Here is a 115,315-nt window from a genome sequence, read left to right as displayed (position 1 = left end):
TTTTTACAATTCTCCACCCACCTTATGACCAAATATACATATATTACAGAAAATATATACAGTATCTGCAAAGTTTTTACATTCATATATTTCTTGACCATAAAAATTACCACTTACATTTGCACAACTTACAACGGCATTTATATTTCACCTTTTTAATACTCTTCACTTTATTGCAAAACCAGAACAAATATACACCTCTTCCGAACATTAGGGGTTTTCTTTTAAAAAGTGTTTTTGCAATTCAAACCAGAAATGTTTCCATAATGAAGGGGAATTAATGTGTAGCCTGTAATTCTGATGTCAAACATTTCAACCGATCCACTAAAATTAACATATTAATCTACTTTGAGGGCTGCAGAATAGAAAACATGCTAATAGAAAAAACCCAAACCAATGCCTCTATTGCAAACTGTTCCCTATATGCAATAAATTTGGCTTCTTTCTTAAAAATACAAGGGCACACATACATGCAAAAATGCTTTGACATAGTTCCCCCTTTCCTGAATGTTTCCACCATGAGTATTTAATGAATCTACAAGGATGAACTATAAACAAATTAGGTTGGTGTTACGCCATGGCTGAAAACATATTTTATTCAAGGAAATCTGCTTGAAGATTTTAGAAGAGGAAAACCACATTCTACATTCATTTATGCTAGGAAGAGGAAGGAGTGAAAGTAAAATGCCATAGTTGAGTCTGGGAAGAAATTTAATCACAAGGTTTTAAAGGAGGCAGATTGAGTGCCTTGCTGAATTTAGAGTGTTTGGGGTTTTGTTGTTGTTGGGTTTCTGGGTGGATATTTTTGTTTTGTTTTTTAATTAGGCCAAAATAGTAAACATGCCACAAAAGTAGATCTACTTTGTCGATATTTTTCTTCTGAAAAGCATACTCAACACAGTCAATATACATTATATTTTGAATGCAGCACAGTGTGCTTTTTGATTGGAAAATACTGCTTGAAAACAGGTCATCTGAATAATAGTCTCAAATATATAAATACACATATATACATATACACACACATACATATGTGTATATAGACACATATATACAATCATTAAGTTAATGTTATGTTCTGTTAAGGGAACAGGATTTTAGGAAACAATCTGACTGGCAGATTTAAACTACCCAAGGAGCATACTTCACTACAGACCCATGGGGCAGAACCAGCTAGGTAAGTTCCTCATACCAATAGGGCCACAGACTGGAGAAAAAAATGTAACTCCATATATTTCATTTCAGATTTCAAACAACAGTACACCACAGACTAAGAATACCCATTTCACCACTGGATTTATGTTAAGGATAGTCAATTCTACTACAAAATTATTTTTCTTCTCCAATCATTTATTTTTGGATATATACTTCCAGTTGTTTACATTCACTCCTACATCAATTATCTCCAAATGAAACCCAGCTGAGCACTGTGATTCCAGATGAGACACAGTAAGTCAGCAGCTCTCAAACTGGTAAAAGCTTGATTTTCCACAAGTGTTTCTATATAATGAATTTAAATCACTGAAGGTATAATAGCTCCAGCAGGAGCTATGCTAGTTTACACCTGCTGAAAAGATTTATGTAGAAAGCTCCTTTTTGTTGCTTCGAATTATTTCGACATGGAATGTATATTTCTTTCCTGAAAGAGTTCCCCTCAATGTAAAGAACCACTACCCTCTGTTCATTTTATTTAATTTTATCTTGAAATGAAAAGCTGACCAGTTTTTATACTAGTTGTGGTGATGTAGGTTTAAAAAAAACCCTCAGCAAACAAGAAACCAACAAACTCCGAAGAACCTGCCAAGTATTCCATATCTTTACCACTTATTTTATATATATAGATATAATTATTTTTTTTTTTTCCTCCTGACTCCACTTGCAATTCTTTGGAGCATACTTCTATAACCTCATCTAAAATTACTCAGGTGGTAGTGAAATGATTCCACATTTACTCAGTGCCTTGGCTTCATCCACAATTCAAAAATATGAAGAATAAAAATCTCTTTTCTATGAAAGGGATTTAGAATCTTTGAGGAGATTTATAAAGCACTTTGAGATGGTTTTGCATAAAAAGATGCCACTATACATTGTATGCATGTAAAGTTGTTTAATATTCTACTCCAAATAAAAGACAACGTTTTGTATTCCCATATCTATTTTGCATATTAAAATTAAATACATGTTAGAATAAACAAAACTACCAGTGCAAAGGGATTTGAACGGACTAGATGCTATAGATTTTGCAGTAGCTCTTCAACCAAGCAGTGTACCTGATACTTGAAAAGAATTTTTAGAGGATCTGGAAGAATGGTGATAACATGCAGATGTCATGATACACTATTTTTTCATCTCAGGGGAAAAATATTAAGTAATTTTGAAAACTACATTAACATCTTCCAAACATATTAATGATAAAATTGAGCCATTGTTCTAGTCGAACACAGATAAACCCACACAAAATAATTGTTGATCTGCTTTAAATTGCACAAAAGTCTGATCACTTTTAAAGTGAGAAACAAGAATTTCTTGAACGTAAGAATTACAAAGCTTAAATAATGCAGAAAAGCCATTCACATACATTCATGTATTATGAATAAATGCTCAGTTATAGTTTATTTCTTACACACACAGCTTTATGCTAATAAATTTAATGCCTTAAAAGAAAAAAATAAAAAAAAAACCCCAACCCGTCTGAAGTGGAGACAGCCTATACCTTGCTAGAATGGTAGTTTTAATTTGACTGCTCTTGTCACGATAATTAAACCACAGCAGTTACTACTTTGAATTTGTTCCTCTGAGGTCATAATTTACAATTTAAAGAGTTTTGGATGCTGTAGGGGGGCTTGTCTGTGGAGAATGGAGTAAAACAGTTAGGGTGGTTAAATCTAGAAGCAACATCTTCATCTTTTATACTTTAATACTGTGGGTATATACTTTCCCTACAAAATACACACAGAATCATACATTTGAGTGCCAAGACATTCTGAATCGGAAGAGAACAATTCTGACCAAGCAACTGACTATATGAACATGAAATAGGTTTCACTAGGATAAATAAAATATCTCACACTATCTAAACTTAAAAGGCTGAGAGTAAACATGAGGCTAACATCCAAATAAATAACTCTCAATGCTATGTTCATTTCAAATTGTTTATACCCAAATGCAGGGCTTTGTCTGTGAGATGCTGAAACCATTCAAGCAGCTTCAGCAACTCAGTACCACTACAACAAATAAGGCGGCCCAGAAATTGATGCTTCTAATAATTTAGCTGGAATAGGTCTTCCTACTTGGCTCAGAATTAAATTTGCAGGAGTTTAGAAAAGAGAATGTAATATGCAACACCAAGTTGGGTGGGAGTGTTGATCTGCTGGAGGATTGGAAGACTCTGCAAGGGATCTGGACAGGCTGGATCAATGGGCTGTGGCCAATTGCATGAGGTTCAAAAAGGCAAAGTGCTGGGTCCTGCATTTGGGTCTCAACAACACCAGGCTCCAGACTTAGGGAAGAGTGGCTGGAAAGCTGCTCGGTGGGAAAGGACCTGGAGGTGCTCACTGACGGAGCTGAACATGAACCATCTTGCGCCCAGGCAGCCAAGAAGGCCAACAGCATCCTGGCCTGTATCAACAATAGCATAGCCAGCAGGGCCAAGGAAGTGATTGTCCCCCTGTACTGAGCACTTTGCTGAGTCTTGCACAGTGGAGGTGTGCAGGACTCAGCACCTCAAGCTCCTGCACAGTATTCGAGGTGTGGAGGCCACACCCCAAATACTGTGTTCAGTTTTGGGCCCCTCACTCAAAGAAAGACACTGAGGTGCCAGAGCATGTCCAAAGAAGGGCAACAAAGCTGCTAAAGGATCTAGAGCACAAGTCTTATGAGGAGCAGCTGAGGGAACTGCAGTTGGTTAGCCTGGAGAAAAGGAGAGACTTTATTGCTCTCTACAACTACCTGAAAGGAGGTTGTAGCAAGGTGGATGTTGGTCTCTTTTCCAAGGTAACAAGCAATAAGACAAGAGGAGATGGCCTCGAGTTGTGCCAGGGAGGTTTAGATTGGATATTAGGAAAAATTTCTTCACCGAAAGAGTTGTCAAGCACTGGAACAGGTTGCCCAGGGAAGCAGTTGATCTTAAAGGTCTTTTCCAACCTAAATGATTCTATGATTACAGTCATACCATCATATTATTTTCAGTACAGCTCAGTCCATATTATCTTGAGACTCCTTTAAGGCAACTCCTCCCCTTACACTCAACAACTTGAACATGAGAAACAAAGGTTTTGTGCACTGGGATGTGGCAAGATGACTCTACAGATTTCACAACTGCATCTGAGACTTTCTTAGAAAATACCCACTTTCAGGAGATGACTATGAAAGCAAGTTAGCCACAGAAACTTGCTCTTGCTTACTGAATGTTCCCCCATCCCTTGCCAAAAATAACACAAATAACAAAAATAACATAAAAATACACAAAATAACGCGTACTAGCTAGGGAGACCTTAGTGAAGATTTGATTGTACTCACCAGCGTGAATCAAAATGGGCTCAAGCTGCCTGTAACTAAAGGTAAATACAGCTGACAGAAGTAACTAAAAATGAATTACAGAAGCATTTGCATATCAGATAAAAGTAATACTAGGGTTACATGCAGAATAATCTGGATTATTCTGCACCCAAGGAAAAATCCAGAACTGACAGTCACAAAGTCAGTTGTAGAATTACTCTACAGTGCCGTGTCCTGAAAATTACTAAAACTAGTGTGAAGCTTTGAAGTCTAAAGGCAGATCTGTGCAGGTGAGAGCAAAATCCAGCCCACTAACATTAAGGTGCATGACATTCTTCTTATCAAAGAATGATAGACACCATGTACTCATATATGCTTGACACTAAAAACAGAGGTTACTTTAACAATCCCTTGTTAAATGCTAAATGAGTTGGGTTTGTTGTTTTTTATTTTCTTACAGTGTAAAGAGTAACTTTGGAAATCTCACTATAAAGAAGCAACAATTTAAATCTGCCCTCATGTTATTAACAAAACTGAACTTGAAACTGAGCTCTTCAGCTTGACATGATTTAAAATACAGACTGCAATTATATCAAGAAGTAAGACTCCTGAATGTTCTTATGACAAGTTAATTATAGAAGCTACATATTTTCCTTCCTTTCAGGGGTCAGAAAACATAGCAATGATTTTAATTGTCTACTTGATAGTCAATCACTACCTCCGAATTTGTCATATTTCATCCAAGGATGTTAGAGTTAAAAATTTAGGGAGGTCATTTGCGTCTATGTATAAAAACCCTAATAGGAATGAAAGCTCATGAGGGACCTAACACCATAAAGCCAACAAGTCCTTATTGCCATAAGTGCAATGCAAATAATGTTAGTTAACTTGAGATTTGAGATTGTTAACTTGATAGTTAACTTGAGGTTTGCTGGCTCAGACTTCATACTAAATTCGTATAAAGCAGGTTCCACTTTACAACAATAGTTCTTGAAGATTGTTGTCATAAATATTACAGTATCTAATCTTCCACAAAAATTAAAAGGCTGAAGTTGAAAATGTTCTTTTGTTCCAAAAACCATAATAGCCAAAACTCATGTTCCCAGAAGGTTTCTAGAATCTGTTGCTCTTCTCAAACCACATACTGCATTTGAGTAATGAACTACTGCACTCTTAAAAGAAAACACTGATAGGACACTGAAGAAAAGCAACTACTCTTTTAAACACAACTGGAACTTACTTGTCCATTGCATGCCACTTACATTACTGCTATTTTTTTGATGCAGAAAAATATCAAGATCATTAAGTGTCAGCTATTAAAACAAATCACTGAACAGTATTTGTTAATTTAGATCTGTGTTTAATTTCAAATAGAAAACATGCCTTTTAAATAAATTATCCACTAACAGGAACCCAGTATCATGAAATCAAAGCAATGATCAAGAAGTGAACATTTTTAATACTGTACATATATTATATATTATTCTCTCATATTTTCGGTATTCATTTCTAGATTGAAAAATCAATAGATTGTTTCCTTGATAAATTGAAACTTTAAAAGCCAATATACCTGTGAAAGCAATTTGCATTACTTTAATTAGAAAGAGACAAGTGAATACAACATATGTACAGATCTGTGGAATTTAATCTATAAACTACATACATTAAACCAAACTGTCCCTGCATATTTAACTACAGATCTATTTTGGCAATGTGGAGGTATATCTTTTATCCTGTTGCAAGTCCTAACGTGTAAGTAGGAAGCTTCAGTATTTGCATTCTTAATGAAAGTTGCAAACATTAACCAAGAGCAACTGGATTTTCAAAAAAAGTTGTATCATGACAAACAAGTACAGTAAAGTTAGTATTTTTAATAGCATTCACATTTTTTTAAAAAAGTCTCTGAAATGGACCTGTACATCACTTTTATTGACAGAACATAAATATAAGAAAAAGATCCCTAAAAAGACCAGAATTTTTCCCAAACATAAAGTGCTAAGATGTGTACGGTTGTAAGATTTCTTGATTGAGCTAAGAACAGTTAACACAAAGGTTAACCACAAATTCAGTTGAAATCTTTCAAAAATACCATGTGTTCTTGAGCTTCAGCATTCACAAGTTTTAGAAGATTCAGATTGCTCTTCTAAATTCACTTGCAGTTCATTTCGACATTCTGGTGTCTCACCTTTTACAGCTAAATGGATAACTTTTAGCCACTTCTGTTTTAGTTCCTCATTGTCTGCAGCAAAGCTGTGCACAGACTTAGACTGGGTCAGTTTGAAGCTGTGTGGGAGGTCAGCACTTCTTGGAGTGTCATCTACTGTATAGCCCAGAAGTGGAATTGTAGCGAGAGCTTTAACATCCTAAGAAGAAGAAATTCTTGATTAAGAATAGACAACTAATTTGCCTGCTAACTCTCATTTACTATACAGGTTGATGAAAGCAATTGGGTCTTTCGTCTATTCCTAAACTATTAGACTTCTCTTTCTCTGCACATACCTGTGGAGCACCATACATGTACAGCACAAGAGCTTCCTGCTTGGGTATAACACACCATGCTTTCTGCCAGGGCTTTGATTTTTCCATGTACTGAAGAAAGCTGCATATAACACTATTTCCAGAAACTTCTGCAGATTCAATCTAGGAGAGAGTATAAAGCATAAAAAGGAAAATAAACTTTCCTGAAATACAGACTAAAAACAGAGAACAGAAATGCAGAAATTCATCACCATTCATATAAAACCTTGGATAGAATCTGCAAAAAAACTTGAGCGAATACCCAAGTAAGATCATGAAGGACTGGGTTTATGGAAAATATTTATATATTACATACTTAGGATCACAACATGTACTCCCTTAACATGTGTAATCTGTTCCTTCTTTCATCAATAATTTTGGATTATACACTTCTAGATCACTCTAAGTTTAATTTTGCCTCCACAGATAGCCTTTCTCTGTATCTTAGTATCTACAACAATGTCTGATTTCTAAATAACATCATGTCAGGCATTTAAGTGCTAACAACTATCCAATATGACAACCACTATTTTGGCACTCAAAATATTATGGCAGGATCAGATGCAAACATATTTTTAAGAATAACATAAGAATGCAAGCACATAGGGAAAGATTAGGTGAATTGCTTAAAAACTGAAGACAAAATTACATGCTATTTGGGTAAAATAGTGAGCCTGAGAAGATCAGAAAGAACACAAAATGATCATATGTTAAAGTTCCCTTGCATACATTTTTTCTCTCCTATGTGGTGATGCTGTCTGGCTGCTGCAACATGATACTAACCGCTCTGCTGTCATGAGACACAGCAAGCAGACAGACCTTTCTAAGAGACTCTGTAGCTCCTTAGCTACCTTAAAAAAGGCACCATGCCAAGAAAGAGCAGGCTTTTGACTATAAGGTAAGCTAGAGGAGTTTTGCAGTCCTTACTGTTTCTCATTTAGGAGAGTATAGTCAAACCAACATGGATCAACACCTGTATATGGAATTACAACCTGTGTCTTATTTTTGTCTTCTTTTGCTGTTGGTATTAGCTCAAGGGTAAATCCCTCTCTACTACATCTCAAGATAAATATGTCTTGACAAAATTAGGATGATCTTTCCCTAATATAAGTCAGGAGTTTTAAAAGGGCCTGTAAAGGGCCTTTAAGGATTTCTAAATCCTAATTTCTAAAGGATTTAAGAAATATGCAATTGCTTAATTGCAATTTTAAGGTGCCTATTTCTCCTGCAGTCCTAAGAGAAACATAGCTCTTTATTGTCTGATTGAGACCTTGCATTTTTAGATGTCAAAAGCTGAGAGCAACTTGATGACTTACAGGTACATTGCATATACACTGATCAGAAAAGTATTTTACTTCTCAGACTTGGAATAGCAAATTTGTCCCCTATTCCACTCGCCTCCCTCCCCAGTTCTTTCAGTTTGGGTATATGTTGTCAAGAATCATTGCAGTAGCAGTGGTTTTTATGCTATGACAGCTTAAGTGCAGAAGAAGAAAAACTGAAGATTTGTAAGGAAAGGTAATGTTTTATCACATCTGCTGATGTAACTGGAAAGAAGTAAAAAAGCTCTAAGGTTCATAATTCCCCCTTAAAAAAATAAAATACAAAAATTAAGAAAAAATGTAGTATTGTGAAAGATTAGTGGTGAAAACCAAAATCTATTGGACAGGATGAATTTGGTCCACATACCTTTTATTTGTCAAACAGAAAACAGCCCTTCAGGAATGCTACCAGGTTTTACTTACTGATGAATTGAAACTGCATCTATGCACATATATGGTTTTTAAATGACATACCTCCAGGATGCCTTTCTTCTTCTTTTCTTCACTGTCTGTACAACCAGTTATAACATGATAGCAGTCTTTACAGACTTTGTTCAATTTATTGCCATCATATTCAAGATGTGCCTTGTAATCAGAACATTTCCAGCAAACCACCTTAGAAAAAAGGATAACGTATATAAAAATTATGAAAACAATTTAATTAAAAATCAGTATTATTTTCTCTACTTAGTAATACATTGTTTCATTATACAGAACAAGAAAGATAATGCCTTTATGACATATCATTAATAATCTAATTGAAAATAATGATTTTCCAAATTTGTGCCACTGTTTCTTAATTAGAAGCATTTTTTACTATTTACCTAGTAAAACTTTGTACTTTCCATAAAATCACATTAGGCTTTCAATTCTATCTGTAGGTTAAAGTCAGAAATAGACTCAGAATATAGCACAAGCCATGCTACAGAAAGAAAATCTTCCAGTTTCCTAGAAGAAAATCCTTTCCAGTTTGTTAAGATGCCAACCTGAAAAGCTACATTTACGCGTTTTCTTTCTCTACATAGCCTCAGAAATGTACAACTGAGATGCACTTTATTGATAAAAACAATACTAAAATAAGAAATAGATATTTTTTTAACTTGCTATTAGATTTACAGTTTTGTAATCTGTTTATAAGTACACAGAATAAATAAGCCAATATCACAATGATTTTTCTTCTCACTGTATATTTATATGCATAAAACTGCAATGCATGAGAGCTCTGAAAGAAGTTATTTCATTAGAAATGTTTTTCCACAGAAATGCTCTTTCAGATGAAAAAGATGCCCTGCATAAAAAATATGAGTGAAATTATTTCAAGAAAGAAAGGTAGACAAATGGACTTGGACCAAACACCTGAACAAAATTTTATTGTGGACCAGGGTTTTGCAGTACTAATCTATAACATTACCTTCAACTAATATCTCTAGAGAATACTACTGAAATATTCTCAATTAGTCACTGCTGGAAAAACACCAGTGACCCATAGTAATTTCCATTGGGGGGGGGGGAAGTTTTAAAATTAAAGTGCAAGGAGATGTGATAGAACTACAATAGAGGGAAGTTAGTTAGGATTCTGAACAAAAGGGTGAATAAAAAGGAAGGGTGTGATCTTAAGATTAACAGACAAGTTTTAAGACAATAATGATCTGGGGGGAAAAAAACCCCAAACCAAAACAAAACCCACAAAACAGATTACAACTGTATAATCAATAACTTAGAGCTTCTGAAAAAGTCTCTCGTATACTGCAAAGCAAAAAAGCAGCACTGTGAACGGAATAAGCCTTCATGCCACATAAAAATATTATGAAGAAATCATGCAAGATAATCTGTAAGAGAAGTATTAAACCTGGGCCTGCACTACCATCTGCTGGAGAAAGGCATAGCTGCTGGATGGCAAGAACAGAAAGCATGGGATATTTGCTCTTTTGTTAACTTCTGAAAACTCTCAAGTCATACCACTATTTCACGGTTGCTTTAAAGCAACACGTTACCATAGCATCATACTTGGAAAACAGCAGTAATATTCTCTCCCCATCCTAAGTTCTCTGCTTCCCTGATGCTTCATGCGTGTTCACCCAGTTACATGCTGAACCCAGCTGGGAACAGCTCCGAGCTAACCCAGTGAAAAACTGCAGGGCTACATGATCTTCTTGTGACTAGGAGTGAGGAAGTAGCAGAATGGGAAGAGGAGGCAGCCAGTGCTGCCCAGTATACTGCTGCCTTATACCAGTTTAATATGGTCTTGAAACTGTTGAGGTCATGAAACTGTTGAGGTCAGTGGAAGCCACTCAGAAACAACAGTATAGTATGTCCGGGGGCTTGGAACATTTTACAAACTCATCTTCCGCTGCTCCAAATTACTTCCAAATTTACAATGCTAACTAAAGCAGATAGAAGATCCTTTGTGGTGTGCTACACATAGCTTCTCCCCTTTCGGCCACAAGCACAGCAACAAACTCTGCAGCATAACAAGCAGGCACCAGAAGTCAAGCAGGTGCTTAGACCCATTCCCAAGCCTGCTCACCAGCTACAGCAGCTGGGGTTTTACACTTACATGTCCACATGCTCGGCAGTGGTGCCTTCTCCTTGTCAGTGCATTAAAGGGCTCCTTGCATTTCATGCACATGGTTACTTCATTGTCTCGTATCCACCTTGGTGCTCTCTTTCCAAGCTCAGCGTTCTGAATGGGGCCAGGAGGAGGGGGAGAGAATAAAAAAGCCAGTATAAAAAGTTGTGCAGTGCTTTAAATAGAGAAAATAATTATTCTCTTCCTCTGGAAAGGAAATAGCAAATCACAGCTCAAGATGCATTTTGAAATATATACAAGAAATAACAAAGAAGCCAGTCAAAAATCATTATGCATCACTGAAAGGGTGCTCTGTTACATGTTACAAGGGATTAAAAAAAAAAAGAGGCTTGCTTATAAGATTTGGCATTATGAAGAAAAACAATTACCAACAAGATGACTACTTCATAATTCCTCTGCTATAAGAATGAAGACCTTGCAAACAAAGTTTCTGCTAATGTTTTCTCAGTTATTGAAGAACAAAATGGGTACTAAGAAGGTTACAAAGGAATAACAGCAACTTACAGATACCTCAACAGGCATGTCTTCATATTCTTTAGCAATAGCGTTTCTGAAAGTTTCATTCCTCTGCTGAAAAGCTTCTATCGTATTCTGAAGTGCCTGAGGAAACAGTGGAGAAATCCCTCAAACACACAACATTTAAAACAGATTCTCTGCATTCTTACCAGTTATTAATTAGCAGAGGAAAGCTACAGCTGGAAAATATGAATATTACTTTTCTGATTGCTTCAGTGAAAAAAATGTTTAAAAAATAGAGAATGTAGATAAATTTACCTTTATCCATTCTTCCTTATCTTGTTCAGAACTAAAAGAAATATTTGAAACATTAGTCCAAAACTAGTTCAGGAAACATGATCTCACTATCAAAAACTTCTTGCAAAAGCTTCTGAAGTGATTCTCAGGAATTTAAATTTAAACAATATTAATTAACTGTCCATCTTAAAAAAAAAAAAACAAAAAAAAACAAACAGAAAACAAAAGCATGATTTTAGGCTTTCACAAGTTTGCAACCACTAAGCAGTGAATTCAGGTTGGCAGCCTAGGCTATTTTCAAAACTCTGATACTAAGATGAAGCCCCCTGCCTCTTTCTCTACTTCTATTAGTCCACTCTTTTTCATGCGTATATTTAATCCTCCAAAAGCTAGACAAAAAAGACTGCTTACCTGGCCTGCAACTCCAGTGTTCGCTCTTTTCCAGACACTTGGAAAGTGTGTGGATATTCTTCATTATGAGTTTCTATAATCTTCATACCATCTATGCCAACTCTGGTTCGAACCGAGAACTTTGATCCTACCAGGCTGAATTTGGGGACGCAGTAGAGCAACATATTGTTAAACTGGGGAAAAAATAAATGCATGGGTTTGCATTAACAAAAACATTGATAAAGACACAGTTTCTACTGAGAGCAGGATGGTATCACAAAGCTAGACTTAGTGGGTGAGAAAGCAGGCTCTTTCCCACTCAACTGATATACAAGAAAGACAAAGTTCTAATGCAAGACTACTTCTTTTTCTTACTTGTTTAGAAATAAGATTAAAGGACACCTTCAGTGGATGAACGATGGTATATGCAGAGCAATCTCCATAGCATTTATTATCAACTATTCTCAGACTGGTTATTTTATAGCACTGTGCAGCTTTTGTTAGAAAACCCCATTCTTATGCCCCAGTTCTGCAACGCCTACTTTAAACTGAAAAATAAGAACTGTTTTCCTCACTGTATATATTTCTATTTACCCTGTACCAAAATAATTTGGACTTGTAGAAGTTGTAACTAATATTATTTGAGGAAATTATGTGTCTTTTCTCCAAGACAGAAGAACATTTCTTAGTTTTTATTCACTGAAACCCTGAATATCATAGGAAAAAATAATAATAAAAATGAGCAAGACAAAGATATATTCCTTTATTAAAGGAAGATATATTCCTTTATTAAAGATTCCTTTATTAAAGATTAGAACTTTAAATAATATTTAAATGTCTAAAGCCCCAGCCTAGAAGCACAGTTATTAAATTAGATCTATAATGTTTCATTTTCTCACATTTTTTCCCCTCACATTTTTCTCAAAATTAATTATTAAAGAGAAACTCACTTTGGTTAAATCTTTTTTCATAGAAATCCTGTCTAGCCTATTGCTTAATCTGTATCACACATACAGCACATTTGAACTTGTCAGCTCTCATATGCAGTGCACATTGCTTTAACCAGCTGTCTAGCCCCATTTGAGGTCTTACTATTCAATGATTTCTCTTTTTGTTAGAAGCACAGATAAGCAGTTGTGCTCAACAACCCGTTACGAGTCTTTATTAACCAAAAGACTTGCAATGCCAGAGGTTTATAAGCACAAATGCATTAGCAGTTTTTAATGCATGAACTATGCAATTTTTAAAACAATGAACTATATCAAAACTTTTCCAAGGGAGTTGTAAGGGGGCATGCTGTAGTTTTTTAGTTCCAAGATGGGACACACACACCTGACAAGAAGATTACCTGCCATGATAACAAGTTCCCACAGGACCATGAGACTTTACTGGGATCTCAACACACAATCTAACAGGACTAGAATATTAAGCTTTTACATTTCAATTACATGAGAATATCAAAGTTCTTGTGCTCTAGGACTTGAATTTATAATCAGCGGCCACTTTAGGTAAAAGTGAGCTGCTGGATACTGGTTCTATTTATTTAAAACCATGTATTCCATTCTAGCCATTCCATTCAAGCCTTTCTGTAAGCAGTGTAAGTTTTACTCATGCTCTAATACCACTAGTGGAAAGGCACTGACATCAGCTAGAGAGGATTTCTCTCCCTCTTTGGTAGTTCTTTCACATTTAGAAAGATATACAGCTACTCCCGCAAACACAGGCCACCACACTTACTAGAAAAAGATACCGTTCTTGAGCAGACGTATTACGAGCAGCGAGTTTAAGGATCTGTCCTTCTTTTATCAGTTCATTTGAAGGGTTCACAATGTCTTCCTCTTCTCCCAGCATCTCGTATATCTCTAACAATTTCTTTAGATTCTCCTTTACAGGGAAAATACAGTTATAAAACTAATTAAAATCACAGATCTTTAGACATATTTAAATGAAATGATGGGAGCTTGTGTAAGTCTGGAGAATGTTAGCTTTGAAAAACGTATATATGCCTGTTATGTATGGTCAGACATAAAGGCTGATTAAATCAGTTGATGCAGTAACAAGTACTTTTAGGAATGTTACTTCCTTGGTAATTTTAAAAACCACAGTTACACACACAGTCTGCATTATTTCTTGTCCAAAGTATTTCACATATCTAATGAAGTGCCGATCATGCCAGCCTAATATTGCAGAGATACAGTAACTACTCTTTACAAACATTACCCTTCCACTGACAGACATGGATGAAACAAGGATTAAACGTCCAGCGTGGTATCACCTATTTGAGCCAGGAGAAGAACCCAGCCTGTCCCACCTTCCACTTTAAAGAATTAGGTGCAATGCTAGATTTTGTCTATCATTCCCAGGAGCTGTATAAATACATTAAGTAGGAGCAATCACTTTGACCCAGGAAACTCTTTTTTGAGTAGATTTGCATTTCATGCTCCTAGCTTCACCAAATACTCAAATCTAATATATTAAAAAGTGACCAGGAAAACAAAGATAATTTACCATTTTTCTTATTGCACTATTCGAGTGACTTGCTGCAGTGGATATAATTTCCAGGGATTCTAGACAGAAGGAATACAAAAAAGTAAACCCAAAAAGCTGCACTTTTACATATTACATAGGAGAAAAAAAAAAAAAAAAAAAAAAAAAAAATCAGTCTACAAAACTATTTGCCATTTTTATGTAAATTACACACTATAATAAATTTCTTAAGTTATCAATAAAAAATAATCAAGGTAAAGTGGAAAGCATAAGAAAGTCAGCTACCAAATATAAACTATAATCTGGAAAGATCAGAAGAGAATTATTGCAATTACTTTAGAGCTGCAGCACTTAGAATCACGCTTTTTATGACACGACCAGTCATGGTTCTCTCCCCTCTTTTCACAAAGTAGTCCAGAATATCAAACTGTATTTTTCAGTTGAAACAGCTCACGTTACAAATATTTACAGTAATGGTACTAACAATGAAGTATTTAAAAAAATTATCTGGCAAGTAATTTTGAACAATCATGGAAATATCTTGAACTGTTCTTGTGTAAATACAGGGGGGAATAAATTTAAAAATGGGCTGTTCTTTTTTCCTACAGGAAAAAATACAATAATGAGTGTAACTCCATTTTTTACAGACATACATTCCAAATGTGCATAAAGCAAACCAAAATGCCAACAAAAGCAAGAAAAAAAACCCCAAAGAAAAACCACCACAACGCCTGATCATCTGCAAAGCAAATAAATCCTGTGCACTAATCCAAAACTAAAGCGAAACCTATGCACTCCAGGAAGAGAACACTAAAGGCTTTAGAGCTTTTATATTAACTTCATCCACTATTCAAACACTTCTTTTTTTCCCCCCCCAAAGAATCCTATGACTCCCCCAAAGAAAATCTGTCATTCTTTTAAGGGACTTGGCTTCTATACTTTGTTTTTCCAGAGAATATCTTTAATTCACAGTATCCTCTTACTAATATCTTATTACAGCTCTTTTAATGGCTAGAAGATATTTACTTTCAGCATCTTTCCAGTCTAGAGAATCCTGAGGCAATTTCCTTAGGTAGTCCTTTAGAAGCATCTCGTAGCGTGGAATGCGTTGTACTGGTTCTAGCATGTGATGTTGCAATGTCAAATTTCCACACACTTTTTCCTTCTAAAAAATTGTAAACATATTTCAATGTAGCAGGCAAAAATGTTATTACGATACAGTAAAATAAAAGTTATGATTGATGAAACATAAGTAACATATTTTGAAACATGCATGATAGATCTTCTGAAAGAAAATAGAACTACTTTACCAAACCAAATAATTAGAAATACTTTCCTAAAAATAATTGTAAAAACTTTCCTAAGCATCCAAAAGATCTCCCAAATTCCCGTGTATTTTAAATTAGGTTTGTAATGACTCAGACAAGAGAATTACTACTGAAATAATAAGAAGAGTTCATGACCACATATTAGAAAAAGTTGCTTAAATGGCCTCCTAAGGTGTATTTTACCTAGCTGAGGGAAAGCTTTCTCTGAGTTTCATTTATAATGTAGACCCCCTCAGCAGTGTTTTAAGATGCATATTAATTTCCATAATCTTATATGCAATTAAAAGATTTTATTCAAATGCACATCGTTGTCTTCCCTGGCTTCGAATCACGAGACCCCATTGAGCAGTAAAATTTAAGTAGAAAAACCTTACCCCAGCTCTAGCTGCTCAGTCTGCCCTAAGACACACATACCTGCCAATTCACAGAGAAACCTACAGGGAGCACTAGAGGGTACAAAAAGCACTTTTGAAGACTTGCGCATTGCTGAACTGCTAAGCTTTCTTTGCCTTTTGTGCCTCAGCATTGATTTCATACTTACTTTGACAGCATAAAGCTCTGTGTTAACCGCACCGGTGCGAACCAACACAGTATTTATGGATTCAGTGTGAGGATCCGTAATTGCACTGATAGGTCACTTGATATTAATTTTTGTTGTAGACACCAAAAGTAAATACTGTTTTAAGATAAATAACACAAAATAGTATTCTTTCAGTCTTCTCATGTTTCAACCTTTTTAGTTAGGTCCTTTATTTTGCGGCTGAAAGTCTGGATTTGTGGGAGTATTTGTGCACATATGAAGGGAGAAGGTGAAGAAGCAGAATGCAATATGAAGCAGACAAAACCAACAACCCTTAATTCTAAGGGATTTGGTATTTCATTTTCTCTTTAATCCTTTTTTCACCCTATATAAACTATATATTTTTATATATGCTTGTATTACTTGGAGATCTACATTATTCTCCGCATTACCTGAATGTCTTGAATAATGAATTTGAATTGAGGTGACCGTTCAGTCCACGTTTTCACCAATTCCATTGCATTATCAAAATTCTTCACATACTCTCCATACATCTTGAGGAAAGGAGCTAACTTTTGCAGAATGTCTCCAATTCTGGGAGTGGTAGTCCTGCAAAGTAAGAGGGTGGAATCTCAGAGCAAACAGGAAAGAAAAAAGTCACACAAGGTTATAAAATGGTTTCAAGAGCTTAATAGAGAATCCTTCTGTTTGGGACCACCTCCTATAGCGTTCCAACATAAGCATTAAAACTGACCAGAATTAACATAGAAAGAGTGTTTGTATCCTCTTCGATGATGTATAAGCATTATAAGTCATGTAGAGCACTAAAGAAATAAAAGCTACCTATAATGAAAAACTTGAAAGGTTTTGTTTGCAAAACATGGCCTAATTTATTTTATTTGCAGTTCCTTAAAGCTTCATTATCTTCTTTTGACCATACTTAGCCCTCCAAACATCTAATCTGTGGTTTTGTTTGAGGACTAAATCAGTATCTAAGATAAACTATGAAGTAGAAAGAATCTCTTGGATTCCAGTTCTTTTTGTGAGAATTACAGAATAGTAGGTTTGGAAGGGACCTCTGGAGATCATCTAGTCCTACTGATAGCATCTTCAAATAAAACAGAATAGCAAAGAAACTGATGGAGAGGCAGAGAGAAGCTGCACTCTTGATGCACACAAAGAAAGCAGAATAGCGTGCAGGCATCTCTGAGAACTACAATAAGGAGCACATTTCACATTTCATTTTCAAGAACAGACTCAGAATCTCAGTATCTCTGGATTTCTGGAAGTCTGCAATCAATGTCATGGTAGTGGTCTAAAGTGAAGCAACCTACTGCAATTTCTTCATCAGTCTACTTCAACACACAGCTTTGCCAAGAGAAAAGCTCTGCAGAAGGGAAAAGTGATTCATATAGTGCATATTGCCAAGTGAATATTGCCAGGACTGGCAAAACCTGGCCCAGATCCAGCTGCCTCTTGTGGGGGGGAGGGGTGGGTGAAGGGAGGGGAAGGCACAGAAGATACCTGTGCAAGACCTACAGAGGTCTGAGCTACTGCTGGGCCTGGCAACTAGAGAAGGGGACAAGATATGGTGGGAAGCTGGCCTCTGAAATCACCTCTGAAGGGTGAGTGTTCTCTCCACCCTTAATTGGTTTGATGTATTTGTTCAACCACTCTATTTGCAAGCAGACACATACACTTTCAAAGGCAAGCTAGCAATTTAAACCAAAAACTCACTCCTTTGATTCACTAAATGTTATTCCCCCAGGTTGTAATTTTATTGCAATGTAGCAGCCTGATTTTTAACCAAAAATAAATTACAAATCATTCCAATTCCAACAGAACTGAAGGAAATGTGAGTATATTTCTAAAGGCCACCAAAAAACCAAAACAAACCCACAGACATTAATGTTTTCTGATAAATTTTAGAGATAATTATAACATTTTACAATTTAAAAAAATTATAGCAGAAAGTCTTTTTATCCAAAGAAACAGACACCAAAAATAATACTTCTACTTAAATATTTCACAATTGTTACTAGACAGACATTAAAAGCAAATGTTAGAACTTTTATAAACCAAGAAGTATGAACAGTTTAGTTTGCTATGTCTGCTCCTGTGAACCTGTGGCTGCTCATTTACACAGAGCACTGCCATTTCACTATCTGTAAAGGTTCAAAAATTACTAACTGCTTTTCATGCAAGACTCATAGATGTCCAAAGACAGTGAAGATGTAAAACCACAAATTCGTCATCATTTCAGGTAAGAAAGACAAGGTCCACATCACACAAAGAACTCTAGAAGAGCAGGGAGGACAGGGAAGTCACAGAAAGCAGAACCTTCTGAGAACAGCACCCTCCCTTGATGAACTTACAAGTATAGACAACTAGTCTATACTTGTTCATAGTATAGACTATGTTCATCCAATATTTAAACACTACACACCATGAGCCAAAATATTAAATTCTACTAAGTGCCATCAGGTCCAAGACAATTGCTGTTCTCTTGGATACTCAGATCAGAAAGAGAACTACCACCATGGACCCAAATCAGCACCACACTGTTGCCAACAACAAAGATAGCATCATTATGTGTGTCAAGAACAGGACTTTACATTGTAATGTAGGTACAGGAATACAAAGTGTTTCTGTGTTATCAGACCACAATGGTATTCACCTTTACATTCTAAAAACTCAAACATGAAATAGCTGACTTGCTACTCATGATTTGTAGCATCTCATTTCAAACCATCATGGCTGCAAGAAAACTAAGGAAAGGTCTGTAAAGGTGCCTATGGAACAACTGCTTCCTCTTCCAATATACAAGCTAACAGGCATCTAACAAAATTGGAAGCAAAACAAATCATATGAGTAGGTTGGGTTTGTAATTGCTGCAGATTCCAAAACTTTGTATTGAAAGAGTGAAATAATTTCTTCACACCCCCAACCCTGAGGCTATAATGCTGTGTTCTTATATTCCTCCTCAGATATCTGCTCTCAGTCATTTTCTGGTACACAAGACAAAGTTAGATAGGTATTTTGTTTGATGTGGGATCACTATTATGCTCTGTTATGCTCTTTTCATGGGAAATACATTGCAACAAGGCTGCTTCCAGTGTTTTCAAGCCATATCTTGTAAAAGATATTTGGCTCCAGCTGTTGCTCAACTCATTCAAAATGCAGCAAGTAGAAAATTTCATTTCTACCCAAAAAGCTTAGATTCACACTTCCTTTTCTTCTAAGAAAGAAGAATCTCCTTCTGATCTGCTTTTGCAGTTGCAAAAGTATGTATTTTTAACTTAAATTTCAAAACAAACCCCAACCTGGGGGAAGTGTCAGAAATTTTTATTCAGCTATTTTTATTGGAAGCTAAAGAATAACAGAACAAGTGCATAAACCTACCAATAGAACAATCTTGAGTATTTTCCATGTCTAATTAGGGGAGCTGCTGAGGAAAGTGGACTATCTGGCAGAAGCTGTTGTGCCAGGCAGTTTCATAGGCTGGTGATGCGGAGAGAAAGTTATCCCAGATTTTTCTTCCAGCAATGACCAGAAATAGTCCTCTTCAACTGCACCCTTTCTTCTAACTCCTCCCAAAAGCATAATGTTTTAAGGACATTTAAACAAGCTGTCTCAGGTACATCACAGAGGTTGTTTCTAAGCAATGTGGAGACATAATATCTAAATGATGCAATTTATTAGTTTTGTACCAATAGTAGTGAAAGCTCATCTGCAAAAGCACTTTTCAACTCTTGAAACACAGTATTACACACACAGTTTTAGTGAGCGATTTAGCATTTTGCAAATACTTAAGATAGTGCAACCATCTTCTGTGCTCTATAAAGTATCTAGAGCAAAATTTTAAGAGTACATCACAAATTTAATTTCAAATACATACAGCACTGACATAATGTAGCATAAGCTGATTTTTAAACTTCATTACAATAAGTTAAACTCCACTTCTCATGAATATGCACTCTATTTTAATCTCGGCGTTCATATTCCCTAACAGATTTTTTTTAATTGATTAGAAGAAAAGGATAGGGTTACTTTACATGGTCATTTTGCAAGGAACATAAGTTACGGTGTCAGCCATCCTGTATTTCATTATGCTTACATTTTATTTACTTTCTTGAATTATCAGCTATATACGGCTAACGTGTTTGTGACTGGTAACTATTCTATCTCTAAGAATCTATTTCTAAGAATTATTTTAAAGGGGAAATCATCTTACAGAGTCAGGAGACACACAGCCATTGTCTAAAGCACCACTGTGTGGTTAAAGAATTTTACATATGTCACAAATACATTATTTCTCAATTTTTAGTGTGAATTTTGACAATTAAGGAGTTATATGAAAGTGTAACTGCAAATTATATATGAACGAACACTTGAATTCCTCATAATAAACCCTAGATAACATGGAATACAGGTGCCAAACAGGTGCTAAGGTGAAACAACTGGGTGAAGCAATATTTGGAGGTTTTTTCGGGTTGTTTGTTTGTTTAATGAGGTGACCCCTTTCCCAAATAAGGTAGGGAAGCAGCAGTGGTTTGGGACTTTTTTTTTTCCCCAGTTACATACAGACCAAAAATATGTAGCTATATTTTAGTATCTCCAGAATATCAAGGATATTAAAGATACTACAGTATCTTTAAATGATCATTGCAGAGTATATTTACACCTCAGTTGTCCTTCTTGCTTGCTCCAAATAGAGGTCAACAAAAGCTGGGGGGAAAATGGCCCCAAAATACACCTGACATGGATTTTTATTTCAAACAGAAAACCAAATCACAGAAAAATAAGAATATATCCCTTATCCTTTTTACAGAAAGTGGTAATGACAAAGGTTACTGTGCTACACGGGTAGCACAAAACACATTATTTATCTCAGTTTTGTATTCTGTGCAATGAATTTTCCAGGTAGCACATAATTTCAGTCTGAACCCCTAATTCACCAAGGCATTTAATCACGAGTAATCTCACTGGCTTCGGCGAGCTACATGTCCTTTATTTTGAGCAAATTATGCAAGTCCTCTACTGAGTCAGATCATAATGAAGAGTGGAAGAGCAGATGTCCTCCTACCCACAGTACTTCCTGGGCTTGGAGCACTCAATTATGAAGGTACCTTCCCTATCTCAATTCTATGACAAAGTTTCCACAGACACAGTTTTAGTCGTATATTAACCTGCAAATTGCCTCTTACCATTCTTGCATTCTTTTCTCGAGTTCTGGAAGTAAGAATTTACTGTGGAAGGCATTTATCGATGAAATGTTAGAAAAGATTTTGTTAACGACTTCAGCTGGAAATGAACCTCTATTGGCTTCCTCAAGGAGTCTGGAATAGAATACCTGCAATATAAAAAGAGACCCCCAAACATATCAGCCTATTATCTTTAATCAATGGAAGACCACTTATGCACCCCTTTTATCCCAACTGAAACAAGATTACTATTTCAATAATACAGACGGGTAAGGACAAACTCATTTATTGTCTTTCCCTCACTGGAAGTAAAAGCTTCTCTCCTTACACCACACTTTTTTTAACTGTGAGCCAGGAAAGATCTGCAGGCAGAGTAGACATAAGGAAAGCCAAACTGAAGTAGTGCCATTTTGGATTGACTCCAGTCATCCTGTCTGTTTTAACAGCTACATCATCTCAGCTTTCCGAGTTTTCTAGTTGTGTTTTCCACCCCTGCTTTCTTTTCAATTAGCATGATCTCTGATCACCATTAGTCCAGCCACTCTCCTTGTATGCTGTATCCTCTCATCCTTTTGAAATCAAAGTAATTGCAGACTATAAGCAGTCTCCACATACCATTTAAAGCCTCAAAGGGGCCACATTCTGATTGGACTCTACTATAGTCTCTCTTTTAAAAAAATATATTCTTTCTCCGCCAGTAGGCTCTACCTGACTAGATAGAGTTACAAAATGTCTAGAGACATGTGCAGCTGTTAATGTGCACATAAAACAGTGGTTATGGGGAGCTCTGGTCCTTCTACCTCCCTCTCCTGTGCTTGAATAGACTGCATCTCCCTAGAGAGGGCTTCAGGTGTTTGAGTAAAGGCTAGGCAAAGAAGAAAAGAGTCTGAAGATAGGAACTTTGATCAGCTCAACTGAGACAGTAGAAGTATCTTACAAAGAAAAAAGCCATATGCTTTTACATATCTTTTAAAAACATGCTTGCCATGCTACACCTCCAAGAGGACAGTTAGTTAATTTTGACAAATTACTTTGAAGACTATAAAGGTTACATAACTTTTTAACCAAGTTCAGAAACACAAGTCACTTCCAAGTCTCCTGGTTTATTTCATTAGCAGCAGTTAAGCAGTTTCAGAACTCTGTCCAGTTAATATTTGGCAAACAGGCATAGGAGTGATGCACTTACAATCACATCAAGGAAAATAACTGTATATTACCCATCAGAAAAACCTATGAATTAAGTAAACATTTTCCTTCTTTATTTTTAAACTTCTCTAAATCAAAGCACTTTTTAAAGTACTCTAAATCAAAGCACTGCAAAACTCTGTCTTTTAAAACACACCCTATATCCATCCCAGTGTGGATCTGCCAGGTAAATCCACTTTCATGAGGACAGTTACTTACATCCCCAAGTAGTCTGAACAATTATTCTATCAATTGAGGCTTTTTACTTTCCACCAATCATTTTTACAAGACTTACATGTTAGACCTGAGAAATTTAAAGAGCAAAGTCTGAGAAAAATATAATGGAGTAAGACAACGCAAAGCTATGGGCATCCAGGTAAAACTGATGCATTATGTGAGGAAATAAACAAGACTAACAGAAAAATACTCAAAACCTACAAACTTTCACGTTTAAGAAATATCAATTGGATTCTACAGAGCACAACAATTCAACCCTTTCCTTGCAGGAATTTCCTGGCAGAGTAATTTCTGTTCACTTCAACAGGATTTAGTCTAAATGTATAGTGGGAAAATAGTTTAGAATGGGCATCTTCCTAGGTTCATGGGCACTAAAGAAAAACTCTGATTGGGTGGCTCAATTCTGAAAGATTTAGTAATTTTTTAGTGGGTGGGTGATTTCAGTATTATAAAATGATACCCTTCTCCATTTCACCAAAAGCCACGAAATGGTTATCCATCCTCTGTTGGAAGGGCTTCCGGTAAGCACTACTACTGCTTATGGTGACATCTATACATACAGAACATATTGCATTAATATCCACAAAATCCTAATGCTTTCAAGAACACTACATTTTTAAAAGAGAAACATAGGCAAAGTTATGTGGCAGGAGCAAATGACTGACTGAAAAAGTCAGCAAAATACGAAAAACATGCCACCTTTTACGCAATTTATATACACACTTATGCATAGCCATTCAAATGAATTCAAGGCAAGACAATAAAAACAAATTGAAGAGAAACATACCCCATCTAGGAGGTCAAGGCGGCTAACATAAGCTTTTTCTGTTTGCAGAAGTTCACTGGCAATTTTGTGACGTTTTTGCTCATCTGTCTCCTGGAGAAAACAAGAGCTCTTAGAATACAGCAGGAAATGTAATTTATTATTTAAAAAATTGAAAAGACATATGGTTACCTTATAGTCCAAAGAGCAACTGAAATCCAAGTTTCACATTTAGTAATCGACACCTCATTTTGAAAAATACAAACTTTTCAGCAGTTTAATCAAGAAACACAGAGAAGGTAAAAATCAGTCAAACAGCAGAGCAAAATTCGAAGCCTAAAACTTTTAATAATTCCCCATTTGTACAGGGATCTTTGGCAAAGCACCACTCAGCAGATCAGCTCATATCCTGGTAATCAAGTACCACTGGCCTTTCAGAGCTGGAAGAACTGATTTGCCGAGTAAGAGGGAACAGATGGGATTAGTCGGCATTCGCCCCCACCACCATTTCAAAAGTTATTTGAACTGCATGTTCTTTGCATGACAGAATTATCGAAAAATACCATGCAAAATGTTTTGTGTTCATCAATACACTCATTGCTGATTAATTGTTGACTGCAATTATAGGGCTCCTTCGCTATGTCTTTATGGAAGTCACTTCATCTTAGGGGAAGTTTTCACTTCAAAGTCTTTCATTCCGCAAAATACATTTTTGATTCTTCTGCTGAATGGAAACTTAAAATGTTCATTCAAATATCAATGTTAAACTAAATATGTTAGAATATAAAATTGTGAGTTACTGTGAGAAGCTACTGCAAAACAAACAATGAAAGCACAGCCTTCTACAATATTAAAACATTAGGGAAATGCCTCAGGCCCACAAGTGTCAGATTCAACAAAACGACACTTGCATTACAAGATTTTTTTCTTCCAGATTTAGAAGTGTTCACATCTAACAACATCCGAGTCTTTTCCTAACTAAACAGCAGTCTTATCACAGTGCTTATGGGAAAGTGGCAACTTACTAGACAAACCAGAGAAAGACTTCATAAAAAAAATAAAGAGGAGAGCTTGAGAGAGTCATTTCTGATTTCAAACTGCACACTGCTTTCCACGAGAGTATGATAAACATTTGCATGTACATTTGTAAGGGTGGTTTGCAGAGTAGTGAATACTAAAGTACAGTTTTTTCATTTAAGGACTTCAGTGGGTTTTTTTCCCCCCTTTTCAGTATTCAGTTAAGTATTTCAAATCTGAACACATTTCAATTTTAATCTGCAGTGTTAACAGTCACACTGCTTCATGGCAAGCCTCCTCCCTAAATACAGGTTTTCAACAGTGACTTCAAAGCTGTTCATTAAATCTGTTTAAATCAGCATAGCAACCACAGTAACCTACAGAACAGCATTTTAAGTGCTGTCAAGAGACATTGCAGGGAGCTGGAGGATTAGTCATTAATGGCTACAGCATGCCGTTTAGTGCAGCCGTTTACAAGGGATCTCATATGTGGACCTGAGGCACAAAACCATGGGGGCTACTGGTTCCTTGGCTCCCTGAAGCACTGCTATAGAACCAATCTGCAATTTTCAGAAGATTACTTGAACTGATTAAGGGGGGGGGGGGGGGGAATCACACATAACAGACTCATAGCAATCACATAAAATGAGCAACTAGAAAAAACCATTTAATTCTCACTCCTAACTCAGAGAAACCCCTTTTACTCTCCCAGTACACTCTGACCCCAGCTTTTCCATCCCTTTCAGTATCAACATTTTGTATCTTCCTAACTCTTGAACCTCAGCTTTCTCTCTACATCAATTGCGCTACCTGACACAAGAATCTTTTATGTGAGTAAAAAAATACACACCACGGATGATGTATCTTTTAATAAGAACAGTAGCATGTTCTTATTCCAGCATGAAACACCCGCCTACAGGGTTAAATCAGTGCAAAAAGAACACAAAACTGTATTGCTACTTCTATTTTAGGGACGCCCTCAGTATCCTACTCCACCATCTGGAGATTTGCCCACATTACATGAACTCCCAGCTGGGGTTTCTGCTCCTAGCTCCAACCTCCTCCCTAATCATTCACCCACTTCAGTGTCTCATGCAGTACCCTGTCTATAAAAAGCACCTGGTGTCCACAAGGTCACTCCAGCTTGAAAACAATAGGTCCCAGGCTATTTTGCTAGTAGTGGCATCCACCTCCTGTGGAGCTTTTCTTGATGGAAGTGGCAGCTGCTTGTCCTGAGCACATGGGGTGAACTGGGACCAGATGCATGAGTGGGCACACAGGTCCTGGCGGCACCATACTACACAGTACAGCACATTTGGTGGAAAGACTCCCCAATTGCTCAAAGCCAGTGCTGCAGCTGGCATATGCGCATATGTGTATATATAATATATATGCATTTAGTTCCTGCTTTCAGGGAATTCATCTGCAGCCATCCCAGCTCTGCTGCAGCACACACCACACTATGCTGCACCTTTACCCCCAGCTGCCCACCCAGCCCTCCTTGAAGCAGGCATGCAGGAACAAGCTATGGGCTCAGGGCATGCAGACTCCAAGAAGGGGCTCAACTTCTGCAGACCTGAATTTGGCTATTCCAGGCAGAGGAAGCAACTCTTACAACATAATTTGGAAATAAATCCTGAACGGTATTTGTGACAGTGAGAATGACAGAGCCATTCGTTATTAGAGCTGTTCAACAAAACAGTCTTGAAAAACCTTGTAGAGGTAATGGAGGAATAATTCTTAAAGAAAAAAAAATTAAAAAACATGGAAAACATGAAGTTAGTATTCAGCTTTTGAGAACTTCAATGCTTTCCCCTAGAGAACTACTGTATCAAATCTAATAATTAACACTAAAAGGGAATTTTAATACTCAAGTTACAAGTTAAGCTTTATTTTCACAGGATATAACCATAAATCCACACTTCTCTTCACAAGTAGGATAAAATAATAGAAATTAAAGATATGGACACATTTTTTTTCTGGAAAGTTTTATGTTTCCCTCCTATGATTTCTTTATACTTTCAGTGTATCAGTATTTATATTGGTTTCCTTGCTGTTAACAAAAACCACTTCGACAAAAATTCACTACAAGGTGTATGTGGACATATCCTCTATCACTTCATCAAAACTTCTCAATGATTTCTGGGAACATTTCAAACTTCCATGACAATCTGTAATGCATGGCAACTCAATGCATAAGCCAAAGAGAAATGGCTACTGTGCTACATTCAGAATGTTCAGATTAGAGGTATATCATTTTAACTGTTCATCAAAATATCAGAAACGAAATAGCAGTAGGTACATCAGGCAGGACTGTAAACTTGTATCTCTATATGGATGCTTACAGTAAGTACTTTACCCGGGCCTAGTTATGTATTCTGTATGAAACTGCACATCCTTAGAATCATTAAATTTCTGTGGATGCTTCACAAATTCCAACAAGTAATTTTTACCTAAATTGTTCTTGAACTCTGAAATGAAGAAGTAGTATGAAAAATGCTGCTGAGAGTATGAACTGTTTGTAGCTGTGTTCATATTTCCAAACATTGCTTTTTCCATTGACCTAAAGTTGCAAAAATTATGCTAATGTAAAGCAGCCTTTACATAAACCTAAATTCCAATATAGCTGTAACTTATTCAAACCAACCAGGAACTGTCTCCTATCAAGAAAACGATACATACCAACATGACAGTGATGCTGTATATGATTCAATCCTATTTAGGTGCAGCCCTTGTCCCAAGAGCTTTGCAGTAAGATGTTAAGCAACACAGGGTAAGAGATGTAGAGTATGAACAAATATCATTCAAACTATGTTGTGCTTGTTTGTTTGTAATGCCGAGTTTGGTCTAAAGTAACAAAGTGAGTTTTTCTTTTCTAAAACCATTCATGTCACAGCTGCTTCATGACCCAAACAAAAGCTTTCTTCCCTAAGTATTAGGAATATAAATGTAAATTTCTGGAAGAATTTAAGATTTCCTTTAATCTCTCGAGTCCTCAGTTTCTGAAATCAAGGAAAGCACTATATTTTGCAAGACCTGCAATGAAAATCCTGAATGACACCATCACCTTCTGGAATATTAGCTCTATACAACAGCCCATTGCACAAATGATACGTGAGTTTCTTGCAGAGCAACCAAGAAAAGAAGTAAAGATCTTGGTATCCCTAAAGAAGCAGCTCTTCTCAAGAGGATGTATGTATTTATATTGGGTGCTAAAGACACAGCTTTGTTTTACTGTTTCTAAAGATGACCATAAAATTGTAGAACCAGTAGGAAGTTGGCAAAACCTCTCAAAATGTTGCAACAGTAAAAAGTTTATTGGTAGGAAATTAACTTTGCAACAAAGTGTCACCCTAATTAAATCAAAACTTGACCTTACCTTTAGAAATATACCACCTCCACTAGGTTTTGCATCTGAAATACCAGAGCCCAGAACCATTGAAAGAAAACATTGAGCAAGGGCTTCATGAAAGATGCGCAATGGATTCTTCTCCATCTGTGGCATGCCTGCAGTCTATATCCCTGTTTCCTACCAGTCTCACAACAAACACCGAAGCATTTGTCTCCTTGTCTTCAGTTAGCTCTAGCAGCAGATTTCTCACAAGATGTTACTCAGGAAGTTAACTGACTGGGTTCTTATACTATTCAGCCTCCACATTTTCGGCGGACTAAATTTTATGACAGAAGGTGCTTCTGCTGCAAGGCAGGAAACTTTTTACTTCTAATTGTCTTTTTACTTGTGATACTTGTGGCTTGTGACTTTCAAATTAATTCAGTAAACACGAGAAATAAAGCATGTTCTGGTAGTTTGGGGAAAATGTTTCAGAACACTGCCAAATTTAAGATGTTTTGTCTCAGCTTTTCCAGAACCTACAATACTCTGACTTTAGTCAGATCTACAGTGATAAGGGAGTGGGGGAAAACAGTTGTAAGAGCAACACTATTTCAAAATAAACTTTCTTTTCCAAGTCTAAAAAGTACTTTCTGCTCTGGTTTTGCATCTTTCCCCAATTTAATTCACCATTTCCAGCAGGGGACTTAGTTTATTCCCACTGTATGTGTATGTGTTTACAAAGATATAGCACCACTTTTTTTTTCCTCTTCTCTGAATTAGGAAATATGGCATGCAAGAGATAAGATGCTTCACATTGGTATCAAAATATATATATATCAGATGCATAATTTAAAGTTTGTCTATGACTCATGCATCTGCTCATATTGCTTTTACTCAACTGTACTAACACTTGCTTAATTAAGCAGGTCAGAAGAGTGCTGTTAGTCTGTGCAGTGCAACTTCAGCTGGACTGCATCCCAGTTTCAAGATTCTTTACTGAAAAAGTGGGCGCTCAGCAAAATCACAGACTGTCTAAATGCTTTTACTTCTTCCATATTCCTGCTTGGATGCACAAACAGCTTAAAGCTTTACCAAACCTCTCCTGTTCCTCATCACCTTCTCCCTATTACAGACAGAGTGACAGCAGCTACTTAGACCTCCACAGGGCTGATTTCAAACTATAGGTTGCACTAATCCAAACTAAATCAGTGTGATTTTGTAAAGCGTGACCCTTAGATCAGTCTGTGGTAGACACACTTCATCTCTCTAGACTAAAGGGGATGTCCTTGTATCACAAGTAAGCTTGTATCTCAGGAAGTGCTGCTGTGACCCAGTTCAGTTTTACAGATTCAGCTCTCCACCAACGCTGACTTAAGAGTCTTCCTGCATGAGTTTGTATTGTTTGGGGTTTTCACTCCTCAAGCACCAGCAAACAATACACCTAGTAGCAGTCACATTAAACCTCACTATTTTACTCCTGGTCAGCGTAGGACAGGTCACACGTTTTGGTCCCAGCAGCTCAAAGACAGATTTTGATGAGATTGCTGCCATTAGCATTTGCCCAGTTCCTTCCTGTACTTTACAACAGGACTGCCTCCCATTTCTGCTTTTTCCTGAAAATACTGCCAACCCCTTATTGCGTGACTTGGATTCAAGCTTAACATTGTTGCCCACAGAGCATTCAGCATGCCTTTATAGGCATGGAGAGGGGAAACAGGCATTACTGAACACGAGATAAAAACATGAGAGGAATGACAAGTTAAAGGTGCCTTGGGCTGTGACCAGTCTTATTTTTAGGTGGAAATCATAGCATTCATTCATTACTGGCAAAAGCAACTCCTAAAACAAAGAAGAAAGCCCACACAACCCATCATCTTGTCATTTTCTGGGATACTTTATCCTATAATACATGAGAATTTGAGGCCCACCTTTCCCACACACAGAAATTATCCTCAAGTGTGTAGGTATGTGACCCCTAGCTAACCAAACTCAAGGGCTTGAAGAGGTTGGTAGTTAACTGATGCAGGTGACCTCCTGACAAGCAGTGATGAGCTTTATCAGTGCTCAGCTGTTTGGCTCTCAGGTGAAGAGGAAGGCCAGAAGGGTCCTGCTCAGTACCATTGTCCCATCATGACTTACACAGGGCACGGATGGACCAGAACTGTTAATGATGTTCACCGGCCACCAATGCTTCAGTATGAGAAGACAAACTGCTTAATCAAACTTTCAGAAGTGGAAATATGCACAATTTTTCAGCAATTAATTTCCCAAGGCAGATTTTCTTCCACCCACTTACTTCCCTTAATTATTTAAAACCTTCCTTACAAGTAAGCTCAAATTCATCATGATATATGTTCTCCTTATTAACAAGGCATATCTTTCTTATATTCTGAACCTTGTGTCTATCTGATACTGAGCAGACTGCCACTGCCTTTTCAGCTTTTACTTGACGACTACCCTAGTTTAAGGATTCACACAGTAGTTCTGCTCTCTCACTGTAGTTTACTACACATGGAATTTTGGTTTATAGACACCATTAACAAGTCCCTTGTAGTATGGCACAGCTGAGGCATAGTGATAAACATGTACACCCATTTCAGTTTGAGGTTTTTTTAAAAAACCTCAGATAGCTAATGGGGAAGGCAAGCAAAACTTTTATTTCCTGTCTTTTTTCAGAGGAAAAATAACTAGAAGATTTTCAGCTTTCTGGCTTGCTCTTGGAAGCTTATTTTTTGTAAATAAAAACCTAGAGAAAATACACACAGTAATAATACAGCAAGAACAGAAGATTCTTTTTCTTGTTACCTTTGTTTCTACAGGTTGATCTTGCTTACTGATTTCCTCAGTTGGTTCTTCCTTCACGTTAGTATTAATTTCTAGAGTTTCATTTTCAGATGGGAGCAGTGTATCACTGCTTGGAGTCCTGTAGCAGCTGTTAAGCATCTGTCCTTCACAGGCAGTTATACTTCGCAGTGACTCTCTGGAAGCACTTTCTCTTTCCCCATTTATCAAGCTGCTGTTGATGGCATTATCTGGAACCGGGGTGGTCACAGCAGATTCACGATCTGGTAACCTCCTGTCCTCATCTTCCAGCTGGTCTTGTGCTACTACTCCATTGGCTGTGTGTATTTGTGCAACCTGAGTTTTGTCAGTATTACCATTTCCCTGTTTTTGTAGTGGGTGCTGGGTGGGGAGTTTTGGCTGAGGTGGTGGTGTTAACCCATATCTTCCTTGAGATTTAGAAATGTGAAGAACAGAGGAATCTTTCTTCAAATCACTAGGATTTAATGAGCTAAAAACACCAAACAAATAAAACATAGATGAGAGAAAAGATAAACATGGCGTTACAGAAAATCCCTGGTATGCGGAGTAGAAGAGTTGCACCATATAACAAATCCTCCCAACCCCTTTTTTCTGTGCTAGTATTAGGAAGTTCAGGCTATTGAGACTTGAACTACATTATTCCATTAACACACACACAAACATTCATCTCTTACTGGAAACTCAGAGTGCCATCCATATCGATTCACTACATCCTCACGTGTCTTGAATCTCCTTTGTAAAATGGAAGGCAGTAAGATCAGCTTCATGTGACAGTCAAGGGAACTGAGGCACTGAGACATGAAGCAAAGTGTCCCAGAAGATTATTGGCAGAAATGTAGAAAGACTCACAGTCTCTCAAGTCTCCGTCCAATGCTTAAATTAACAAACAGCCTGTTCCCTAATTACCCTTTAATTACACAAAATGCATGAAAAACGTCCAAGAACATTTAGTATCCCTTTCCTTAGTTCAGCGTAATTCAGGAAGAGCTTTGAATTCTTATCCCGTTTCTTCCACCAGTTTCCTTATTTAGCAGTGTCCTTTTATCTTACTGCATCTTTCCCAAGTTTTTTTTTTTCCTTCCATATTTCACCTCCACTTTAAACATATTTTATCCCTGTTCATACCTTTAACCATCTCCGTCTCTCATTTATTTTTGAGATTTTGAATTTTAGGCTGGTGTAAGTGGTAGCCTACTGTGTAAAAGTGCCTGCCTTCATTATAATTAAAAAAAAAAAAAAAAAAAATCATTGGAATCAAAACAAAACCTATACATTTTTGCCTTTAAGTACATTTAACAAGCCATATTCAACTTGCAAAACAATAGTGTGACTGTCCTCTAACATATTGTTCCTCGTATGGACCATTAATTTTTGAAAAGATGAAGACTGTTTATAAACTCTACATTTACTCCTTATAGGACAGTTATGACAAATATTATAAAACATATTCTACATGTCCATATTCAGAGCTCAAAAAATATCTTATACCAGGTTCATCTGCTTCTGTCATATAAGGAAAAAAACTAAGTCAGTTTCCCTTTAGTTATGTAAAGATCATGCCTCTTAAAAAAAATAAGCTTAACTCCAAGATTGAAAAGCATAAATTAATTCTACTGCCTGCACACAGCAAAGAGGTTCAATTAACTTTCTGCCATACCTACATGTTTATGGGCTACACAGACCAATGAAAGTAAGTTATCATAATTGATAATCAGTTTGCAGTTCATGAACATGCTATCTAGTCATTTGAGGACCAATTATTTAAAGTGAAGTTCACCTTCACGGAAGACACATTTTGTGAGCTTAGCTCATTTAAAAAACAGGAATTGCTTCCACAGCCACAGCAGGATATTCCAGAACTCAGCATGCTAATTATGGAAGTTTCTCATAAGCAGAGATCACAGAGTTGAGGAGAATTTAATCATTGGACACATATGATTGGGTGTACTTAATGGATGATGTTAGCCAAAAAACGATTCAGCTTCCCGGAGTCCCCAAACCAAAATGTCCCTACTTGTAAAAGTCTACAAATAAGGCAGTTTTCCTTGCTTTCTTTATCACTTCCTTTAATTGCGCAATATTGAAAAGGTTCCTGTACAATGCAGCAAGCACGTCAGGAGGAAGAAATGTAGTGCTCACTGGTGTAAGGCACAATCAACCTGAGAATTTTCCTTTCAGAAAGGGTAAAATTACATTTCTAAGGATTCTACAGTGTTAAAAACACTTATGTGATGCTTTGGAGGAAGACTATGAAACAAAGTGATAACAGGACTAGAGACCTGTGCTAGAAGAATTCACAGGACCTCAGGTGCTACAGTAATTTCTTTTTCCCATATTTGAGCAGCTGTCATGACAGAGTACAATTAAGTCCCTGATTAATGACAGAAGAAGCTCTGAAATTATTTCTATTCCACTAGACGAATGTATTTTTGCAATGCTCAGTTGCTTCTGTATAAAGGATTAAATTTCCCTCATCTTGAGGGGAAATTCTTTCAAGGAAAGCCTTAATACTCTGGCTCCTCAGAAGGACATGCTGTTACACATCGTGCATTCATTCCCATAGGGGTCGTCCCGTCAGAACATAAGTATCCTGAGGAAACACGAGAAAGCCACGTCCAAAACCTGCAAGGCTCAACTGTCACCGGACTGTTTCTTGAGCTGTACCTCTGTTGTGGGCTTCCTGGAAAGTCGCTCTCTTTATATCGGGCGGATATATTAGGAACTTCAGTTGCTTTTAATGCTTGCCACATACAGCTAATTAAAGGCACACAAGTAACACTTTTGTGAAAGCTGAGTTCCCTGTGGCTCATGTTTTCCAAAGCTTCAAATGTTTCCCGTAAGAGGCAGTATCAAAACTCAAGAACACCAAGCTAATCCACCAAAATCACCAACTACAAAGCAGTTTAGAGAATGTATGCCACACCAATACAAACAACTTGTACAGTTCACCCTCTTCACATGAATGATCTGAATAGCTTGACACAGTATAAAAGAAAAAAATTTGGATTTCAGGTTTTTCTGTTTGCTTCTAAAAGTAAATATTTTTTTCTGCAAGAACAAAACAATTTAAGATTAGCTCCAATGTTTCATTCTAAAACCAGCAGTTATTTCAAATTGCTGACATTTTTCAGGATGTTTTAAAAATGCCCCAAGTTAGCTCGTTTGGTGGTTTTTTGTTTGTTTCTTGGTTTTTGGTGGGTTTTGTTTGTTTTGTTTTGTTTTTTGGGAGGGGCTCGTTTGGTTTGGTTTTTTTTGTTTGTTTGTTTTTTCAGAAAAATTAAGACTAGAATACTATCACCTTATGAAAAAGCACAGCTTGTACAGGTCAAACATACAATTGGCTCACATCATTTCAAAACACGTGCAGTTTTGCCATCAACTCCTCTGGCAGTGATGGGTTTGAGCACCACCACAGTACCAGTGCTCTTCCTCACAGGTTTAAGTTCCAACAATCCACACACAACAGAGTTACAAACCAATTCAAATTCTATCACATACCTGCCTCCCTCAAAACGATTGATGAGATCTGATACTTTACTGGACTTTTCCTTTGTGACACCAGAAACAGTGGTGGGCGTCTCTTCCTCCATTCTTGGTTTCTGATTTGATAAAGCTTTATGCCTAGGGGTTTGGTATGTAACAGGTGACACCTTCTGAAGATGAACTGGCTTTGGAGGCACTGCAAACAACAACAATAATCGATAACTCATGAACAGTGTCTTTGAACTGTCAGAACACATATGAGATTTCTGCATAGGAACATATAACAGTAGTGAAGAAAAGATGGCCTTGGCTTTATTTAACCTTAAAGTTGCTTTACGAATACAGGGACTTCATACAGGGTTTTTATGCTCTGTCTGGTATCAGGCATCTTGTTATATTTCTTGGATAAAAGACAAACCATATGCTACCTTAACAAGCTAGAAAATTAAGGGGATTTTGTGTTTGTTTGGGTTTTTTTAATAGTGTACTGCAGCAAACCCATATATGGCCTCCATAAATGCAGGTTTTCTCATAAAAACCAATTAAGCATAATCAAAGGATCTAGTTGTGCTGTGGACCTCAAGAGAGAGATTTAAATTGCTGCCCCAAAACTCTTGTGCTTTCATTCTCTACCTTCTCCCTCATGACCTCATTAATAATAGTCAGTTGAAAAAGTATTTGCCTTTGACTTTGAGCTTTCTTTACTCAATGAACCTTTGTCTATTTATACTCCTGAAAACCTGCTCCCATGAAAATATGGTTTTTTATTCTTGTTTTTTCCCCATCCCTACCATAAGCCCTCCTAATTAAGTTGTTAATGATCAGCCACTGTTTAATACAGCAGTGACTAAAGCATGAAAGACAAGGTGACATATAAAGCAACTGAAGTCACAAGTGCTGAGGATCTTTAACTTTTATCCCTTTAAGCAATGTTGCAGCATTAGTGGGCAGCAAAAGCACTTCACAGACTTGGCCTAGATGTGTTACATTATCAGAGCAGTGCACCTCTGGCTCCATCAAAAAGAGAAACTTAATGGAAAGCTCCTTAATTCCCAAGAATAAGGGAATTAAGAAAGAACTCTGTTCTTTCCCATACAAACTCCCAAAACATATTGTGAGGAGAAATGAAAGTATTTGATCTGAAATTGAAAAAATAAAAAAAATAAATAGACTATATCTGGCCTTTAATAAAAGACAGGCATAAATCAGCACGAGTCAGGGCTTGGCCACCTCTCCACAGGTACCACAGTCCAGTGTGCCACAGGCTCCATCCCTCCAGTAACTACACAGACCTGCCAGGGAGCAAACATGAAGGGAAAGAGAACAGGAATCAGCATTAGGAATCACTCTGGTGCAACTCTTGTGGTAGAAAAGTAAGTACTAATACAGGATACACTATAAGTGGATGTGAAAAAGTCACCCATATTCCTCACATTGCTGACTCTAGTTTAGGTTACTGACCTTACCTTGGAAAACCTGCGCACCACAGACATTAGCTTAAAATCCCATCAACTGATATTTGAAAGTGCTGTTGAAAAAATTCTTGCAAATATACTATCATAGACTGTGATAAACTTGAAGGAACACATGATTAAAGGCGACTTTCCATCTCTAGCTTGCATTAAATTTATAGGAGGTAACATTTATCTGTGCTTTCAATAACCTTATTGCACGTAAGTGGGACTGTAATGATTGCTGTGGTCTGAAAAGTACCATGTGGGACTCTATTAAGAAATTAATATACCACAAAAAGCTTTAGATTTCAACCATATCAACTACACTGCTGATAAATGAAATTATCAGAGGGAGAAGGAAGAGAACTACTGTAGATCAGATGCTTTTACTATGTGTATCTGTATTTTTGGTTCTTTTAAGCTTGATCTTATATTTAACACAAGCAAAAAAGGAAGTTTGGGGAAGGATGCAGTGCAGAAAGGATGACTTAAAAGAATGCAATTTTCAAATAGTTACAATGCATGAAACAAGCAGAATATTAAACTGTATAACTGCTTGAGCTTCTGTAGTCACGAAAGCCCCTTCTGAGAAGCCGCATACATTTGCTCAGCTGCAGCTGCAGTGCAGTGGAGCAGCTTTCCCTATATTTCCTCTTCCCAGGGAGTTCAGAGAAAGTCTGGCAGAATTAGGCCAATGAGCATCAGATAGTTGTCCAAGTGCTGAATAGGTTGCTATGCTGACAAAGATGATGGGACAGCTGAAAAAGGCAACAAAAGCAGGCTGGGAAAAAGCAGGACACATAATTGAGCATAGGCACTGCCATTCCCTCGGGGAGGACATGGAAGGGGAAGCTGGGTGGATTTACTGACCAGCACTACACTAGCTTGTAGGAACACTTCTTGATCTTGCAATGGATTTTGTACAGCCTGCGGTCCTGTGAGTTCTCTTATTTAATGGACTCATACATCTCTTCGATTCTTCTGTACATCTCATAAAATGTTAATATCCTCACAAGGATATATTAAGACTACTAAACTGGAGGGAATTAATGTCTACTGATAAAGCAGAAGGAATTAGTTGGAAGCTATTTTTACACTGGATCCACTGGGACAAAAATAAAATTCTAGGACATTCCGTGGAGGTGTTGCACACTTTTGCAGCTATTACTGAGAAACCCCCAGCTTAGCAGTACTACAGTAGGGCAAACACAAGGAACCTCTGATCAAATTGCACAATCCCAGTATATTGAAAATCCCTGTAATATCTTCAGAGGAGAACCACAAACCAAACAGCAACACTAATTAATACAAGCTATTTCTTCTTTACTCTTTATGACTATCTAACAGTCAACATTTCCCCTAATCAGCTGCTGCTGTAGCTACTGTAAGTTTTAGAAATAGAGCAATGGGAAAAGGACAGTCACAAGATCAATAGAAAGAAAAGAATCAGTAGGGTTAAAAAAACCAAGAAAAAACAAAAAAAAAACCCAACAAAACAAACCTTCCTGTAAGGTCAACCTTGTTAACAGGGATTATGGAAAAGAAATTCTATTAATTCTCCCCTCAACGTACCTCTGTAGTGCTTTGTTTTAATCAGATTATTTCTCAATGTGCACACAGCAAAGATCTTAAAGAAAAAAGAAAAAAAAAGAAAAAAAAAAGGAAAAAAGACTGGCCCATTGTAATACCCTGCATAATACAGAGCTCTGTTTCAGTCTATAAATACTCTTGTCTCTATACTGTAGAATTTTGAGCTCATTAGGAGATATGAACTGCACACTCTGCCTAAAGAAAGCCCGTCAGTATACTCAGGTAGCTGCTACTGCATAATGCTATCCAAAATACTTAATCAAGATTTGAGCTGTGATGCCTAATCGTGCACTACACTTTGTACATGTACGTAGGGAAATGGAAGGTAATGCTACAAATGGCTGAAAAGGTGCAACCACCTTTGCTGACTCCAAAGCATATTAGCAAAGATCATTTATCTCTTCTCTTAGAAAGTATAATGTGTTCAATCTCCCTCTACACATTTAACTCCTGCTGGTCACAAATGCTGATACGCTTTGATTCAATGAAAATACACAGTTGAAAATTCCTGTAGTAAGCAACTACAACTCTGATGGCTGAGTCATGCTTCAGCACCTCCTTGCATGCTCCATCACCTTCAGGAAGATCAAATGAGCACAGCTGGATAGATACCAAAGATTTACATTCGCAAGAATGGTACTAAGTTCCCTCAGCAGAAAGAGGGGAAAACTTATCTCCTCTTTAGGGTGTACATTTCCACGTTGTTTTTTTATCACATCAGAACAAGTATCTTCAAATAATGTATTAAGAAAGACTAATAATGATCAGATGTGCTTTGTTCCTTCATTCGTCTTCTTGTGAGAGATAGCATTTAGGATTTTGCAGTTTTGTTGATAAAAGAGAAATTGTTACAGTTTTCTTAAAGTACCACTGAGATTGGAGAAATCTAGCTAGAAATAGCTCTCAGTTTTAGCTCAAATCACCTTTAATCGTAGAAGTTTCATTTGCCAAAGAAGTACAGTCTATATCTCAGATCTCTAAAAGGCCTTTCAATTTTTCTAGACCCAGGCCACTGAGTACCTTCAAGACCACAGGCTGCATTATAATTGAGAAAGAAGGGCAGGACTGATGTTAAGCAGTAGACAGTCAGCTACAAATGACTGCTGAAGTCTGTATGTTGAATGCTTTGTGTCCATACCATTTCACAGTAGCACAAACCAGGCTGTCTTCTGGAGTGGAAAATTATTTCCAACCCAAACAAAAATGTCTCTTCAGCCTCAGCAGGAGATTCACAAGTACTCCTAAGCACTCATTAGGAAAATTTAAATGAGCAACTGACGCGCAGTCTTGAACTGACAAGACACTTCACTGCTTTGAAGAAGTGTTGACATTTCAACATATTTTCCATCCTACAATAAAACCATCTGGAACAGACAACAATTTCAGTGTCCAGTATTTAGTAATTGGGCATCATATAAAACTCATGCAAGAGTTTGAAACAGCAGGGAATAGAAAAAACTAGGAAAAAAACCTAGTCAATTTGTAGATGTCCTCTACATCCATTCTGATATTGCTAGGTTAAGATTGCTGCCCATGTATTTGCAGTTAAGGGCAAATTCAAAATTACCTAACAATTTGCTTCATCTGTTGTGCATCATATTTGCTTTGGAACTCAGTAGTGTATTTTGCTATTTCCACTTACTACCTCCAGTCAGGATTAGTTCACTTTATCAGAGAATGGACTGCATTGATGAAAAGGTGAACCACTGTGTTTCACAGCTGGTACGGACTGTGACTGCTTTTCTCCAAAGTCTCGTATCTTTGCTTAACATCCTTATTGACATTCAGTCAGTTTCAGGATTTGTCTCAAATTTACATGTATCAAACTGTATTCAACACATAAATCCGACATATGAATTGCCAAATTATTGGTGGAAGGAATTATTGTGGAACAAATATTGCTCTTTTACTGTGTATCACACAGCTAGCTATTTTGCTCCTTGAAATGCTAGGGAAAAACCAAGAAAATTAACAGAAAGAATTTTGTACTGGATTCTGTACAGAAAGTTATTCACTTGATCTAGATACCCTGAGTGACCCTGTTCCCAAATATTAAAACTACTTCTCAGAGGCCAAGTACAGACAAAAGGTTCAGAGTCCAGGGTTCACTTCAAGTGCAAGATTTTGTACATTTTTCCTCTACATTAAAGCTTTATTTTCTCTATTAAAGCTGAGTTTACTAAAAATAGCTGTACCCCACTTGTAACACAACCTCAAAGTCATCTTTATATTTCTCATTTTAATTACATACATTCTGGTAGGTTAGATGAAGGTCATTTTGCAGTTAGTTCAACAACCAAATACACTGTCATTACAATTCAGGTCTGTCATCTTGTTTCCTCTCACTACGAAAGGACGCTTAGTTATTTGCATGACTAGAACCAGTTAGAAAAACACTTTCTGCTACTATAAACCAAAAATGTTTCTGTACCTGTACATGAAAAGCTCTTAAACCAATAAACTAGAACAATTTCGTTCACTTGCATTGTCTGGGCTCCTAAATGCCTATCTTATTCATTCTGTTTTGTTTTGCTTCAACTAAATAAAAAAGCCAAAAATATATACTATATAATTTCAGTATGATGCACATATTTAATAGAAATAAATGGAGAAAGACATAGGCCCATCAACAAAGCAGACACAAAATACTATTTACAACAGTATTACTGAATATAATCTACACAGCTGCATTTCTTAGACTACAACACTGGCAATGCCACATTTTATAGCAAGCAATGTTGACAAACACAGAAGTCATGGCTAGGAAAGCGCAACAACAGCTGTGTAACTACTTGAATGAATAGGGTTCAATAATATCCAACTCCTAATTTATCTAACAGCTAATATTTATAATAAGTGGGCTGGCTTTGTTTTTGAAAGGCTTAAAATCTTTTTATTGAGTGCCCATTTGTTTATCCATTAACAGATTCCTAAAATATTTTTCTTAGAAAGAATACATGTTCTCTTGTTAACTTAGCTGCAGAGAACACATTTCAGAGACCTAGAAACTGGTGCAGAAAAGACTACTCAGATAAGTAAAGTTTACATATGACTGATAAAAACATCTTAGTTTAGTGAGCAATACTGGCAAAAGTTCTGTAAAAACAAACACCACAAAATCTACAGCTTTATTTTGCTTTCTAAGTAAATAAAACTTTCTTGACACCCCAATAAATTTCTTCCCCTCCTTAACTCTAAAATGAACTGATGCAAAATTCTTCAAGATACATTTTCCCATTAAGTGATACACAGATTGTTAAATCTATTACATGATAACTCTACATGATTCCAGCTTCTATACATGATTTAAACGTAATCTAGTTTTCTATAAGTAATTCTAGTTTCTGTCATATCAGTCACATCCAGTTCACTGAGCAGGATCATAGTCTTGTTCTTTTTTTAACTTTTGAGAAGAGTGAAATTCCTATTGCATGTCACACCTAAAAGACATCAGTCCAGACTTGCTTTCAATCCAAGATTTCCAGAACATACTGACTTTGTTGTGATCAACCTCAGCAGAATCATCAATATTACTGAGAAGACCAAATAAAAAATTATTTTAGATTTAGATATCTAAAGTCAAGATGTAGATGGACCTATGCAGCTTTTAAAAATCAAGATGCCATTTATGGACAGAAAGAAGGGAAATCTGTTTCTCTTCTGCAGATATTATTGGTCAGCTTTTCCAGCACAAAGTTCCCATCTTTTCACATACTCCCAGCAGAAGGGCCCTTCTCAAGCTCCAGTAGAACCTCAAAGGTCCTGAATATCTTCCCCACCACCACCAGCAGCCTGCCAAACACTCCCATTCAAAGATAGTACAAAAACCTCCCAGCTCACATAGAGTAATCCTTTCGAAAGATAAGCCCTGGCAACAGTTTAATACCAGCAAGCGGTTTGCACATGTCCTTCCATCTCTACCTACTAGACCCATGTGCTCGTAACACATTAGTAAGTCCAACCTTCCTTCTTAGAACCTTTTTCATGAAAATGTTATCAGAAATTACAGATTCATAAAGCATTTGTGGAACATCTGTATTTCATTAACAAGCATTTACCCCACTATTTTCTTTCTGACAAATACAGTTCTTTCAAGGTGCTCTATTTCTCTCAAAGTCTGAGATGAAGAACAACTTCCCTAACAAAAATGTTTGAAGCTACTTACCTTGCGGCTTTGGATTTGAAGCTGATCGTGGGTACTGCTTGACTGGCACACTTCCATTTATTCCCTGAGGCGCTTCATTGTGCACATTCTGCTCAACTGGCCTGGTTGTGCCACCAGCTGTATAAGGTCCAGACAATGTTAAAGACTTTGGACAGATGCTGCTGCCTGAAAAACAAATATATACAAAAACCCCAAGAGTTAGACACAGGATTAAATATAAGATAGAATGACTATGAACCATTTAAGTGCTAACATTTTTCTACAGAGAAAATAAGAATACTTGTCTTTCCTTTAAGAGTGTCTCATCCTAAAAACATGCTTTGCCTTTTGTTGAAACTTATTATCTTGTTTAAAACTTGAAGAGCTGGATATAAAAGAAGACTTCCACCATAACTAGCCTAAACTTTTCTATAGAAAGATTACAATATCTAATAGACTTTTCCCTATTTGAATTGTCAATGTGCTTGTTCAATAGAACTATAGCAAAATCAGCATTTGTGTTCAGTAATTCTATTTCTGTAGTACGTGTTCACAAAATGCTATAGATTCAAAAAGTTTATTTTACTACAGAAGGTAGCATCCAAAATTAGCTAAATGTGTTGCAACTTTTTTGTAAGAAAGGGCTCCTATTGTAAGTGTTAAAAAAAAAAAAAAAAAAAGGAGCAAAGCATAAAACCAGCCAACTCTGCTACTTCATTTCTTCCTAACAGAATAGAATTCACTATGCTGCTATTGGTAAAAAAGCTGGAAGAAAAGATAAAGCAAAACATATTAAAAAACGTAAAACAAAAAAATATTCAAACAATGAAAACGGCAATAAAAGCATTTAATAGAATGTGATTACACAAGCCTAAACCGTGAACTTTTGTTCTGGGGTGTGAAAGCAATTGGTTCTGTAAACACAATAAAAACCTTGAAAAAATAATATTAAGAACCTTGAGATCTCACTTAGGTCAATATTTATTGATCTCTGAATCAAAAAAAACCACAACTTTTTTTGTGGGGAGAAGCAAGGGAAAGGAGGAAAGCCCATTTATCATTTACTGCAGTGTTGCCATAATTTTTTTCATTTTTAACAAAATGATTTAGGGTAGAGCTTGGATACTTCAATTTACTGTTACTGTTTGCCATCATTTTACTTTGCTTGCTTGTACTAGTAGAAATGCAAGCATGAGTGGGGTTTTCTTTGCATGTTTCCAAAAAAAGCAAACCCAAAACCCACTCAACCATTTCATAAGGTGATCCTCTGATATCTTCTGAACAACAACTGGTCTGCAGAATCTAGACCCTCTGATCTAATCTCTCTCTCCTCATGGCAAAATCCATCATATCAAGCCATTCCTAGCAACAGCCAACCCTGCCCTTAAAACAGCAGTGGAAAGAAACACCATAGTTGCTCCATGCTGCTGAAAGATTCTTCAACGTTTTGTGGATTCCAACAATGTTTTCAAGTATTTTTTTTCCTCTATTTCTTAGAAGCTTATTTTTCCTTTTAAGCCTTGAAGCAGCCCTACAACAAGAAGCTGGTCCCAGAATGATGTGAATAACCTAACGAGGCCCACCACATACGGAAGCTTCTCAGACAGTTGTGATCCTAGGCAGAAATTCCTCAGCTCTGTTTCCTTGGGTATCACTCCATACACGAGAAGTTGTATTGTACTACAGTAGTGGGAGCTCTGTCTCACACCATTCCTCAATGCCTAAAAAGCTGCCTTAAGTCTTCCTTGTCTCCATCAAAGAGATGGAGGTCAGAACAGAAACCTATTTTACACGCACAACTTTATCAAGGCACTTAGTCCTGCTTAAGGTTATCACTCATGATCACTTAAAGCCAAGGCAGACGCAGAATTGCTGCTGAGAACAGGCAGCTCTGTGGTCTGCCGCTCCTCCTCCCTCCTCATCACCATCTGCTCCAGCTTCTGCTTCTGGCTACTCCTTCCCCTATGCCAGCACCAGCGTTTGTTCAACCACACAGTCAGATAAGCAGCAGAAATTATGCAGTTGAAACCTGGAGTACATTTTAGATTGGTTTGACCTCATGGCTGCCCCAGCACTACTGCTGACACAAGGGGACAAGAGAGTTCCTCTCAGCAGCAGCCTTTACTTAGATTGGCCTGAAGCAGTCATTTAAACACAACCCCAGTCCCTCAAGCAGATGGGATTCAGATTTGGATTCTATTTGGTTTACACATGCACAAGCACAACTTTAATACAAAGTTGAGCAAAACCAGGAACAGCTGAAAATAGACCTTTAATGCAAAAACATTAGGCTGCCTTAAGCATTGATTTTGTTGTCAGCATCACATGGCCTCCACTAGATTGGTTAATATTAGTTGCATTCAGTGGGCAAAAGCCATTTTGTAAAGCTTGTCCACTGTAAAACAAAACAGTGACACAGGCAATAGAAAAGATTGCTTCTCTGTAGCAGGCTCTTTTGCAACTGCTTATGGAAAGCAAAAGCTCCAAGATGTGTTCTGACCCAAGGTGGGCTCTGGCTTCGCACATGAACAATTCAGCACGGGGTGGGTGCATGGAAACAGAATGTCTTCAAATTCATTAGTGTTGTACAAGCCATTACACAAATTATTCACCCTGTTTGGAAGCCATGTTTGCCAGAGATGGACACGGAAGTGGTAGATGCTCCATCCCTGGCAGTGTCCAAGGCCAGGCTGGACAGAGCCTTGGGCAACATGGTCTAGTGTGAGGTGTCCCTGCCCGTGGCAGAGGGATTGGAACTAGATGACCTTAGGGTCCTTTCCAACCCTAACTAGTCTATGATTCTATGCTACAGACATTTAACCTGTATTTCAAACTAGTAATTCTGTTAATCATGTCACATCCTCAAGCCATGTGTTTTGAAGAGTAATATAGCCAGCTATATTGAACAGCTTGCTTTATATATAAAGCTGGGATGGAAAAAGGTAATGGAAATCTAGCCACACTATACTTCTATACAAAATTGAGTAGTCAAAAATCTCTGGATAAAAAGCACCCTTTAATATCCCTGGATATCTGAGTCCTGGTTTCTAGCCAGTGAAAGATAATACCTTCCGGATGATGCAGACAAGAAGATTGCAGCAGAAATACAGGAATTCTCACCACGGGCTTCTATCAAGTGTATTGTATGCATGTGTATTATAACAAAAGCCCAAAACATGTAGCTTTCAGCACATTACAAAAATATCAAATACTTGCTCTACAATGCAGCATGCATTTCAGTAGGGCTGCTCAATTCCATCCATTTAAGTAAGCAGTAACATAGTCGACCTTTTAGAAATACAGTTGTTACCCTGTAAGTACAACTTAAAATCCCTTTAGGTATGCAATAGGTCAGACATGCTGCAAAAACCTGCAGCTTTTACTGGGCATGCCATTGTGATTATTTCTGACCTGATAAAAGAAACACTTGCATATTTCTGCTATTCCTACACATTCTAAGAACTGAGAAATTTTACTTGAAATCAGAAATGCAATGCACAACAAAATACTATCCACCAGTTACTGTGCTTGCTAGGACATGATTAATACCACCTCTTATAATCTAAGATGATTAAATACACTGAAGAGGAAAGAAAAGTGTGAAAATATTTAAGAAAATTTAAATTTGGGGGTGGCTAGAACATAAGTGATAAAGAGGAGGTAATAAATAACTAAGAGAAAAGAGAAATAAACACTGTAAATTTGATAAGCACTTAATTATTTTGCTTATCATCTGCAAGGAAATGAGCAGCTAGAATGCTTGCAAACATGCTTGCATCTGCAAGAAAGTTTGAAGCTAGGTGATGCATAATCTATTTCTTTCAGAGCATCCTAATTAGAAATAACTTGGAGCTATGAACATTTAGATAAACATAATCAGTCAGCCTGAAATGCCAGTAACATGAAAAATGGCTTATTTATATTCACAAAAGGTTAAACTACTGTTTTACTATTGGATAGGTCCTCCATCAGCAGTTCCATAACCTTCAGAAAGACAATCTCAACACCATTAGGTCTTCTGTTATATTCATTTTCAGTCCTGAAAGGAAGAAGATGGCAACCCAGTCAGAGGTCCCTCATAAACACGTAGCTGTCCAGGCACCTGGCTGTAGTGAGTACCAGAGCCTGTTGGTGATGTTAAATGGTGGCTGTGTAAGATGTCAGCAGGTTGATGATTTGCTCTGCATGGTGGCAGAGCTACGGGAAGAGGCGGAACGGCTAAGGAGCGTAAGGGAATCTGAGGAGGAGATTGACTGGCGGACCTGCAATCTACCATCACTGAGTGAAGCAAGCCAGCCACCTGAAACAAAAGAACTTCAGGATCCCCTACCTTCTTGCCATCAGGCAGGTGGAAGGGACCTAGGAAACGGGAGGTTGGAATCGGGTTACACCTCAGAGTAGACGGCATATAACCCCCCAGCTCACATCACCTTCCCAAGTACCCCTCTACAACAGATTCGAGGCCCTGGTACTTCAAGATCAAGAAAGTGAGGAAGATGAGAAGGGATCATCCAGGTCAGAAGAGTTCCCACAGAAAAGTCGGAGAACACCTTGTATTACAACCAGCTCTACTAGGAAAAAAAATAAAGAAGAGTGGTTATGATTGGTGACTCTACCCTGAGAGGAACAAAGAGCCTGATATGGCAACCTGACCTGACTCACAGAGAATTCTGCTGCCTCCCTGGGGCCAGGGTAAGGGACTTCACCAGAAAACTCACCCATCCCGTACGGCCCTGTGACTACTATCCTCTATTAGTCTTCCAGGTGGGCAATGAGGAAATCTCTTAAAGAAGCCTAAGGGGACTCAAAAAGGACTTTAGGGAGTTGAGGTGACTGGTTCAGGGTTCGGGAGCCCAAGTAGTGTTCTCATCCCTCCTGACAGTCCAATCAACAACAATGGTTACATCAGAAAAATGTCACTAATTAATTCCTGGTCCCATGACTGGTGTCAGCGTCAGAATTCTGGGGGTTTTGACTATGGGTCAGTTTACACGGCACCAGGCCTGCTGGTGGCAGATGGTGTATGCCTGTCCCAATGGGGGAAAATGTGTGTTCTTCACTGGGTTGGAAAATGTCTAGATGGCCGAGACCAAAGAGTGGTGGTAAATGGCATAGCATCTAGTTGGCGGCCGGTCACTGGTGGTGTCTCTCAGGGCTCGGTGTTAGGGCCAATATTGTTTAATATCTTCACTGATGATCTGGATGAGGGATTAAGTGCACCCTCAGTAAATTTGCGGACGACACCAACTTGGGTGGGAGAGTTGATCTGCTGAAGGATATGAAGGCTCTGCAGAGGGATCTGGACAGGCTGGATTGATGGGCTGTGGCCAATGGTATGAGGTTCAACAAGTCAAAGTGCTGGGTCCTGCATTTGGACCACAACAACCCCATGCAACGCTACAGGCTTGGGGAAGAGTGGCTGGAAAGCTGCCGGGCAGAAAAGGACCTGGGGGTGCTGATTGATGGAGCTGAACATGAGCAGCTTGTGCCTAGGCAGCCAAGAAGGCCAACAGCATCCTGGCCTGGATCAGCAATAGTGTGGCCAGCAGGGCCAGGGCAGTGATCATTCCCCTAGGCACCAGTACTAGGCATTGGTGAGGCTGCACCTTGAATCTTGTGTTCAGTTCTAGGCCCCTCACTGCAAGAGACACATTGAGGTGCTGGAGCAGGTCCAAAGAAGGGCAACAGAGCTGGTGAAGGGTCTGGAGCATAAGTGTGATGAAGAGCAGCTGAGGGAACTGGGGTTATTTAGCTAGGAGAAGGCTGAGGGGGGAACTTATCGCTCTATACAACTACCTGAAAGGAGGATGGAGAGAGGAGGTGGCTGATCTCTCTTCCCAAGTAACAAGCGATAAGACAAGAGGAAATGGCCTCAAGCTGCACCAGGGGAGGTTTAGATAAGATATTAGGAAAAATTTCTTCACAGAGAGGGTGATCAGGCATTGGAACAGGCTGCCCAGGGAAGTGGTGGAATCACCATCCCTGGAAGTGATCAAAAATTGTAGATGAGGCCCTTACCAACATGGTTTAGCGGTGGACTTGGCAGCCCTGGGGTAATGGTTGGACCTGATGATCTTAGAGGTCTTTTCCAACCTAGTTGATTCTATGATTCCACAATTCCTAGAATTACAAAACAAATAGCTTTTTTTTTTTTTTTTTCCTCCCTTCCTTACTTTCGTTTCATTGTTCCTTTCATTTCCTCACTTTCATAACATTTATTGCATGGAGAAAATAAAACAAGTAAATATGGTAGGTATAAATTGTCAACAGCAAAAAGTGTATTGCTCTTTTAGCTCCATGATCCCTGTGAATGCACTCACAACATCTGATGGTGAAGTTAAACAGATGAAATAATGCTGAACTTAAAACTGGCAGGCCAAAACACTTGCTACACAATACTTGCTAAGAACTAGAAAATACTCAACTACATGGTAGATATGATACCTTAACATTGTAACACAGAGCAGAGGTGTGGTATGCATATTTGTGGTCCAAATTGTGGTATGTATAACACTGAGTATGTGAACTACTTGCAACAGTACACAGAGCAGTAATACAGAAAGAGAACTGAAACAAACTTCAGCTAGTTTAACCATGCACAATACACAGAAAATATTCTAAAAGGAGAAACAACTTTGACTTCTGAAATCATTTAATTTCTAATAAACTAAGGTGGGTTATGCAGAGTGTTGGTGATAGAACCCAATTCCAAGTAGATATGTAACCATAGCTGCTGGATTTAATATGAGACATTACTGCACTGGTCTGGTGTGCGGGTATTCACAAGAATCAAGCATTCAATGTTGCCTTTCCTATGTCGTGTCATTTTTCAGTTGTTCTGGTTGAAAGAAACCATGTATCTTTCCCATAGTAACTTTCATTTTTAGACTGAAATACAGCTTATAGTAACTGCTTCTAAAGAGCTACAGTTTGCCAAGATCTGGATAGCACCGCATTTAAATTAGTTATGTGCTTCAAGATTATGAAGCCTAAGCTTTAACAGGAAGCAATGAAATATTAACAAAATAAGATTTATCAATAATCTCTTGATCTCTGTCTCAGTAGAGTGTGTATCATGCAAGGTAAAGGAGTGACTGGTGAATTTCACATTCACTACAAATCTCCTGACAATACTGGCTACAGGCAGACTCAGTGTGCCTTAGTCTGTTGCCCTGTCTGGCTGCAATCTTTGTTCTTTTGACTCTGATCTAATAGTTATTTCCATGCAAGCAGATCTGCACATCTGCTGTGAGTCTTATTAAAATGAGTAAATCAGTAATTAATGGGATTATCTTTCAACATTTGTCTAAATTTTGGATTAGCACAATATGCCCTGCTGGTGCTGTTCCAGTACAATATAAAGCATTGTACAGGACCTTCAAATGGCTTATTCTCCAGACTGAGCCCCAAAACCTATTTCCTTAGGAGTAACTATGTTTTCTCCAAGCAACATGCACTGATTACAGTATGCTCCTCATCAGAGAGGGCACATTCTGGAGTCAGGAATATGGAGACACACATGAGGAAAGGAAAGACAAAGCAAGTAAAATAACCACCTTCAACATGTGGAGTCTTTGAAATCAAAGTTAATTTGATAGAAGTCCAAGTGGTATATACTACAAATGTTAACTAGTTGTGCAAAATAGAACAGAAAAAGGAACAGTGGGCAGCTTTTTAAAACTGTATTAAAAAGGCACAGTTCTGATCCTTCTGAGAACAAGCTCCCCCCTACAGTCACCATCTTCTACATCTTTCCCCTACTGGGCCACTGTTTTCATACTGTCATCTACAGTCCAGCAGTGCCACTAATCACCCAATTTTCAGAGGCAACTAGTGGTGAAATTGATACTGTGATACCTCAGTGTTAGGGGAGCTGAAGGGCTGCTGATGACCAGAGGGGTGGATTTACAAAGCACTGCTTGCCACGCAGGTGGTGGAGGCTGCAAGTCATGAAAATAATCGTGACAATCTTACTCCTGGCCATTGTTGCTGTGGCTGTCTACTCTTACCTCTTCCTCCATTGCAGGGAGTGAAGGCGGAAACCCTTCAGGCTTCCTACTGACTAAGCAGCTGCTTCAGCTGGCAGGACCCCCAGTAACTTGTTGCTGCTGCTCCCCCTACCACAGGGCAGCAGGGCTGCTGGCGGGAGCAGGCAGAAGTACCCAGTGTAGTAGCTGAAGCACACCAGTGTCTCCCTTGACTGGAAAACACTGATTTCAAATAGGCTGCCAATGCACAGCTTGTGGTTTGGAAGTAGTAGCTTATGACTGAGGTCCTCTGCCAAAAACCCAAAAACACAGCATCTTTTACACTAAAGTTATTATGAGTCACCTACGCTCTTGCATATTGGGACGATGGCTTTGCCGATGGTGGTCATTCATCAGCTAGTTAATGAATAATGGAGGTTTCTTATATGAACAGAGACAAGCAACATTCAAGCCACATCTCCAGAAAAGCATATGACTGAAGGGAAAGCTCTGAGTACGAGGAGTTCTGTTTACAGGAACCAAGCACCGCTCTTTCACAGGCTTAGTTCCTGTATTACAACACATTCCCTCAAATCCTTATTTTCACTTTGGCCTTTGAACATGTATTATCAAGCCCAAAGTTGAAAAAGAACACACACAATAGTGTCCTTTTACTTTTAGAGACTTTTCATGGCTTGTTTTTCATAAAATAATGTCAATATCTCTTTCAGTAGTTGTGGACCATATTTTTTTCTTTCTTTTTATTAAGTCTATATACAAGACTTAAGGGTGACCACAGTTCCTGACCCTACAAGTCATGTACCACAAGCTTCATGTAGTTAAGAGCCCCAAAGTTAACTCACGAAAAAACCCAAACGACCCACAAACCTAAAAATATTGAGAGACAAAAAGGGTACAGTAAGTAGCAACAGCTTCATCGCTCCAGGATAAGGCAGTGTAAATTAATCCTGTAACCAAAGTCAGCTACCTGGCTGTAACCATTTCATTTCTACACTGGTAACTTCAGGTAATTCCCACCTCCTTGTCAGCACAGCCTTTTGCCAGTGCTATAACACATGGAGACAACTTTCAGCTCAGGAACTGCTTCTCAGATGGCTGTATTTCACAAAGTTACAGCAGTGTCCTGACTATGTACGTCAATCTCTTAAGCTGTTGTGATCATCGGAACATTGGTGAGCCTTGTATCCAAGGGTCACTTCCTCTCCTCCACACCTCAGAAGCTATTTACAGCTTCCTACACACTTGATGAATGAAGGGGTTGAGTAAGGTTTGTGTGGCTTTCCTGAGCTCCTACTGCATTAATAGCCATTCTGATTAGGAACCTGGCACAAGAAAAAATGAACAGGATGTACCTCCACCGAGTTCTCCCCAAGCTATTATTCCCTTTTAGTTTTCCATATAGACCTGCGTGAGGTGAGCCCCTCAACTATTATTTTACTTAACACTGTGTTTTTTCACTGAATTTTTAGTTGACACCAGCATACAGCAATCATCATTTTCTAAATGTCCCGAGCTCCTATTTACTGAATAAGACACCCAATTTGTATAAGCAGATTCACTGATCACAGAAAAATCACTTGTCTGAGTAAGGGTTGTGGCACTGAGCCCTATGTGTTTCTCTTGCTTTATTCATCAAGTCTTAAGATGATTTTTCTTCCTGTTATCATGTGCAAGATGATAAACAGCATAACACCATGCTGGGCAGCACAGTCTAACTTCGTATTAAGGAGCACACCCACACTACTGGGATCACATGAAGGAAAAATTCAGCTGACCTCTCCTTCCTTAATTGATAAGCTGTTATGAAATAACAGTGTGGTTAAATTTTTAGACAAATACTAACAGGTTTTAAAAAAAAATAAATTATAAATTTGATCTAACTACAAATGTCACCATTTTGCTCAGTATACACTGCTCAGAAGACTAACAAGTTAGTCACTGACATTTTCATCTTCTACTCTGCCCAGTTATCTTGCAGTTATTTCATATTCACCTCAAGAGCTATTTTAGAAAACATTCATATGCTTTGAGACATGAAATCAGCTACTTCTGTTGATAAAAGGACTAAGAGAAAGAAACTTTAGAAACAGGATGCTAAAAAACCCCAACCAAACAAACCCTCCCCCAAAATAAACAAAACCCAAAAACAACCAAACCCCAAACAACCCCACACATACAGACCCAAGGGGGAGGGAGGGAAAGGGAGAGGAAATCTAATTACAGAGACTTGAAACTGTAACAGATCTATTATATCAGAAGATCTGAGCAGAAGTTGCATAAATATAAATTACTTGAAGGCTATCAGTGTGTAAAGATATAAATACATAATATAATATATCCAAAATGCAGAACAGACAAAAATCCAAACAGAAGTCAAATCTTCAATACCAGCCAATAAAACTACTGCTGATAGATGGAAACCGCTTCCCACATCCAACTGCTGAGGCAGTCTCTGTGTCCTGCCAGCATCTGACAACCCGAAGCCCATCCAGCAGCCAGCTGTCATGAACACGTGTTATTCCACCCACTCCCCCCCTCCTCCTGGCCGCGTGCTCCCACCACTTTCTGTGTATCAGCACTGGCATGCATCTAGCCCCAGAATGCAGTCTGGGAAAGTTAAGCCATCAAAAATGTAACCCCGCCGAAGACACAAAGGAGCCAGTTTCACACATTTGTTCACCTTAGATGCACTGGAGTTCGAGCAGGGATGCAAACTTATTCATGGGGAAAGGAAGACAAAACTCTCCTTCCAGAAGCAAGCAGCTATTAGATAACATTAATTCTGATGAAACACTTCAGTGGGGCTAGAGCAAACAGTGAGTGTGGGAGGGGAATTAAAATCAGAAAACGATTCTCTAAAAATGTGTGGCTTGAAATTTGAAGTAATATGCCCTAATTAAAGAACAGGCTGCAGGGTGTTAACTGCAGAATAGCATCACAACAGGCTACCAGGCACTACTCTGCGTTATGTGAAAGATTACAAGGAACTATAAAATTATGAACTTGATAAAGAACAAAGTGCGGGTGAAGAGAAACATGCAGCTGCTTGCGCCTTACAACACTGAGCACTCCAGCTGCTCAGTAGCGAATGCCTGTAGTCCTCCCCAAGCCAGGGGCAGACAGCCCGCTGTCAGGCTCCTGAAACACTTCAGTCTCCCTGCCAAGCAATTAACAACCATCGCCTACCGAACACAGAAAAACAAGCAGCTCCCTGGGAATGCTCACTGCACCAAGACAGAAATATAAAGAACCCAAAGCTGGACACTTCACAAGAATTCAAGTGCTTCCTGCTTTTGACCTGGTTGGGGGAGGAAAAAAGAAAAAAAAGCCACAAAAAACTTGATTTCAGTACATTTAAGGACCTTCTGTGAAATCATTCAAGGAACCTTCTTGTCCAGTCGTGTTAAAGTCTACCTGCTTTTATGTTGCACCTTGTCCGTAAGACACAAGAAAGATATCACCATTTCACACTAACTCATCAGTTCATAATCATTCTTATAGAAGGAAGGCAAATACAAGTTGTCTGGAATCCAAATGAGGAAAAAAAATCTTAGCCCCAAATTGTCAGAGATGACGACATTTCAGGAAGAGAAAGAATTTTGTAATAGCTCAAGATTTGTGCAACACATCTGAAGGATGTGCAACATTTCACTTTACAAACATTTTGAAAATTAAAACATTTGAAGGCCCCAGGATATTAAAAAAAAACAAAAACAAAACCAAACCACAGCTACCCCAGAGTGAGACAGCCCCCCACCAAGAGGAGAAAGTTTTGTCCCCTCCATGGAGTTTTGTTCTGTGTGAGTGAAGTGAATTGGCTTGTGGATGAGACCAAACGTCTGGGAAAGTCCCAGTAAGAGACTGGGCAACCTTTTGGCAGCAAATGCCCACTGGATCACTCAAACTGTTCACAGAACTGCAGCCCAGCAAAACGTTGCTGGCTTCTACGCAGTATTTACTGTTTTCCTTAGAACTTCAGCTTTTGGCGTCAGAAGAAAGGGAATAAAAATATTCATTAAAAGAAGCAGATGCCTTGCATGTTGGGAAGAAAGTTTTCCAAAACAGCAAATAAAATCTATGAAATTACTCCTAAAACATAATATTTGTTTAAGGCTAAACATTTAATTTCTTTTATAACACAGTGTTTGGAAACATTCCAATCCCTCTCTACCTTACATGACCTAACCCAGCTGTTACTCCCCTTTCTCTTTCTCTCTTTCTTTCTTTCTTAAATGTCAGGTCATGATTGTAAGGGATTTTTCACAAGCAACCAAGCGCCCTCACAGAGTGTTAAATATTTTATGGCAATCTAAAGGAAATATTGTGTTTCCTAACTACCTATCCTCCTTGAGGTCATTTGCTATCAAACTGTAAGGAACATACAACCACTAAATTTCCAAACTCTTAGTGTTCAAGGAATTTCGTCGTTTTGTTTTGTAATAACTATAAACCCAAGGAAGAGGAGCATTCCGTAACTGTTTGGAATTTTTAGTAAAGACTTAACAAATTCACTGGGTTTGCAAGCATTGCTGTAAATCATTAGACTGCCTGTTTATATAGCACCTACCATGTAAGAGACTAATATAAGACTTGGAGTGCTGCAGTCACAAAACAAAGCCTAGTGATAGTACTAATGAAAACACTTAAGTCTCTGTTAGGTCACAAGACTTCTGGGTCACAGTATCATTGAACCTCTCAAAATGACATTGCTTGAAATCAGTTTTTACTTTGGAAAACTGCTGTGCTCAGGCACCTGGACACACTCGCAGTCACACATTGTGATAGCAGTGAATAAACTGCCATGTGAATTTATACATTCCAATAGGCACTGACCCTTCAGGAGTCCTATTCCCCTCTCACCCAGTCCCCAGCAGCCCACACTGGAAGGATTTCTTTCTGTTTCAGACTTGTGGCAGCCAGTGCTTCAGCAAGTGACTCTCTGCTTCTCTCAGATAGTATTTCGGAGTGTCCAGGGATATTTGTCCACTCCATCTCAAATCCACTCAGACTGGAACCACTTGCTGTCACCTTTTCTAAGCCTACTGTCTATATCCATAGGTCTCCTACAACACTGCGAGAAGGTCACATTAGGAGCTATCTATATGCTATTCCATAGGCTGGTAGAATTTCACCCTTTCTTACCCTTCAAGCCAAGTATTTGTGCCATAGTCTCCTGCATTAACTGCTTTCATACAGCTTCTAACTGGAGTCTGGGAAATACATTGACTGGAAAATACCATGATAGTGTAACCTATGTCACCTAAAAGCACATACAAATATATTTGTACTTCACATATTTGATCTAAAAAAACCCCAAAGATCACAGCTTCACCAATATATTTGGCATTCAGACTGCACTATTTTATGTAAGTATACTGCAGACCTCTGCAAACTGAAATAATGCAAAGTAAGCCAAAGGGCAAGAGGGAAGATGAGTTGTAATACCAAAAATAGTACCACATTGAGCTTCCTGAAAATTCATGAGAGTTTAACATTACATTTACAGGAAAAGTATATGCATTACGGATCCTAGAAAACAGTTCTTAAGAGCTAGATCAGTGAAAAAAAGTTTCACACATCTGCATGTAGATTCAGGATACAGCAAAATGATACATAAAGAGTGGGAAGAAAAGCAAGATCCCCATCCTTCTGGTTGATTATCAAAAGCTAGGGGGAAGAGCAATTTCAAACTTGATCATAAAACAGATAAGAAACCAAACAAATTATTTTAAAACAAGTATCCTTTGTACCCAAGTAAAAAATCAGGTGTTCACAAGTACTAAGGTCAGGAGAACTGGGATAGAGCTATTTGCATGCATCTGCTCCAAACTTCGCCAGCAAATCTCTCAGATTCACTCAGCCAGTGACTCCCTTCCCTCTTATTAGTTCCAGAGAGTTTCCCAGAGGAAGTCCAGCATTCTGAATCTAAGCCTTCCACAGATCTGTTTCAATCATTTCTCTGTGGAAAAACTTAATTCATTTACTATCTTACATTAATCTGTTCTTAATTTAACTTACCCAAGTTGAACTTTTCTCAGAACTGAAAAATACACTCAAGTAAAGCAGTATTTTAACAGTATTTTAACAGTATTCTTAAAAAGCCAGTTAGAAGTATATTTGTAATGGCAAAAATCCAAATATTTCACTGGATCGTGCAATAAAAGAAAACATTCTTTAATTCTGGAAGCTAATTCTGTACATTAAATGTAGTGTAAGCATCAGTTAAATGGATTATTGCAACAATAAAGCTGACTATAAGTCAGAAGTGTGCACCTACTTCCTAAAACAATGAGAGACGTAATTCTTAGAGGTAATGCTTATTTCTATAAGTGTCCTAGAGAAACCTTGCAGCTATAAACAGAGCTCAATAAGCCAGGAACAGAAAACACTTATAAACAACACCAAATTGATTTGCTTTTAAGAAAGTCTCAATTTGGTGAAAGCAGCTGCAAAACACACCAAAAGTAGTAGAGTTCTTGGTGTAGCAGATGTATCAGGCAAGCGGCTCAGGAGACTGCAAGCTCATTTACTGAGAATAGGAGGAAAAGAGCACCAGAGCATTCCAGCTGTATTGCATCACAAGGCAGCTGGATGTTCACCGGTTTATTTGCTTCAGACTAGAAAGTTTAACTCTTAGGGGCTCTGGACACAAATATCCCCCAAGTCTTGAAGAGATTAAGGTTTAACAGAAGCATCCCGTCCAATCTTACCTGTTTCAGAAGTCATTGTTTATAAATATAATCCAGTACCACTGCCCGAGGAGTTGATTTCGCAACAGTAATAACCCCAGGACAGGCTCACAAATGTCCTATTTACAACACCTATAAGTTGCCAGAGAGGACTTCTCGCCAGATGTTCAGTATATGCTGACAGTTTACATGCTGAGTCTTTCAATTACGCTATGCTCCTCCTCTTTGAAGGCAAGCCTGTTTTGAGAGGAAAAACGTAAGCATGCAAACCAGTCCGCTTAGAGAAGAGACTGAAGTCCGTTCACTATTAAAGAGGAAAAACAAAGAAATCTGCTTATGTAACCTACAAAAACTGCTGGAGAAAGGAGGAGGAGGAGGAGGTACTACTGTAAGTTGTTTTGTCTAATGCCTCTGCTGCTATGAAAGTTTTGTCACTATTGAAATCAAAGCAGTATCAAGGTTAAAGGACAAGTTAGTAAATTTCTCTAGTTGGTACTTTGTTCTGTTCTGCCTTCATAGTGCACAATGCTCACCTCTAATAATGCGTTTCATTGCATAAACTCCATTTAAATTTATGCCTAGAATTAAGTAATTACATCACACAGGATACCGGGGCAGTGACCAGAAAAGTCTACATTAGAGAATGGTCATGATAACATTAGCAAATTTGTTACAGACTAAAATTCACTAGAATAATTTAAAATCTATTTTTAAATGGCATAAACTCCAGGGTAGAAAACAAACATATTAGAGTGAATTCTGAACTGTGAAAATGCACATTTTTGAGAAGATTAACTGAAAAGAGAAGTTACCGCAAGTAACTTTCTTTTATTGTTCACGGCTCTCACACCATGTTATCCCCGGCTGGCATGCTTTCAATCCCAGCAGGAGAAAGAAATCCAGCCCTGTCAATGTGGATAATGTGAATCAGAAAGTAGCAGCCAGCTTGTCATTCACTGCAGCTGAGGTCATCTGCAACCCCTGCATTGGTCCAAACCGCAGTTCCCTACAGCCCTTTCCACCACTGGCCACGCGTGGTCCTCACATTCAAGGCTATGTAGAAGCACAGCACTGAAGAGCTGCTTTGAAGAACAAGTACCAAGGGTTACGGGGAATACACTTGCAAAACAATCCATTGTTATGAATATCTGTTTTTCACTGAGGAGATAGCCCTCTGGAATAGGGCAGCTAATGATTTCCTTTCTACTACAGATGTTGAACAGAGAGGGTATTGCCAAAAATCAGTAAAAACAACTATTTTCCTCCAGTTATTTCAACACTTTGCTGTGTTTTTCTTCTCGAGATGAGCAGATGCAAGTTCTACACATATGGATTTGAAATCTAAACGGAACCCATTTTTGGCATGTTGACCAAGATTTGCACGTTATTTTTTTGGTTTGAGTATTTGTTTTTAAACTGCTGGGCTAGGAAGTTGCATTTCCCCATCCTTGATACATAGCAAATAATCCCAGGCTCCTTAAATATGCACACAAATTTTATCCACCCAGATCATCAATGCATCATTAAAACAAAAAATAACAGTAGCTGAGTAACCAGACTAAGAACTCCACACATAGGTTATATTTCTGCTTTGAACTTCGCCTCCAAGAATTCAAAGCTTGCCCCCTTGCTTGGGCTTCCATGTGAAGTACATCTACAACAACGTCTTCTGTCGCCAGAAAAGGTTTTGCAAAGAAGATAAATTTCCTGTTCAGTTTCCCATATTTGAAACAAACAACTTTCCCCACCAGCCTGGCTCATCCATCTGCCAGTGAGGCTTTGTCAGCCTTTCTTCAGCCTAGTGTGTACTCTTCCCAGTCCAAGAAAACCATCAATAATGCCTGTTACACAAGTACATGACAAATTTTAAATTCAGATGGGATCAGCAATAAAGATTTCAATTTTCATACAAGCAACATAGTAGGCTGGAAAACTAAGACAAATGGCTACAAAAGAATAAAAGAAGGAATCATTTCAGATAAGCAGCTAAATGCTAGTTATTGACCATTTTAAGCAAAAGAAGAGAAGGAGTCACACAACGAGAAGTAGGGGCTGGACAGGAAATCTAGTCTCCCTTCTGGGGAAATGTATATAATAACTGTTACGAACTTTGTAACATGAGGCATGTGGGAGGGATGACATCTGAGCTACCAGACTGCTTTCCGTTCACTGCAGCCAGAGACAGGGCAGAGAATAAGCAAGAGGTCAGAGCTCTGACCAGCCCCAAAAGGTTCACAGAGGCAACCCCCACCTTGCAACAGCCCATGGAGAGTAACGGCAGCTCTGATACCACTCAAGGAGAGAGAGGGGAATTTACACACATGAAAGAAACTATGGACTTTATTTCATTTCCAGAAGGAGCAACATTGAAGCAGGTAAAAAGAGGTCACCAAAGCCTATCTTTAAAATACATGCTTAACTCCTGGTTTTTATAAAAAAAAAATTAAAAAAAAAAAAAAAGAAAAGATTGTTTTCTCTCTATTTGATTAGCTAGCAGATAAGTGGATTTGAGAGAGATTAAAACTGATACAGTGGGGACATCTCATTAACCTGTTCCCCTGGGTTCATGTGAGTTTCATACCCAACTGCTTACTCTAAGAGCAGAAAATATGCAAACTGCACAATGCGGTTCTATTGATAAATATTAAAAACTCACTGACAAGAGGTATAGCTATGTCTTACCTGTCACCAGAACATGCCTATGAACTTTAAAGAAAAGTTTATTTAAAAATAGAGTTAGTTTTAATAAATTTCTCTAAAAAGCAGATGAAGAGGCATGGATACCAACCAGTTAAATAAAACTTCCATTAGTGGGCAATGAAAATCACACTACTAAGATGAGTAGTTACTGCCATTTAGTATGAATAAAATAACTACACAAACTAAAACCAGCATGTCTTTAGTCCAAAGACTTGCACAGCAGACTACTTCTATGAAACTAAGTTAACTTAAACCAAAATTATTGGCTAACACGACTTCATCACTCAATAATTAAAGGTTTTTACAACCATTTCACAATAAATACACAGCACTTACTTTGTTTTCCACCTCCAAGCACTTTTCAAACTAAACTTCATGCGCTTTCTCTCAGTACTTACCCTATTTGCAGATAAGGAGACTTAAATTACGTACCTGACTCATTTGAATATTCTTAATGTGATGAAGCTGGACTTAAGAAGGAAGTCATGTGAGCACTATTAGGAAACCTGGAAAGCTGAAGTAAGTGTTACAGAGCTCCATGGGCAGCATGCCACAGTGACACACACCCCCAAAACTAAACTAGCTCATGTGACAGTGAATCACAGCCCAGCATTCAGTATGGCTGTCTTTAGCTGGCTCCTCCTTAGTGCAGACTCACTTCAGGCACAAAGTCTTTGAAGAGGTTTGCTGGGATGCTGCATCAGGACATGATATAAAGTTTCTGTAAGCCAGTGAATGATTTTTGTCCCATCCAAGGGATGAGTAAGCCACATGTCACCCTGGCACAGAATACAGCATAACTACTTCTGTGCTTACAAGTTCAATATATTGGTGCTCCACACTGAAAGCATTCCCCAACATTTTTTCCCCTGTGACAGATCTTTAGACACCTCAATGAGCCCAAGAGAGATGTTAAACCACAACTAAAGGCACTTTTCACAGGGCTCTCATAAAGTAGGTGTTGTTGACTCACACTGCCTTCTACCCCTCTCCCTTCTGCTTTACACCCCAGAAGTTCAAAAGCACAGCAGTTAGGTCCTGAGCAAAAATGAAAGCATGCTTTGTCTTTATCCCAAAATAGTCTGAGGTGCTATTAAAAGCCTCCCTCAGAAGCCCAGCAGTGGTCTGCAGTGGGGTTCAACTTGGCTCCCATCTATACTTAGGGCAATGGGATTAGCAATTGAGAGACCACACCCCCTTGTCCCAAAGTGACCCCCACTTCTGTCGGACCTTCCATGTGCTCCCCTTTTCTTGGGGATAGTCTAAAATGATTCTTGGGATAGTCTAAAATCAGTAACAAGTGACTTTATGCAGAAGGGTGGATGGGTATAAACCTTACCTTTACAAAAATAAAAATCCAAAGCACACGAATTGCTAAATACTGAAGGTTTGAACAGATACTTCTGTAACAATGAAATAAAACCCCAAAATCTGAAAATTCACTTGGGGTGCAAGCAGGCATGCAAAACAAAGGACACCTCTGGAACCACAGATACGCAAAAATATACAATGGTCTAGGTCAAAATTTGGGAGAAAGCTGCACTGCCCCAAGCATGTGAAACAGAAGGTGACCATCTGCGCTTCCTACCTGTACCTTTTTGCTCTACTGAAGCAATGACTATCCTCTACTTTCTTTTTGAGTGCTGTGCAAGAACTCAAGAAAGGCCTGCCATGAGGTTTTCTGTAGCTTAAAGTATTTCTCATACTTAAAAATAATCCAGGAATCTGTGGTTCCTTTTCAATTAATCTTATCTAGCAAAGAAAGATTGGCAATTGCTAAGGGATTTTTGTTTTTAGATGTGGAAAGTGGTCAAAGGCTTTACTTCTATCAACTGGGTTTGATTTGCCAGTTCTCCTGTGTAAAAGAATGGCTTAACAGTTCACTATTTCTCACGCTTCCTTTATATACATTTATAAATAGATCTGCGTGTATATATACACACAGATACATATATATATATAAAAAAAATATAAATTTGAGAGAAGGCTTCATGTTATGATTTAGGGGAGAGGAAATTACTATTTATAGTGGTATCAATTCTATTACACTAACACACAGTTAGCAAGCAAATACAAAGAGGAGACCCTCTGGTCCTGTAGCTCTGCCTTTTCTGATCTTGTCTTCATTGCTTTCTCCTTCCCATGCTTTTCCCCTTGAGAAGGCAGCTTTTTCAGGCCTCCTGCCTCTGATGCAGCTGCTACCTCTTCCCCAGTGGCAGCATTACCTCAGACGGTGACATTCCCACTTTCCACTGCGTTCTCCTGCCAGTTGGGACACACATCTAGACCAGCAGAGCCGGGTGGTACTAGGCCAGGAACCCAGCTCTGGTGCTCACTCCGGTTGGGGACCACGTTGTAGCTGTTACCACAGAAACCCATACCCTTCTTTAAGGAAAGGTGAAGAAAAGGGAAGAGGAGAAAGCTTGTTACCTACCCTGATAGTGTTGTGCCACCTGTCTTTATTCCCCTTCACAGATTAAATGCATCACTCAACATCTTTGCAAAACAGCTTAAGAGCACAGACTCATTTTCCAGTTAATTTATATTTTGGTCATACACATACAACACACACATACCCCCTAAAAAAACTGCACAACTTAAGCCAAGATGATGACCACACAGTGTCTTCCTTAGATTCAGCAGTACAGTGAAAGCTTGAATCCATAACTTAAAAATGACCCCTGCTACATTAGAAATCCAAACAGAACAAAGACTCACAAGTGAAACAGGTCAGAGTGCCATGACTGTGATTTTGCTTTCATATAAAAAACAAGATTGGGAAGTGATAGACACTAAAAGTAAAGTACAAATTACTCTTGGTTTGACTTACTGAAAAACACCAGAGCAGATTACATGAGTACATTACATGCTCTAGATAAGAGCATACAAACCATGGTCGGGGGGGGGTGGATATTTAAAAAAAAATTTAAAATATCTTGCTTTCTACAAAGAAGCAGTAGCAAGTGTTTGTGTAACCTACAGTAGAAGGCAACTAACACACAGTCCCCACATCTCCAGCATCAGATTTAGGGATCACCCATGTCAGCAGATGCATTTGTGTAACCATATTCTACCGGCTACTGTAAAACCTATTCACCATGAATTTGTTTAGTCTTTTCCTTAATCCCACTTATATTTCTTACACAGAATATGTGATAGCATAGCCACTTTCAATATATCCTATCTTAACTCTGACTCCATGTTTTCTGGGGAAAAGAAACTTCATGGCATGACACATATGCCTTTCCCTTTCCACCTTCCTTCATTCTGAAAGAAAGCATCAGATTAACTCTCTTCAGATCACATCAGTTCCTAAAATCATAGAACCATAGAATAGTTTGGGTGGGAAGAGACGTTTAAAGATCATGCAGTCCAGCCCCTGCCTGGGCAGGGACATCTTTCACTACATTAGGTCTCAGGACAAAAAATTCCACTACCTGTGACTGTTTCCTTCTGCCTCAAATACATGAACATCTTTAGCCTCCTGACTTTGTCCCGTTATGGCCAATTTAGTCTAGTACTTACAGGATAGTCAGGAAATTGAGACATTCATTGCGGAGTTCCTCCTTACCATTAATACCAGTTTTTTTCCAGTCCATCCAGCCTTGTGTATTTCAAACATCCAGAGAAAAGTGATACAAAGGAATTCCTCAAATCAATTTCTTTCAAAAAAGAAAGGTAACAATACAGACAGTGGTGACAAATAAGAGAATGTAGAAGTTTATTTCAGCTTTTGGTGCCATAAGGGTGCAAGATCAGAGACCGCTGTGACTCCATTTTACATAGTGAAGGTGTGCAGATGGTTAAACACAGCCTTCACAGAGACCACAACAGCACTAATGAAACTATAATTTCCTTTAAATTATTGCTATCCATATACCAGATCTCATCAGCCAGACAGTAATAGCTTTTCATCATTTATTTTAACACAAAAGCAATCAATAAGCTTTTTCCCCACAGTTCTTTTACTGCTATCTAGGTTTTACTCTGAAAACCTAGAATCGGAGATGCCAGCTATAAAACAGACACAGTCAAGTTTCATTGTTTTCTTATTGAAATAGATTCTACAATGCCACCTGATTTTGTGATAAGATGGATTAAAGCAGTTTCAATGACCTACAAAGAAAATCTTTATCCATCAAAACATGACAAATAGACTACAGTATCAAAGAACTGTAAGCAGATCACATTGGATTGAGCGGCTTTTCCCTCTTGTCACGGCTATGTCCTGTGCATTGTTTTGCACTGAAAATGTGTACTATCAGATTACAGGAATATCACACTTCTGTTAGCTTTGTGGCTCATTCACACCATCTGAGGACATTCCATAGAAGACACACACATACACAAAAAAGCCCAATTCAGTTACTAACTGAAGTTTTACTCCTGAGTTAAGCAGCAAGGAAAAAAAGCATTCTACATCAGAGTTTTTCAACAGTAAGAAAATTTTGGAATATTCTCAGTCAAACCAGAGAAACATCAGCAATAACACAAGTCGCACCAGCAATAAGACAAGCCTGGAAAATCTAAGTCAACTGTTTAGAAAGACTGTATTTTACAATCAATAGAATCAGATTTATAAACACATGCATATATACACACACAAAATTTGCAAGCAGTAATTATTCTGTTATGACAGAAACCAGGCCACAGCTTGCTGAACAAGTGGTAAAATAGGGGAAAAATGGTGGGCAAGGTGCTTTAACTACAGTGTTCCAGACTCAGTTTTTAAAAAGAGCATTTACCTAAAATAACAGAATGCTAGCAGACAGAGGGGTACAGCATTGCTAACTTTAGTAAAGGTTATATTAGATTTTAGCTGTTGTGTTTCAACTCCTAGGTAAAGCTTAATTCCACCACTAAGTCTTCCATTTTATTTTGGCTTATAGCGGCTATCTTTAATATTTGTTTGTAGCAGCTTCCACAGTTAAAACTGACTTATACACAGAAATCTTTACAAGCCAAGGGACTAAAACACTTGCCAGTTGCATTATAGTCCTTAAGCAGGTGTCCAAGTCAAAACAGTAACATAAGGCTCCAAGTTATGGTATGAACAAGAGCTACTGAAGAGGACAAACATCAGTATCACTCATGGAAACTACGCTGGCACATAGACCTGCCAGAGAACTATTACAGCTGTAAAGAAAAGTGGCATAGGATCTTTAAAGAAAGGCAGCAGGTAATTATATATACCCTATGAATCATTTCAATATTTCAGGGAGCTTAACAATACTCAATCATGTTGAATGCAAGTAAAATCAGCATCAAATTATTTATTCTAGGTACTAGATCTCAATCTCAATGTAACTGCTTCAAGCACGATATGGGAAGCCATCGAACTATTCTGAATTACAGAAAAGACACTTCATGTTTTCACTTATCTTCCTGAGCATCTGTGACCTCCTTAAGAAAGGGAAGAGGGAAAAAAACAAAACAATGCAAAACTACCTGTGTAGGAAATGGAAGAGGGCTGTAGAAGCACACAAGAGATGCTGGGGCTGAAAAGGAGATACTAGGAAGAAAAATTTCAAGTGAGAAGTTCAGGTCGTGCCCTGCAGGAATAACTCATTACAGAATCAACTTGTTCTTTCAAGTAATACTACAAACTCTTGAGCTAATTTTCCCTCTACTACTCAAACAACAGCTATCTTGGATATCAGTCCGGGGAATACACCACACCAGCCATGGCGCTACTCAGTGCATGCAAAACAAAACCCTTAACTGCAGAAGAGACTGGAATTCAGGTCTTCTGAAGCTTCAATCCCCAGTTCATAAGCCGTTGGTAGAAAAGATTGCACAGTAGTTTGTTTCAATCTTAGCTATCAAATCTAAACCAGATACTCAGAACTATAGCCACAACACTACTTAACTGGGCAGCTGAACATGGATTTTTTTTTTCCTCCCCCTCCAATAAGTGTTACTACAGGTGTAAGTGGAACAGACAAACTGAAACACTGTTTCATACCAGGTTTAGCTGCATCTGTATGAACTTCATAAAGGTAAAGTGCTTCTGCAGTGGCAGGAAAATCACAGTATCAAAGTACAGTCCAAAGGATACACAAGTCAGCAGATGTCTGCAGATAGTCAAGAACAAGCATAAAAAAAGTCCAATGAAGCAGGCACAAAAGATCAGCAGTTGTAAAGGCACTTCTACTAGCCACCTGCCAGGACTAGAAGACTATTCTTCCCTCTGATTCAAAATCTGGCTGCTTTGGGTTCCCTTTCCCCTGAAGCACGGGAGACTGGTTGTGGCTCTTGATTAAGAGCCAGGTAAGCATCATGCTGCTAGTAGAGGTCATTTGTCATATGCCTGCTTAAGTGTCCTGCTAATAGGAATCGCATGACATTGGCAATAACTTCAGTCTTTCTTGCTCAGTTTCTGAAGCATAATTTCTCAAGCAACATTGGCATTTGGTCATTTACTACAGCTAAATGTTTTGTTTAAAGTTTGCTTCTCATAGCCACTAACAGTCTGTTACTCTCAGTGTGCCAGAAGAGTCTACTGAACATCTAAATGAGATGTAAGTTATATGGTGGCTTGTGACTGAGGGCGCAGGGGAAAAAACCACACAAAAGCCCCTCAGTGACCAAATGGCTCCTTCCAGTCCTGAGCTCCACATCTCCAAATACACTCAAGTACTCACTTTGCTCAGATATTCATCAGAAAGTAAACAATTCCCATATCTCTATCAGTCTAAGTATTTTTATACTTAAAATGAACAGCTAATTATTAAATATAGTAAGGGCAACTGGATGAACTGGGAAAAAAAACAAACCCACATCACAAAAACAAACAAACAAACAAACAAACCAACCCACCAACAAAAACCAAAAAAAACCAAAAACCAGAAACTCCAACAACTTAGAAATAACTCCACTTCAAGACATTCTGTTGCTGGCATGCAGTCATTTATCCCTGCTCTGTTCTTCCTCCAACTGTGAACAAGGATTACCTAGGAGAAGTGTTTTCTGAAATCATTTGCATAACAGCTCTGAGTCTTCAGGTTCTTCAACTAGACACCTCAACACAGCACTAATGCAAGCCCCTCTGGAAAAGACTTAAAACCCTGCCACAATTCATAGGTTTATCATCAATCTGCACATTGCCAGTCTCTCACATTTAGTTACTCGTAGTCTCACTGCAGCAGTTTAGTACAGGGAACAGCTTCAGAACAAATTCAACAAATTTGACATTTTCTAAATTGTGGTACAGCAAATTCTAGCATCGTGAAAGAAAAGTGTTAATGCCTGCATTTTGTCCACACCCATACAAAGCATAAAAGACGCAAGCAATTTTACATGACTAAGGCCCAGTGAACAGACCAACAGCAGCAGTGCCTGTGTCAGCAGGTTTATCCTCCCACATCCAGTGTCCCGAGGACTCCATTATTTCATGGGAGCTGCAAAGAGAACAGTTTGTAAACAGGCACCCGGACTTTGCGAAACAGTTGGCCCTTCAGAGAGAACTGCAGGCATTAACCTTGAAATAGCCATGCTGCCGTAAGGAGACAGTATAGAGCCTGGGCTTGCTTGTTTGTTTTAATGTTCAGAATATGTAAGTACACAGCAGGAGAAAAGTGTATTGAAAACTAAGCATGTTTAAAAACTCTGCCAAGTAGCAGCCCGAATACAATGTATAAATAAATCCAAGTCATGTCAAACAGCATTCCACAGTCATGTGTCAAGTGAAAAGCAGAAAGACTTGTCTGTTTGAAGGAAACAATTGTGATCATTTATATGCAAGCTAGCTTCCTATAAATTCATTCAGAATTTTACCATTTAATGGCAAGTTTCCTGAAAGTTTAGTATATACAGACATTATAAACAAGATTATCATAAGCCCACTGTATATTACTTTGTATTTCTAGACACTACTTAGTTGGGAGTTCATTCAAAATGTCTTTTTTTGCTGAAATGATATACCTAAATTGAACTTTATCTCTTAAAAAAAACCCCCCACAAGTCACTACACAGTATGACCCATCACTTCTGCTGGCCCCCAAAGCTTGCGTTTTAGAATAAATCTCCTTCAAGAGATCGTGTAGCAGATTACACTGACCCTCATTTGTTTGCATTAAACATAAACATCAGAGCCACTTGTAATAATCTACCAAAGATTAAAAAAAAAGTCTGTTAAAAAAATAATCATTAACTTCAAACAGACATTTAATAGTTCCTCTGTTACATGGAAATCGGATGTCTACTATGAAAGGCCAGATGCTCAAACGGATTAAAGAATGTCTAGCCTTTAAATCCTGCATCTGTAAATCAACACTGACCTAGTGACCTCAAGTAAAATTTAATAACGGGAGGAAAAAAAAGTATTCAATAGCTACACATAGACCATTCAAGAAGGAAATAAAAAAATCGTTTGCTCAAGACTATTCGGACATTTACACAGTGCTCGTCAGGGAATATACTAAGCTGGAGAATGCCAAATGTAAAGTCCCCTACTTATCCTTGAAACAGGCTTAGCAAAGGCAGCGGAAAAGCAAGCTTCTCAGGACACCACCAGCTAGCAATCAGGTGAAATCACCTCTGGAAGGAATATACAAGCCATTACCTTTATGTCAATATGATTGTTGCTGTCTGTGAATACTTGTCAATGAGACAGTAATTCACATCCACAGCAACAGCAAATTCTTCAGGCAACAGCTACCAGAAACATCACAGGGAACAGAAACACATCCCATACCAGCTACAGAATAACCTTGGGGTGGTTGCCCTTCCCTCCAGCAAGGTTCAGTGCAGTATCTGAACGGTGAAAGTCTAAGCTCTTTTCAAGCATAAAAGCCAATCTGCCTCCTGCACTCTTGTTAACAATGCAATTACAGACCTGCAGCTTGCACGTGTGAACAAGTCCACTGCAGCCCATTAAAAGCAAGTTTTGCATGAATCACCCACTTCAATGGCAACACAATACTTAAATTCTGGAGAAGGAAGGGGTTAAAAAAATGTCCTTTTAATTAAAAGATGATACATCTTCTATTAAGAGCTTTCAAACAGTTCCACCAATGTGTGAGTCTGAAGCGTGCTAGTTGGGCATATATACCAGCCTTCCAGTAGCACAAGAAAAGCTCATACACCACAAAGAGTTAAAGTACTGAAAGAAATAAACACCACCTCAACCTCCCACACACACACACTTGTGCTAGGCACCAAGACTTGGAAAGCATCTTGTAGGTTAAAAATTTATCCTAGTCAAATATGTTGTAATCGTGACTTATTAACTCCACCGGTAACTTTCCTTCCAGATTCCAAGGCACTGACATTTTCAGTGCATAAAAGCAGAGGGCAGATTTGTGGAATTAGGACTGACAGAGTTTTAATTAAAAGCCTCTAGTAGTGTCCTCCTTACCAAATAAAAATGGCAGTCCTGGCAAGAGGGATGCAGCATAAGAGCTTTATCTGAAAAGGGAAAGCCCATACATGACTAAAAATATCTGCTGAAGTAATATTTTGTCTATTTGGGGTACAAATTAATTTCAATGCCCCTTGTTAAGTACACACAAACATTCAGCATGCATTTATTATGAAAAAATATAATACTTCCAGCCCCTACAGAACAATAAATCATGTCTTTTATAGGACACAAAAGCCTTACATGCATACATTTCTAATTTTACTTTCCCTTCTAAATGAAATCCAGACACGATATGTGCAGAGTATCCTGAAAACTCGTGTGAAGTCTCCGTACAATTAAGCTCTATAAGAGAAAGTCCAAAATGTTTGGTCAGTTGGTGAGTTGGAAAGAGGGGCAGAGGGTGGGAACGAAGAGTGGAAAACGGGCTCCTGCATTCTGCCTCCCTTACACTGCTTCCTCTGAACAAACTGCAAAAAACACCCTAAACATCCATTGTATCACCAGCTCCGTTTGAATATTTCCCCCTTGTCTCACCCTTCATGCCAGTAGCAAAAACAAACACATATCACATGCAAAAAGAAATCACTCAAACAAATAGCAATCAGCTTGAAAAGGCATGTAAATCAAACAGATTTGGCAGTGAACAGCATTTCATACAGACAAGAGATACGAATTGCTCCATTTGTGTCAGCTTGGCCAGTTATTGTTCTGACTTACTACTTTAACGACCCCAAATTAAACTGCTTGAACTGAAACAGACAAACAAAGATCTTTAAAACACAATTCCACACACATGCACACCCTCCTAACAATAAGCATTATTTCCGTGGTGCTACCACCCTTAAATCAAAAAGCCACTGCACCAATTAAAAATTACCTACATACATAATGAATTTAGGACTGACCTTGCAAAAAGCTTACTCCTCTTGGCTAGAAATCATTAATAGTTTTGGTAAAATCCTTTTATGTGCTTCTCCAGCTAGCTAATTCCAGCCTTCCATTAACGCACTCCATTGCAGATAATTGCCGTCAGCACACGCTCCCCTGCTTTTGCTGGTTCCCAACCCAGCAAGGATAATCACATTCCAGCAGGGAGTGAACAGATGGCAGCCTCCATGGTAACCAGTCCTCCCCAGCTAGTGGTAGCACTGGGAGACTCCCAGGGACTGGGCAACAAGCGCTCTTTGTGCTTCAGCCTTGCAAAGCCTCAGTGAAGGGAGAGCCAGCTCCTAGCACTCACTGGGCATGCCTAGCAGGTGCCTTGCCTTTGCAAGCAGGCAGAACACCTTAACAAAAGCTTGCAACCAGGTTTAACCTTGAAGCTGCCTATTCCCACGTCACATGGAGGCAAAACACACGTTAAGATGGAGGTGAAACTAGCAAGAGTTTTCATTTGCTGTTATAACAGGGGGTTCAGGGAAATTAGCTGAAGACCGGTTTCCCCCTGACAAAATGATTTTCTGAAGGCAGGCTTATTTCGCCTGAACGGGTTTGATTTCAGCACGACGGGAATGTTTGCTGCCTGATCTCTACCTCCCAGACCTTGAAATTGCTCCCCTCAAGAACACTGTAATCTCCCAACGCAGCTTTTCCTTAACAACTACACAGACCCTTACTTTTGGTCTTAGGGCTTCTGCCAACTTATCTGCTCCACATCTGCTGAGACCAACGCTGATTCAGCAGCAGGCAAAACCACCCTGTCTCTGTTGCACGACTGGGCTGCCAGGGGGGCGTGTCTGGAAAAGCCTTTTTTTCTTTTTTTTACATCAAAGCTGTGCCTGAAACCACTGCTTTTGCCGGGCCAGATCCTGCGCAGCAACACACCTACACCAATGGTGTGCACCAGCTCAGGGAAATTCCCACCAACATTTTCTAGAGGGGAAAGGGAAGTGGCTTTTCAAGACCAACTGATAATGATCTAATCTGCAAACCAAAAGGAGCTTTGAAATAACACATTAAAGCTTTAAATACTGTTGAGTTAGTTGCACAGGACCTTATCTCATAAATACTTAAGGCTTGAAACACTGGGTGAACAAAAGCATGCAGCACAGTAGTCCATGGACTGACGACGCATTCAAACTTTCTCTCCCTCACTGTCAAAACCATGCAGCACTTATGACTAACAGTGTGTCAGAAAATTGTGGGTAATTTTACTTAAAGCTGAGCCAAATTTGGAAGTTCCTACATGCTAACTTAGGTCTAGTGAATTATTCTTTTGAGAAAGGGAAAATGGCTGCCTTTCTCCCTTAATGGCACCTTTGATCTTGTAGCTGGTCCTGCAGGGCAGCATTTGTTCCTGTAAAAGACTGAAAAACCCTGTGCTGGAACCCAACATCACAACAAAGCTTGTCTTTTCATGTGGGTGGCTCCAGGCACAGAGCTCAATAATTTTCTTCCACCCCTCCAAATTTTCAGTTTCCAACATCCTCACTGCATAAGGAAGTTAGTTTTGTTTCACAGCAAGCACAATGAAGTTGTTCTTAGAATCATCTAGGTTGGAAAAGAGCTTTCAGATCATCAAGTACAACCATTACTCCAGGACTGCCAAGTCCACCAGTAAACCATGTCACTAAGGGTCTCATCTACATGGTTTCTGAACACTTCCAGGGACAGTGATTCCACCACTTCCCTGGGCAGCCTGTGCCAATGTCTGACTACCCTGACTGCATGTTCTTACATTGGTAAGAGAAACCACTATTAAACTGCCAGCACATTAACACTGGAAGCCTCTCAGATTACTGCTGACAGTGCTTGAGAACTCATAAGCCATATGAGAGTCCCCACCACAGGAAGTGTGGCAGCTGAAGAGGATCCAGACTTCGCAGAGCTCATAAGGGCGCTGTGGGTACCAGGGACAGGCATGGGACCAAACCCAGGTCTGCCAACTTCCTCTCCAGGACTAGTAGATCATTCTGACCCATGCTGCTAATTTCAACCCATTTTCTTCCTCTAAAGAAGCAATTTTGACATCATCAGAAATTTCTTAAGCAACCATGGACACCAAACCTAGTCATCCATCAGCAACAAGGGTAAAATAATGGAAGGAAGGAAGCCAATTTCCTACTTAACTTGACAATTGTTAATAATAAAAGCTTTTCAGTGTTTAAGCATTATGAAACACATCAATAGCACTTCTTGGTTTGCCTCTTAAAAGTAAAGACTGTGACTCAGAAATTAGTTTTAATATACTAATAGATTTTCTGCATTTTTGGAAAAACAACTCTAGCAATTACAATTCTTGGCAAACAGAATGACTTCAAAATTACAGGGGTTGAAGTTCAATTTCAGTCTTTTTTCCTTCGTGAAAGAGACCTCCTACAAAGTAATTTTCTAGATTTATGTAAATTCTAGCTTGGTTTTTTGGGGGTGGTTTTTTTTTTTTTTTTTTTGGTTTTTTTTTTTGGTGTGTTTTTTTGTTTTTTTTTTTTTTTTTTTTTTTTTTTTTTTTTTTTTTTTTTTTTTTGTTTGTTTGTTTTTTTTAATTAAGTTTACTGAAATATTACAAGCAATTTTGGCATTGGAAAACTTGTTCCAGACACAGATAAAATGCCTTAGACCGTCTGTTTTTGAGCAAGTACTAGCTGTACCCATTATAGAAGGATTGCTAGCAGAATGAAAGGCGTTCAGAACCCATTTCATCTTCTTACTCGGAACTTCTTTACTTCTTAAGTCTGATTTTACACAGATACAATGCAAAAATTTGAACAAACTACATGGAGCCACTATCACACAAAGAAAGGGGCAATGGGATGCACTACAAAGTTTGATGGAAGCAATAGCTAAGTTACATGGAGCAACACTAAAAAATTATCCTTTCTACATTTGACATGTTTTATTCAAACTGCTTAAAAGGAAGAGAGCAAAACAGCACATCCAAAATACTGTTGATGAGGGGTGAACAAGCGAAAGAAATCTTAGCCCTCTCTCCTTATTCTCTGGCCCAGTCTGAGCCAGATAGGAGTTTTAGAATAACTTGGTTTTAGCTGGAAGATATTAATGAAAAATAAACAACATATTGACATCCTGTCTTCTGAATTGATTCCATTGAAGGGATTGTCTTTTATAAAGATGACACCATGTGCTTCAGCTTTTTCCATTCCTAGCTCCTATCTGATAGACCAAGACTTTGGTATTTTACTCGAGTTGTTGGAGACTCAAACTGGGTTTTAGAAACGTATGGTTTTCATATTGGATATGTTGGGGTTTTTGGTGATGACCACTTAAAATCTGTTCACCCAAGACAAGTTATGTGAGTTTAGAATAAGGCATATTGACAGAAGTTAATCTTCATTCTATGCATGAGATTTGAAAGCTTTATTTATAAAGCCAAACAATTATAAAGCATCTAGGCAATCAACATCAGGCCTCATACATACTTTTGAACTTTTGCCCATTTCTCATACCTGTTTTTAGACTTCTACTAAAACAACCTTGTAATTCCTGACAAATGTACCAACTGTACCAATGTACCAATTACATTCCTGACAAATGTACCAACTGTACATTACTGCCAGAGATAAAGCAATACAATAGACCATTGATCTGCTTGCTCTATTGCAGTACCACCTTTGTTTCTAAAAAGAAAGCAACTTAATATAATACATATGTTTTTCTTTTAATTTAATACCATTTTGTATTGAGGAAGTTCATTTCAAGGGAAACAGGATGTCTGCATTTTTAAGAGTATAAAAAACATTCTGAAAGCAATTGTAAGGGCTGAAATTTGCAAAATTTCCACTTACTTGTCCAGAATCCCAAGATTTTTTGTGATAAGCACAGAAGGACTAAAGCTTCCATACTTTAAGATTCCTTTGTATGACAGAGATGCTCTTACAGTCTTACCTCAATCAGCTGTTTTCCTACGATAAAAAAACATGGTACTTTGCAGAAGGAAAGCAATGAATTAAGCCCTGAGGATAGCAAGTGTTTCCTCAGCGGCATCTCCAGAGATATAAAGCAAATGAAGACCTCATGCCCGGTGAGTTGCACTCCCATTACTTCCCAAACACTTTTAGGCCCCACAGTTTTGCATTGTCACATGCTTCCTCAGCATCGCAAGAAACAAGACTATGGAGTTTCTTCTTCTTTCACATGGTGCCTACATAGCCTGGAAGCACAAGCATGCTTAGGCGTGGGAGAAGCATCTGTTTTGCTCTTGCTCGTACGGCCACTGTTCAATTAAGTGATGTCCATGAGTGATAAACCTTTCCCTTCCAAACTGTTACTGCTTACAAAAGTGGAATTCACAGCAGGAAGATGAGCTATCTCACCAGTTCAATGACATGGACTGTCTCCATCCATTGCAGCAATCATTCTTCCAATATTACAACAGCTGTTTCTGTGGATATTTTTTTTTTGCACCATCATTAAAGGATAACGAAGAAACACAGATGGAGCTCATACTAGGACATCTTAGTGATATATTTGGTGTACCAGCCTGAAAGTTATCCTTCCTTAATAGGCAGTCCTTCAGAATAACTTGCAAGTTATGAAATTAAATTCCTTATAGAAGTAGAAAAACCAAGACTTCTACTGTTATGTCTCCAAAGAGAGTTATTTTCAGATCAGGAACAGCACCTGCCCAATACACTGAAACACCTACTGCATAAACTGGAATTACTTTAGTTTCCAAATACTTTATGGCACCTCACCCACTGAGCAGTATCAGAAGGGCCTCCAAGTTAGTAATGCCTGCAGAAAAGGACATTGTTTTTTCTTTAAACTAAATGACAAAGTATATCTAGAGTTGTTCAGGCACATTGATTAATATAAAGTAAATTATGTGAAATGTAATTTCCAAAAACTCCATCCATCCACAGGCCCTATATTAGAACTGCTTTCTCTAGTAAAGAAAATCCTCTTGGAAATTGCTGATCACAAAGAAACAGTTAACAGTATTTTTTTGTAAACACAATTATTTTTATGTCAATAGCAAAATGTAGTGTACAGAAGAATTGTCAAGTAGAATGAGGGATAGCACAACCTCCCTGAGGTGGATACTGCAGCTCAGGCCTTGCACATAACAAGGCATGAGACAGCTCGTATTGGTGGTACATACCCAGAAGCAAGAGGTCTGGAGCTGGTTTTGCAAGATGTGCATGAACAGAGAGAAAGGGAGAGCCAACATCAAACAACATCATGGGGTTTACATTCCAACAGCAGAATAAACTATGACACTAATGTTTTTCAATATATTTGCATTCAAAAAAAAAAAAAAAAGAGGGATGATAAAAGCAGAGCTGGATTTTAGCTGAAAACTCACTTTGTCAAGGTAGGACAACTCAGTTCACTGTCTGGAAGCATTCAACAATAGGGCACAGCAACCACCAGACATGCTTGATTATTTCTGCAATCTCACAGAGCGTTTCCATGGAAAAGCTGCAGCCTCCTAGGTTTGAAATTCAGCATCTGACAGCTGAGCCAGCCAAAGCTCAGAGATGCAAGGCTCAAAGAGAGATCATAGACAGCTCTTTGGATGAAGTTCTGAGCAATGTAAGTGTAAATCCAGCTCTGGGGGAAAGCGTAACCCCAGGGGCTCCGCCTTGTGCTCTTTATTTACCAGTTAAGATCCCAATGAAAGCAGAATAGACATCAGAGTAGCACATGGGTGGGAACTGTGGCCACAGGGCTTTCCTTTCTCTTTAGGTTTTACTAAGGAGTTTCTGAGAAGTCTGGATGGGAACTGCAAGACTGCCACTGGCTTGGGCAACTCCTGACAGAACTTCTAAACAGAACAGAGAAATGGCATCTCTGGAAGAATAGCCTGCACATTCCCTTCTCTATAATACATTCTTCAATAAAAAACAGGAACAGTAAGAGGGTAAGAAAATGTAAAGAAATCAGGTAACCACAAAATAATTCAATGTATTCAGTGTGCTAGTCTCCTCCATGCAGATACAGGACGTTCTTGTACTTCATCAGTTAAACTTGGGAAGAAAAAAATAGTTGTTATAACTCCCAAACTTCAATTTATGCTTCATAGAGGTAATCTGAGGTACAGCAGGAGTGGTGGTATTTGAGCTGTACTAAATATTACATCAGCATCCTTGTGCCTTAGCCCGTTGCAGGTGGTTAATTTATTGGTGGCAAAGAACACAGAAAAATTCTTAGAATCCATTTAGCAGACTCACTTATATAACACACACTGATTTGATCTAAATTCCTCTTCAAACTTAGCAGACACTGCTTGGCCACAGATTTCTATGATCTAGCAACAGCTGTTAGATCCAATACAAACACTTTTCTGAGCAGTCTGTAACAGTTTTCTGACCAAGCAATAGATTAGTTTTACAAAACACCTCACCTTTTCCTATCCTAAAGCTCCTTCAGCAGGTTGACAGATCAGCCAGCAGTAAGCTGTCTAAAGAAACCAGGCTCAGGTATTTGAGCAGGCAATCATGGAGCATGCCCCATCCATGCCCACAGCTGACAGCATCACTGCCAAGCGGAAGGAAAAGCAGTAGTGCAGGATTTACTGGTAGCTGCCAAGACCACAGCAACAAAAGCTACAACTTCCACCTACCTCCCATGCTAACTCACTCAAGTGAGTTAGCTTATTTACAACCCAAATTTATAGTACCGCTTAGGCCAACAGTAACTATGTGTTCCACTAGAGTGACCCAAAATATTCCCGTATTTATTTTGTATAAATTTCAGGGGCTCAAAGTTCTTTTTGCAGTCTATCTCCTCCCACAAGGATGAGCAACCAGTTTCACAGCTGAAGGAAAAAGAAGGGTTTGGCAGAGACTATTTAGAACAGTCAGATGAATACTGGAGGTCTTGGTCACAGTGGAGGCTTCCGGGTGGACCCATGACAGATATATGACATTACAGGCACACAGCACAAAACCACAGGTTCTCTCTTTTTCAGATTATTTTCAAAACAAGAAATAGGCCCAGTATAGCTTATTATTGTACAGCATTTCACTTGTGATAAGAATATCATTGAGGATTGTATTATTATTATCATCATCATCATACAATACAACAAATAGAGAACCATATCTTTCAAGAACGTTATTCTTTTGCTAAAAGGGGAAGGGGTAGGATATTAGCATACGGCTCACTCGAGTACCTTGAAAGATTTAGAATTCTCATAGTTTGTCATTAAATTGCAGAAGTACTTAAAATGCCTTAAGGATAAGGGAAAAAAAAAAATCCATCAGCGTAAATCAAGAGATACCTACAGACTACTCTACATTCTGAGAAATGAGTAATGACTGACACATATATGTACAAAGCGGAACTAAAAACCTGTTCTTGCCCTCCAAAATAAATTTGGAAACACTTCTGAAGTTCTGATTGTCTTTGCTATAGCATTGGTGAACTCACCAAGTCAAAACCATGCAGTACAAACAGGGATAAATATTTACCAACATTTCTATGTCCTTTAAGTAACACAATAGAGAGCAAATGTGTATACATAGTCTATAAATACACTACAGTGTACCCATCCAGTCTGCCTGTAGTTACATTTTAAACAGCTAGGATATAGGCACACTAGTAGAGATAAGTATTATCTAAGCTTCACTTTCAAGAAAACAGAACATTTGGTGATGCACTGCTAGCTAATGATGTGGGTGGGCTGTAGTGACATGCATGGCCTCCCTCCCATCCATAAGTCTCAAAGATCATCACTATTCTCAGACTGCATGTGACAGAAAAATAGGAAGGAAAGGTTAGGAAAGTGTCAGAAAATAAGTTCAAATTTGAACATAAATCCATCGCGTGCCGTGAAAAAGGTCACAAGATTCAACTTCTCTTTGTGGGGATAGTTGCCTTGGATCAACACACTTCTGTTCTGCTTCCGTTGCTGCTCATCCAAGTGATGAGAATTCAGTTCAGTGCAACTGCCCTTAGACCCTGACAGATGACTTCTCCTTACTCAACCACAGCGAGAAACATGCTTTCTCACTGATATTATCAGAAAAAACTAGATCTAGACTAAAGAATGCATTCCTACATAGACAAGTTTGGTCACAGGCTACTAGAGCACGCACTTGATTCTTGCTGTCTATAAGCATATCAGCTACAGGCCAGGATGAGAAAACTATGTATATCTTTATTTTCAAAGATTTCTGACACTCTCCCACAGGTCATAAAATTACTAAATTTCAAAAACACTAAATGATTAAAAGAACACAGGCAAAAGAGTTCTACTTACAGCTGCCCATGCCTTATACAGGAATGCCATCACTGTGAGCAGAAATCCTTACATTCCAATGTTTTTGTGCAAGTAACTCTGCCCATCTAGGAGACAGTCCTTAAACTGGGCATATGGTGAATATTACCAACTCATTATATAAAAAAGGAAGTTCTGAATTTCATAATGTACTGACATAGCTCAGGAAATAAGCAATGAGAAATATTTCAACACATACTAGCAGAAGATTGTGCGAGTGGGCATTTAAAGAAAACATTTTGAGGTTTTTTTTAAGAGCTAAAAACCTCACTGGTCAAGATTCACTTGGCTCAGTGCCATCCATAAGGAGAACACTATAGCTATGTTCTGTTCCACATTGTATAAGCTATATTCCACTCACATTTTGAAGACCTTTTAAGAACCTTCACTTCTCAAGAAAATAATGGGCAGCTCTGGCTGTCACTCAATACAGAAGATCAGTTCTGTGCTTTAGTTTATGAAGAACTAGAGATACATGAAGAAATTCAGAAAAAAGATTTGTCTAAGTCGCTTCAACTTGTAGTCTCACTATTCTTTTCATAGTACTGAACTGTCTAGTAGTGAGTTATTTATTATCTTCCAGTAGTAGGAAACTCAGAAACACAATCTTACAGTTCCAATTGGTGCTCCTTCATTTTTGCTTCTCATCTTTGTGGTCTTTACACCCAACTTCAGCAGAAGGCCTCTGAGCCTTCTGCTGCTCATGTTTGAGCCATGCAAAATACAGCATAGAAGCATATAAACAGTGACTGCCAAAACCTTCTGACTATTCTGCATTGACTACTACATTTACTGAGGAGGTACTAGAGAATTTTCAGGCAGAATAAGACTGGACATTTTCCAGCATGCCACAAGAACGAACCCATAGGACAAAATCCCATGGCAGGTATAGATGATGCCAGCAGCTTTCTTTAGAATGTTTTCTAGACAGCCAGATACTTGCCTGTCACGCTACCCACTCCACGCAGCTTCTTTAGAAGTTTCTGAAATACTCCACTGCTCATTTTAGGTACATTATATACAGAGAAAAAAACCCCTATTTCAAGAGATTTCCAAAGAAATGAGTTGTAAGTTATGTCATACAAACCACTCTGTGTCTCTTGCACTCTTCTTCCTTTGAAGTGGTAATGTGTGAATCCCTTTATAAGCACAACTTATAGGCATAATCTGTAGAAAATTACTTGGAAAACAAACAAACAAACAAAAAAAAAAACAACCCAAAAAACCAAAAACCCAGGTAGAATCATTATCTCTCAAATATACTAGAAGTCCCAGCTCCTGGCACCAGAAGAATAATAATAGCCAATCTGAGGTGTCACATGAAAGAGCTTCACAGCCCTCATGTTGCAAACAGTTTAATATCAAGTAAATAAAAAGACAAAATCTTTTACAGTGGTTTTGGGCGTTTGGTTTTTTTGTTGTTCTTTTATTCTGAGAAACTACTGAAGACTTTGTTGACATACATAATAGTAAGATACAACCATAATGCAAAGCAGAAAATCAAAACTATAAATGCTTGCAAAGTCAAGATGAATTGCCCCAGACATACTAAGTGTCCCTGCAAACAGTACTCTTCACAAAGAGCTGCACTAGGGAGACTCCAGTAACACCCACTGGAGTACCTCCGCCTCAAATTGATTATTTTAAAAACAAGAGGCACTATGAGCTAAAACAACAAGTGGAGCCTGTCTCTACTACACTATTGCTTCATGAAGTGTGAAAATTGTCATCTAACAATCAATAAGACAGTTCTAGAAATACATGAATGGACTATGTAGTCCCCTAATAATTTTTTCAATACTCAGTCCTGAAGACCCTACGCTTAGTCTAGCCTGGGAAGATGACTGTGAGAAGACATCATCATCATCAAATGCACTACACCTACTAATAGAAGACAAAGAAAAATACAGTGCAGCCAGACAGTTCAGATATTTATGAAGTTTTTAATGGTTCTTCACTAGAAAACCATCTGATCCTACCAGCATAAGTCAACGCCCCTCTCCTTTCCTTCTAACTACTAACTGGGCTAAGATCCTCATCGTTCCCAGAAAAAATGTTCAACAAAACGAAGTGCAAGGTCCTACACCTGGGTCAGGGCAATCCCACGCACAGCTACAGGTTGGGCAGAGAAGAGATTCAGGGCAGCCTTGCAGAGAAGGACTTGGGGGTGTTGGTCAATGAGAAAATGAACATGAACTGGCTTCAGCGTGTCCTCGCAGCCCAGAAACCAACTGTACCTTGGGCTGCATCAAAAGAAGCGTGACCAGCAGGTCAAAGGAGGTGATCCTGCCCCTCTACTCTGCTCTCGTGAGACCTCGCTTGGAGTATTGTGTACAGTTCTGGTGCCCTCAACATAAGAAGGACATGGAGCTGTTGGAGCAAGTCCAGAGAAGGGCCAGGAGGATGGGGGCTAGAGCACCTCCCATACAAAGACAGGCTAAAAGAACTGGGTCTGTTTAGCCTGGAGAAGAGAAGGCTGCATGGGGGGCCTACAAGGATGCCAGAGAGGGACTCTTCATCAGGGACTGTAGCGATAGGACAAGGGGAATGGATTCAAACTTAAACAGGGGAAGTTCAGGCTAGATATAAGGAAGAAGCTCTTTACTGTGAGGGTGGGGAGGCTCTGGAACAGGTTGCCCAAGGAAGTTGTGAATGCCCCATCCCTTGCAGTGTTCAAGGCCAGGTTGGACAGAGCCTTGAGCGACATGCTGTAGTATGAGACATCCCTGCCCATGGCAGGAGAGTTGGAATTAGATGATCTTAAGGTCCTTTCCAACCCAAATCATTCTATCATTCTGTGAAAATAGACTTCAAACATCACGATCTCTAACGTCGTCCACTATCTTACCCAGAAACCCTGCTCATCCTTTCTTTCAAGCCCTGTAGATAGTATCTGAAAGCTAAGTATGAATTAGAATTATCTTTCTGGCCATGTTACTTCTACCAACCTCCTGAGACTTTAACAGCAAGACACACTGAATTTTCACACTCCCTTCCTTCCTGCAATTTCAGTTAATAGAAGGCTGCACCTCAAAGCAGGAAATTTTATTTTATTTTTGTGTGTGTGTGTCTTCAAATAGTCTATTTCTATTGCTTTAGTAAATTGTAATCTAATTTTAAGACAATCCCATACTATGATGGGACAGAATACAGCAAAATCTGTAGTCTAACAGGTTTCAGATTCAGCTATTAATCAGCTGGTCTCTTCCATAACAAGTAAACACTTAAATAAGTTGTGAAATTCATACATGGAAGCTACAAAATGGAGACAGAACACCCTAGAATAGATTTTTAACTACATTGTCTAAAACAAATAACCTCCAAAATGCATCCACCACTCAACTCAGAGAAGATTTAGCGCATCCAAATCTAATTTGCCTTTGTCAAACCAAAGGCATCTACATTTGTGATTTATCAAAAGTGATGCTAAAAATGGATATAAATACTTCAGCTGACTCAACACTACACAGAAGCAGTGGAAGGCTGCCAAACTGATGCAAAGTGTGTTCCTGTGAACACAACATACTTCCTGTACATTTACCACCTCTCTCTAAAACAGCAGCTGGCAACTAGAAACACCTATGTTGCTTCCTGAATGCAGGGAGAGACTGCTCAACACGTTATTTTAAAAAGGAAAATCCAACCATTTTGTTTTCATCAAGTGCTCAGGAAACACTAAAGAAATAGCTGAAAGATACTCTAGTCAGAGTTATTTAGACTATGAGGACACTGTAAACCACAAGAAGCCTTACTGTCTTCCTCAGCAATCTCTCTGGAGATTTGAAGGATTATGTTGTTTAGATTTGGGGGCAGAAAGATCTAAGAAGTTCTCTCAGGATACATAGGAAGCCTACATAAGTACAGTACACGATGGCAAAGATTCTTGCTATTTTTCCTCCCACCTTTGACAGCCTACATCTTCACTGAATTAATATTGAAACTAAATTCTGCATTTTAGGAAGACTACAAAGCTCTAACCCAAAATAAGAAAAAACGTTGTGTGTTCAGAGGAATTTTTCCATGTTCACACCACAGCCTCCCCCTATTCCAGTGGCATAACAAAACAGTAACTATGTTCGATTATATTCCATAAACTTTTTTTTTTTTTTTAAAGAAACAACCAAGATGAATAAGTATTCCGTCTTTAGATTTTGTTGCTCATACACTATGTCACAGCAAAGGGACAAAGCTTCAGGTATTCTGGTAACAATGGCTTTGCAGAATTTTAGACTCATCTACTCAACATCCAATTCCAGTAGAATAGCCAATATGAAAAAAAAATTGATAATAAAAACTGAAGCTCATCCAGTCCATCATTTGGCTGAGAGTCTTGCAAGCAAGAAAGCTAAAGAGGAGCTGCTAGAGAACACTGACATGTACATAAGCTCAGAAGTTCATTTCCATTTCAGAGGAGGAGAGGTTGGGGGGGGGGGGGGAAGGGGCTGTTTGTTTGTTTGGGCTTAAAACCTGTAAACAAGCCAGGACCTGCAGAGTTATTATTAATCATGTTCAAATCACATCAGGTTGTCAACATCTGATTATCCTTAGAATTGTACATTCTGTACATGTCCCTCGGAATTAAAATGATAAATGATATTAATTAGCAGTGGCAGCACACAAGACTTTCATGAAGCAAGAGCCATGTAAATTGGAAATAGCTCACAGAGCTAAACAAGCACAAAAGCTCCTTAAGTTTACTTCCTTCATACCAAAACTTTCACACTATCTACAGCACTATTCAGCAAACACACCCTGGAAATTTGTTTTAAATTTGTTTTTAAATACAGAAGTGTTTAGGTGATCAATACCATTAAAAAAACAAACAAACAAAAAAAAAAAAAAAACCAAAAAACCAAAAAAAAAAACCCCCCCAAAAAACCCCAAAAAACCAAAACTCACACAGAAAAACACACACACAAAAACAAAAACAAAACAAACAACAACCCAAACCAAAAACAAAAACAAACAAAGAAACCCCAAACTACATAAAAAAAAGATACCCAGTTCCATTTAGGTCCCTCTCCCTTTACTGCTGATTATGAACAGCTGCCCTGCATATTGCCAAGTCCATGGCCACATACACCCATGACTCTGACTCACCATTTTAGAGTGCAAACATTGCTACTTGTTCTTTCCCTGCTTCCTAATCTTTTTATGGTTTAGAACATCCTCATCATGACTCTGAAATCAGTTGCACATGGAAAGACATCCAGCCAGAAGAGCTCTATGGTATACACTCACACCTTTAAAAAAATTAAAAATTAAAAAAGCCTTTACAAACCACAGAAAAACCCCAACAGGTCAGCTTTGCCTTTTCCATGGATTTACTTGGTTGTTTTCGTACAGGACTCGAACGTATTTATGGTATTGCAATATGTCCAAGGCATTTGTCAGAATAGATTGTTGAGCCTTTCTATCAACTACCATGACTGACTGGAAACGAGGGAGGGTGCATGGAAATGATAACTTCACTTTTTACAGAACTGAAACTATTTTTCTTTATGATATACTGATAAAAGACTTTCAAAGCAGATGCCTGAAGCTGGGCAAACAGTTAAAAAGTCAAGCCACTAAATACCCAAATATAACAGGCTTGTATTTGCGGCTCCTGAGGAACCCCACTTTTGCAAGATTTGGATTCTGAAGTGCATCATCATCTTACCTGGCATTTTGTTGTGTACCTGGACATCTGGAAGGAAAAATGAAAAATCACTGTTCAAGAAGAAATTTCATATTGAGTCTATAGCTTCTTCAGGACAGATGATCACAGTAACTAAAAGACCAAGGCAGATGTCTCAAGGTATAATATCACATACTATATGATATATTCAATGTGTATATAACTGAATAATTTCCTTACAAGGATGTGGAAGGCAAAAATATTCACACGAAAAAGGTTCTTACAGCTAAGGTGCTGAACTAGAGGGAGCATGAATCACGACCAGAACACTCTGCATGATTTCTTTTGCTATGCAAGACAAAGGAGTGTGTGATTTTTTCTTTTCTGTTGGAGGCAAAACTACTACTTTATCTACCTTACACAGAACAGCAGCCAACAGCAAAGACTATTATTTCAGTAAGGGCTTCTTCAGTGTGGCCCCCTCCCATAACACAGGAAAGGAAAACATCTGTATGCTCTAGGCCATTTATATTTCCAGCTAAGCAGTCAGGCATCTACACCCTTCCAGGAACATTTGCAGATCACAATAAGCAGTCTAACAAGTGTTGTCAGATCCCATCTGGTTCAAGCCACTCACCCTCCTAACCTCAGCTCATACAGTAATTTAGTTTTGAAGGGACCTCTAAGGTCACCTGGTCCAATGCCCTGCTCAGAGTAGGGCCAGCTTAAAAGCTGCTCAAGAACTTGGCAGTTGAGCTCCAAATGCCTCCAAGGATGCAGATCTCACAGACCCTCCAAACATTCTTCCAGTGTTTGACCACCCTGATGTCAAATTTTTCTTCCCCTGATGCATAGCTGGAACGTCACTTGTTGCAGTTGCGTCTGCCGCCTCTCGTGCTAACCTTATCTCCAAGAGTCTGTCTCCATCACCTCTGTACTCCCTCATTAGGTGACAGAAAATAGTAGTAAGTTACTCCATAGATGTGTCTTCTGGGCAAACCCAGTTCTCTCAGGCCCTTATGTCATGTGTGTCAGCCCCTGATCATCTTAGTCAACTGGACTTGCTCCAGTTTATCAGCATCTTCCTTGCACCAGGGAGCCCAAAACTGGACACAATGCTCCAGATGTGGTCTGGCATGCAGATTGAAAGACTCACTTTCCTTGACCTGCTGCAGTTGGTCCTGTTTCACCACAAGAGCATACTGCAGACCCACATTCCTCTTTATCAGCTGCCTGTTTCTGCAGCACTGCTCTCGAAACGCCAGCCTCTTCTATAGCACAGAGATTTTCCAACCCAGATACCAAAACTTTCATTTGTCCATGATGAACTGCATGAAGTTTCTCTCAATCCATTTTTCCAGCCTGACAAAGTCCTTCTGAAAAGCACCCCTATCCTACCTGTATCAATTGCTTCCACCCCATTTAGTATCCTCCACAAACTTGCTGCTTTTCCATTTTCCAGATAGATAATGCCAATATGGAACAATATCAACCCCAATGTTAACCCAGGAAAAAAAGGAATTTCTCTCCTTTCTCTGTCTTCCAGGCAATAACTGTAATTTGGCTGGCCTATCAATTGACTAGTGTCCTCTAGAGGACTACTAAAATTGGTTTGGGAAGCAGAGCCATCTCCAGGATCACTGTCTGAAGGGCAACATTCCAAAAAAGTACAGCAGGATTAGGTGGCTCCTCCTCCAAGCTCAAATACCATCTTAACACTGTGCAAATTGTTTTACTCCGAGTATAAAGTACAAGAATGTCATCAGTAACTGTTAGTCATTATCTTTCTTCATCTGCTGAGTTTCAAGTGTTTTAAGTTTTTCCCTGAACTGTTTGTGTACGTGACAGAAAGAAAATATAAACAAGAAAGAGCCAAGAAGAACTTTGAAAAAACTGGTTTTGTGGGTTTCTTTCCCAAAAGGTCCTTCAAAGAGTTTAAGAGTTCAGTAACTTCAGAGAAGGGAAAGAATTTTTACATTTTTGGTGTATGAAGACATGGCACAACTATTTGTAGAAAAATATGTGGGCATACTAAATGTCAGACTAACATGTTAGGTTTGGGTTCTTTGGCTTTTATTCAGAGGGAGCTTGGGATTAGGAAGAAGTGGGATAGCATAAACAAGCAATATCCATTTACCATTATTCACAGAAAAGAAGTTCGCAGACAATTTCCATGGATGAAGCACACCACCACCTTGGTCCTCAGCTACAGTCATAAGCAAATTCCCTGGAACACCACGTGTCATTGGTTTGGAAACTAACAACACAGCTGCTAAAATATCGTTTAAGACAATGCAGTCCACACATCAGAAAAAAACTAATTTGGACTCTTTCACTAATCTCGGGTTTTTACGTATGTCTAGCTATTAATTCTTAAATAGTTTGTTTAGGATAGAGAGGAATAATTTACAGGAGTACCTGGAAGCAATACAGAGATTAAGTTTAGACAAGAGATCACAGATTATCAAAACTATACCATAGAAAGCATTAAAAGTTAGTTTAATGAACCTTTCAATTCAGAAAGGTGGCTTCACCTCCTTTGAGAAATATGAGCTCCATGAAAAACTACAATGGAGCACAGCACATCTTAATCTTCTTCAAAGACAAAAGCTAACCACAGCACTGTGTCCTCCTCACATTCAAGCGCACAAACGGTTTACAGGTATCTGCATTTGTTTTAGAGATGCATTCAAGCAAGATAACAGAAAGGTATCCAGGACAAAACTTGAGAAGCACTGTAATCCAAACAGGAATCAATGAAGGAATTACGGCATTATATTCTACATGGAGAATTTAAAATGTCATATATTCCATGACAAAAAAGAACAAGTCTGATGGTAAGCTGCTGAATTACTTTAAGAAATTTAAGTTCAAATTCTTTGGCTTTAGAATGAATTTTTTGCCCTCAACATATTCCTTAATACTCTGCGCAGACTTCTGGGTGGGTAACCATAGCATTAATAATCCCACTGACTATGAATGTACAAGGAGGAAACAATCATTAATTACTTCAGGCTGTGGAGATATTTATAAAGCAACAAAAACAAACACGAAATTCTAGATGGCATTCGTGGTGGTTTTAGGCAGCTATATGAGAGGGAAAATAGAAGTAACCCAGGAATCAAAATGAAAATCAGACTTTGTTCTAATACAAGACGGAGGAAACTGCTTTCCCATTACAAGACAAACAAGTATCATCAACTGCCCAACACAAAAGGGAAGAGGAAAACAACAGGAAAACTTGCCAGCTGGGGAAAGTAGTAGTCAACTGCCAAGGATCATTTTAGGGCTGCAGCTGCTTGTCTCTGCCAAGTTTAAAGAGTTAGCTATTCTAAAAGTATATTAAAAAAATGCCACTAGGGAGTTTAAGTACTGACCTTGTAAGGAAAAATTCCATGGGAAAGAGAGCGAATTTTCAGGATACCAGGGATTTCATTAGAAGTCACCTCATGATTTCCCAGGTTCAGCATCAAAACAGCTATTCCAAAAATGCAACCAATGTTGCTTTTTTCCTGCTCACATCCCTACCCACAGAGTTGCCAGTCTCCCATGTGCCCATCTGAATCAGTTCCACACATCCCACTCCAAAGGGAATAACTTCTAGACTGAGAATGTTGTTACTACTATATCATCACAAATCTATTTTTACAGTGTGATGCATGGTGTTTCTGGGAAGACAGCAGATACAAAATTTCTCTCAGTATTTTAAGATCATTCATGTACGGGGCTCTCAGCAACATTATTTTTTGTGATTTCAGAGAAGCATTGGTGATAAATATATTTCTAAGTATTTTAGGACTTAAAAGGGTTAAATCTAGTTTAAAAAAACCCAACCAAACAAAACAAACAAAAAACCCATAAAACCAAAATAAAACCCAAGAAAGTATCAAGGTTTTCCTCACCGAACAGTGTGCTTGCAACTAAACTATAAAGTATTACTTTTTTCAGGTTGGGTTTTTTTTTTTTCTTAAACAGAAGAATCTGTCTGTATGGCATTGATATCAAAAGCGACATGAAAGATGATCAAACCACCTCTGTAATATTTCTGAGAGATTAACAGGAACGGGAACCCCCTCAAACAGATGGTGAAGGAAGAATGATGTAAAGGTCCCCAAACCAGTGAAAAAAGTGATTCACTATATAACATCTGCACCTAGGTTTCAAATATATCACATACATCATCAGCTAGAAAAAGGTGCAGGAAGAAAACCAGATCCCCAAGCACAGTGTCATGTCCTTTAACACCCCCAGACCCAGCTGTCACTTATTTTAACCATTCAAGACAGGAAACATTTATTCCAGCCTTTAAACCTTTAGCCAGAAGTTCTGCTACCCTTTCTCTTGAATCAGAAGCAGCTGAATGACCTAAAATTTACCATTTTTGAGGGAACAGGCAGATGTAATTTGGATCCTCTGTAGTTACAATGGTGCCCAGTGCCCAATGTGTGTGAGGAGCTACTCTGCACAGAAGGTGATTTTTTGCCAGAAGACTAGATGACTAACATCAGGTATTATTAAAAAAGCTTAAATATCCATGTAACGAGCATAGCAAAAAAATTCCAAAATCCACTGGAAACCACAAACATTATACTAAAAAAAAAAAAAAGGGCAGAATTCTACAGCTACCTGACAGTTCATTATTTTATAGCATTTCCCTCCACTGTTATCGCAACAGAAGCAATCCAATCATAGTTATTGTATTTCACCGCTGTTTCAGAGAGATCGCATGGCTGTTACTTTCAGTGACCATCAGACAAACCTCTAAGGCAGTGTACACTTCCTGATGAAAAAGCAGCCAGCCAACCATTTACTTTTCTATTTATGGAACAAACTGGCCCATGAAACAGGAACCTCTAAATCCTATTTCAGCCTCAAGAATCATACCCAGCAATGCAGAAAGAGAGAGAAAAAATAAAGACAGAACAGGACACCGAAGATGTTTGTTATAAGCACAGAGTGGCTTCATTAAATTCAAGAGCAATTTTAAAACACTAAATAAAGTAAAATTTAACATTCACACTGTGCAAGCCAGATAAAAAAAATGCTTTTTTAACAAAAGATGTGTTTCTTAGCCAATCCTTTCCTCTGGTGCAAATACATACACAACAGTGATATTTAAAAGTTCCAGTGTCAAGATGTGTAAAAGTTCAAAGGAAGTTTATGAAGTTTAGAGCGATCTATCAGACACTCACTGCATCTTCCGGAAGTATGAGGTTAAGAATACGTATCTGAAATACGTTCAAGACAAAGAAGGAAGTTTTAAAAATAAACCTAATTACACTCACTGCCATTGGCTCACCAGTTTCATTTTTACTATTACAGGCAGATAAAGTATGATTCAAAAACATTTACTTACTTTCAAAAAAAAAAAAAGACAGAAATTTGCTTTCACAAAGAAATAAGCTGTTTTCTCATAAGAGGCGATCGCTGGGAACCTCCACTACGTAAAGACTTTATTTTATCGGAAACAATTGGCACTGCAGTTACAGTGCTGTGTATCACAGTCTTTACACTGCACAAATCTCACAATTACAGCGCAGTCTGACACAAAGACATGACCATAAGATTTTTCTGGGCAATGTCATCAGGATCCTAAAGCCAAAGACAAAAATTCACAAGAAGATCATACTGCAGTAGGCAAAAAGAGAACAGGGCTAAGACTTCATGAACTATGGCAGACAACTCAGATAAAAGGACGTCCAATAGTCCCAGGAGCCCAGAACCACCTTAGCAGACTGACCTTTCTGCAAAGGATGCCACTGGGGGGATTGGAGGGCCATTAGGTGCATTGAAGGAGCAGGCTGACTGCTTTCATGCCTTCTACAACAACCTGGGGAAGGGCTCAGCAGCAGCTGAGGCTAAGTATAGAAACTGAAAGGCATTGAGCGGCAAGTCCAAAAACCAAACAAACTTGGCATATTTCCCATTGTGGGTAAACTAGCTAGAAACACAAGAATGTTAGAGCCCCACATGATTTATTTGGGTTCTGGTAATAAATAGTATCCAAGCAGGTTTAGCTGCTGAATTCATTATGCTTGCTTTCAAACCAAACTTCGAAATGGGAAAACTTACTCTACACTGAAAAGACAATCAAAGACTGTCTACCTTCTTACCTACTCCACTCATGCTGTCACCTCACATGTAACACACACACACTACATCCTACTCATACCACAACCTCCACATGTCCTCCTCCATAGCCTCCCAGCCCATGGAAGAAGGGGTGGAAGAATTATGGCAAAAGCAAGACTTAAGCCTGTTGAGAAGTCCTTGCTGAGCAGATTGCAGATAGCGCCACCACCAATTCTGTGCAGGACTCGTAATTCACAATCTGCTTAAAACCTGCACTCTGTGTTTCAAAGAATTTGCATTTTTCCCTTTCCCTCCCTTTTTCCTTCTTAAAGCACACTATGGCTGCAAACTCCAGTTAACAACTGTGATGTTTGCAGTTTTGCCTGAGACTACTGCAGGCTCTGGGGTCACCTGCCTAATGCTGAAACTGAGTATTTCTGGATTCTCTCTCAAAGTTAATACAGCAGTAAAAGGTGCTTATTACTAAGAATTTTTAAGTCCCATTTGATAAAGTTTATAAAAGATGCGAGTGTAGGATCAGCACAAGTGGACGTTTCTACAATTTTCTGAATATAGGTGGTCTGGTTTGTCCCGGTTACTTTAGACACACAAGAAGCAGCTTTGAAAGATAGGAAAGGTTGGGTTTTGGTTTTTTTTCCATGGGCAACAGACAACATGTCGTCTAGAAACAGTAAGTATATCAGTCAACCATGCTTTGTTCTTTGGATTTAGAAACCCAAAACTGAACTCCCTCTCCTCCCCCTACGCCTGGCTTCTGCAAAATATACAGAACTGGAATTAGTAATATAGTTTTCATACACTTTCTTCTAAGCAATGGTATTTCATGCTCAGAACATGTTTTTTCTGCTGTGTTCCCAGACCTCCTCCAAGAATAGAAATGCTCTGTTTTTAAAGCATCGTTTTCTTCCCTCTGTACTTCAAAGCCCTGTAGAAGTAAAAGGACTTCATGGTTCCATCAAGGCAGCAGAGAGGAAGCATCTAAATAAGGCTCTTCATCTGTCAAACAGGACAAACAGATAGACCCAATAGTTCATTCTTCAGTCATTCAAGACTTGTGCTTTGAGGTTACACTTTCCCAAACAAGGCCCCAGCTGCAGTTCAAGTTGAGTACTGTGAGCAGATTTACCAGAAAGAGAAAGAGGGAAAGATAAGCCTGAACTGCAACACTGAATTTTGGTGAAATTCAGTGTACTCAAAAGCTTGACTTCCTACTCTTTTTTCTCTCTCCAATTGTACTGATGTGAAAGATACTACTTCTCCTATGGCCCCTGCCTGATTGAATTAATAACCCTCTATGAGAACAGAACTGGTATTTGGAGTAGCCCCCACATTAAGAGCAATATCACACCACACTAAGTTTAGTGCAGAAAACATAAATGACTGTAAACATCAAAACATAAACCATCTACAAAGCAAGCCATTGATAAATACAGACCTAGAGCAGGTCAACCCTGCCAAAGTTTATATGGCGATCTTGTAAACACCACAGCAAATAAGTGTTAAATACCTGTTGGATTAGGCTGGCAATCTAAAGCCCACCACTAGCACCAATGCTCTGGCACTGTACAACCTTGCAAATGTTAAGTTAGAGCAGTCGTGACAAGTCACTTCCAAAAAGTCTTTTCCAGTAAAATACTAGTAAGATTTTAAGTAGTCACTGTTGTCAGGATTGGGAAATAAAATATTTTCAGTATCTGAAGCTTTTTTAAAGCAGTGAATCCATATACATGTCCGCATAAGCTTGCAAGTGGTAGATTCAGGAATCATGAACGTTCTGAACCTGGGCTCGGCAGAAGGAAGGGCCATTTTCCTTTATGTGGAGCTGCTCTGAGAGTGCTGTGCTATACCGTGACCTAGCCCAGCATGTTTATAGGGTGCTGTAAGAGCTTCTGAGAACAGCCTTGATCACTACCAAATCATGCTGATAAGCATAACAAGCATGTTAATTTGAAGAAACAGAATTTGGGTTTTGTACTAGTTTTTCTTGCTCATGGCAGTGTACCTACCCTGAATAAAACTGGTTAAAATTATTTACTAATGCTTCATAGAATTCCCAAAAGTTTTTTCTGTCATTTACCTTGCTCCAAAAGGAAATAAGTAGTAGTTTTTCTCTTTCATGGGAAAATGAGCAGCTCTCCATCTTTGGTACCACCTTCTGTAATTGTGGAACTAAATAGCACAACAGAGACCTTGGTGACATGTTCTTCATCTTAAGACAGATTTAGAATAGCCTTAAAAGAAATGCCATGCAGAGATTCATTTGCTAATAGAAACCCTTTTTCCATCTTTGATCCTGGCAAATTCACTCTGACAGCTCCAATAAAGAAAAGGTTACTGCCACAAGCAGACTATTCTGATCACCTCATAGAAGTTGGCATCCCATTAAAAAAGTGGGAAAACAGTTCATGGGGAAAGAAAGGAGTGGCCAAAATGCAAATTCAAGGGCAGTATAATGCCTGGCTACTGCATAGGCATGCCATACAGTTAATGGAATTACACAGCAGTCTTTCTCAGAGAGGCTTTTAAATCACGCAAAGAAGAATTTCTAAAGCTTGTCTGCCAAACACCTCATATTTCATTTATCCCTCCACAGCAGCAAGCTATTCACAAACTAAATGCCCTTCTTTCATGTTATGAGGAGTAAAACCCTGTTAGAGTGATCTATTTAAGAAAAATCAAAGCTACATAAACAAATGAGAAAATTGTTCCTAAAAGGCAGCTACTGGAGCTTTTAAATCCCACCAAAAAAACTTGTAATTGTGCACACACATAATGTACCCAGACATACCCCTTGCAGTCCTAAGTGTTTTCCATTTTTCTTGAATAATTTCCAGCACTTTTGGAAAATGAGTTATTTATTCTTAAAGAAAGCATGCCAATTACTCCATGGATGAGATGAGCCACGCAAGCAGAAAGCAGCTGCTGTAGCAAGTCAATAAGGCACCACAGGAAGGGCAGTGTTGGTTTTCTCCCCTTTCAAAGACAGATCACAAGCACTGCCTTCATTAACAAGTATTGACTACCCTCTCTAATTACTGCATTCTAGACCTCACATTTTCCCTGCAGCACAAACCTCAGCTGTCTGCAGATGCCATTTGCCCAAGCTAGATTTTTGCTTTTACTGACAATTTAACACTCTGAAAAGGGGCAGGCAAACTTTTTTATAGATATGTACTTCTGTTGGATTTCCAAAACCAGCCACAATTCCGAAGGATGTAGTTACTAATACTAATCTTTCAAATTATGTACCTGAATGTGTTGGTTTGCATGCCTAAAGTTAGGAAAACAAATGCAGGATTTAGATTCGTAAACTAGTGAACTGGTTTTCAGAAGAGTGAAACTCAGTACCTCAGAAAAACAGGTTATTTAGCTATTACATTTGTACAGAAAATCCTGGCTGTAGAGTGGAACACTTTCAACCTTGCTCTCACAACATTCTGATTAACTGCACTGAGCAATACTTTGCCTTCCCTAGGCATCATTTGGAAACAGATAATCAATCCTAACTCACTACAGGCAGAAATTTAAAAGGCTATTTTAATTCTGAATAATATTGTCAGCAGAGTATAATACAGCTTAAATCTTCCCCCCCTCCCCCTTAATGCTTATAGGTAAACAAATTCCCAACTATTTATTTGCTTAAATATCCACTACATTAGGTATTTGCCTTAAGAAAATAAGTCTATGGAAAATTATAACTCTTGTACCATACCCTTCTATTCTGAAGCACTTTTGCATACTTACAGTAATTTATTTGCTTACCAGTGAAGATATCTGACATTATTCGTTAAGAAATTATGGATTCACTTCTCCTTAGGTCAAAAGGTATTTCTTTCTAAGCCAAGCTGACTTCCTGTTCACACCCTCAGTGCTGACACCCGAAGTGGCTGCACAATCTACATGCTGAAGGGCTCGCTGTCTTTCATTTCCTTTTGTGGCTTTCAAGGCCAAAACAAGAGGGAGGGCTTTTGTCCACCAGAATATTGCACTTTTCAGTTACTTTATGAATATGCTGAGTTTTCAAGGTGAGAGCTTTAATCTTACCATCCGATATATCCTTTCAGACTAATTTGCTCCTATCTAGGGATGCATAGGAAGATGGCAAGACCCAACACAAGCTCAGAACACTCCCCCTTCATTCTTACTGTTGCATTCTGCATGAATAATAACATATACTCCAGAAAGCAGATACTTAAGCAAACATTAAAAACCTGTCTGGATTAATGGAAAGCACGCTACTGTAGCTGCCAGGAGAACGTATTATTAGACTGCACTTCACCATTCTTTACAGAGCAATTTCATTGCCTGCTGAACATTACCTATCATCTCTATAGGAAAGCCTGAGTTGACAGCAATAAGAAGAGGTATTTTTGTCACTTGTACCTGAGGGCAATGTCTTTTTAAGACACATGATCATTGCCAGTTTACCTTTAAAACAAGCCATCCACACCGGAAATGCTTACAAGATTGTCATAAATATGCCTTACCTTACTCCAGTTATTTGACTCAAGAAAGAAGTTATTTTTGTAGGAGATCCAGGACACAAAAGACATCACAGCTTTAAGTAATTTTCTTTCAGTTTCACAAGTATTATTATAGTAATGAGATTATATAAACCAGTTTTGGAATAGCCCTGCTATGCTGAAGCATCTTGTATTCATTGTATACCAGGTCAATGTTTTGAAGGATGTCTCTAACACAATGCTGTCAAAGTAGTCTCAGTATCAGCACAGCAGTCCAAAAGTGATAGCTAGCTATGTAGTTCCTGTTTGTCTAAACTTAATAGTCTGTGGTGTGAAAACACCCTAAAAATATATCTAGAAACATCACCTTCAGTCTCGTGCACCATACTCTTTGAGTGGTTTATACAGCAATATGAAGCTTTAACACTTACTTGTCCAATAAGCTACAGGTATCAATTAAATGCAATATAGTATATTCTTCCTGTTTTTTGAAAAGAGTGGAAGGGCTACTGATCCTTTAAGGTTTCTTTTGCATAGAAGAGAATTCTTGAGGTAAAAACTATATTCATCACACAGAATATGATAAATATGTAAAAAAAATATTTCATCAAAGGAAATACTTGCAAAAAACCTTTGAAGGTGGATGATCTGCTCCTCAGATGAAAAATACATATAGGAATGAGAACATTACAAAGGAAACCATGCTGATTTTGAAAAAATAAGCTGCAAAGTATCTCAATCTTTTAAAAAAACTGTATTACACCTATACAGAGCTGCTTGAAAATAAAATCAAAATTTAGATATTATACTAGCAACACACACCCAGTATCTGATAAAATTCTGGGATATCTAGAATAGGTTGTTTGTTTTTTAAAAAAATTAAACCACAAAAAAATTCTGTTTGGAATATCAAGATTTTTATTTTAATGAGACAAAAAATGCTGGTTTTCCATTTCACATTAAAAATATCCCACAGTTCTCACTTAAAATCTCAGAAATCCAACAGCAGCCAGACAATCTCCAACTGCAGACAAGCAGAAAATTTCAGTCTTGTGAAACGGTCAGCCCCTGGTGCCACTGATCTCAGATTGTTCCATGTCATCTTGAGAATTACAGTCACCATACTGAAGGCTACTGCTGATCACTCAGGGTGATGATCTAGTAAAACGAGGACTGACTTTTCCAGTCAGGTGAATGATTTGAAGTGGGCAACGAGATATACTTGGGATGCATGAAGTACAACTTTTGAGTGGCTTTAGTATAGTGGCATGCTTAATTCAAAACCTTAAGTCAGATGGGTTTTTATTAATTTTGGACATGATATAGTACAGGATCCAGTGGTTTGGCCTACAATTTGAGAAAACAGTCCTAGGGATCATTTATTGTTATTTAGATGGAAGCACATTTGGCAAGTACATCTGCTTCTTACATCCAAAAAATAGAGCCATTAACTTGTATGTAATTTTTTGGCTGCTCAGTTGTAAGGAAGGACAAGAGATAGAGTTGCTGAGACAAATTTAATTTGCCAACCATCAGCAGATTCACTGAAAAATTCAGAGCAGTCTCTAAAGGCAACTGTGAAGTGCTAAATTACGCAGAGCCTGGGAAAACGAGAAGGTGGTTGCATTCGTGCTTGGTTTTTTTATTTTGTAAGGGCATCTATTGCCATGGGAGCAGAAAACAAAATCAAGTTTTAGTAAGGTTTCACTACTCGATAACTGCACTCCAGATATGAAAAGGATAGTGCAGGAATTATTGCAAAAGAAATTCTGACCACTAAAAGGTTAAGGGTCTTCTACCAGCAATAATCATCTTTATTTCTTTCCCTAGGCAGTTTATCCTCAATTTCAAATTTTTGACACTGACTTCCAGCTCCAAGTTAGCCACTCACAGAGAAAGAAATATGTAGATAAATCATTGTTCTCATTCTAGAATTTCAACTCAGGATAGAAAACTAACTTGCTACAGTACTGCTAAATGTAACTGTTTTATGATTAATCACAGATTAACCTGAGAAAGAAAGAGGTCTTTCAAATTAAGTCTGTGGAAAACAAACCTGTGTTCTACCTGGTCACGTTTCTTTCACCTTGAACACAGAAAAAGACTGGGTCTGATTAAATATAAATACACAGCTGATAGTGTAGAAATTCTCTTACCTTTCATATCACATCGCCAATTTATTCAGCACAACCATTTCTATTAAATCATGGCATTACCAGGTACAGAGTATTTGCAAATGACTCAGAGTTAAAATAAACCTTTGAGAAACTAAAGCTAGTTTACTGGCTGTAGGTCAGTACTCAAGATTTTCAAACAGTTCAAAAGAGTTCAATGTATGGACATTCATCTTGAATGTAGTTCTTTTCTATGTCAGTCAGCTTTCTCTTTTTGTTTTGTTAAAAACTATGCTGAGTGAGACCTTCATCTCAATATACATATAAGAGAAGATATAGGGAAGTGTGCAAAAGAATTTGATAATACAGGTGGGATAATACTAGTACTCACGGATACATGGACCTGTCGTAATCCATTAGAGAATATGTTCACAAGCACTCCATATACAACCAGCATTGTTACCAGTTTTTTACTGGGCATGAAAAGCTCAGAACCTCTAAGGAGCTTCTCTCCAGCTTTTAAAATTATGCCCCTTGACAACTGCTACATTAAAATGCAATCTGTAAAACAGGCCCATAATCACTACTCAAAACGAAAAACCAGACTAACTTTGCTGAATCACAGCCAACTGGAAATACAGCAGTAGCCCCTACTGTCAGAGCACAGCACTACCACACTGGTGACAGCAGCCACCTCACAGAAGCAAGAGTTGTAAAAATGTGACAGTACGACATCTAAAGCTCACCTTCCCTATTGCTCCGCGTGTGTGTATAGCTGCTGTGGTGAACATACTGAAGAGAGAATAAATCAGACTGCAGCCTTTGCATTCTGGTCCCAGCGAGGAAGCAAGTTATTCTTTTTTTAGCAGAAGCTGGTGGTGAATTCAGGGAGTTGTCATGAGGGAAATAAGGTTGTTTTCCATTAAAACATGAAGTCAAAGAAATTACTGCATTGGTTTTGCCTGCCTGCTTTAAGCATAGTAAGTGCAGGATCCCCACCTAAGCTTGCATACTGACACAGAGTTAAACATTTATGTCAAGACTTGCCTAAATACTGTTGGATCTCGTACAATGTTTAATTGATATTTGTCAATAAAGAGCAATATGCAGCTGCTTATACTTTAAATTTCCATAGGCATCATGTACTAATATTGAATTTTCAAATTTTCAACACGGCCAGGCACAATTCTGTGTGTAAACCAAAATGGTTGAAGTTTTGAAAGATACTCAAGTTGAATAAAATTACTCAAATATAAACTACCTTTATGTTAAAATTACCTCAACTGAGGTTGAATGAAATTCAGATTTGGATTTCAAAACTCACAGTTAGCATACACATTACCTTCGTTTTCACTCTGAGGAAGGTAACACAGGTATGCTTTTATTTATTCTTTTTTTTATTCAAACACCTACATTAGAATTAACAGAAGTCCACACCCGCCTCCTATTTAATATAATAGATATTATATGTATTTCAATATATTCAATTGAAACAGATAATTGAATCAGAAAGGACATCAAGATATTCTCCACAATCCACTAATCAGGAGACAAACATTATGCATCTTTTCAGAAAGATATTTTGCCTGTATCTTCCTAAATGTGTCTGCTAAGCACTAATTAGGGAACAGGATAACGTTTAAAAACCAAACAAAACCAACAAAATAAGGTCACCCCTCAAGCCCCCACATTTTCCAAGTTAATAAGGAGCAAATATTGAAAGAGTAGGCTTTTTCATGGTGTTTTTGCTAAGGAAAAGTAACCACAGTGACCAATGAGTTGAAGGAACAAACAAATTTAAGGTCATATCAAAACCCCCTCTTGTTGACTCAATATGCTGTGCAAAAAGGATCTTCAACTTACTTCTTTTTCATTATAATGACTGTAGGAGTCACAATATCAGAATTAAAAAAAAAAAAAAAAAAAAAAGGCAGCCTGCAGTAATTTGCTAATTAAATTCTTGGCAGTAAATTCTTTAATAATTTCTGATTGTACCCAAAGGGATCTGTGTCTCATCACGCTGTCTAACATATAAGCAAAATGAGAGGTGATCATTCTGCAAAACAGATGATTGTATTTTGATTATTCATCCCACTTGTTCAGAACAGAAGGAGTTTATTTTGTTTCTACCGTGCTGAGGAGGCTGTGAAGAGCACAAGAACAGGAGAAGAATCTTGGCAGGCAAGGCTCCAGTGTCCCACAAGCTGCTGCCTTGTGCTGGTGCCTGCAGAAGGCAGCAGCTGAGGTAGGCACTGTCCTTCATCACCTGCAGAAAAATCATCCAGAGAGCACACTGCTGACTGCACAGCGCTGGTAAAAGCACAACTGAAGCAAGCATTTGAAAGGGGAAAATTTCAAAGTTAGACAATGTTTGAGGCTCTTGATATATTTCTAGATTTGATTGCTGTTGTAATAGACAAATGCAAGTCACTTTGCTGAGTTATCACAAAGTTATCACAAAGAAGTCGGGCAATCAAAACATATGAAATTCTGACTGCTAGAAACTTGCCTATAATCTATTAGATTATTTTACAATAGCAGAATAATCTATTAGATTATTTTACAATAGCAGACACGTTAACTATTAACTTCAACATGCAAAATTCACTCAGTTTACATTTTCTACACGAATTCGATATGGTATGTTGATGTACAGCCTTATCATCAACAGAAAATATTCCAAAGCCAACACTAAAAAACCTGGTGACTTGATTGTGTCAGTCTACTACCTTTGCCCTCATGCTTGCCATAGCCACTGGGCTAACAGGGTAGCCAGGCAGCATTACTTGAACATACATGAGGGCAGATAATCCTGAAGAACCACCTCAGTTTCTGTAATCCTTTTCCCTTTTACTCCATAAACATACAGCAGACATGGTTATTTCCAAGACAAAATACATTAACTGAAAGCTCTTGAGTGGACTTAAGTTAAAAAAAATTGAATTACATGTGGCTAAGAGGCATTGCTCCTGACCTTTACTTGCTAACGTGAAAAACAGTAAAACAGGCTTAATGTCAGAGGAATAAAACAAAACAGAAAAAAAAGCCCCAACAAACCATTACACAATTGAAGGTTTAACACTTGAACCATATGCAAATGCTTACATCCAAACTGTGTCCATATCCAATGATATCCTAATGCTTAGGTCCAGTACAGTCTATCAAATAACGTTAGTGCTTAGATTGGCCACCTGAGTGTTATACACAGGGAATATTTTTTGATTATCAATAAAAGCACCTTAGAAGAACTAGCTATTTTTGTCATACAATGCCTTTGTCATGCAATGCCTGCACAACAAAGCCAACACATTGAGAAATCAGTCCCTTTGCTACAATAATGCAGTACCATAGCTGTCTGAAGCAGCCTGCGCACCAAGAGCACTGAGAGCTGGCAGACACCTAGCGTTAGACACATTCTCCTCAGAGACCTTTATATTTCCTTAATCACGCCTTTTAGTTCTTTATTTTCTACTTTAGCTTTTGAAGGTGTTCCTTATTTTCCAGGAACTCTTAGGTAATATTTGTGCAGATTGCCAGTATGTCCCAAATGGTTAAACATTGACTCAACGTTGTTTGTAACAATAATAATTAAAAAAAAAAAAATAATAATTTTCTTTGCCTTACAGTAGTATGTAGGCAAGTCACATATAACCTTTTGAATGACAACAAAAAAAAAGAAAAAAACACCAATATATGCATCTCAGACCTCTTTATTTTAAATAACAGAGGTCTTTCAATTGACCTGCAACGTGAAGCTTATAGTCTCTCACACTGACCTCCAATTTGCTAAAAGATTTTAATCCAATGTATTTAAAAAGAAAAAAAAAAGTTTTCTACAGAAGGATTAAAAAAACCACCACAAAAAACACACCACCCCCCCCCCCAAAAAAACCCCACAACCAAAAAACACCAAACCAACACACACCAACAGGAACCATGCTGCAGTTAAAGACCAAACTCCCCAAGTACTTAATTATATAATCGTAATTTAAACAGCAGATCGTTTCATGGTATAACATCCACATACAGAAAAAAAAAAAGAGGAAGAAGACAGTATGTATTCCACACAAACAGATGATTTGCTTCTAGTTACTTAAATATATGTCATTCAAGAACTTATGGTAAAAATGGAAGTTCTTCATCATTAGCACAGCATTACCTAGTTTTGTTCTATGTGGCTTGTTAACAGCTGCTGTAAAGCATTTCATAAGTTTCATTTAAAGTTTAACATGCTTACCAGCTATCAGAATTCTCCTGCCTTCTCCCAATGTAAGCCCATGAAAAATAAAAAAGAAAAAAATCCTTAGGATATAGTCTTTTCAGCACCATGCAGTCAGCTTGTAGTCCTCTCTCCTTACTTCCAGTTACTAAATAGCTTCTGCTTTTCTAACCCCTTGTGTACCATACCTGGAAAACACCCTTATCAGAAAGTCGATTCTGCTTTCACATCCTAAGCCACTGTAAACACTGTATTTTAACTTCAAACAACCAGCACTTCCATATCTACCAAAAAAAAAACAGAAAAAAAAAAAAAGAAAAAAAAATCCCCAACTGTAGTTCGTCAGATACCTCAGCTCTGTGTATTTCAGTTGCCAGCTCTGCTAGCCTTTCCCATATTTAGCATTGCCTATCATCTCACTGACTATAATAAGCATGCAGTCCTTGTCAATCTTAGCAAACATGATATATTCTCACTTTTCATAGTTAAAAAGCATTTTTCTTTCCTGAAACTAAAGCTAACACTTGACAGCAAACAGCTGCTTCGTTTGCTTTCTTGAGGGACGAATGATAGAGAAATCCCTCCATTTCCATCCCAAGCTATAGATTCAGGGTGGTATATGGGCACAAAAGCAGCCCAAACATTAGTGACATGAAGGACTACCTCAGAATGAACGTAAGGAACGCACAGAGGGGCAGGAATGGGTTTTTGCTTCCAATACATACTTTTGTACTAGCAAACAAAGCCCAGTAGAACACCATGGAAAGTAGAAGACTACTAAATATATGCACTACCATAGTCTTCACAGACCACAAGTCATCTATTTCTGCCTATGTTTCTAATCTCCTTCCCTGGGACGAAAGGAAATAAAAAGCCAGCATTGGTGTGAGCAATGGGCAGCAGAGGGAATTGGATTTTTTTTCCCCTCAGCAAACTCTCTCCAACATGTCACTCTATACAGGAAATTTCTGTAATTCTTTCCTGATCTGCAGAATATGTCCCAAGCACCTCCAGGCAGAAGGAAACAATTGGAAAGCCTGGTGTTGCAAAGGGGCACTTACAACACTTACTGGCACTGAACATCATTACTGGAGTTTTCATTTGCAGTGTTGTAGAGTCACTTCTCTGCAAGTGAGGGTTTGGATTCTGTAACTTCACCATAATTGAGTATTCATTACATTGTGCGTAGACACATTAACTGGAACACAGTTACATTCAACTGCTGTGACCCAGAACTGGTCCCCATGCAGATACTTCAGCAGCATTACCAACCCAGTCTTCCAGACACTGGCCATTTTTCCCTGTCAGCTCTAAAACCACTTTCCTTTTTGAAAGGACTACCTTAATATTCTCTCAGAAAACCATAGCAAAAGTAACGAATTTTAGAGAATAAGAGTGAATTATTTGTATCAAAGAAGTTTTAGAAGACTCTGCAGGCTTTCTGATGTCTCATATAAAAGGCTCATGCTCCTGCTCACAGATGTCAACTATCACATGCTATTTCAGATGAATGCTGAACGTGTACGCCTTGACCCCAGCAGAACAGAAGTGATCAATAAAGGCTTGGCCTTTAAACATCACTGTTTAACTCTGAGGGGAAAAAGTAGTGATCTGACAATTTGGGATGCATAAGACCCCTAAAAATACTATTCGGTTTTCTAAATGCTGTAAATATTTAAATCAGTGAATCATAAGAAATGCACAACTACATAATTCCTTCTTTTTTTTCCTTCCTTTTCATTTAGAACCTACCACCTTCCATTCTCAATATTTTCTCTAAGTTTCATGAGGCGCAAAACCCAATTAATATTAGTTTTAATCAGGATCCAGTCCTACACAACCGCTGAATGGCATTTAAGAAATAACAAAGAGGACGCAATATTCATGGTACATTACATACCACAAACATCCCAATATTACTCAGATTTTAAAATGGTAAGCACCAAAACAAAAAAAATTGAGTTTTTGTTGCATTCGCTGAAATCAACCAAAAAACTCCATATAAAACTAGTTAACTACACAGTTATTATCAGCCACATGAGAAAAGCAGAGATTATACTGTTAAAATAGATATTACTGTTAAAAGTTGACAGTTATTAAAACCAGGAAGTAATAATTCTGCACAGTTAGGATGAACAGACACTTGTTTGTTTAAGCTCTATCAAAATCCTTGGAAGAACTAAGTCATTTGGGTTCTGAGGTTCCTTTAAATTCATTATTAATACACACAATGTTAATACTGTTCTCATTTCTATGAACAAAAAGCTTTTAATACATCCTGTGCACACACAGTCCTTACACAGAAAATAAGATTAACACTTAAAGGGGCAATTATCCACACTGAAGTTGAACACCAAGGGTAACCCATGCCAATATCAGCCAGGTCTCTTGCTGGCTATAACACAGCGGATAGGATGATGTTTTTCCCCCACTTTGACTGCATGTCAGGAATGTTATTCTGACAATATCCTCTGTGCTTGATACGTTACAAAGAAAGGATATAAGGAAGTTTAGAAATAGATTATATGCACAACCAACCACTTGGGTTGTTGTGTTTTGATTTGCTTACACCCTTCTATTCAACCTAACCACCACAAAGCACTACAGCAATTATCTCCTGCTACGTTACCTAGCTTGGCAATGTCCAAACAGCATGTTGACGGCCAACTCAGGTGTTAGCATGCTCTTCATTTGTAAATCTAGTGTGTGTGTATTTCTCCACTGGATCAGATATAGATTAACAAGTTGTAAAGAACATTGTTTACTACATTATCATGAATAACTCCAGAGAATGTGAAGGTAATTACAGAGCAACAGTTGGGTGAAATTACCAGGACTTCATGAAAGTCAAATTAAACTTTTGTATTAACAACTACTCTATATTTTAAAATGGTCAATTATTTTTAGCAGTAAATACATGCAACTTGCTTTCAAATTTAAAATGCATCTTAATAAAATTCATATTTCTATATTTAGAACTAAAATAAGCCAAAACGGAAATGCTGAATAATTTTATGCATTGATCATAATTCTCATTTAATTGTATATACTACAAAAATCGGGCGTTTTGCAAAGCTTCCCACAGAATCATATGTTTACCCAAGATTTTCCAAGCTTTTGTTTTAAATAGATAAAAGCCCTCTCTTTTAAGAATTAAGAAGTTATAGGCTTTCCAAGGACAAATAAAAAGGATCCCCAAGAACTTTTGAAAACCATCCTACATAACTTTCCTGAATGCTGTAGCACTGCTAGCCCATAGGAGAATAGCTGAAGTACAAAAGGATTCTACCCTCAGAGATAACAGGTAATTTCTTAATGACAAAAGTTAGTGTCAGACTGAAAAGGAATGTACAGTATGTACAGCATGTACAGTTATTAAGACAGGAAAGTTTTGGCAAGAGTCAACTGAAGAAAAGGCTAGCAGCATAATTGCATAAAACTGAAAAAAGTTCCAGTTCAGTCAAAAACAGTTTAGTTTTTCTGTATCAGTGTCTTTGTTTTGATTTCTTAAATCACTAATTCTGAAGATTTAGTTAGCCAGTAAGTTTCATTTCCTGTCACTGATGTTACTACAAATAATGCATATTTTAATATTCAATTAAGAAACAGAAGTATCACAGACAAGATAGTGAATGGTGGTATATGAGAGCAAAGAGGAAAAACATTCTGATTACTCACTGCAAGAAGTTTTCATCAAGCCCTTCAGATACAAGACAAAAAACCATAAAACAAACTTATCTTCAAATATTACTAGCTGTGACTCAGGTAATTTATAGGGATGGGTTAAGTCTGATGTAGACTCTAACTTTGATTTTTTATTTAAAATAACCTGTTTCATGGTGGAAGAGAACCTAAGAGTCTGAAACAGCTTAAGAAACTGAATGCCTCAACCTAGTAGGAAGATAAAGCCTACAAATATAACCCTTAAATCAATAAATAAATAGTGGCCCTACCCTGGCATACTAGCTGGAGCTTAAAGTCTAGACAGTCCACACAAAGAATGGTGACAGGTCAGCTCAGGATTCTCAGCCAGAACTAGCAGCAGTGGCAGGGAGCTCAACACTCTCTCCCTCCCTCTTCTACCACCAGAAGCCTCCATGTACGGCCAGAAGGATCTGTTTTCCAGATTGAGGCCTCTCATGCTTCACAGAAACAGAAGACATACCCAAGATGCAGTTAGAAACTTCTCCATTGACTTTCGCTTCAAAGCCACAAAGTCCCCGACAAGATCAGACAGAAGACCCCCAAGAATCCAGCTGGTCTAGAGAAAGCCTGCAGCACTAAACCACGGCCTAGGATGGCTGCTCATAGTGGGGCCACCAGCAGCCCTGCTACTGCAGCATGAGCCCTCAGGGGCAGATCAGACCCTGCACGTTCAAGTATGCAGGAGCCAGACAGAGTTACAAGGTAATTGTACAGCTACAAGGCTGGGTGCCGTTACAGTGGCTGGAGGTCTCTACCACACAGACTTGGTCACAAGAGCGACCAACAGAACCAAAAGCCTAGCACAGAAACATCACATGCTCAACTAATAAAAAGCCAAATCTTTAAAAAGGACAGAAGAAATCCAGCCACTGAATCAGTCAGAATTATTTTTAATCACTGGTCACCATTTTCTCTCCCTGGTCCTCATTTAGGCACACTAGCATCTGTTTGTTCAGAAGTCAGGAATATATCACACGATTTCACATCTTGCATTACAGTTCCAACACGTTTTTTCTTCTTTCCAGGCTATTTAGCTTATTTTATGTTAACATCTGTGACACACCTAGCATTAATACTTAGTAACTATCAATATTTCATTGCTGTGCTCTCCCTTCTACTCAGTGTCTTTTGCCTCCAAGTTTAATCCATTTTATGCTCCGTTTTACTGAGTTTCAGTGCAATCAGAGGCATCAAATTTCTCTGAAACTTGCTAAAAATACATTTGTTTAGATGTCTGGTTTTGCAGACTACTATAGCAGTTATTTTTTTCTCCTGCTTTTACTAATTTCTCTAGATCTTCTGATATCACCTTACTGCTATGTACTTGTACATTAGGACCACATCTCTGATTTTCACTTGGTTTGTCAACATTTCAATAAAGTCCCATCCTTCTTCCCTATATTAATTTCAAAAGTTGTTTCTTCTGCTAAAGTCATCTCTGTTAAAATGCTACTGCCAATGCAGCTAGCTAAAAAATTTCTCTTTCAATTTCCTCCTTTTACTTGCTTGGGTTATTGACAAAACTGCTCTGAGGATACCCTCTCTAAAGAAAAATATCTCTCCCCTTGTCAGAATTACAGGAGTTTGTTGATAATGGCCTGAATACATCAAGCTGTCCACAGCAATGAGTTTGATTAAAATGTTTCGACCATAAAAAGCTGGAGGCAAAGTTTACTCATAGATTTAACGATGGAAAGGATCATTCTGATCATCTAAGTGTAACTATTCCTCCTGGATCACCTTATATTCAGGAGAGATATTACATAGAGTATCCCATACCAGAACAGAAAGCCATTTTTTCCCCCCTTATAGAAAAAAGGAGTCTAAGATACTAGATTCACAACCAGTAACTAGATGAAAATATTGAATTGACAATAACATTTTGAGGCAAATCTACTCAGCATTTACAGAACTAGAGGAAAAAGCCCACAAGTATCTTATCTTAAAATTTGCTTGCTTCATATTTTTCCTCTCACAAATCATTCATCCTGGAAGATAAATTGTCTTATAAAGCAAATGCATAACACTGCTTTAAGACATAACAGTGCAAAACACAGCAGTCGTAGTGCTTTATCACAGATCACACTGTACCCAAAACGTACTGACAGCCTCAAATATTGCCCAGTTATGAACTAGATTTTGAGTGAAATGTTGGGAGTCCCTCACCATGACTGAAGAAGTGGGTGAAAAGTCTGACAACTGGAGTTTTAAGCAGCACAGGTACTGACAGCCAAGAGCAAATCATAACTTTTTCTTTTTTTTTTTTTTTCCCCTTTTAACAGCTTCCTTTCTCAATATTTGTGCTTTTCTGGTTTCCCAAAAGTAACACATTCTTCAAGCAAGCTCTCCTTTTCCAAGCCAGAAATCTCTGAACCATATTAATTAATTTATCTGCAAAAACAGCCTGCTCCTGTGATTTTGTACAACAAACTAATTAATATTCTGTGTGCAAACTATTACTTTCCCAATTTCAGCTATGCCTAAAAGGGATTTCAGGAAAGACACGTACTAGCACTTCTACAATTTTGCCCTCTCAAATCATATTCTAAAAAAGTGTCTCCAGCAAGGAGCAAACTTACATTATTCTCAGCAAATCCATGCCAACTTGTAACTCTTCTCTGAAACCCTTTGTGTATTGTCACTAGCAAGTCAAGCAGCAAGTACAAATTCTAATTTATTTAAGGAAATCACCATCCTGATCACCAGGAAGTCAGTATTGCAAGACCAACAACAGTTATTGGGTAAAGTAGACATTGTTAGGCAAGGGCTAAATAGAAACACCAAGCCAACTCAAGATACGCATATAAATTACTTCAGTCCTGGATAGTCTATGAGCCAAACTCTACACTCTTACTGGCTTTATAGGAATTATTTTGATCCTAAATATTTGGAGGCGAAGTGGCAGAAGAATAATAAAACTGTAGAATTATATTCAGGAAGCTAAGTTCCATTTCCTGGCACTTTCACACAACACATTTGCTTCAATAGGAGGCACCACAGGATTAATTTGACCCACAGAAACAGGAAGCTCTCTAATAGACAGGAAAATGTATTTACATGCAAGTTCTGCATAAAGCAATTTTTTATACTTTCCTTCATTTTTTAAGGGAGTGGAATATTTAAAAGCAGTTTCCTATATATTCACCTTCCTCTCTCATCATTTTTAAGTATCAGCTCTCCTTGATAAATCTCAACTTTAGAAAATTTTGAAAACCCGTGCATTGACCAGGAAGGCATGTAAGGCAACTGGTTCTCTTCTGCAGTGGTCTCTAATGCATCTACAGATTCCAATCACTACTTAGATTAGCCCTAATGATCATATAGGTTTTCCCTGAACACACTGTATAAGCAATTAGATTTTCAATCACTGCAGACCAGCCAACAAAACGCAGTGAGTAACACAAAGCCAGGAGCAAGGATAACAATAGTCCAAAGCTCATTGTTTTATTTTTAAAAGTAAAACAAAACCCGACAACAATGAAAAACTATCAGGCACAATTGTCATTCCAGCTTTTAAATAACCCCCTGAACAATAAAGGCATTTTTCATAGACTGGAGCAGCATGCTATTAGAGTTTCATTTAGTTATCTCCCACCGCAAGATGGAAACCCAAAAGACTACTGAAGTTTTGTTAACATAATCCCATAAAATCATATCCATTTAACAGGCAGAGGTACAACTGTAGCAGTAGGGAACTATTTTTTTTTTTCCTGTCAGTGTTTGCAGACACCTTACTGCAGTGAATGCTGTCCTGAATGCAAATTACCTCAGCTCCCCAAGAGACACACTGCAATGTCTGAGACTGCCAATATATGGTACAATGCCAGCAGACATATCTTTAGGAAAAGGGGAGCAAAAAAAAAAACCCAGTCCAGAAAGGGTGTAAATTTGCACCTAGGCAAACAAAGCCAAGGAACCAGTGCAAGATCTGAATGGCGCAAAAGTTAACCTACTCTATGTGCAGCAAGGACAGAGGTGACTGTACTGATGGCAGGAAGAAGCTATTTCTTGCTACGAAACTGAGTTACCGTGTCCTTGTGTTGAGCTAAATCAAGTCCACTAAGAGGAGATATGACCTTTTAGGATAGCTTAATTCCATGCAGAATCAAAGTAGTCCTGTGCTCACACCTTGCAGAGCTCTTGGCTTATGAAAGATGCTGAACAAGCAGGCAGTAATCTGCAGCTGTTTCTTGACAGATAGCTGATTTTGAGTTAACATGCACATATTCATTTGAGTAAAGATTTGTTCAAGTTAGTATCAACTCTGAATTCTAAATTAGCAGAAAAAAGGGACACCAAATCCACATTAGTTATTCCCTTCAAAAACAGATTATTAATCATGCTACTCCACTCAATGCTCTTCTATAAACTGTCTCCAGATATCAGCCTTGACATTTTCCAGCCATTTCAAAGTATCTCTGAAGATTCAAGCACTCTTTTGTCCAAACCTTTAAATTAATGCTAACTTCTAATAGGAAATAATTTTTGCTTTGTCCTGTTCATAGTTTAACACACCAAGCTTTTTCAAACTCAAACGTTAACAAAACTCAGTTGCAATTTTGCACATGACAATGAACCTGAATGACTTGGATGTTGAAGAGCAGAAAGATTTTTCTGTTAGAAGTCAGAAGAGATTGCAATGCACAACAAAAGACTGATGCTGAAAAGGAAACTTAAGTAGCCCATTTCAGTTTTAGAAATGTTTTCAGACAACACCAAGAATGAAAATACTCCATGATCTTCTGCCTCACAGCACAGAAAACCTGCGACATTCTCTGCTTCACTGGGCCGGTGTCAAAGGCTGTGAGGAAATTATTGAGCGTACAGGAGTTTTAACAGGTCTTAAGTCTTTGCAGGGTAGCACAAAATTTACTATTCTGAGAAGAGTTCTGATGTGCCTACCATATGCATAATCTAGATTTTTTTCTAATGCATTTTTAAGCAAATGTAGCTCATCTAATATATCTAGTTTCTCCAGTTGCTTTCCAGATACAGATCTGAGACAACTGCCCAAGTCCTGTTCCCAAGCAGCAATGTAAGTAACTGGCGTATTTCACAACACAAAGATTGGAGATGTGTGGGCTACACTAACTCCTCCTTTCCAGCAGATTTTGAAGCAGCTCAAAGGCATACTCCTGCATTAGAAAACCCCTTTAAAATCCAGTTATATTTTGTAAGGCAAAAAAGTGTAAACATCTGCTGTTTATTTTTGGGGAGTGTTGTGTTTGTTTGTTTTCCTGATAGAAAGAACACACTCAGCTTTACCTTACACCTGGGGATTAAAGTTTATACTTGCAGAATCAAGGTAGTCTGATCATTTTTTGTCAGCAAGAGAAGCCAGTGCAGTCTAATTACAAACAACAGAGAGGGAGGCTATAAAGCTATCCTGGGATTACAGGGTGCTGGAGCACATGCCACAGTGGCCTTTGCTAACAGCAGGAGCAGATAGGGAGCCAAAGTCCCACTAAGAGAAAAGAAATTGCTTGTATACACAAGGTTTCTTCACCTCATTTTCTAGGAGAAATGGATTATGAATTTAAAAAGGAAGGATTTATGTACCTGTATGAGAAAAGCCTAAAATCATCCCACATGTTTGGGATTCATTTCCTTGCCTTAATTTTGTGAGTTTTTCATATTGCAATCATATTTAGCAATCAGGATGCAGGAAAAGTACTATGAAGTTGGTTATTGTAGTGCAGGGGCATTTGATAAGTAGCATATTGCTCTTGTTATGACCTTTGCTGCTATCCAAAAGCTGCAAGAATGCTACTACTAAAAACCTATGCATTGGGCATACATTTAGTAAACAAAAGAAATCCAGTGGAGGTGTGTGCACAGGTGAAAAGAGCAACAATAAAAGACTGTAGACAAGTATGAAATTGTTACACAGGAGTCTGACTTAACAGTAACAGCAGAAGTCTAATGAAACTAAGGTAGAAACTGACAGAAAACACGTGGCCCCTGTAGTAAGAATACCTCTATTAGAGGAGAATGAAATCTATTAAGTCTACAGACTACAAATACAGCTGCCAATTCCTCTTTCCCAATGTAAATACACAAGTAAAGCTTGGGGGGGGGGGGGAATCCCACTACCAATAAAAAATTGTGTATTCAGGTACATATCCAGAGTCACTACACATTAGCGCTAAAATAAAGCATACTATAAAGACCATCGCGATAGTCTGTTCTTATCTGTGCATACACATCATTAAATTAAGCAGGCCTCTTGCCCAGGAATTTGTGAAAATACAGTCCCCAAACAAAACATCCCATCCTTTTATTTGACATGCCATCATTCCCAACATTATAACAAGCAGATGTCAGAGACTTCAACCTTTATTTCATCTGCCTTGTCCTTCTGCATGCATAAAACCAAGCTGCTGTGATGTCACAAGCATGAGCACAGCACGTCACACCTGCTGTCATACCACAGAAGTTTAGACATATAAATGGGTGTGTGCATTAACTTGTTTGGAAGCACAACCTTCTGAAGTTTGGATTTCGTGATAGCTTATTTTTACAGCATGGCTAAGGTAAGACAGATAAGCAGCCTAGGCTGACAGTCTCTTCACAGTACTGTGTTAATGTTCTAGCAGCTGCCTCCTGGAGCAAAACATGTCAAACAAGTCTAACATAGGTTTGTTGCTCAAGGCAAGAAAGAGGAGCTGAGGAAGGGCAGGCATGAGTCCGTCAGAGGAGGGACAGTGCTTTCCTGGAATACTGAGTTCAGCTCTGGGGCCCCTAGCATAAGCGGGACATGGACCTGTTGGAGCCAAGTCCAGAGGAGGGCCATGAAGGTCATCTGAGGGCTGGAGCACCTCACATCTGAGCAAGTTTGACTTGTTCAGCCTGGACAAGAGAAGGCTCTGGGGGAGACCTCAGAGCAGCTTCCAATACCTAAAGGGGGCTACAAGAAAACTGTAGAAGGACTTTTTACAAGGACATGTAGTGATAGGACAAGGAGGAATGGCTTTAAACTGAAAGAGGGGAGATTTAGATTAGATATAAGGAAGCAGTTCACCACTGTGACAGTGGTGAGACGTTGAAACAGGTTGCCCAGAGGAGCTGTGGCTGCCTCATCCCTGGCAGCATTCAAGACCAGGTTGGACGGGGCTTTGAGCAACCTGGTCTAGTGGAAGGTGTCCCTGCCCATGGCAGAGGAGTTGGAACTAGATCATCTTAAGGTACCTTCCAACGCAAACCATTCTAGAATTTCTGATAGTCTACGAGCCGTTAAAAGTGTAACTTAAGAACACTTTGTGCCGAGATGAGGACTGAGAATATGAGCTGAGCTGTAGTCACCCCCAGCTCCGAGGGCCATGAGTGCTCTCCCCTGTCAGGCTTAGCCCCACCAAGGAGCGGCTCCGCCCCGGCCGCCCAACGGGCACTGGTGCGAGCTCTGCTCTGCACCACACGGGCATGCACGGCAAAAGTTGGTTAAAAGTTGGAGCCTCCTCCCTGCCTTTTGGTGACGAAACACGACCTTGTATTTATACAAACGGCCCGTTGCCAGGCGAACAGGCAGAGGAAGCCCGTGGCAGCTGGCCACAGGAGTCAGCCCTCACCGAACCCACACGGCAGAGCGACCCTGGCAGCACCGGCGCTGCCGCTGCCCCCGCTCCCTCCGGGACAAGCCGGCCCCGGTCCTGCCCGCTAGCACCCCCTGGCTGTGGGCCAGGGCCGAGGGAACCATTAGGGCCGTTACCTGCAGGCGTCCTGCGGGTGGCCAGCCACAGCGGGAGCCCCGCGGGGCAGGTGGGCGCTGCTCCGTTGCAGGCGGTGTCCGGGACGGCGGCGGGGCTGGATTTCCTGCGGATAGCCGCCCGCCTGAAGCGCACACCCTCTGCTCCGCTCATCCTTAGGGTGGGGGACAGACGGGGAGAGGCACGGTGACGGAGAAGTCGCAGACTCCTCAACGCCCCTCCCGCCCCACGGTCAGTAGGGCCGGCATAGCCCGAGGACTGCACCTCCCTCCCAGCCCGCCTGCACCGCCTCCCGCGCCGGCCCCTCACCTGCCGCCGCTCCCCGCCCCTTCCCTCTCCGCCACCACCCGCCCGGGCACCTCCTCCCGCGCTACCTGCCCAGCGGCTGCTCGCTCCGGGCGCTGCCTCCCGCCGGCATGGCGAGACCCAGCCCCCGCTGCCCGTCCCTGGCCGGACTGCGCGGCCGCTTTCCTGATCCCAGCCACCGCGGCGCAAGTTCCCCCCGCGGCCCGGGCAGGGAAGTGGGTAACGCTGCCGCTCCACCTGTTCTGCTTCCTCCCGGCCGGTGCCGAGCATCGCCGGCCCCGGTCGTGACCCCGGCCCTGCGGGCGCCTGCCCCTGGCTAACCAAGCTGCGCCTCGCAGCCCCACCGTGTTCCCATGCTGCCCCTCTATACTGTTTTCTCACGATCTACCTCTGAAACTCCCTCCCTGGAAGAGGAAGCCCAGTTCCTGTAAGATTTATCTGTGTATGTAAAAGAAGTTTGCCATAATGCAGTCCCCCTCAGAAAGGCATCTGAGTCCTAGCACTTAAAAGTGAGTTTTGATGCCAGGAATTAAGCTGCAATACTGGCGTCAGTAATAATTCCTGCTAAAATGGCTTGTTCAGGCCAAAGCTGTTGAACCTCTCTCTCTCTAAATTTTAATCAATATCTACTGAGAAACGCAATGAAAAAGCTTTACTACTGTGAGACCTGGGATTAGGTTCATTTATAGCAACAGGTCTGAAAGCACCTGTTTAACTGAGACATGATGTTTAAAGTCAGAACATCTCCACCTGAGCCACCTTGAGAGTAGGTTATGGTAGTCAGTGGTAGGCAGGATGAGAGCTTTTTGGTCTGTCAGGGAACTTGATGTGGTGCAGGTAGAGGCAAACCAGTTGCAAAGTGGTCGCCCCACTACACAGGGATTTCCTGGGCTTCTGAAACCCCAGGTTTTAGGGCTTTTTTTAAAACATGGCCTCCTGTTTTGTAACATGCTACCTCATTTGCCATCAGCCATACTTGGAGGATTTCCTCATGAAAGAGGAGTGCAGTCAGCTACACTCAGGGACATTCTCCCTTTGGCAATGGTCCAACATAACCTTCAGTTGTCTGGAAGCCCATGAATTGCTGGAGCTTGGAAGAATATTCTGCAGAAGTACCCCTCTGCACTTGCCCTGCTCCTATGTCTTTTTTTGGCCACTGTCAGAGAAGTGAAGTGGGTGAGAGAGACCTTTCCTTTGACCCACACAGCCACCCTTATGCTCTTACATCTTCAATAATAGGATTTTATGGACTGCTTAGGCAAGCTGCTGACTTTGCAACTTCCTTGTCTCCTGAGGGAGGAGCATACCTTCTGTCAGCACCCACAGTCATGCATGCAACACATCTGCATGGGGGAACCACGTGATGAGGCATCGCCTTCTGCCAGAGTCCTGTGCTACAGTGTGAGGCTCATGCTGAGTCCTTTCTAGCAGGCTTTCTTGGCATGCAGGGCCTGACAGTAACACACCTCCTCCTGATGTCAGAGGATCACCTGTGTGAAGCCCTGTTTGACCCATGTGAGGCAGGGCAGCGGTGAGAGGTCGTGGTGGTGCTGCTGCTACCACACGTGCAGCAGCAAGGGATCATGAGGCAGAAATTAAAAGAGTCGTTCTTCTGCTTTCCATGTTAGAGAGCAAGTCAGCAGTGAGCACAGGGTGGGAGAACTGGTGCAGCTGGGACATCTGTCACCATGTGCCAAGATCCTCACTCTTTGTCTGTTTGAGAAATCACTTTCAGAAGAGGGTTGATAGCTTACAGCCTCCCCTTTCATTTCCCACTAAAAATGAGGCAGTCAAATCACCTCCTGGATTTTATTTGTGTGCTTGCAATTGCAAATGTGAGGTTTTACTTTTGCAAACATACAAAAAAGCAGGGGTTCAGAGATAAAAGAATAATTTATTTCCTGACTTCAGTCACCTGACCTGGGCTGGGCATATGGAGATGAATATACTTATGTTATGAAGAGCACCAGTACCTGCTGACTATTGCAAAGACCTAGAGATTCTTTTAAACTTTACCTACGAATAGCTCATGGATGTGTACCAAGGATCAATCATTAACTCATTCAGATAAAAATCTCCTTTCAGAACCCTGGTATGCATTTAAATCTTCCTCTGGACTCAGATCAATTCTAATACTAAGTAATGTTTAGTATTACTGATTTAAACAAGGAGAGAGCAAGAGAGGCAAAGAACCTCTCATTAATAATTCTCTATGTACCAAGGAGGAAGTATCAGCCTCTATTGACAGGGCAGAAAAATAGGTATAATGGGATAAAGTGATTTGTTCAAAGTTGTCCAAGATGTCAATACAGTAGTAAAATACAAGATGTAAGCTATGGGAATGAAAGTAAAATTGGAAATAGAAGATCTTTCTTTGTTTCTCTTGTAAGCGGTAACTGAGATTAACCTAAGTAGTACCCGATTGCTCAACTGCAAATCTTTAGCCAGGCATAATTATCATTTATTATTGAACTTTGTACTTGCCTCTTTAAACATAAAGCTCTGCTCCTGGAAGGAAAACAGCTAAGGAGGCAAGGGCAAATGCACACACCCTACAAATCTGAACCAAAAGGCAGGAACTATGTTGATTTTGTTTCTGCGATGTTATCAGTGAGTGGTAACTTATTACAATGTCACTCTGGAAAATAAAGGTCACCTTGGATAACAGAATCATGACAACTCTGGCATCAGGAGATCGGTCACAAAAATATAATTTTCTTGAGAAAATCCTCCTGGAGCACACTGATGTGTTTAAAGCGGTGAGGTGACAGCCTGTGATAGAAGAAATTCATGGTAATTGTAGAGCATTGGTGTACTGCAGTGCAGTACAGGCTTCTTAGAGTAGCTTATTGTCCCTGTTCTTTTCAGTCAGTTACAGCACAGACCTGACGCTGCTGGTTCAAGCTGGCTCTGAACTGCCATACACCAGCAACCGGGCTGTTCTGCCTGCTTTTACAGTGTAATAACCAGCTGCCCTTTCTGGAATGCCCTTCCTCCTTTTTTATACACTGCTCTCAACCTCTCTTGTTCTCCATCTCCAGGGAGAGACAGAGAGTCTTTTGGCAATGTCAGCAAGAGGAAAAACATTTCTCCAAGTGTAAGAAGTCAATCTGAGATATTATCTTGGAAAACATCACCCTAAATGATTAAAAATTTAGTGTAATAACTGAAGGGATCCAAGAATAGAAAAATAAGCTTAAACGTAGACAGTGCTGATACTGCTTAAAATGTATGAAGGTCAGAAAATGACACTGCTTGAATAAAAGCCTTGCAGCATACCTCCCACACTTGGCAAAGTGTGGGAAGAGTTACACATCCCCCTGTTGTATGGCAAGCGAAGTAACTGGTAAGCTACAGCTAACCTGTTCAGGTACGGGCAATATCTGGGCCATCTGGCTCTGAAGCTTTCTTTGGTGGTGGTGAGAAATGCAGTGGTGGAGACTTGATTTAATTGTACCTATTTGCATGTGGGAGGAACAGCAGGAAGCCTATAGAAGCACACAGGGGTGTAGAAGGAAGGCAAGGACAGCTG

The 115,315-nt window shown here is 38.8% G+C and overlaps 1 protein-coding gene across 6 annotated transcripts; it reads right to left on the bottom strand.

Annotated features, from left to right (window-relative positions):
• Positions 1-6,064: 6,064 nt before the first annotated feature.
• On the bottom strand, positions 6,065-111,642 carry FGD4 (FYVE, RhoGEF and PH domain containing 4). Of its 6 annotated transcripts, none has more exons than XM_030479558.1 (17): positions 111,480-111,642; positions 41,660-41,824; positions 34,466-34,646; positions 30,950-31,436; positions 23,818-23,907; positions 21,612-21,757; positions 16,857-17,013; positions 15,583-15,721; positions 14,578-14,636; positions 13,807-13,953; positions 12,091-12,263; positions 11,701-11,731; positions 11,431-11,526; positions 10,894-11,019; positions 8,811-8,951; positions 6,997-7,137; positions 6,065-6,860 (listed from the first exon to the last, which is right to left on the bottom strand). In XM_030479558.1, the coding sequence occupies exons 1-17, from the start codon at positions 111,628-111,630 to the stop codon at positions 6,603-6,605; spliced, it is 2,688 nt and encodes an 895-aa protein (XP_030335418.1). In that variant the 5' UTR covers positions 111,631-111,642; the 3' UTR covers positions 6,065-6,602. The 6 variants fall into 6 exon arrangements, with proteins under 6 accessions (XP_030335418.1, XP_030335419.1, XP_030335421.1 ...); XM_030479559.1 differs by having other exon boundaries at positions 11,437-11,526; positions 111,480-111,641; XM_030479561.1 differs by lacking the exon at positions 111,480-111,642 and adding an exon at positions 69,285-69,607.
• Between the last annotated feature and the right edge of the window lie 3,673 nt (positions 111,643-115,315).

The sequence above is a fragment of the Strigops habroptila genome, chromosome 3, assembly GCF_004027225.2.
Source record: "Strigops habroptila isolate Jane chromosome 3, bStrHab1.2.pri, whole genome shotgun sequence".
Lineage (NCBI taxonomy): Eukaryota > Metazoa > Chordata > Aves > Psittaciformes > Psittacidae > Strigops > Strigops habroptila.
This window is presented reverse-complemented; position numbering and strand designations above follow the sequence as displayed.

Excerpts from the sequence above, each read along its gene's own strand:
- FGD4 (XM_030479558.1), bottom strand. The coding sequence starts at position 111,630 with ATGAGCGGAGCAGAGGGTGTGCGCTTCAGGCGGGCGGCTATCCGCAGG. Across the intron at positions 17,014-21,611 it reads GAGAAAAGAATGCAAGAATG|GACTACCACTCCCAGAATTG; the intron begins GTAAGAGGCAAT and ends CTTACTTTGCAG. Across the intron at positions 14,637-15,582 it reads AGACTGGAAAGATGCTGAAA|AATCCCTGGAAATTATATCC; the intron begins GTAAATATCTTC and ends CCTTCTGTCTAG.